This window comes from Dermacentor variabilis, chromosome 5, assembly GCF_050947875.1.
Source record: "Dermacentor variabilis isolate Ectoservices chromosome 5, ASM5094787v1, whole genome shotgun sequence".
Classification (NCBI taxonomy): domain Eukaryota; kingdom Metazoa; phylum Arthropoda; class Arachnida; order Ixodida; family Ixodidae; genus Dermacentor; species Dermacentor variabilis.
In genome coordinates this window covers 44,821,739-44,943,634 of record NC_134572.1, presented here as the reverse complement: position 1 = coordinate 44,943,634, position 121,896 = coordinate 44,821,739, and the positions used below count along the sequence as shown (strand labels likewise).

The window sequence follows — 121,896 nt, the reverse complement described above, 5'->3', positions numbered from 1 at the left end:
CGCAGTACCGAAGCCTGACCCTGACAAACGGACCGTCACGAGTGGATCACTAATTGATAAAAGGGGCCAACGTCTAGGACTTCTGTGGGAGCGACTTTGACATCGTGTTCCCAGCTTGCCACGTCATTGCCTCGCGTGCTGGGGCGTACGTGCAAGATCGGAGGCGGAGCCCGGCGGGACGATGCGACGTCATGGGTGGGATTTTTCGAACGGTTCAGAGATTGCGGTTCGCCGAGAAGAAAAGTGAATTTTCCCGACACCGGAAAGGGGAAAAATAAATTCATAAAATTCGGGATTGAGTGCTGTGGACGTGCGCTATACGATGCGCACGTGAGCTTTTGACTCGTACGTGTGTTCTTATTACTCTTGATCGTACTAGGGCTCGTGCTAGTAGATGTAAACTCTCACTATGTAAATGTGTAATTGAACCATTTTCCCATTCCTTGGACGTCGCCCCGGCACCTAGCACATCACCAACCACGGAAGAACAATGACCGCTCGGACACCCGAATCGCAACAGTATGCATTCGTGCGTATGCATGCGAGAATGAAGATTTGTAGTAGAACGTTAGCGCTGTATGTGTCTGAAAATTATTCTCTCTCCTTGTCCTGTCGCGCTGCACTGTGTTATCATGAATCATGGTGGCTTTTTGAGCCAATCAGAGAGGCCGTCGCAGCCCTGCGAGCCAGTCAGCGAAATATATGACAGTATCCGGAGTAGTACTTCCGGACTTCCGAACTCGCGCGTGTCCAACACCACTGCTTAAAAACTTTGTCCCGGCAGAACAACCCTGCAGAACGCTCCCACAGATATTACTATTTTACCGACCAGGTGAAAGAAGCCCGCGAATACAGGCAAAATTGACGCGTGACTGGCCGCTCGAGGCACTTAGCGTGTATTCGCGAGCTTCTTTCACCCTCGGAAAAACACTTTTATGTAGCACGTATTGAACGACAGAAAGCTGTATTGGGAGTTTTTCATGTTGCTCTAAGTTTTTCTCATTGACACTTTTCAATCAACTATAATATTTGAGAAGTTCATTAATTAAGGCTAATTATGTAATTACGCGGAATGCAATATATATATATATATATATATATATCTCCCAACTAACGGCAAACAACATTACATTGGTTCTGTCTAGCCACGTGGTATTCGAATATTTTGAAATCTTGGTGCATGATAGTGGGGCCCCCTGTATATATTATCAGCTCAGTTTTCGGTCAGCAAGGAAGCTCTTGGGTGGGTGGTTTTGCAAAGGCTCTATGTCCTGAAGGTAACATGTAGGCTATGGAATAATTTTACTGCCAGTGATCCGCCCACCGCAAGAAATTACGCAAGATTGCTGCACTGGTTACGACTAGGAGCGGTGTTCACTCGTCGTTACCTAAACAATATCGATCGGGGAGACAGTCTTGCGCGAGTGCGATATACCGAATACTACAGAACACGTGTTGTACATCTGCACGGTATGCTGTATACAGAGCGAATCACTGGTACAGCTTTTTTCAGTTGATCAATCAACCTCTGTCTAAAAAGGTTCTCTTGGAATAAAAAAAACACATCTATAGGGTTTTACGTGCCAAAACCACGATCTGATTATGAGGCACACCGTAGTGGGGGCTCCGAAAATTTTGACCCCTCGGGGTTCTTTACCGTGCACCTAAATCTAAGTACTGTTAGAGTTGGCGTCTGACACCAAGTGGCGAGAAGTCATTCACCCTACCCCTGAGCCGGACCCCACGGCGCCGGAGAGGTCATTCACCCTACCGCCTGAGCCGGAGCCCACGGGCGACCTCATCCCCTTCCTTTCCTTTCATGGTCGTGGCATCGTGTGTACTTACCTCATCCCCTTTCACCTTCTCTTGGCCGGAGAGGTCATTCACCCTACCCCTGAGCCGGAGCCCACGAGGCCCTCTCTCCGTGCCTGTCACGTGTCCTCGACGGAAGCAAGATCCCGCCCACACTTGTAGAGAGCTATTTAAGGGGCTCCGAAATGTACTTTGAGAGACTTCATACTTGATACTTGATACTTCATGCTCTTATTTTATTTCAACTACCTTTGAATAAACAGTGCAAGTTTCGCACTAGCAAATCGTCTCGCCCTTGCTTGGTCGCCATGATCTACCGGATGCCTGCAGTCCGCCGACAACGCCACGCTACCCAATAAGTAATGTCGGTCGAGCTTCGATATGCAGGCGCCGCTACTTCTCGGCAGCAGTACGGTACGCTACCCTGGAGTACGCAACAGTACACGGGTGTTTTAGCATTTCGCCTCCATCGAAATGCGGCCGCCGTGGCCGGAATTCGGTCCCGCGACCTCGTGCTTAACAGCCTAACACCATATATGCACTAAGGAAACACGGCGGGTTCTTACGATTTTGGCCGGGCCCATGTCGTCGGAGTGATATATTCTAAAGGCCATCAAGTTTTTTGCACGAAAGCTGTCTCGTTTCTGTTCATGTTCATTCGTAACACCATTTTCGCCCTTCTCGGTATTGGTCTTTAAGATCTTACTTTTTACTGCCGTTTACCTTCCTAATGCTGAGTAGCAGGTCAGAGCTTCGATTCAGGCCAGCCTCTCAGCTTTTATAACGTAATAAATGTCTATCTCGTAGTACATTTGCATGACGCCTTCTACCTCCGCCAAAGTAAGTGCACCGTAGCCGGGATTCCATGCCGTGGCCATCGTTCCTCTAGAGTCTGTATCCTCCTCTGCAGCAGAGTGCTACAGCAGCATCAGCTTCAAAACCAGTACACACGAAATTCAGTGTGCATAGTAAATATACCATGAGTGCTTTATTTAGCGGTGAATGGATGAGATGTGTGCGAATGACTCGCAATAAATTAAGGTTTCGTGATCGGGAGTTTCTGTACACTGCACATGCAACCCTTCCGTTGCGTAGAGGAACGTAGAAGACCGAAACGGCGCAGGTATGCATTCTCGGACAGGAGTTCCGCGAGAACTGCGCTGCTGACCAGTGCTCGCAGCGAGTCTCCGTTGTTCCGAGAGTATCCGACGCGCTAGGCTCACGCAGTCACTTTGCACATCACTGGACTGTCCGGTAAGGGCCAGTCGGCCCACTTGATGTGGATGATGTAGTATCCTGGCTCAATGACTTTGTACGTGACTCTGTACTTGTCTTGGCCGGAGTAGCTGACCGAAACGTTTATGACGGAGCTGGCGTTGGGGCCTAGCACGCTGACCGAGAGGGGTCCCTTGCCGGCGTCCTTCGTGCTGACCTGCGAACAGAACGGGGGTAATATGAATGAGTGGGAATTGCCTTTTTTTTTTGAAACAGCGGGATTGTCAATGCCGCACAGAAAGGTGCGTGAACAATGGCACTTTCATGCAGCCGCGCGCACGCGTGCCCTCGCACGCACTTGCATCGTTTCGTCTTTGCAAACAGTGGTGCATCCATTCGGCAGAGATACCCTTCTACCTGCCCCCTCCTCTTCCATTTCTTTGCCGATAAACGGCGTATCCTGTGCAAACTATTGCATTGCATAAAGCATTAAGAGAAGATGATTCGTGCGGTTCTGGCTCATGGATACTGTACTCGTATGGTCGAAGAACTTATAGCAATGTCGTATACGCGTAAAGACAGCCTGAAACATGTAAACGCAACTTATACAAGACGGTGACTGGTGAATGTTTTTTTTTTTTTACAGTAAACATGGACCGCAATGTCCTTGATAAGCCTCTATCTGCTTAGCTCATCAATATTTTGTCAGAGGATCTGCTTCGCTCATCAATATTTTGTCAGAGGATCCGAGGGACCATCGACTCAGCGTCATAATCCGCAGGTAGCCTGGACTAACGTCGAACATAGTACTATGTCACTGGTGGTGCAGGAACGCGTAAAGAACGGTGTAGGCAATAAATAACTGCCCCCTGAGTACACATTTTTCCGAATTCCATGACCAAGAAAACACGCACCTGGAAGTGATTTTCGGCGCCGACCTGTCCGAAGTAGAGCCGTGCACCGGAAGCCACGCACTTCTCGGGGCGAGAAGTCGGCTCGGCGAACAGCTCGTCGTCTGGCTCCCTGCAGTCGTAGTAGAGGCCGCCCACCACTTCGCTCGAGGATTTGACCAGCTCGAACGAGGCGTAGGATTCCAGGATCAGGGAACAGTCGTGCAGTGAGTCGTCGTCAATGAATTCGGAACCGTACTCGCACGAAGAACAGTAAGCACTGCCGTCCTCGGATTCGGCATCCTCCCCATCCTCCTCTTCGGAAGCATCTTCGTCCGACCGGCCTGCCGCCATTGAAGGATGCCTACCGAGCAGACAGTCTCGGTCGTCGTTCTCGATGGCGCGGCTGCCCTCACCGCCCCCTTTTTCGCTACTGCGAGCGCCGAACCAAAACTCGTACGAAGGTTTCTGGTAAGAATCACGTTGTCGTAGATGACTGTCGCGAAAGTCGCACAGAGGGGCGTTTCGTTTCCGCAATGCAAGTAGCGTCGGGCTGACGGGTCGCGTCGTGGTATGCGCAGTGCTGCTGCTGGTGCCGTTGACGTCGCAACAGACGGCGGCAGAACCTCGATCTGCCTTGTCGGAGCCATGCTGTGCGGCCGGGGTCCTGTCCATTTCCGTCGGTGAACGGCATGTGTTGCCGTGGTGATCCACTCTACAGTTGTCGGGAAACCGGAGGGTGTCCTGCGTGTTGCATCTGCGCTGACGCTGCGTCTTGCTGTACAGCGCTCTGTCACTTGAGGTGGTCGTCCCTGCAGAAGTGAAGAAAGCAAGAACGTATCGGTAAGAACTCTGAAGTTTGAGTCAGTTTTTCAGAGCATAAAGTGGCAAGGACATCCATACGCCAACATTGCGCTTTCAACAGAGATTTCATTTTGGGCCTTTTCGGTTGCGATGGCCTGTAGACAATGCGCAATGCAGCTTGGATGTCGTCGGACATCTGGCTCCCTTACCTGGCGGACACATAGGGACGCGTGGGCGCATGGAAGTACGTGAAAACGTCCGCGTGTGGTCGCGACTTCAATGTTTGAACTGAATTGCTGCGGCATTCAGGCCGCAGTTCTTGTGTTCTTCATCCAAAACATTAATCTGTTGATTAAGCCTTTTGGCACGAACTTGTGGCGCTGAACGAATGCTCTTGGCTGTATTCACTAACGTTTGGTTTCATTGAGCTCACGCTGATTATTGCTGTATCGCAGTTCAGAGGTACCTTTATTTAACGGTGTGGGTGGCGGAGATTTTAACCTTCCCACACTCACGGTTAACGATCACTCGCAAATGATAAGTGTGTGATTCATATGTTTCGCTACTCACACACTTCAGAAGGCTGTCGGTCACGTGCAGTAGTGTGAACGTTGCAGGTTAATCGGCTTTTCCCTAGACAGGCATCTTCTGTGTAGCTTTACGATAAAATCATTGAGCCTATATATAATTTAAACTCGGCTCACGCTCTAACGTGAAGCTGAAGACGGCAAGAAAGAAACGAGAATTAAGAGAGCGAGTTGCACTGGTCGTAAGAGCGCTGATTATGTTCGATTGTGTTATGTTATGTTATGATTATGTTATGATTATGTTGATTAAGAGCGCTTGTGTCTACTTGACATACAGCGCACACGTTACCTGCATATCTCTGCGCTCGCTTACGGTTCCGTTTTCATTCGGAGTGAGATTCCCTGCTTGTAATAGCCATCTTAGTCCACTTTCATCACTACGTGCAGACAAATCAACGCAGCGAGATGCCTCATTGCTATCGTTGCGCAAGCACGTTGCCTTACGAACGTTGTGCATATTTTTTTCCTACACGTGTAAGCTCTCCGAGAGAGCTGCGAAACCTTGCTGACATCAGTGGTGTCGGAGGCCTACGTCGCACGAACCGAAGCGGTGCCGTCGCGGGGAACATCGTTAACGTAAGAAAGCGACTGCACTCGAAGTGCTGAAAGCGGCTGAGGGCCCTTCCTCAATTATTGTGAATATCTGCCCGGCTTCCTTAATTGTCAGGCTGCTGGCAAGCTCCGTCACTTCTGTTCGTGACAGCGACTCCAGTGACGCAGCTCATGCGCCCTAACGGAGCAGCCGAGCGAAGTAATCAGTGTGTGCGTCATCGCCTGACGTCTTACGTGGAAAGGAATACGCCGTTCAGTGCGATCATTGCCGTATGACGATGGTCTCCGCGCTTATATGCGTTCTGTATACGTCTACTACAAAGCGATCCCTCTATCAACAATCCGTGATCTTTTCCGCCGGTTCGTCTAGCAGTATTAACTGCAGCGAGCAAATGAACACACAATAAGCCACGTGCCTTCACTGTCAGACGAAGTACAAAACAAAGCAACGAATAACGAACGCTGGTCGCACATGTAATTTGCGCTGGCACGATCGAACCCTGCTCGTCGGCCAATGCTTAGAGTCATAAAAATTCATGTTATTTCAGTGCTGTTACGTAACCTTTCTAGCATCGCAGCTGACCAACAGGAAAGTTTGTGCAAGACTGCAATACAGCTTCACAGAACAACACTAATCACAGGACAGAATAACGGACGTACCTTGCCGGGACGTGTCGGACAATCACACACCTACGGGCGGCAAGCGATGTTGTTGTCTCATTGGCTTCTCCTCTTGACTTAGATAAATGCACAGTCCCGTTCAACGAGGCGGGAGTCCTCTCTGCTTAGCGAACACAGACGAAAAGACACCGAGACGACAGTCACAACGTTGGCACGAGAAACTTCAGTACCAACACACAGAACACATAGGCACACGAACATTATGTCACCGCACATTGCACCGTGGGACAACAGAGTCAACATGACGACGACGGTGACTTATCTACCCCACGCGTACCTTTGTCCTCTGATGACTGATCACTGGAACCGTCGGCACTGTCCACCGAGCGCGGGACTTGACGACGAGCAGCTTGCGGATGAATAGCGTCTTTGACTAAATCTGGTTCGTTCTCCTTACTAGAAGCTGCGACCTGTGTTACTCTAAACCTCTTCTCGACGTTCTGTCGTCCGTTGCTGCCATCGCCGCGTGGGCTGACCTGCTCAGGGCTACCGCACTGGTTCGGGCTTTGTCGATGTTCCCAAACTTTGACCATGTCCCTCACGGACACGAACTCATCGCGATCGCCCGAGGAGATTAGTGCATGCGTAGTGCTGCTTGTATGCATTGTCCTCTTGAAGTTTTCAGTGAAGAATTGTTTCAGTTTCACAGTGTCGAGGTATAATTCGTCAAGTTTTGACAAGGTAGCTTGCTGAGACAACGACACGTCAAACTGAGACAGCTGCCTCTGCACAGGAGGCGGCTGAGGGTACGCACTCTCTAGCGATTTCGCTCTCTCGAGAACTGACATCCGGCTATGTCTTTCAGAGGGAACAGGACGGCTCGCGAAGGCAGTCTCATCTGGTTGCAGCTGACTAGGCTTGAGGTCGCCGTCTGCTTCAGCAACGGCGTACTCATACGAAGGTGGGGTGTCGATCTTGTCTGCGGCATCCACCGATTCCGGCGACTCCATTTGATCGGAAGGCGACTTGTCGCTCTCCTCTGATATGATTGATAAGGTCCTCTCCAGCTGCTTGTGCGCAGCGCACTCCGCAAAGTCATCGTTCAATGCAGGTGACTCCACTCCGACGAACGCTGCATCGCCGCCTTCACCATCTGAGGGCAGATGTGCAACCACCTCCAGCTCGTGCGATGCCTCATTGTAGGACACCGCCGTCTCTTGACGCAACATATCGCTCACAAAGAGTGCCCGCGCAGCACTGCTTCCTCCGCTTGGAGAGTTTAGTGTGGCGGAAGAAAGGTCGTCTAACTCGCTGACCTCAGGAAATGCGCTCGGGGATGTCCTTCCACAGGGCGACGTCCTGCCGCTCGGAGTGAGCGTCCCGGCAGGGGACACTCTTCCACTCGGAGTGATAGTTCCGCTCGGGGACACTGTCCCACACGGAGAAGCTCTGCCACTCAGTGAAACCTTGACAGTCGGGGACGCTCTTCCGCCGAGCGCATCTGGACAGCCCCGGTCAGCCGAAGCTTCGGCCACGATCTCCGGAGTGCGCTCTTCTTCGCTAGCGTGCGGACTGCACGAGGACACGATGATCTCCGGCATCGCGAGCTTAGAAGGAGCGTGCTTGGACCGCTCCCACAGGGACTTGCTGCCGTAGTCCACGTAGCTGTAGGTGTCCGGAGACGACTCCGGACTGGTCATGGGTGAGAAGAAAGGCTTGGCGACGCGCGTGCCGTCGGCCGTCGAAGCGGTGCGCTTCTCGCGTACCGAGCTATAGTCGCCTCCGTTCTGCCTGAACACGTTGGATGACAAGGACCGTAGTACCTCGCAGAGCTTGTCCTTGTCATCTCCTTCGATGACGATGTCCTGGCCGTTGACGTTGACGATCCTGCGCAACACGCGGCGCCTTTTGATCTTTCCTTTGAGCTGCGCTGCCGAGGTGGGACTCGCTGGAGCGGGGTAAAGCTTGTCCTCTTTCTCGGAGCTCTGCGAGTCGACTGAGTCCTGTCTCTGGAGGAGCAAGTCGTCCGCGTAGTCGGTAGAGTCGTCCACGTTCACCGTGAACGGGCTTCCGGCTAGGTGCTGCCCGTGCCAGATGATGCTCAACTGATGCTTGCCTTTAAGAACGGGCGTGTACTTGACGGCCACCATACCCGGATGGATGTCGTACTCGATCAAGATCTTCTTGTCGTCCTGACCAGCTCCGTTCAGCGCGCTTTTGTCAGCCTCCGGGCTGCTCGCGGTGACCTTGCGTCGCGGTGACTTGTTGGTGATGATTTCCTTGCAGACCGTGTTGTCGGGACCACGGATTTCGACAACGATGCAGAAGTTGCTGGTGGACTTGGTGAACACGTTGAAGGTGGCCTTGCGTCCTCGCACGGCGAGGATGAGGCCCATGCCCTTGGCGAAGCAGTTCTTGCGCGCCACCAGGCTGCTAGAGTCTTCACCGCCATCGTCCTTTATGGAAGGTCGTTTGCCCAGTGCCTGTTGCAGCTGAGCCTTGGCGGATATCACCTTCAGCCGAGAAACAATGGCACGCACAGCCTTCTCGATGTTGGGGCTGCCTTCAGCCAGCTCCTCCGCGGTGATGTCCTGTCGAGAAAAAAGAAACATTTCCCGTGAACACGGTACAGGGGCGAAGCAGATTAGCGCCGGTGGTCAAAAGTAGCGGCCGGGGTTAGGAATTAAGTGTTTAGTCGATCGCACTGTCAATTCATGTTATTATGTATTAACGAGGCACAATCCTGTGCCATGCGCATGTATCCAGGTACGTTGTAGTGCTTACAAGTAGCTTTGACATATATAAACCTGCCTATGTGAAATGTATCTCTCGAAGACAATTTACTGCTGTCGCTGAATCTTTCTGGCTTCGTGGCGCTTATCCTGTCATGCCATTACTTAAGACTTCTGTTTACAGATGCGGCAAAGAGAACGTAAACATCCGACTGACTCGAACCGTATTGCGATGCCTATCGAGGAATAAGTAATCAGAGTATCGGAAAGCCTGCCTGAAAGGGAGTTCTAGTCGCTCATCTAATGTTTTTAGAGCAGCAAGTAGACGGCATGTCGGCAGCGTGTGAATTTAAGGCCACGCAGTCTAGAGAGCAGCTCACCGGTCTAATGGGCGTGTGCTTCTCCAGGAGAAAGAAGGCCAGCTGAGCGTTGCTGATGCAGTTATCAGCGTTGAGCAGGTCGTAGCGAGGACACGAGCCCGGGTACATGGAATCGAGCAGCGCGCACAGCAGGATGCCGTCCTTCCAGCCCGAAGAGAAGTTGTCAGGAACGGGATAATTTTTCACGCGGCTCTTTACCCACTCGAGCAGTGTCTTCTTCTCGTGGTAGCCCACAGATATACCTGACGGCCAAAAGCAGCGCAGTGGAATATTAGACACAATGGGCTACGCATTGCATGGGCTGCACAACGCTCTCAAGAAGTGCACAAAATATGCTTAGCTAACTAGAAAACAACGCAGCCTTATCTACGGTTTCCGTCGGTGGCAGCTGTTTTAACGCCACCACTACGCTTCTCTCAAAGCTTTCTGTCGTGAGGACTTCGCCGAAGTTTGTCGACGCAGTGTGCATATATGACTACTTGTTTAGGTTTTGCATCTTCAGCAGAGCATTATTTCCTAGACGCAATGTTTTGATGATAGCGAATGATATATAAGGACTTCGTCATTATTCTGGCATGATTTCATTCCTAAGTGAGTGCGGCCCTTCTGGCGCACTTGCGCCTTTGTTAAGACGGTAACATTCGTTAAACGTGCACAGTATCACATTTTTTTTTGCACGCCTTAATCTTAGGAGTCGCGCAAAATGCGCAGTCGTTAGACTCGACCGAGATACCAAGCAAGTTATTAAAATTGTTCTGCGGTGTACTCCTGCGCGGTGAGGCTGTGAAGAACGATACGCATTTGCAGGTGTTCTGTAATTAAAAGCGGGAATCTGCTTTCAGGCATGAACGTGCCGCATACTTACAGCTGAGAACGTAGCAGAAGAATAGCTGCACTTTGTGCCACAGCGTGCTCGACTTCCAGGCACTGGTCGGATGCAGAATGAGGTGGCCGAACCAGAGGCACCAGGCCGTCAGCCGGCTCAGCGTCGACTGCCGGTAGTTCTCCATCACGCTCAAGATGTCCGCTGCAGAGAGGAGAAGCGCAAAGGTGAGGCTTCGATCTTGCGCGCCCTTTCTTTCTTTTTTTTTCGTTGGGGCGCATACACAAATACACCACATCGTTCAAAGTGACGCGCCACGTGCTCCGAGTTTATATCGCTGTTTATCCCGTCGTTCCTGCTTGCATAGCGTGGCTGCAGGGCCGCGAGCTAACGTCGCGTTTCTTTTGGTTCGCATTATGACCTCGACCCTCGGGCTAAGGCTGCCCCTCGGATGTCTTTTGGCATCCGAACAACCTCGTATATCCCTTCTCTCGCTTGGCACGAACTCTTCGAAAGCGTGTTCGCTGATTACGGAGCCACGGATATGTGAGGTCTCCATTGGTCTAAAAGGTTGCGACCTCAACCCTTCATTACCCACCTTTCTTTTCTTCTTTTTGTCGTATGAAAATAGCCGCGCACCCTGGGATTTTGTGCGGCCGGAATATCGGAGGACGAGGGTTGCTGCTGCATAAAAACACGCTTCTTTGCCCTTGCACATGTACTGATAGTATGTTCTTCGCTTTAGCGCTGTCCTGCACCCCCGTTCCACCGTGTAAAATGTTTAGAAACGTCAATGCCAAGTCGAAGCTCACAAATTGACAAACCATAAGGTGCACCATACTATCGGCGCCGTTCGAGGGCACGAGCTGGCTCACAATTTTCGGAAACACCATTCCGAGCTCAATCTTTAGGCAAGGACAGGCTAGGAATTAGGAAGTGAGTCAAACCCCAAAAACATTACACCGACAACATGGCGGCACGACAAGTGATCCTGAGACTTGAAGAGCAGACGTTCTTGCCCGAAATATATCTACTAAATCATCAAGTCTTGCACGATTTGACTATATGAACACCCGTCCTTCAGGTGACGGAAAACGCGCCTCGACCTTGTGTTTGGATGCTGTGCATAATTCTTCATTTGTCATTTTTTATAGCAAACTAAGGATGCAGAAGGCGTGACAAAAGCCTCTTAGTTGGCATGCCGTGTACATTCGGTGATTCGAAAAAAATAAAAAATAGACATCGAATTTCGTCGCCGCCTATAGGCGCACGGCCAGAAACTTATTGGTGGATCATATGGTGCTTCCACGCAAGACATTCACGCTATAAACTTGTGAATTATATAGGGTGCAGGTGTGTGACAGCGGCGAAATTGAGATCTGCACTACAGCCGCGGTTCACAAAACGTGTGCCCGACTGCACTATATGCGCACCGCCAGCGACTCGCAGTGAAGCCACCAGCGCCCTGCGTATGTCGTGTCGCCCAACTCCAACTGCTTATGTTAGTCGCAACGCTTAAACACGCATATACTTAGATGCACGTGCATTTAGTCCGTGATTGCGGAACCATTCATTAACTGGATTTGGATGGCTGCACTAAAGAATTTAATTATATACCCTTTTCAACGTACAGCTAGCAACATATCAACATTTGAACAGGGACGGCTGTGGAGAGAATCGAGCTACCGCCGCCAGTGAAACAGATTCAGTACATTTGTGATGACTTCTAGAACCGGGTGCAGGAAAGAACATAGATTCAAGAAGTGAAAGAGGTACAGATACGAACCAGGCGAATAGCAGCTGCACAAACTGCAGTAGTTCTGCAGAACGCTAAGCTGTAAAAGCAAACTGAATGCCAGACCAGTAATTAATAAAGCTTTCAAATTCTGGGTCATGCGTACAAGTACGTCTTTCCCGTAACGAAGAGATTGTTTTGACTGGGTTAATAAATCGTAAGGGCGCGGCATCAAACCCCGGCCACGGCGGTTGCATTTCGATGCGGGCAAAATGCAGTAACGCCCGTGTGCATTGGGTGCAGGTAAAAGAACCCCAGATAGTCAAAAATTAATCCGGAGCCCCCCACTACGGCGCGCCTCATAATCATATCGTGGGTTTGGCGCGCAAAAGCCAAGAATGTCATTGATTTTAACAAATCAGAACACGCGAAGTATGCTCTTGTCCTTGGTTTGCTTTCAGCACTTGTGTGGAAACGTGCCGAGACTCTTCTATTCAACAGCCAGCAAATGTATAGATACGGCAACAACATGAAACGCGTTTCCGGCGTCCACGCATGAATTCCACGCTTCAAAAATAAACGCGCCGTTATCATCAAAGGAATTCGCGCAAGAGGGTTTGCGACTGGATTATGTAGTCGGCAACAACGTAGAGCTATACTAGGAGAATGCCAGCATTCTTGAGAGTAGAAAAAATCGAGAGGCAGACATAGACAAAGAGACAGGAAGGACGAAGAAGAAGGAAGAAGGAGAAGAAACTCAAGTTTGCTGGCATTCTCCTAGTATAACCACGTACCAACTAGCCCAACAATCCACTCTCATGAACGTAGAGCTCGAGCGTGCGGACGCACCGCGTCGGAGATACGTCGGAAATGCGTCCCACGTGCGTGGCCCCGAACAAGCGGGCGCGACGCGGAGAACATTCGTTTGAATTGGGCACAAAAACTTACGCTTGCGCATGCCGTGGTGGAGGTATATCACGACGTGGATTTTACGCATGTTGCTTGCTTCCTTCGGCATCGCCGCCGTTCCCACACCTATAACTGCACACTTCCACGACGGAGCACATGCGTCGAAATGGTCCCGTGAGGCGCGCACGCGGTAGCTGGTTTCCGTATACGACGGCCTGACAACAGCGCGTGCGCGCTCACGCACGCACACACACACAACCAGTCCGACGTCAGGATTGAAGGCGAAACGCTCGAGTCGCGCACCGCTGGCGTTCTCGCTAGACTGGATCTCGGATCGCCGCGCCGGCGCGTATGTAAGTGAAGAGACGCCGGAAAACGACGAGAAAGGAGGTCGGCGCTTCTTGTACTTTTTTTTTTTCACTTTCTCATAAACGTGCTCGCGCGCGGCGCGTGTACGTACATGTGTGTGCGCGCAACGTCGCAGGTGACAAGCGGTGACGGGGCCGCTCCCGGAAAGTCCCAGAGGCGCGCGCGCCGGGAATTACTCGGCGCGAGCCAATACACGGCTGAAGAGAGAGCGCGTCCGCCTCGTTAAGCTCGACGGTGCGCTTTGTACGCGGAGGTATGCATGCGCGTAACCGCGCGCGTCACTGTATAACGACGCTCACGGCTGGGTTCCGTTGTTCCACGACACTGCCGCAGTTGAAGCCGCCGCGGTTATTGCGCGCCAATTACGCAACTTTTGCGAGCGGCTTCTCGAACTGTTAAATGTAACCGCCAGGCGCCTTTTCGCTATCCTCCACAGGCGACGGGCGCTCGCTCGGTTTACATGTAGCCAGCGATAACGCTTTCCGGCGAAACGATGCTGTCGAGGGCGACCGAAGCACGACGCGTCGCCGACGGTTGCGTCACGTTGCGTTGCGAAGTCATGCGACGCCCCATGTATGAACAGTTTATCGCGTGCGTGCGCGAGGCGGAGCGATTCCCGAGTAAATCCACGAGTCGCTGGCCTCCGTACTGCCGGCGTTATTCAGTCGTCTCGTCGTCTTGGAACGAAGAATTGCATGCTGTCACGAACGGTATACGTGTGCGAGCACCTAAACACGCAATTATGATGTCCGTACTTCACAGCGCGAACCACACCCCGCGCTGCCATGTCATGCCGTCGTCCTGACAGTTATTCCTTGAAAACTCGTCGGTTATTCGAAGAAAGAAGAGCAACAACCGAACAAATCAAGAACGCCGCTCGTGTTGTTTTTTCAGCAGGGACAAGGAGCGCATTGTGGCTGAAACGATAAGTGGCTTTTACTGAAACGAGTAAAATCCCGCGCCTCTGCTCAAGGCAACAACGTTGGCCGAGGAGGAGCGAGTGGTCGAGGGGAGTCTCCGAATGCTCGGCAACGTCTCTCCAGCGGCGACAAACAATAAGCGCGAAGTCCGATCTTATCGCCGCCGCGGTCCCGTCGTGGTGACCTTCGACATTTGGCACGTGCCACGTTCGGCATCACGAAATGGTTGCGCACCAGTGGATGCAGCGACGACTCTCTTACGAAGGCAACAGAGCGGACAACGACTGGCCCGTGTGTCGTCCGCGTTGCATTACAAGCCTGTTATTTTGGGAGGGAACATGCCACCGTGCACGCCGATGTGGGCGAAGTGCAAAAGACGTTCGCGTACTTAGATCCATCCCAAGTCCCGCACTGCGGCGTGCTTCATAAACAGATAGTGGTTTTAGCACGTAAACGAATCCCAGAATTTAATTACGGTGCGCATGCGCTCGCTCCAGTATAGAACATCACGGTTCACGCGCATGCGTCACATAATCTGGCAGCCCTAGACGCCGCGCAGACAAAAGCAACGTTAATCGACGCATTCATCCGTGCACCTGATGACACAAAACAGATGACGTCAGCATCTCCTCCGAAAAAGGGTGGTGTTTAGCGTCACTAAGTTCCTTCTTTGCCTTTTTTCCGTGTATTCTTCAGACCTTCTGGATCTGCGGTTCGCAGTGTCAAGTCATCGGATATGAACCAGGAGCGCCATTATAGCACGCTCTAACGAAGTTGAGGGAAAGCCAAAGTTAATGGTATGAGGGCGGACGTTTCCAAGAAATGGTACATGGTCGGAGAGTACACAAGCTTCCTTCATTCGCGGGTATTAGAATCGTGAGGAATCCATTAGCTCATAAACTGGCAAAGAATGTGACGGCATGTGGAGAAAAAAAAAAAGACGCCCAGGAAAAACCAAGCGCCTAGCCGGACTATACCGCCGCTTCCCATCCCGACGCATACCGACTGACTGCCACGGTCTATCTCTCGGGACAATGGGGCAGCAGCCAGATAGTGCTGCATAGCTAGCTGCGTCGAGTCCGGGCCGGTTTGTTTGTTTGTTTTTTTGCACGGGCGTGCGCCGCCGGCGTGGTGATAGCGCTTTATCACAACGCCGTTTTGTAAACCGAGCGGCGTATACCGCGGCCTTTCGAAAGCTAAGTGCACCTTATCGGAGCCTGCGTATAGCTTCTTTACTGTGCAGTCGGAGCTGTCGATACTCCGCTTCAATTGGAGAAAAAAAAGAAAGAAGGACGCAGACGCGGAGTCCGCAACTTCGATCCCGAAGCTTCTGTAAAATATTGTAGATAGCCACCTGTTATTGTCAATATCCATCCTCTCTATAACCTAATTCCTTCCTATTTTGTCCACATTTAAAATCGGCGCGGCCCCCCTCCCCTCCTCTGCTGGCCGATGTTCAAGTACTCAAATGATATTGCGCAACAAAAAACGACACGGACGTGAGAGGACGACACACCAAGCGCAAACTTTCAGCTAAGTTTATTGTACCACTGAAACCGATTTTATACACGTGAAGCAGTGTAGACCGCGCATGCGCTTACATGAAAATGTTCAAGTGTACGCTGTCAGCTATAGGTGCGGCTATGGCAGAATTTTCCTCTCCTAATACCAACGTTACAAAATATTATAAACACGCTGCGAGGTGCTCGTGGCATACGTGCTACAGAGAAACTAAGCCTTTTTAACGCGGTAGCATTCAGGGCCCCCTGTCGCAGGCAATCTGGTGTCGGCGTCGTAGCCGGCGTTGGCGTTCTGTGAGCGAAAATGCTAGCGTATCTTTATGCATACACACTAAACATTTTTACACCCTTATGGGTGTTAGGAGGGGTGCTTTCTGCATTTACACCCACATCCACACCCTTTTAGCACCCTTTTAGGTCGAAACACCCTATCACAAGGGTGTATACCACACATAAGGTGCGACTTTGCTAGAAGAAGGGTGCTAAATCAACGACTGAAGGGTGTTGAACGCATTGATGCATAAACCTAAGTAACGTGTACACGTCCACGCATTGAGCAAGGTGTGTATGTATTGCATTTTTAATGCGAAAGCATTTGATGGCCTTTCAGGTAGGAAAGATGGTGTTCTCCGCAACAACCATCCATATGGTACCCTGCTCATGCCCATCTTGTCATTTCCCTTGAAAGCATTCAGAACCGCGCCGCCCTTTTATTCTCTCAAATTATTCACGTCATTCTAGCGTCACGTCCATGAAAAGAACACTAGGTCAACCTGACCTTTGGTTACGTCGTAGGTACCTTCGTCTCTGTATTTTTCATAGAATATGGTACTTTAACCTTTCTCTTAAACAAAATATTTTCACCCCACCAAGTTATATCTCGTCTCGCATGGACCATCAACACAAAATTCATGTGCCATTCTTACTTTTTGCCAAGAACAGCCACTGAATGGAACCGCCTTTCCACCTCCACAGTCTCAATTTGTGACACCACTAATTCAACATCGCTGTTCAAAGTGTCTTACAGTTTGATTTTCTATTCTTGCCCGGCACTGCAAATATGGTATACTTTCACCCCTTCTTTCTGTTGTATCTACTAGGCCTTGAAAGTATGTATAATAAAGCAATAAAATGTGACGTCATCAGTGTCTTGTATGACGTCAGTAGTGATACAGAAGGTGGTAAATAGAACAACGTTAATTATGAGCAATTATGGGTAAATAATGTGTATTAGTGTGGAATAAATTCGGGTAAGGTTCGTACAAACTGTAGCAAGGTGAACTGCGGCAGATGAAGGTAGAATTGTAAAGAACACGTGACAATGTAGGACGTATCACGGTCACGTGATAACTGCAAGTGTACATCCATGAAGTCATTAAGTTTTCGCATTCCCAAGTGACTGTCGATCTTTTTCTAGGATTCTGATGTTACTGGCATGACGGCCACTCCAAAATGTATCATTGAGAAAATGTACGCACTTTCACTTACAATTTAATTATCACTAAATTTTGTGCTCACAATTATATTATCATGCAATTAAACACTTCTAAGACAAACTGCAATAGCAGAATGAAAACGCGCGAGCAACTTGCACAATTCTGCACGAATGTTTCGGTGTCCTTAAAACCCCAACAAAAAGTGGCGAAATTAAAGAAGCTGTGGGGATACATTGCTGAACAAACAGGGACGTGCTGTCAGACGAGCCTCTCCTGTACAATCGCATCAACGCACAATTTGCTTGGTGAAGCCATAACGTAGACATTTATAGCGGCGAGATCACGCTGGAAGTTCTCAAATCCGAATCTCCACGTACCTTGCTTGAGAGGAAGCTTTAGCTCGGGTGCTCCTATCTAAATACATGTAAAAGGAGAATTCGTTTTTCTCGGCAACCACTGCACCAAATTTGACTAGGTTTGTTGCACTTAAAAGACAAACCTAAAATCTAGTGACTGTTGGTTTCGAATTTTTGAGTTAGGTCGTCAATTTTTTATTAAAAATTGGCAAAAATCGAACATTTTCAAAAAACGAAACTATCAAGTTTACAACTCTGTAACTCAACCACTAAAAATGATAATACAATTCTGTGAATTGCATCTAATAGTACATCTAAAGCGGACAAAATTGATATGTTACACATGAATACAAAAAAATTTAATCACAGTAAAATACAACTTTTGCAAAACCGTTGTAACCAACGTAACAAATTCACGTAAGATGTAAAATGACATATTGAATTTGTCCGCTTTGAATGATCTAATAGATGCCGTTTACAGAACCGCGATATCAGTTCTTGATGCAGGGCTATGAATTTGTAAACTTCGTGCTTCTATTTTTTTCAAACGGTCAAATATTTGAAAATCGTTCTAAGAAAATTCAAGCCCTAAATCGAAATTCGGCTTCTAACAGTCACTAGAATTTAACTTTCTCTTTCAAATGCGACAAATTTCATCAAAATCGGTCCAGGGGTTATCTCATAAAAACGTTTTTGCGTTTTACATGTATTTGAATAGGCCGCGTCGGAGTTGGGCCCGAGCTAAAGCTTCCTCTTAAGTTATTCAGAGTTTTACTAAGCTACTGGTCTGCTTTCTAAGCGCATCCTCGGACGCAGTTTGTAAGGCTCAGCCTATATATTAGGGGTTGGTGTCGTCAAAGCTGTAATTGCTTATCCACAGCATACGCTCTTACAAACACATTCTTCAGTCGCCTCATGAATGCTTACGCGTCGCTGTCCCACGACCAAGATGTGAGGGTCTTTATCGAGCCAGGATATCGCTGTAACTACGCTGTGACCTCGCAGGGTTGCTTCGTTCGGACGCAGCAAATAATCTAATCGCACCAGCAGAAGAGCGCCGATCGTCTCGCTCACGGTCCCGATTTGTGTACTGTACCCTCAGTCATGCAGCACAGACTGCGCCCCCCCCCCCAAAAAAAATGCTCGGCACAAAACGTAGTAACAACTACCCGCCTCACCGCTCTAGTTGGAGACCAGAACGAAGCAGCAGCAAACAGGCGGCCATGCGAGCAAGCAAACCTGTCAGAATAAACGTTCAATTTGCGCGGCCGCCCCCTGCCCAATGAAAAGCGACCGGAAGTGACGGGTGGACGCTGTACAGTCACATGCCGTCACTTCGGCGCGCGGCAGGACGGGAAGGCGGAAGCTACGCCATTATTGCATTCTCTCGCTACATGAAATGCGTTCGCGTCTCGCGCTGTGCGAAATAATTTTACACGTGTGATTAGTTTTGTGCGCGCTGTAGAAAAAGGTGTGGCCCGTGCTTTGTGTATTACTCGTGCTCCACTTCAAAGCAAAGCGTTCGTACGCACTGGAAGATGGATCCACGGACGCTGAGACGAGCAGTTGCAATGTGCCCTGTGTCGGCGGTCGGTAGTACTGCCATAATGGGAATTTTCAGGCAAGTGCCCATTTATTTGGTATTTCTTTGGTGGGGTTACGTGTTTTTCTTCGCTCTAGAAGTTTCTTACTGTGATCTCGTAGCATAATTCACTAATGTAAGAGCAAGAGCAGCTGCACTCCTAGTAGGCCAAGTTAACTACCTCGATCGCGCCCCGTCTTATATCGGGCGCGGTGCGCCTGCATAGTTACGCTTTGTTTCTCAGCGCTTGAACGTTCGTAGATGTGATTCTTGTGTGCGTTCAGCGTGGCTTCTTGTAATGTGGTCGACCACTTTTGCGTCGCGTAGAAAAAGGACGGCTGACTTTGCCACCTTTCGAAAGAAGTGGCGCGGTATTGGTTCTCCTTGATGCGGTCGCGTGCTGCTGTTGCTGCTTGCCGGGCGCCTTTAGCATGTTTTCGGCTCGTTTTGTCTGTGCGTGTGTGCGCGCTCGCGCTCGGCTCGATTCGTGTGTGCGCGTGCGCTCAGCTTGCTTTGTGTGCATGCGCGCGTGTGTGTGTGTGTGTGTGTGTGTGTGTGTGTGTGTGTGTGTGCGTGCGTGCGTGCGTGCGCGCGTACATGCCGGTTTGTATGGGCCGGCGTGCTTGCGTGTGTCTATTGCGTACGTGTTGTGTGAGCTTGTTTCTGTGTGGGTCGCTGTGTGTGCGTGCACGTGATAGCGTGTCTGCCTGCATGTATGTGTGCTTGTTTGTGTTTATCAATGTGCGCGTGCGTGCTTTTGTGTCTGCGCTTTGAGAGTGCGTATATTTGTGTGCGCGCGAGTGCGTTTTGTGTGCGTGCATATGTATTGCATAAGGCCGGTAGAGTTTTACTCGCAATAAAACTCTTCCAATTTGGTGCAGCGAGTGTTGCCGCCTGAAACCCGAGTTTGGTTTCAAGCCAACCTGGACAACTGCTGTATGAGGCGCCATTTCTCAGGAGGATCAGTGGGAAGGCGTCAGGTATACGCTTCCTCCTTTTTCCCTCCTCTGCCCTGATGAATTGATATCCTTGATTGTTATTCTAAAGGGAACGTTACATCCAGAGCATAAATAAATGATTAAGAAATCTGGTAGTGTGTTTCACCATTACACTAATTCTGATCTTAAAGACGTGAATTTCCCATTAGCCCACATTTCCGTTGATACAGACAACCGCTGAAATTGTGAGCAGCAGGTTATTCGAGACGTCCTACGTATATAGCAATTGTCCTCAGGAGCTCTAATGAATTTTGAAAATTTGGAGTGTTGTTGTGCTTTAGAGGTATCATATAGGTCTCTCCTTGTAGTTTGCATGCCCTTCGAGAGCTGTCACCTATAGCCCTATTGAAATTCGTAACTACAGCTTGGAGAACTAGGGAAGCTGCAAGGCTTGTCCTGGCTCTCGAGAAAGTGTTTAAGCTGGAAGTGTAGGTTGAGGAGTTTGGGGTTGGTCACACGAAGGCTTTTTTATGCCTTAGCAGTAGGAGTGTCAAAGGATAAAAATGCAGTGTGTCAAGCGTGGGAAGCTGCTTATGTGGTAGAGGCTTGTGTGTTTGTTGTGTGTGCGTGTGTGTGCGCGCGCGCGTGAATGCATGCGTGCGTGTATGTGAATTCGCTCCTCACAAGGGATTGTGTGTGTAAGTGAGCTACTTCTTTGCTGGTGCTATTTGCCAAAAATTGGGAAGAAAACACAATGATCAATATAACTTGAAATATAAGCGATACAAAGCATGCTGGCAGAGTAGCGACAGCAGCATATGAGCATACAAACGTGCAGCTGTGTGACAATGTTAATGCATGACTGCAACATCTGGAAGGAAGCTTGCTTCTTTTTCAGTAAGCAGCACAAAGTCCACATTTTTTGCTTTTCTCGTGCATCAAAACGAGGCTCATTGCCAGTGATCTTGTCTTTCATTCTAATAGCATTTGTTTATCTTGAACTTAGAGCGTTGTTTCTCGCAGGTCATGCAGATGATAGCAGCAATTTCACAATGCCCAGCCTTGGTGCCCTCCATCAAGAGCAAGCCACTTGCATTCGCCTTCAGGCAGATAGATGGTTGATGTCTTCTAGGAAGCAGTTGGGAAGACAACATTGTAAGTAGATATAGGTGTGAAGTTTAATATAGTAAGTCAAGTTATAATTTAAAACTCTGAGGCTCCTTGGCGGCCTAAGCTTGATATTATGTGCAGTTGTGTGTGTTTTTAAATATTGCCGATTGTACTGCATACTGCAGGTATGACTGCTGATCCAAAGCATACACTTGCATTTTCTTGATGGCCTTTCATATTGAGGATTTTCTTTGTGCAAGAATATTCAGACTGGAGCATTCCAGCATGATATTCTTTATTGTGCATTCAGTGCTAATTTTGTATGACCTTCCTGCTACCAATGTTTTTGCAGGAAAGGAATATTTCTTTACTCTATGCAATAACCTTGTTATTTGCTCGTTGCATTACTCTGCTACCTTTAATTTAATCCCGTATAATTCTCAAAACCTTAAAATTTGAGCTGTTTTTATTTCAAATACAATATCAAAATGCGCCGGATTGCAATGTAGACTACAAGGGATTTGAAGAAATTACAAGAAACTAGGACCTCTCATGGGTGTTAAAAAACACTTCCGCAGGCATTGCGCCTATTTCTTGTACTGAGCTAGCTGCTCATGAATATTGCAAGCATATGTCATTTCACACAGTTTTGCAGGATATAGTAGGCTTATCATTGTCACTGAGCACAACCTTTCCTCATTTGCATCATGAAAATCTGCCTCATGCTTAATTTGGGACAAGTCTTGAAAAATGAATCTTTCATAATTTTGAAACTACACAAAGTATTGGTTGGGGCTTGGCAGTTTTCAGACAACTTGACCATGTTGAACCTAGCCATTACAAGACGAGAAAAAAAAACATGCGCAGGACTCATTCAATCAAATGCAATGCTGTGGTGATTTTCCATGTGGAAAAATGTACTTTTAGGCGGGAGAGGGTGGGTAGCCAATTTACAACCATAGCGACTCATGCGGGTAGTGGCAACACAGGATGAGAAATGGTTGTGGCTCTGAGGTTCATTGAATATGAACACTTATATACAATCCCTCCCGCCCCCCAATGAGGGGTAACCGTGCAATATATTTTGGGTGGTAAAGATGATTTTTTAGGAGACGAGAAATTTCAGGCTCTAGTTGAGAGGCTACATAAAGAAGGACCATGTATGTATTCGCAGAATAACATAAACTGCCTAGGAGGGGTATCACAGTTTAGAGCATGAAGTAAAGAATGGGAGCATGACGAAGGATCATAAGTTTATTTAAACTTATGATCTTTGGGAATACTACTTTTCACCATATCGCCAAGCTAACCCATTGAAAGAAAGGGGGCCTGCTCTTAGGAAAATAGTTAACACATGCTAAATTTTCAAGGAAAGTATGCCGAAATGTCAGTTCTTACTAAATTAGTAAATAAGAAATACACAATAAATTTAAGTATACAGAAATGGTCTAATAAACTGCATTGGAGAGTTGGAGATTGTTGGGCTGGATGCAGGTATTGCAGGGCAAATGAGAATGCCAGTGGGGGTTCCCTCATTTTCATTTTGTGTGCACTCTCTGTAAAACTACTCTTTGTCTTCTAGTGTAATAATGTTGTGTAAAAACAGCCATTTTTAACGTCTTGTGCATGTCACTCTTAATGTGCCATATCCCGTAAGGTTCTCAGCTGCAGTACTTATAAAGTGTAATGCAGAGATATATTGCAGATTTCATGTCAATTTATATTCAGGGCACATACACACTCTTGGACAAATGTCTGTTGAGAGATGTCATTGCTAGTGTCATTAAATTTAATTCACTCTTATTTTCTACGGTGAAAAGGCTACTGTAAATTTATTTGCTTTTGCTGCTGTATGTGCCTTGTATTCAAAGTGACATAGAGGTTTAGTGTTCACAGTAAATGCAATTCCTAAATTTGCAAAATAAAAATTTCTCCTACCTTTCACCTGTCTTGCCCAGTTACCTGAGCTGTGCATTGTTCCCAGTCACATTAATTAAGTTTGTTACTTTCAGGAGCTTGTTGCCTTATCAAATTTTCCACAGTGTACATGCGTAATTGCACAGAGTGAACTCTCATGATTCTCTTCTTATTTTTCTAATGCAGGACGCAAGATTCGAGCAATGCCATGCGCTGCATTTATTGGTCAAGATGCTCAGAGAATGGAGTCCCAGCACCTCGTGGTTAACCGTGAACATTTTTTTTCTTTTGGAAAGCTAAACGTCATTTGCTGCATCAATTGCATTTTTGCAGCTCAGATGTGTACTATATTTTTGTAATTTTGAATCAATTAATATTCACTGTGCAGTATAAAAAATGATGTACAGTGGGAAGGACAAGGACTGCGAGAGATAACATACACTGCGCTGTCTTCCAACAATATTTTATTGCGTTGCCACATAGTGTGTTTATACACAAGAGGGGTCATGGGGGGGGGGCGCAGAAAATGAAAGGCAGTCACAAGGGGTGTTCTAACATCAAGTCGATGTACTAAGAACATGGAAACGAAAAAAAAATCACAATATATATCTGTGGAGATACAAGACTTCACTAGGGGTCACCGTGATAGAGGGGGAACTAACGCACACACTACCCAATTTCCTGGTGCAATCAGCTTCAATAATGTACCGGGTGAGCTGTGTCTCGCTAGAACTTGCGTATCTTCAAAGAGGGGCATGCAGCAGCAGTCCCGGCAATGAATACCCAAGTGGCCTTGAACAGTGTTATGGACGTTATAGTGCACTCTTAAACAATCATTTAGGCACCTGCCTGTCCGTCCAACGTATTTACTGCCTCAAAACAGGGGAATATGGTAAACCACATTCGGTCACATATCGCAAAATCTTTTCTGAGCCCGACAGAGCAAGAACTCTGACGCGATTTAGGCGCGTTTACATGCTTACAGAGCTTTGCCAGCTTTTCCGGGGCTGAGAAAAAGACTGGGATTCCTGGAGGTTGACGAATCTTTTTTAGCCTATCGGAGACATCATGCACATACGGTAGCACTGCGAACCTGTGTCTTTCAACCAGCTAGTTCCTTGACTGTGCTCATCACGTTTTGTGCCCTTCAGAAGCTGTTCCGCTATGGCTGAAATTAAGGCCAAAGGGTAACCAACCCAAGAAAGGTGATCAACCTGTGCAGCTATGCTATCTTGCATTTCATGTGAGCAAGATTTATTGAGGCTATTAACGAGGCAAAACTTCACAATACCTTGTTTAACAAGCTTTGAATTTGCAGAGTTAAAGGGCAAGAGTGACTTTTACTTCTCGGTTCAAAGCACTAGCACACCTGTTTGTTTTCAAGGCGCTGCCTGAGATCTAGAAAGCGCAAAGAATCATCAATGGGGACCTCATTTGTTAGTTCTAGAGGCTGCAGCTCTTAAAGATCTTCAAGTCTCCCAAAGCAGCAGGCTCTAAAGCGTGATCAGTGCGATCAATAAATACCAGGTAGTCGTCCACAAACCTGCACACTTTGACAACGCGAGACGCATCCAGGTGACCTTGAATGTTTCAATGATGATTAGCTAGATAAATATCAGTGGCGGCACCAAGCATGATCCTTCACAATATACAAATAAATGGTGTTTGTATAGGATCATGCGTCACGCCGCAACTATGTGATATTTATCTAGCTCATGATTTCGATATTGAAGGTCACCTAGATGCATCTCCTGTCAAAGTGGGCAGGTTTGTAAATGGCTACCTCGTATTTATTGATTGCACTGATCACGCTTTCGAGCCTGCTGCTTCGGGAGTCTTGGAGATGTTTAAGAAAGCCTCTACAACTAACGCATGAGGTCCCCATTGATAATTCCTCGTGCTTTGTAGATCTGAGGCTGGTGCTTCGAACCGAGAAGTAAGAAGTCACTCTTGCCCTTTAACTCTGCACACTCAAACCTCGTTAAATGAGGTATTAAAAGTTTTGCATCCTTAACAGCCTCAATAAATCTTGCTCACACGAGATGCAACATAGTCTTGCAGCACAGGTTGATCGCCTTTCTAGGGTTACTACCCTTTGGCCTTAATTTCAGCCATAGCGGAACAGTTTCTGAGCGACACAAACCGTGATGAGCCTGCTCAGTCAAGGAACCAGCCGGTTGAAAGACATCAGTTCGCAGTGCCACCGTATGTGCATGATGTCTCCGATAGGCTAAAAAAGATTCGGCAACCTCCAGGAATCACAGTCCTTTTCTCAACCCCGGAAAAGCTGGCAAAGCTCTGTAAGTGTGTAAACGCGCCTGAATCGCGTCAGAGTTCTTGCTCTGTCGGGCACCGAAAACGTTTTGCGATATGTGCAACGAATTCGGTTCACCATATTCCCCTATTTTTAGGCAGTAAATACGTTGGACGGACAGGCGGGTGCCTAAATGATCGTTTAAGAGTGCACTATAACGTCCATAACACTGTTCAAGGCCACTTCGGCATCTATTGCCCTGGAACTGGCTGCGTGCCCCTCTTTGAAGATACGGAAGTTTTAGCGAGACAAGTCATCCGGGAAATTATAGAAGCAAATTTCACCAGAAAACTGGGTAGTGTGTGCGTTAGTGCCCCCGCTATCACGCTGACCCTAGTGAAGTATTGTATTTCATGATATAGAAATTGTTTTTTTTTTTTCAGGTGACCACGTGCTAGTACAATGACTTGCTGTTAGACGCCCCTTGTGACTCATTTTCTGTGCATGCCCGCTCTTGTATACATACACACAATGTGGCAACGCAATAAAATATTATTGGAAGTCAGCGCAGTGTGTCGTCTCTCGCAGTCCTTGTAATTCGCGCTGTACGTAATTTTTTCTCATTAATTGCCAACTATCCCAAGGAAGCACCTTTTTCAGTGTATTTATAATGTTTGATACGACCATTTGCTGGCAAATGTTAACAGTGTGATATTTAACTTGAACTTTTACATGACTGCCTGTGTTCTTTTAGTAACCAGAGTATGGCTATTTTATTAAACCATATTTGCTAATTTGCATACTCACATGCTACAGCATGCCCTAATCTTGTATTATTGCATCTAAGTGCAAATAATTTAAAAATTTACTATGTATTTTAAAACACTGTTCACCTTTCGTGCTCAGCAAAATCGTTTACTCAACAGTGGTTTGCTTTTATGAGGCCTTCTACTGCACTTTGCACCCACACAATAGTAAATGTGGAATATTCACTCTTGATTTATAGTAAGAAAATAACCTATTTTCAAACTACATATTGTATATGTACCAGTGCCTTTGGGTTACAAGAAAAATTTATAGAAACTGGAATTGTAATTAGAAAATCTGCTACGCAGCACCTTTAGCACAGAGAACTCTCGTTTCACAAAAGAGGACAAACTATGTAGGCACTAAAAAATTTACATATTTTTCGTGCTCAAGTAATCTTGTTAGAAAGAGAAAATTAGCAATAAGGCTGCTGGCTTAAGCCTCCCTTAAAGCACGTCTACGCTTCGAAAGTATTGTTTCAGTCCGAAAAATGTTGGCCAGTTCTGCTTATATCGACTTTCCAAACTTTTCATAATGCCTTGCGATTACATTAGTTTACAAAATAACGTGTCTTGTGCATTTGCTCTGCATTTCAATTGCTTCCCTAATTCACCTTTGCAATATCCCTTTTTTTTTCAGGGCATAAAAACTTGAATTTTCGTTCATTGAGCCTTATACTGAAAATTTATTCCTTTATGTGGCCCGAAACACTGCAAGGTCAACTCAGGCTCTTTCAGTGCCGCTATACATAGTTTCTTCTCTAAGAACAGATTTGATCAATACATATATTTTAGATACCTTTGTGGGAAATGTACATGTTCTTGTAGTTACCGATGTGTTTGGTGATTGTGCATGTTTATATTTCCTGTGATTTATGTATATCTTGTACTCTGTATTGCAGCATGCAATAAATATATTTACATTTTTCTTGAAAATGCAGCATATATCGGTACCAGTCTGTGTTGCATGTTATGTGGATCTGGAAATCGTGATAACCGTTGGTGTTGATATACATGCTCAAAAGTGACATTTGCTAGGTTGTATTTGTGCAGCGAAGACAGAGTTTGCAATATACACCATGAATTACTAATATGTATTGTGATCCACACGTATAGGTGTGTGTGTGCCCATCGAAGCTTCAAGGCCGGCTGTTCGACGGTGCGTTTGGTAGCCGAACTTGAACCTTCGGACACACGCGAGAGTTACGCGTGGATCGCTGTACATAGTAGTAATTGAAGGCGTGTACTGCCGAACCTGCCTTCCATACACACTAGAAATAAAAGGGTGTACACCCTTCCAACACCCCCATAGATGGGTGTTGATATGGACTTGCACCCCTACACCCTAAATTTATTTTGCTGGACACCCTTCCTCTAGGGTGCTATAATGGCACCCCAACTGTAGGGTGTAGACAATAGCACCCTTAGGGTGTTCGTCTGGCGACAAACTGATTTACACCCTTAAGGGTGTTAAAATGTTTAGTGTGTATGTATATGCGACGCCTTGCCATATGACATGCGGTATATGCGGGTTATATTGCCACACCATTCTATCGCGAAAGTGCTCATACCTTGTCTTACATTCTCGACAAAAAATTATTCCTCGGAATTTTGAGAATGACAGCCCACAAACAAATGTCATGAAACAAAACACCGACAGCGCATGCCTTTTGTGTTCAATCTTAGATTGAAATATTAAAAGTGCGAAACAATGGACAGTTTTAGTTTCGCGTTTGCTACCAAACGTAAAAGTATTACGTACGTAAAAAATGGCGTCGTCCTCACTGCGCACGCTCAGAACGTTATTGGGTTTCTGCGGTTTACGCGCGCTATGATAACGTACGTCATTTGGCGAGTTTAACGTCCGTAATGTTTACGGACGCTAAGAAATAGCGTTTTCGAACATGGCGGCACCCATGACTCCCGCTACAGCGGGAATTCTCGTGATGGCTACGCTCTCACTCGCGTCGATCGCGAGTAACTATTGTAGTAAGCTTCCGTTTTGCCTAAACTCACCTGAAAGGTTAGTTATGAGCGCATGGCACGTCCATTTTCTGAGATAGTTCGGCGATTCTGGCGCCCGTACGCCTAACCAGACGCGTTCACATAGCAACAGCAGGATGGTTGCTAATGGACCGTCTTGGCTTGGATACGTTTGGCACGAGGCACCAGACGGCGCCCTGTTTTATAACATTTTATTTACGCTTGTGTTTCCGTAAGGTAAACTAAAAGACTTGAAAAGACAAGCACCGTAACGTCTCGCAAAGGTGCTTGCAGTTAACGTACGTAGGGCGGCAAACGCTATTCTAAAACTGTCTAATAACAGTAACCTGGAAATTATGTAATTTTGTGGCGCGGCTGTGCACTGTATCCGGGATCGGCGCACGCAAGAGGCCGCGTTTCTACCAAAAAGCTCGCCTTCGTGCGTGGCGTTCACCGCCAGCGTTTCCCTCTAAACGTTACAGCAGCTGCAGTTGTCGGGAAGCGTGAGAAGCAGTCAGGGATCTTTGAATGCTATCGTTTTCCACTCTTAAAGGCGAATCGTAAACGTTCTCCAAATTTTCTTCAAAAAGTGAAAGAATTGGTAAATACTAAAAAGAAAAATGAGTTCGAAACGCGCGCAGGCTGCAGGATAACTTTATTGTTTGCCTATTCAATTGTGTGTTTTCACTGAAGGAAATTTGAAACGTCGGCAGCTGATATTGCTGAGCAGATCACCGTGATAAATTATTGAATTACTAAGAAAGTATGACACGCTGTGAAATGAATCTAAATATAATTAACCATACTAAATAAGAATGATTATTTTGGCGGTATTTAATGCCCGATTCGTGCACGGTAAATAAATACAATCACGTCTCGCAAATACTCGTAATAGCTATGACACGCCAGCACCGAAACCGCAACGGTGCTGAATATTTGGTAACGAATATTTTCGGAATGCGTTTACGATTTTACGATTTTGACGCTCAGCATTACTATACTCGCGGACAACTTTCTGCGGATATGAAGGGAAGGCTATGAGCACGTGGCTGCTGCACATGTGTAGCCGCGCCAAGTAGTCCGGCAGCGTTTGACAGTGCTTTTGGTTGCTCGGAACAGACGCTGAATATACCACGCGCAACCGTCTCGCGTTTCCGCCGACGCGGAAGGAAAAAAGCCGCGAAATAACTAAACCTTTACACGCAGGGGTCTATTCTATCTTATTTAACTGTTGCTAATAATGTATTGATGTTTTGCCTTCCCCAGCCTAGGCTAACCCGGATGAAAACGCGGGTCTCTTTTCAGAAGCGCTCTCACTTGTGCGCGCTTTGCCTTCGTAGCCACAGAAAGTTGTCCGCGAGTATAGTAACGCTGAGCGTCAAAAGCGTAGAACTATACGCATTACGAAAATATACGAGGGTGTGTTGTGTAAGACGTACAGTCAAATAAGGCAGGCAAAAACAATAAAAAAATAATAAGGCGTCCTCTCACGCGTTCAGGTAAAAATAAACCACTTCGCATTACGTGCCATCAATGTGCAATGACGTCACGTGATGGAGCTCCCATAGCACCCGCGTTCCACCCGCGTTCTCAAACTCGGCTTTTTCAGAAAAATTTGGAGGACGCTTAGACGAAGGAATAGAATGCAACATCATTCAAATATCCCTGACTGCTTCTCACACCTCCCGGCAACTGCAGCTTTTGTAACCGCAATGTTTACCGGGATACGCTGGCGGCGAACGCTATGCAGGAAGGCGAGGTTTCTGGCAGAATTGGAGCCTCTTGCGTGGGTCGATCCCGGAGGTAGTTCACAGCCGCGCCAAAAAATTTACATCATTTTCACGTTCCTATTATTGTTTCGCACTGTTAATGTTTAGATCTGAGAGGATTTAACATAAAAGGCATGCGCTGTTAGCGTTTTGTTTCATAACATTTGTTTGTGGGCACCCGTTCTCGGAATTCCGAGGAATAACTTTTTTAAGGGTGTACGACAAAGTATGAACAACTTGACGTGCAACTTGACGTGCGATAGCTGTTTATCTTGCGAATGCAATGGTCTCTCCGGTATACTGACAAGCATTACAAAGAGAGCTGGGACAGCCTCGCGGGGACCGTGCGATGCAAGTTAGTGCTTTGAGCTAACGTCATTCTCTTTCCAAGAACATGTAGCATGCGGCAGCGAATACATTGTAAACGAGCTGCTTATCGAGAAGCGACATGTCGATGTAATTATATGCTGTTTACGCGTACAAACGGGTTGGCCCCGAAATGAGCTTGAAGGCTGCAAACTCGGCCCGTCGCCAGCGTTCAGCAGGTAACATATGCGTGCAGTGCACGCGGCAAAGGAAAGCTGTAGAACGTTATCCTACCACCCAGTTAAAGCGTACACAATTCGATTCTCCGAGGGAACTGGCGTTCGCCCTTACTCAAGCACAAACAAAGTCAATGCAAGTGATCAACATACACAGGAAACACGTATAAGCATGTACGTACGGCTGGCCATCCACGTAGGGCGCGAAGCGCCATTTGAGGCTCCACTACGATAAGAGAGATCGGTGCGTCCTTCTCACTCAAACGGTGCGATCGCTGCAGAACGAGTGGCGGCGGAGGGAGTCGTGCGACTCGCCGCCGCGCAAAGTATACGATCCGCGAGCGGATCGCGATAACGACGCCGGCGTATAGTAGACGCACGTCCAAACAGCGAGACTGTCGCACCCGGACTCGCAATGCAGCGACAGCTCCTGCAGGAACGCCTCGCACGCTTTCGCTGTGGCGCCGGGGGATGGCGTCTTGCGACAGTTACATAACGCTGCGCGCGGCGCGGCCACCGTGTGCATATATGCCGCGATACATGTGCCGTTACGGCAGCGCACGTGCGAACACGCGTATAGCTACGGAACGACGTTGCCGAGTCTATATATTCCAGGGGAGCTGGAGCCGACGACGTCAAGGACCCGGCTTGATAAGCGAGCTGGCGTCGGGAGATCCGACGCTGACGCGTCGTCGCGCGCGAGATGTGTGTACGTGTTGTTATAACAGGCAGTTTTGTGCTCGTCCCGAGACCGCTTGCGTAACGACCGGCACCCCCTCCCTCCGCGTCGCCGCCGACCCGAAATGACGGCATAGCGAACGAAAAGCGAACAAAGGAAGAGAGAGAGCAAAGACCGCATTGTTCCGGTGAAAGAACCATATATACGCGGCGGAGCTTGCTTGCTCGCTTGCTTGCACCGCATAATCAACACGTGCCATGGCGCGCCGAGTGACGTCGATCGCCCTCGTATCTTCACAGCGTACGCGCGTCACCACTGCGAGCTACCGGAAGGGAGTCAACTAATTCATTCTTAACATCTGGGTTGCATAAAGAAAAAAAAAAAAAGAAAGACGGCGTTGTTCAGTTCCCGTCAACTTATAGGCGAGCTCTGGAGGCTGCGACTCCGATGTGCTGATTCGGAAGCTTTCATTTCTCTTTTGTTTCTTCTTTTGTTTTTCGCGGGGGGTTTAGCAATAGGATAACTTACTTATGGGCGTTACAGATTCTGCAGTCAAACATATTTTCTACGTAAAAAGGAAAAAAAAAAGAAAGAAAGAAACAAGATCAGAGACGGATCGGTCAACAAGAACCGCCGAGTGCAAGCGAAGAAACAATGTGTTCATCGTCGCAGCATTGTCACTCCCTACGCACACTCGCCGTTTCGTTCGAGGCACGTAGGTGATATCTGTCGCAAATATAACCGGCAAGGCGCTGGCGAAAAGACATTTGAATGGCACGATCCAGCGACATAGTTTGCCGAAGCACATTCGTCACATACATAACCTGAACATCGGGTGCATACCCACGCAGGTAAAAGGTAGCAGTTGTGAGGCACAATGCACAGTACGGCTGCGACGCGTTGATAGCTTCATGAAGACTGGTAAAACACTTCACGCTGCCAACCAACACTGATAGCTGTTATCGAGATCGGCCTTGACATGCATATAGCATATCGTTGAGTACAATGTGCCCATCCCTGAATGCTTCAGGACTGGAATGATTCTCTAAACTATACGAGTAACTCTGGTGTAATTTCCTAAACCAAGTACATGTCAACGTTACTATCATTACTGTGCGTCCTATACTTTGTGCATCTCTTGCGCATATTTAGTTATGCTTAAGCTTTGGATTTAGGAGCTACTGATTACTGCTTTGTTTCTTCATTGTTATCGCATTGTTTTTCTCGTGTCACGTAGCTCTTAGCTTAATTTTCCCATGCGTTTTCTTGCCGATAACTTATCACTTTCATTATTGTTTATCACGTGTACCTGGTACAAAGTTGTAATGTGCACAGACCCACAGTCAAGCCTTCGTATACAGGGGCGTTTTTCTGGACATCGTTGCGATGTCGAAATCAACTTGATTTGATCGCCTGTGATGGCGATTCGTGTTTTGCAAATTTATACGTGGCTGTAGTCGTCTCTATACATGATCGAACTGCACGAGAGACCGGGCGTATCGCACCTACCTGGATGCGCGTCCGTTTGAGGCCTCACGTACTTTGTTAATGCCAGCTATCTGTGGGAGCACGCTTGCGTTAGGCTTCCGGAGTCTGCTATTTCTTTTGCGTCCGCGAGTCGCCCTTGGCTGCCTTTGTCGGCGGCGTTGCCTGTCCGGTTTTGCTTCCTTGAAGGCGAACCATAATTGAATAGCCGCGCTGAAGGATAAGATAGCCGGTGCAGGAGATAGGGAATAAAAGCTACAGGGACCAAAGTTCGCCCGCGATTATCAGACGGCGTCCGAGGCAGTTGTCTAGCAATGCCTTCAACGTGCGCTCAGACGGCGCCACAATGTTCTTCGAAGGCACCGACTGAACTTTTTTACAAGACGAATCCCACTTTGTACTGTGAACAGTGATTTACATTGTTATACAGCCCGCTCAGTCACAAACGCCAGCTTGTACGACGTATTTCACAACTTTGTAACGGCGCCGGAGTGCGCTGCAATGACAGCCCAGAGATGCAATATAATATAGACAAACTATAATAAAAAATGAAGGTGTTGTATATGTAGTTAAGCTAATCAAAACATGTTTCCAGCGGCTACGAACATAAAAGAGAACACGGACGGTCGGACGGACGGATAGGTAGTGGTTGAGAAACGATCATTCCGATCCTCAAAAACGCCCTTCACCAGTTTCGGGCATAACAAACAAAGAAGCGCGGCGCGTAGATCACGCGATAGAAATTGTGTCTGCGAATGATCAATTACGTGGCTGCGCAACGCAGAAACAGCTGAAATTCGGAACAAAAGCCCGTGCGCCCGTTCTGTCGAGGTAGGTGGCCCCAGTTGCAGCCAGAGAGCCGCGTCGCACGTACGAATACCTCTGCGTAAAACGCATTGCCTGAAACGTCACCGATTATGGCACGTGACATCGGCGCATCGTTCAATTCAGAATGCGCAATGAAGCCTCTGGTAGTGCGCAGCGCAACAGAGAGAGAGAAAGAGAGAGAGAGAGAGAGAGAGAGAAGAGGTGGGGCTTGAAGCGTGAACGTACCATGGTCCCTCGGCCTCTAGGTAGTCTAGGTGGTTCTACACCCGGGCCCTCGCCTCCGATATAGAAGGCAGGGAAAAAAATGTTGCTCGCTGACGAATGCCTACAGTGGCAGTGAAGCTCGCCTCCTGACAGCACGACGACACGACATTTAGATGAACCGATCTGAATTTTTTTTGCGGTGAAACGTTCCCCCGACAACACGCCACAGCTTCCAGCTTATAACCAAAATTTGCAATGTAACCTGCTGAGGGGGCTTTTTCTTTAAAAGAAGTCCCGAACGTTTAACTGACACACAATGGAGAGCTTGCGCCACCAGCAGAACGTAATAATTGTGAAAGTGTTTTGCTTAGTGCCGACGGAGATGGGCTGATTGATAAAATGATAAAATATAATGAGCGATAAGGCGAGACAAAACACCTCACGTACCAAGATGCCTATTGTTTCGAAAGCTAACACTCGTCACGAGTAGTCGAATTACAATAGAGGACGACGATCTCCCAGTCTAGTTGCCTAATGTTTGTTTTCACGTCGTTAAAACATATCGCAGCGCAGCAACCGCCTGAAGTACTGATCTACGGAGTTCAAGTGTGCAGAGACTATAACGAAAGGGATGTTCTGTTAACCGTACGCCTTGCAGAGGTGCATATGCTATCAAGCCAATTGGTCAAATTTTGTCGCATTTAGAATTTCATAATTTATAATATGTTTATAATTTTATAAAAATTTATTTTATCGCAAACTGGTGTAGCCATGACAGCTAGTGGTCTTTGACGGGGAAATCCAGACACCGCATTGCGGTTACACAAATCGTTCACTTTTACTGCACTTCATATCTAAAGTTGCTAGTGAGTGGTGATAGCGTTGAAAAATCGGCAGCTGGGCGGCTGGTTACGTCGAAGCTTAACTTGACTTAATACTTGAAGCAGTCAATAGTGAGCGAAACGTTGGTTTCAGCCTGAGGCTTCTCTTGTTCGCTCCGATTTTGATCACTCCTACGATACGAGGCCCTGAAAAATGAAATAAATAAAAAGAACGAAAAAAGGAAAGAAGGAACGAAAGAAAGAAAGAGAAAAGAAATAAAGTAAAAAAGAAAGAACAACCGTTTTGGGCACTTGAACCCACAAGTTGTGCTCGCAAAATTGAAAGTTACAGACACACCGGAGCCGTTGAAGAAAGAAAGAAAATATTGCAGCAAACACTGCACACTCTATGCAAGCACCCTACGCAAGCATAATTCAGTCAGGCAGAAGAGGGCAGGAAGCAGAAGTAAACAGTAGGCCTTTAACGAGAAGTCACGATGGGCCTATACCAGGAAAGCAGAAAAAAAAAAACAGCAATAAGATCACGTGCTAATGCTTAGGTCACTGCCCACCTGTCCCGTTAATTACTTCGTCTCAGCTTCACTGAGCAAGAACATGTTCTCTCAACCGATTTCAGTTATGTGCAATGAAACGAAATGCCAGCTAAGTGCTCCTTAACTATCACGGCGGCGCTCACACGAATAGCTCCAAAGCTTCTCGCGTGTATATAGGCACGACGTCCCCGAGGTATTCCGAGTGACAACACCAGTACACATGTGAAATATGGAACAAATTCCATACAATAGACAACCGGTGAGAGTTGGAACGCAGGGGAAGCGGAGTCGCCGGGCAACAGAGATTTCGACGGAGCTATGAGATTAGGAAATCAGCGGTAAGGTGGGTTTGGTTGACTCTGCAGGACAGAGGAAGTTGGAAATATCTCTTGGCAGAGGCGTTTGTCCTGTAGTGGACTTCATATACGCAGATAATAACACAAAACAACCCATATCTGCAATCTCTTACAATCATGAAACCCACAACCCGGGAGCAGGGGTGAATCGGCGTGGAGGAAGTGGCATCAAAATCCGACGAACAATAAGGGAGCCACTGCAATGTGGCGGAACGTAAGGGCAAGGACACGGGAGAAGAACATCGCACTTACTGCGCATCTCCTGTGGTTCCCCTTGATGCCCTAATTTTATGTGCGCCTGCTTTACGGCGGTTCGCTACCAACTCGTCACCTTAATAAGGGAGCAAATCATACACTATATGCGTATACTCGTACTGGGACGTACCTGGCTATCGGACTGCAGTTCCAAAGCACTCCTCCTATAGCTTTCAGTCGACATGGATGCACTCACAGTAAAAAAAAAGAAAGCGGCTCCGACTCCGCGGTGTCACTACGGTGGCAGGAAAGTCATCCTCCCGGTAGACGCGGTGTCACGCTACGTTACGCAGCCGGACACAAAATACAAACAAACGTACGAACGAACAACCGGAGGTTATACTACACAGACTGAGCGGCTTCTGAAATGCGCGGCTCGTGCGAGGGCGGCGGGCGCGGTGGAAAAAAACACTTGTCACAAAAACCCCGCTTGCTGGGCGAGAGACGTTCGCTCGAGAGCGGTGAAACCGCGACACCGTCGATGCTCCAACCACTCCAACGTCGCATATACACAGCGACGACGAGCAAGTGAGGTGCGCGCGCGAGACGCCATACGAGGCGCGCGGAGTTGGCGCACCGCATAGATTGGTGTTTGTTCAGCGGCGCGCTTGGCCGCGCGACCAGCGGGGCGACGCAGTGGGCGCCATTGTGTGTTAATGCCACGTCACAGCTGCGAAATGACGCGCATTACCACCGCCACCGAAGGAGGCTCATAAAAGAGGAGCTTCCACTGCCACCGCTTCCGACCACAAGCACCGCTCTTGTGTTTCGTCTGTGTGCTCCAAACGCGACGCGCTTCCGCTGCGCGAATGTCGGAGCGAACTCAAAACCTCTGCGACTGTATGCAGACCGTCCACTGATGCTGGCATGTACGCGCTCCAACCCATATTTGTTCACAATGGCACGCGCTCCCACGCCATGTCCGGTGGCTTATGCCGATATCCTTGAAAACTGTACATACAGTATGTACATACAATCAGTTCTACCAGCACCTTTGGGGCTGAAACTTGGAGGCTAACGAATCTTGAGAAAAAGCTGTTGAGACCGCGCAAGGAGCGATGCAACGAAAAATTGATAGAAGTAACGTGACGGTATTAATAGAGAGCGAACGGCGTTTATCCGATAGTTGACATAGTTGATATTAAGAGAAAGAAGTGCAGTTGGGCGTGTGGTGGCGTAGAACAGATAATCGCCGGTACCAAATGAAAGGAAACTCAGTTTAGGGCGGCATTAAGACTGTATGATGAAATTAGGAAACTTGCAAGTGTAGTATGCAATCGGCTGATAGAGGTAAAGGGAAATAATGCCTTCGTCCTGAGATGGACAGAAGGTACGCTGCTACTGCAGCTGCTGCTGCTGATTCACTTGCACGTGTTGTAGTAGCAATGTAGTGGTTTCGCACATCGAATTAGCACATCATTGGACGCTTTCGTTGTCATCATCGTTGGACGTTCTAGCACATCAGAACGCTTCGGAATATCGTTGGTTGTAGGTAGAGAACCCCACTTCGCCCGCACCATATCGATAGTGATCAAGAGATTAGTGCCACCTCTGTAATGTGCCAGTGGTCTTTCACGCGCATAACTACCTTTCATCGGCCCTTATCGTTTGTAAACAAGATAAAAAGAAATAAAATAATAAGATGTTTGCTGGCCCAATTGCGAGTGGTTAAAGAGTGGTAAAACACAACCCAAGGGAAAGCCAGTCCGATTGAAGTAGGCCAAATGAACTTAAGTGCATCAGATTTTAACATATCGCAAATAAACCGTTCAATGCGTAATGAAAGCAAAGACAGCATATCTTCTTTCCGGTTATGTTTGCATTACCGACCTGGCAAGTCCGCTCAGGTACCAAACAGGTGGTGTGACGTGCGGAGCACCGATAAAATTTAGCCTCGTTCCTGACGCCCATGGGCTGTTTGCAGCAGGGTGTGTCCTGAGCAACCTTGGAGAGCAAGGCGCACATCTCGTAGGCACCACACAGATTTAGAGTTGCCGCATCCGACTGTCACTCGATAGAACGCTAAGCATAGCGCTGGTAGCGATCCGGTTTCGTGACGGCGCAAAAGCGTTGCGCCATCTGCGCATGCATAACTATTGCTTCGATGCATCAAAGGTAGCTGCGTTGTTAAGTATCCTTAAAATGATTTAATAAAGTTATAACAAGAGGGACATCTCAGCCCATGTAATGGCAGTAACAAGAACACGTATGAACACGCCTTTTTAAAAACATTACCGATACCATCCCTGTATATACGAGCACGAGCGGCGCGGTACAACACATGGTAACGTGGTGACGCTTTGAGAAAACGTTCGCGAGCTAGTAATATTCCATATATAGCAAAAACGGCCGGCTTGTATTGTGAGCAGATAGCTAGGCAGTAGGCTTACTAGCCGCGACATGAAATGCGTTAATGGAAATAAGATGGATGAGGTGGGAGGCGTGAAGACGTACGCAAGTGGTGACGCAGAGAAGGCATTCCATCTCTTCGTAACTGACTGAGGGAGCTCTTCTGGTAGTAAGGCTTTGGGTAACTTCCATAATAATGTACGACCTGTCGTGGCGGCAGGTGATGTGACGAGTAAGGCGAAACAGGCGAAGGAAGGACGGAAAACGCGACGCACGCACAGCGGTGTGAGACACATTGATAAGGCTAAAAGGCGCCGCTCAGGTTTTCGCGCCTGACTTCGTCGTCTCTCTCTCTCTAAACGCTGACAAGCAGCGGCAATATTTGCACTTGGCCTCCGTCGCACTCGCTTGGAAATAACAGCGGACGGTTTGTACGAAACATCCATGTCCTGTCGTCATCGCACTGCCACAATGAAAGTGTTAACGTGCAAATGACGTGATGGGGGCCATGGCGAAGAGGGAATTTAAAATGCGGACGTTCCTTACAGTACGAACACCAGCAAACACGATTTACCCAAGGCGAATAACAGAGCACAAATGAAAGGGCCCTAGTTAGGGGACCGAGCCCACGGCCTCCATCTAGTAGTAGTGATTTTTAAGATGAAAGGAAGAGAAAAGTGCAGGGCCTCCATCTGCCTATTCTAGTGCTGCACCGACTGAACGCTGCTGTCTAAACTGCTATTTGAGTGTCATAAGTGTTTAGATGGTATAGTGAGCCAGCCATGAGCGCGACATCCAGTAACACTCGCAACGTTCATCTGCGGGCTTGTTTTGTGGCACCTGCGAATGACAAAGAGCTTCACGGCAGGGTCGCAAGTGCGTCACGTGGCATGCTCAATGTCCAGCATTATCGCGAGGAACTCTCAGGTCCTTCAGAGCGCCAAGACTGTCATTAGAGAGAAACACATGTGACTCATTGTGAGCAGTAATATTCATGAAACCAGGTATAGAGCGGCTAAACAATGGGTCCAGGAAAGCCCAAGGCACCAGAACAGCTACTTTTCTTCCACTCGCGTCATTGTTTAGTCGTGCTGCTTGGTATCACTGATAATGTATCATAACGCCTAGCTTTTCACACCGACTCGGACGTCCGCATTTTGCGGGATATGACTTCGTGACACGAGCGTAGCTGCTCAGCTGTGGCAAGAGGAAGCGAGAGGCGGCGGCCACCCGAGCCTGTCATTGGCGAGGCACGCAACTCAGGCCCTCCTGGCGACAACAGGTGCCCGAAGAAACACGAAAACACGAGGTTATGAAAGAACATCACGTTCTTCACGTTATTCATTTCTTTCTGTTCTCCAGCTTTTAATCCCGCTCTGTGTTTTCCACTCTGCACACAATGCTTCTTTCTTCTTTCTTTGCTGCACAAGAGAGACGGGGCGGGCTGCGCCGTCCCGTCGCTTATCGTACCTCAAGCGGAATCTTCTCTGCCCCTCCTCCCCCTCTTTTCTTCACCAAACGAAGAGCTCATTATCTTCCACAGAGATAAGCGTGAGCGCACGGTTAGCTTGAGGGACGGTCCGGGCCCTGAAAAAGAATAAAAACGCAAACAAGAGTGCTTCTTTGCCCTGAAATCGCTGAGGGTGCCGAGGTCAAACTTGACTTCTCAGTTCTTTATCTCTTCTGCTGAGAGAACCTAAAGCGTCGAGGTCGAGAGAAGGCACTGACGGCATTCATAAGAAAAACGAGAGAAAAAAAAAGAAAAAAAAAGGTGAGCTGGCCATTACATGCTGCTCACATTCCTGCGGCCGCTGCTGCGTCCACCCTCTCTCTCTCTCTCTCCCTCTCTCTCCTTGCTTGCCGAACGCGTTTCTTAGTGCATATACGATCTATCTACCGCACCTTGCAGGAGGAAGAGGGCAAGGAAAGGGTGGGAGATGGAAGGAGAGCAAGGCTGATATCGAAACGGTCGCAACGACTGCTTTTCGCCGACGCTGCGCATAAATTGTGTCGCCCCTTTTCACTCGCTCGGATGTAGCGTCGCCCCATGCACGACAAAGCGCCACCGATGGGAGAAGCAAAGGTGCGCGGAGAAAAGGCACAAAGAGGAAAGAATGACGCGCTGAAGGGGTCAAGTGCGTCACACAGCACAGATAAACCGGTACCTGCCGGTGTTTCGGTCTGCACCCGCAGTGGCGGAGATTAATGCACTACGCACATACTGCGTACAGACAGGACTCGGAAAGTAGGCTTTCGCCGAGCCACTGCCGAAAAGCTGCCGACAGAAGTAAAATTACAGAAGCGGAGGAGACAGGGAGTAATTGTTTCATTATTTTCAGGAGCCGCTGACGTCGCGTGAGTAAAATTTCTAACGAGACAGGTGGAATCAAACAGTGAAGTGTTCCCGATGAAATACGGGTGCAGCTACAGCGCGTAATCTGACCGGAGCTTTTTGTTAAGAAGGTTCGAAGTGACTGTATCTGTCTCCCGGGGTTGTAGCATTGCCGTAAAACGCCTGCAGCTCCGGATCTCAGAAAAGTGAGGGCGATTAAATGAATAACTGATTAACAGATTTATTTTTATTGAATGCATGTCGGGCTAATTGACTGAGTGGGCTTAATTTTAACATAGGGCTATCAATCGTGCTATGAGAGACATCCCAGTGGAGGACTACGGATTAATTTTGGCTAAGTGGTTTTTCTTATGTTTGCCTTGAGTTTAGCACATAAGCAAACCTCTCATTTTTTTTTTCGAACTACATGTTCGTTTACTTAGCTTGCCCCCTTTTTAAAAAGCTTTTCTAGTTGTTTCGAAATCCATGGCAGCTTCGCTGAAACTGCCAATCCTCTATATTTTGCCTTTTTTTTATTTGTACAAGAGATTTTTGTCAGAGGCATAGGGGAATGGGGGCAAATCACTTCGATTCACTCACACTCGAGTTTAGTCACATAACTTCGTTGCAGAGCGAAGAGACGCAGATGAGAAACACAGGGCGATGAAAGACGTTGCCCTACCAACTGGCCCAACTATCCACCTTGCAAGTTTAGTGAACGCTTGGGGAAGCCTATAACTATAGCTTCGCTTACGTGAATATAATATATATATATAATAATTATATAATATATAATATATATATAATATATATATAATAATAATATATATAATAATTCCCAAATCTTTATTTGGTCGGCGAAGTGCCCCGGGTTTTTGTTAACCTTTTAACCATAACGCGAGCAGGTTGAGTCAGAAGTCGAGCTGACCCAGCGCGACCCGATCGCGTTTACGTGCATCGTTTTAGGCGGGCTGGGCGCGCTGGCAAGTGGGCTGACCGAATTGAGCCTCGACGCTTGCTCGACCGGACCGGATAGCGGCCCGACAAGAAGGCTCGACCCGCTTCGTCGTGTTCGTGTAAAGCGTAGCTTGCGTGACATTGCATGTCACCATGTGCGCTACGCGCACCAGGCTGCAGCTCCCCATCCCTGGTTTGCTGTTTTCCTTTGAGAAAATTCCAGCGACTATACCACCGACCGTGAGTTATTCTTTTTTTTTCTTTTCCTGCAGCCACAGCTCTCAGATCGCTGGGAAGGACAATGGCACGTCCCGCCTCGCGCTGTGTGGACATCATCAGGAGGACGAGACATTGCACCATTGTGCGGCAAGCGACGGTTTCAATTAAGCGTTGCTCGCCGCTGCAGCAGCCTTTGTGTGTGGCCACTCAACGTCCGCTGGGCTGTAAGTTGTGCGACTACCTCGTTGCGAGGCCGAGCTGCAGTGCTTAATAGAGAGCAAGCAGCCGCGGGGAACTGTTGCAGACACATTGATGGACGTCTAAACATTGGCGTTCACATATACCAGTGTGCAAGTAAGGAGAAACATCTTTTTATATTAAGGGTCATTCACATTTTTACGCTAATGAGACACAGTACTGCCTTATGCAACCATATTATGTTTTGAAAACACTGTAATTGGGTCTGTCAGATTCGAGAAAGGTGGATTAATTGTTAGCGGAGGAAATGAGCACCAAACTTGGCTTTACTGAAATGCTCTCGGAATCTGCGACGCTAATGACACTAGTGTGACGACACGTATCTCACAGTATTTTCCCGCATATCGGTTTTCGTTTGTATGTAGGCAAAGTCTACGAAGGTCGCCAGACTGAGTCTGCTTACCTTAAAATGCATTATTTTGTTATTGAAGCCCTTGAGCTGCCATGAGCAGATAATGCCACATGGTGTCGCAGTCTGTGACGTCACCGGAAAGCGGTTTTGGAACTTCAAGGTGGTGCCGGTCGCCCGCCCTTCGCATCTTTCTTTATTGCGCCCTTTCCGATTTGGGCGAGAATTCGCTCCCACGGTTTAGACTGAACTATTAGCATGGCTTGAGCAGACATTTTGCACAGAGTTCGTTTAAATATGTGAGCTGTAGAAATTTGGAAAAAATGCCGCCTCTGCGTCAGAAGTACTGAGAATGATCACACGAACCGCTCGAGTGCCAGTTTGTTTGTTGACAGAAAGTCTTTAATGTACTGCTTGCAGCTTCGTCATTACTTAAGACAAACGGCAGCAGGACAGAGGGATAAAATACGTATCGAGTTTACACCCCTACTACGCCCGTGAAATGTCTACAACACGCCTAAATTAAAAAAAAAATACATGTGGGAATGAAAATGGCTTATTCGCGGACTGTACACCAAGCGGATTCCCAAACTCACTTGGCATAACGAATTACTTGCAAAAGCAACAAGAGTATCCTTTTCGTCTCCGAAGAAGCCTCGAGGCCGCCCACTTTCCCTATAGCATTTTCTTTAAAGCAATTTACACATAATAGCCGACTTCGCAGCACGGAGCTTTTACGAATTTCTCGGGAACGCGGACAACGCATCTGAAGTGCGAAAAACTTATTTTGGCGTATCGCGTAAACTGCCGTCTAAAATTGCAAAAGTTGCAGCTGAATAATATTATACAGGCGCTTTCGTCAGCAGTTCAGACAAAGTTGCAATAAAAACAGAAGCTGCCGTGGTGCTCGTTTCTCAGTCTCTATCTTTTCTTTTTCTGCGCAGCGCATAGTTCGTATTAGAGAAGATTTTGGCATATCTCACACAACCGCGCTGCGCGCGAAGCTCTCCGGCGAGGCGCTGCCAAGAGAACAGGCGTTGTGCCACGTCCTTGTCCACTTGCCATGTCTGGCAGTGTAAACATCCTCGTGATTCGTGTACATGTATGCAGGTGCGCCGACAAAGACGTGCGAGAGGAAAGACGGCGCATCAACCGTCCCCCCAGAAACCGCGCCCCTGCAGTGCCTGTATATGAGTACGCTCGCTGCGTCGCCATCAATGCGAGCGGGCGCTTGCGTGAACACTGCCTCTCCTGCGTCACTGAAGTACGCGTAGTTCAACAACGCGAGAAATCTTAGGAAGGTAGCAATGTAGTGCATAAATGTACGAAAGGCAAATGCGACAGGTGTGAGGAGAGACGTGTTAGAAAAAAGAAAAAGAATTGGGTGTGAGGACAGGGACGCAAGAAGGGAGAAACGGCAACACAAACGGCGTGTCCGTATTCATATTCTTGTGTCCGTGACTGCAGGCCTAACTTTTTTTTTATAATGTGAATCCCGAGCAACTAGCTCGACAGTCTGTCGTTTTGGGAAGGAGAGAGTGTGAAAGAAAGGATGCTAGAAGAATGGGGTAAGATTCTCTAGAATACAGCCGTGTAGGAGTGGTAAGTAGATTTACCGTTCGAAAACATTTGTACATAGACTACACATGTAGCTGTCGTTTATAAGCAATACCCTAGATTTTTAGGATAAGTGTACAGTGACGCGAAGTATCACGAAAGCAGGGTAAGTTTGACAGTCGAGAAGTCGGGAGGGCACAGTTCGAGTCAGCAGATGCTAATGAACTAGACAACTGACGAAATGAACTAGACAAAGGAAAATGCTGTTTTCTACGACACTACGTCGACGGCTTGGAGACCGAAAATTTTGATGGGGGTGAAATGCAAGAACATCCGTGTACCGCGCACTGGGTGCAGGTTAAAGAACACCAGGTAGTCAAAATTGACCCGGAGTCACCCACTACGGCGCGCCTCATAATGATATCGTGGGTTTGGCATGCAAAACCCAATTTTTAAGTAATTGGAGACAGAAAGTCCCATTCTGTCTTGCAGACGCGCATCCAGATGCGTAAATGAACATGAACCCACAATGCGTCCTTAAAGAAGGTATTGTCGTTGAAACGATAGGTACATGCTTGTAACATTCCCATCGTTAAACTTGACGTCACAGAGAGCTTACAATCTCGTGAGGTAACTCGTAGCGCGCGTTTCATGAGATCACTCGTTAACCCCGGCTTCTACAAGGTACGCCACCGTCTCATAACGCGCGTCGTTTTCTTTGCATTTCGCTTCCACCAAGGTTCTGCGCTGTTGCCTGAGTACACTCGCGGTCTGACGCCTTTACGGGCCAATTAACGTTTTTGTAACGGACGTTTCACCATCGCGGAGATATCCGAGGGACCTCGAATCCCACCGGCCGATCAGTGACCCGAAATCCGTCATCAATGTCTCACTGGTGACATCTCTACGATTTCGCTTTCACCGTTAAAGTTGCGACACGGTACGATGTGGGGGTGTACTGTCGTATACTACGTATAGGTCACATGTTTATACCGTACACTCGTCGGCGACTTCCAACGGCAGAGATAGAAGTGCCAGCGAAAGTACGAGGGAGCCGGTAAACAGTTCTGACGTCACTCGGAAGCTGTGCCAGACACGCGCCTCTGCTGGGGCTTTTCTTGCTGCTGGTTTGGTTCAGGGTCGGGAGACACAATGGTTTTTTGGCAGGTGTTACGGGATCGCCGAGGCGGCCTGCAGTGATCGTAAATTACGATGCGCCCTTTGTCCTACTATTCGCTATCACCCTCGGTACGTTCCATCGGAAGTTAACGAGTCTAAACACGGCCTTCGGCTGGGCGCCCCATTGTTTCACAACGACGCCGGCATTCGATGACTCGGAGCAGGTGGCACCGCTTCAACATGTGGCGATTACCTGTGAAAATACTGGACGAATTCCGGCTTTTTCTTAAACCTGCAGGTTCTCATATCGGTTATCCTGAAAAATCACCTGCGACACTCAACCGAAGAATATTTCATTGACAGCTGTGTATGACAAACGAAAAGAACTTTGACAGCCGAACAGAATGATTTGATTTGCTTATGCGGGATCACGTAAATCAGGTGCTCGTTGTCATGTGCACCTTTTTTCGGAGAATCAGCAAATCTATTCGGGTTATACAAACTATCTGCATGGAAGATAGAGAGAGTGGAAAAACAACTTGGACGACCGACAGTGTCATATACCCAGATTCGTTAATCTCAGTTATTCTTGGTACTTGTTGAAGCCAGCAGGAAGCGATGCTAAATATAGTCATGCATAACGACGCGAAGGCAGTTAGTAGCAGCAGCAGCAGCTAGAAAGATCGAATCCGCACGTGTAACATTGTAGTCGTCGTCTTACCTCGCCGTTTGCGGTAGCCTGTCAGACGCAGCAGACCATTCGCGTTGTGCTGCAACCGGCTTTGCATGAGGTTGGCCTTGGAAGGTCGCCTGCCGATGCAGCCGCCATACCGGGCACCTACAGGCATCACATCGAAGCTGGCGTGTCGACACACCACGCACTGAACGGAGCCAGCGCTGATTTTGCGCGTACGACTCGAACCCATCTGCATCTTGCAATATCCTTGAGGGCGGTGGAAACGTCACTTGAGAAGAACGCCGTCACGCGAACATCACGCTTTGACACTCTGGGCAACTTACTGGTTCAAGCGATGCCAATACGTGTTTAAGACGATCTTCTCGTCGAAAAACCGAGGCCTGCGCCACAACGCCTGCTCCTGGCGAAATCTCGCGCGATCTTCTTTCAAACGAGGCTGTTCCCGATAAGCGACGTTCCACAACCCGAAACGTTGCAAAGTTCCACTCTGCGAAGACAGCTTCTGGCCTGGCCAACAGCTTTCTGTCGCCACTGCGGTCGCAGTGGCTTTCGAGTTCGACACTGGCGCAACAGCGCACAGGGGATTCTCGTCGGTCCTTCCGCTCTGTCCCAGCTACAAAGTGACTCCACACAGCGCGAGCTTCTCACCGGTCGGTAAATGAGCCACGGACTTTCCTAACAATCTCAGCTGCGCTTCAACATTGTGTGACGTGCGTGGTGATAGGAAATCGGGCTTCTGTCTTGCATCGCCTACGACGGCGGTGAACGTCCACTTGCTTGTACTGGGGGAGAGCGGAAGATGCGGTGAGAACAATTATCGATTGTTTCTAAGCTCACATTTGGCTGGAGATAATGGATAAGCTGCTCCCGACACCAATTTCTTTTTTTTCTCTCGCCGGAAGCACACGCACACACGGAGGCTTTGTTCTTATCGATGTGGCGCGACAAACAACGTGGTGCTAGCTACAGAGAAGTGGCAACCGCACTCTGCGCCCCCCTTTGGACGCCAACAATTGCTGCCCCCTCCATTTCCCCTCAGCTTACTCCGCAAAAAATAATAAGTAAGATGTAACCGAGAAAGAAAACAAACAGTTGAGCCCGAATACAGCGGCCGTGACCAGAGGATGCGCGACTAAGTTCACACCGCAGAGTCCAAAAACAAGCAAGCAAGCAAGCAAGCAAGCAAGCAAGCAAGCAAGCAAGCAAGCAAGCAAGCAAGCAAGCAAGCAAGCAAGCAAGCAAGTAAAATTAACTAGCAAAATAAAACGCAGATAAGTGTGAATGTGTATTGAGTTCTGCCGCTGGGGAACTAAATATATGCTCCTGAGAACCGAAGGCAGCTTGAGGACATAATAGCTTTTTAGGTCACTTATAATTACTGAATGGTAAGGTACAGACGCATCCCCCTCCCCCTTGAAAGAATAAAAAAGAAGACTTTTTGGTTTGTGTAGATATCCGGGTTGGATGCCAGAGGAAAGGCCTCCGTTTTTCAATAAGATGACCAATTCCTCATGTTCGATATGATAAAAACTTGTTTCCTTCGCATAAACAGAATAATGAAGGTGCAGCATCGTGTGATGGGTTGCTATGTTGGATTTTCGTGACATTTCGCGGTATTGGAAAGGCACTTCATAGTCGTCTGCGACGACGCAGCGGTTTATGTCAAATCAGTGTGAACTTTATTTGTCGGAAGCTGACGCCAATAATATAATTAAACCGTTTCCATGCACTTCCGCGGGTATCTGACTTCGTATTCTGTATAAACATTTTACGCAATCGTTTCCGAAATAAACATGAAAAGGGGTTTAAACCAATGTTGATTATAATGTACGAGGGGTCTCAGGAAGCGCAAGTCAGAACATGGCAAGCACTTCAATGTGCAACCTGACAACTCTGGCGCTGTGATTTAGGCGCGCCTGTTGACGATTATCACGTGAAGCCAGGACAGCTAACGAAAGCCTCCTTCGATTGTCCGTCCGTTGCCGAGGCGACAGCGTTAGTTATTTCTTGGCCAACGCGACCGCGCCACTACAGCAAATTGACTCCTCTATAAGGGACTTGTGAGTAAGCAACCTCGAGTTGCCTCTGGGCTGTTGTCACGTTTCAGAAGTGGGCGCCAGTGTGCAAGCGAGGATCGTGGATGCCACTTCACTTTTCAAAGAAACGCGCATCTGGTACACGTCGTTGCACTTAAGCCACGGTTAGTCGTTATTGCCATCTGCTTAGAAAAAAAAAATACCGTTACTCGAATCAGGTGCCTTTACATTCATACTATTTTTCTTGTTTTCATGTTTTCTTTCCTTATTTTCCCATTCATTATTATTATTATTATTATTATTATTATTATTATTATTATTATTATTATTATTATTATTATTATTATTATTTTACTAAAGAAAGAATAAATAACGCGTATTACTGTCAAACAACACGTGGGGAACGTTCGCCCAATATAGCAAACAGCGTTTAAGAAGCCGCATAATTAATCGAATCGCTTGTAATTACAAGGCTCCAGCATCGCGCACATTCGTGAACAAAAAATTACTCAGCTTGTGCCTAACACGGGGCTGCCTGATTAACGCCACGAAGCGTCAGTTAATGCGGGTACTCACAATGACTTTCGTTTAATCTCGACAAAAAAATTAACTAAATAAACCGACCGACAGTCAGTCCATTTGTTTTATCGTTATTTTTCTGCCCACCCTCTGTACACTTTGTTTCAAGCCACCTCAGGGTGAAAGTAATAAAAGCCGCGGCCCCTACGCATTGATATATTTTGTAGATTTAAGCAGACGTGTCGATGCAACTCCATGGTAACCTTGAAAAAGAAAAAAGGGTGATGCCATCTTTTCAGCGAAAACCATCGCAGTCAATGAATGACCGATAGATAGACATCTGCGGCGAGAGGGCTCGACGCCGCGACCCCACTCGAATCGGAATACTAATACCGGCCTTCGGATGCAGAAAAACTTATGCTGTCCGATAGTCGTTACATTAAAGCGGTGCCTTTGCATTTGAGTTCGACGAATGGCTAGGGGAATAACGACCCGAAAGGTCGAGACCGTAGCGAGTGGCATCATGACAATTAAGGCATAGTGATCGTAACGCACGCAATGAAACCTCCTGTACCAAATGCCCGGCTTATAGCGGTAGATGAAAAAAAAAGTGAATTTTACACTTGAAACAAGGGAATTTGCACGAAACGGCGCTAATATAGTTCCAAGTGCTTGTAGCGACCGACTGGAACGCCCTGCCATTCAGTCACCGCAGGCACAATCTTCATCTAATGAAGCACGAGAATTGCGACGCTCCATCTCTGCTACAGATCGTGGAGCGTTCCATCGCGCGTAGACCAGCACGCAGGGAAAATCTGATTAACAAGCTGGTCCTTCTTGAATGATAGCTTTCCCACCTAACTGAAAAGAGATGCAGAGTGCACATTACACGCCATAGTGCTAGGATGATCGGATCTCATCCGTGTGATTAGCGCATGCATACAAGATCGAAATTTTGATAAGCGACCTAGCTTGACAGTCATTAGAGTCCGGTTACCAAATGAAGCGAGACCTACGAATGGTATAAAAAGAGTACTGCGTTGTTGTGCTTTCTCTTAACGTCGGCCTACATCATATGAGATTGTGCTCTATACCGAGAATACTTCGATGGCAGCGTTCACGCCACAAACACATAAAACATTTATTTGCAAGCCTACCCAGATAGGCTTACTACAAAGTTCCGACATAAAAAAAGAACAAAAAATGAGTGAAGCAGGTACGCTAGCAATGTGAAATGTAATAACGGGTGTTATTACATTTTTGATATGTTCAGTGCTTTTATTATATCAATCATGGCCTCGTATTCTCCACCGTTTTCTCACCAGCATATTCACACCTTCTTGCAGTTAATAAATATCGCTCGCAAAGATGCCTTGCCCTCACTTTTTCTTTTCTTAATTGTTAGGCTACTATGTATCACTTATTTTGTATCGGTGATAGCACTGACGTCAGTATTGACGCTAATTCAGTCCCTGCACAATTGAGTTCGCGTTCCACTTAAGTGGTTCGATTGTCTGCGAGTGAATTTCACACCTCAGTACCGCTAAAGCTGTAGCCCGTAATGACGCACGTAATGGTGATAATGAAAAAAAAAATAAAAGAAGAAGGAACACAATGGACACTGCTGTACGGGACCGGGTGACCGAGACACTCCTCCGGGACCGCGTAGGCGTCAGCGGCAAATGTTACCCGCCCCGTTTAACAACACGCGCTGGACATGTGCGCACTTCAGCCCAAAGCGTCCCTCCGCCCAGCGCCGATAGCTTCGTGTACTCTCAGATTTTCAAGACGGCCCCTTCTGATGTCCCGAGAGCACTTCGTGGTTTTGGTGGCGCTTGTCATCGTAATCTTCGGCTACTGGAGACGAGCGATAATGCCAGTCTTTTTCTCTCGAACGCTAAGACAAAAGCTTGACACAAGCCGCTATCGACTCTTTCGTTTGTCCTGCCTTCGAGAGCGGTACTCATCACTTCTGCTCACTAGCAGTACGCTTAACTGCGACGCTACTACGCACTTTCACGAAGCTGAGCGCGAAATGTGTTAGCACAAAGCAACAGAACAGGAGAAACAATTTTAAGCTCGTCTTTTACCTCCAATATATGTCGCCCCAGTTCTGTAAGCAGGAACTTATCGACATCACTTGGTGGCAGGCCGTCCTACTTTAGTGCGTTGTGTGTTGTAACGGTACCAGTGCGACGCCCCATTAAAGCAATGGGTGTCCTGTCAATGCATTCGGTCTATACGATTGTAGAGTAACGCCGGTGAAAGTAACGCCGGTCCTTCCGTCGGATCTGCCTCAGCTGGTCTAGCCAATCAACGCGTCATCGAAAGTAACACCTGAGAGAGTTATCGGTCATAGCTGTAGGCGTTATGGTTCGCGTGATGGTTCAGTACAAGAGTTAGAGACGAAAAAGATCGGTCTGTAATTTGTTCCAACCCAGGCGTCAAATTAACTGTAAAGTCAGGCAGCTAGCATGCCAGTGAAATGAAGAGCGCGTACCACGACTGCTAACGTAGCGGAGACGTTCCGCGTTCCAATAACTTATGCGCGAAGATGTACGAACGGTACAGGCGTATGCACGCAGTGCGTTAAAGAACACATTAGCTATGCACATACCACGTGCTGTTTTCAACTAGTCCACTCCCATTTCATGCTAAAATCACAATACTGTGCGTATGATTACTGTGTACGCACACAGATTTCAAGGAACACGAAAAAGGCCTCGCCACAAATTATGTAGAGTTTTAGAGAACCCTTTGGGAAATCACCTACGCATGATGAAAACCGAAGCCACGATGACACTGTACAAGCATTTCTGGACGCCAAGTGGTATGTAGTAAATTTTTGCCGGTAGTCATCCGAGAATACGGCCCGTGGATACGGCGCGCCGTACCAGTGTTAGGTAATCATTTCAGAGGCTTCACTTTTGAAATCTACTAATGAGCAAGCCACGCAAGCAGATTTCCAAATATCTTCGTTACAGCGTCTTATCGGTGTGCTCAAGAATATTCAATCTGACGCGTATAGGTAAAGTACAGGAGTAATAAAATAGCTGATATTGATCCTGAATCATGTAAAAACAAAGAAAAAGAAAGAAAAAGATCACATTAGGCAACTGCTAGCTGTTGACAGCCGGTTCGACATGCTTCACTCTTCATTACGTATTTAGTTATATTTATATTTATATAAAGTTAGTTATATAGTTATATTTAGCTATACTTAGTTCAAATAATGGACTTAAGGGAGCACGGCCAGATATGTCGCAATATTTTTTTTTCGCATGTTCTTAGATTTCAACGACGGCGACGCCAAATTAGCGCGACTATAGCCCAAATGCCGACTTTTGTTTTGAACTCATGTCCACTCACGCATGTGCAACCGGGAAGACAGGCACCGTCGTTGCTCGCTTCGTCTCCTCGTCATGGTCACCGCAGCCGCTTCTCGCAAACACTCGCGGTGGTGATAGGTTCTCGCCACTGCTCATGGCCTGGTATGCTCACTGCTAAATCTTCACCTTCAAGACACATTCCGGAGGCCAGCAGTATGTTTCTCCTGTCGAAAAATTGATTCTCCAGAAGAGCACAATCTTCGACGTGCAAGCGACGTCTTGCTGCAGACGTCCAGCCGACTACTCGCTTCCCTAGAAGCGCACGGACGGCGCCTTGCTGGGTAGACTCTCTCTTTTCAGCTACTCACTCCTCCAGAGGAGCGTGCACAGTCTTCTAGACATCCAGGCAACGTCATACACATCCAACTTTCAACTGCTCGCTTCTCCAGATGCCACGCGCTATTCTAGACATCCACGCAACGTCTCGCTACAGACTGCTCGGCTGTCGCTGGACTTTCTTGAGAGTTGCGCTGCAGTCCCTGACCCCGTAGGCTGTTATACTCGCTCGCAGCGGTGCCGGCGTCGGCAAGCCAGCCTAGCAGCAGGCTAGACCGCAATCGTACGACTCGAGAAAAACGGGTCGGCGATAGTGGCGCGTTCAGTTTTCTCCCAGCGCGATTGCGACGGTTAGGAAACCCTTGGTGGCGCGTTTTTTTCTCACCACGGCGTATAGCTGTCACGGTCACTCCAAGTGGGTCTCGCGCGCCGTAAGGGATCTCCGTCGGGTTTGTTTATTGCTTGGCCGGCTGCACGGGTTGTGTGGCTCGCGCAGATACCGCATTTACTCGAATGTAGGCTGACACAGTACACTTCTTAAGAGATATCGAACACGAAAGAACTGGGTCGGCCTGAATTCGAAGATCTGGTTCCCATACGGCTTCCACAGCACGCTTCGCGCACCATGCACCGGCTGACAACCCACACTGCAGAGGGAGCTTACGATACAAGTTACTTTCGACTAGTATAAGCGGAGAAAATTACTGAACGAACAAATGAATAATTCAATGAATGAATGAATTTATTTCGATAAGTATGCTCGTGGCCTAGCGAAGGAAAGACAGATGAGATAGAAAAAGGGAAACAAGAGTTGGCGCTAGGGCTTAGGCAGCAAGGTGTTCTGATATGTAATGGAGAACCCCGGTCTTCTCGGCGTTCAAGAGGAGCACCAACGCCACCCTTATGGCTTAGTTGCGTACGGGGGGCGACAAAATCACGTTAAGTGCGCTGGTAGTGTCTGTTTTTCTGAGTCGGTTTGCAGTCGAGCAGGCTTCTTTATTTACAGACCTTTCATTTCTTTTGCATTGGCCTGCTTATCTAGATCGGCCTAAGTGCGAGCAACTACGGTACCTCCCGATGGTCTGGGCGCAATGAATGCAAAAGTGCGAATGGAAGGCAACAGGCTGGCACGAAGAAAGCAAAGCGGCGTCATTGGTCCTTGAGACCGAGTTTCTTCCTGACGACCCTTGGCGGGGAGAGGATTCCAGTGCAGGGTCAAGATAGGCAAGGTCGGCTAGTGCGAGAGGATACGATGAGGGGGAGGGTAGGAGTCATCGGAGAGGGTAGTGTCATCAAATAACGCACCGAAATTTCTTGTTTGTTTCTATGCGAGCTCTCACTGACACGTGCGGTGGCTGGCTTGCGATGCCATCTTCAAAAGACGGTGCAAGATTTTCGCCCGCTGAAGAAATATTCCGTATTAGCTCGCCAGCTCAGAAATTCACATTCTTACAAGAACACAACGAAAGGTAGACAGAGCGCTGGTTAGCTAATACGCATTCGCAATTCCAACTCGCCTACTTCAGCACTTGAATAAGAAATATTCCAGCCCACGTATTCTTTTTATTCCTCAAGCTCTTGCGTAATTGCGAGTGCGCTCGAAAACAGAGTGACATTAGAAAAGCCGAGAATCAGGCCCAGAGAAGGTCATTATTATTGTCTACGCATCAAGGCGTTTATTCACTAGAACAATGGTTAACTTAAAACTATTTATTGTGGTTTCTTACACCAATTTCAAAATAAAGCAATAATACGTCGCCGGCTATATTATAGCTTGTAGCAAGAGTAAGGACGATCAGCTTCCACTGGCGGCAGCACACGAGAAACGCCCACGCGGGAAAACTGGAATGGAAAAGCGTCGCTAATGATACTGGTGTCATTAGCAGACTTCAGGAGACTTCAGGTTGCGCACACAGCGTGAGATGATTCAATGTTATGTAGAGGGCTACTCTTTATCTCTTTCCTGTTACCACGTCAGGATATCGCAGTAACTGCCAGTATGAGCACCCTCCGTTAAATGGTTGGATATATGTAGAGAACCGCATATACTATATATGAGTACAACGTCAATAGATTGCGACAGGTTGCTCAAAGAAAACTGAATTAAGCTTCGTGCCAGATTGTAAACACGTTACATAACGCGAGCTGTACTTTCATCTGTTATATGGAGCCGCTTTGGCTCGCTATACCCCCACCTATCGCAACAATCATTCTAGCTGAAGACAACCGGAATTAGCTACAATATCAACAACGCGGTATGCCCGACACTTTCTTCTGCGCGAGTTCTTTTCCGCAGTGGAATCCTACTTGTTCCATTCTTCGGCACGGTGCAGACAGAAAGCTTGTTTTTCTTGTTTTTCTTCTTTCTTTAATGTTGACTTCCTGTACTCACTGCTGAGTCATAGTAGGAAACAGTTGCCCCCTTACTTATTTTTTAAGTAACGTGTTGCGTTCTCAGAAGCGTTGCAAATTCATCCACATCTGCTGCAATGCAGCCTTCACAGCAATCTAAACTTATTGCTACCCGGTCGCCACTTCCCGCAAGTGTTGTGGGAAAGAGGGAAAAAAAGCGCCTATAAGCATATGTGCTTGACGTTGTGAACCAACATCCGGCTTCACGAGCGTTACACGTGCCTACTTTTCATCCTCCCCTTCCTTCTACGACCTTGCACGCAAACAAAGTTCGGGAAACGAGAGCATACTTCACACAACATTCTTCTGTAACAGCTGTAGCTGGTGCTGCGAGCTTCGAAGCGCCTTTCGTACAGCCTGCACAACAGCCGTGCACATATGTACTGTTCTGTTTACAACCATACACAGATTCAAAAATATGCTCGCCCGCACACATGCAGGCAAGGACGCACACCTGTGATGCACGTCATGAACCGTCATCACCATCGCAGTCGCTCGCAACACGAGGCTAGCGAGAGAAATTATTTCGCTACTTGCATTCAGCCTCTTCCGCAAATCAGGCTAATGAACTATCCTTTCTGTCTAAACATCTATCTATCTATCTATCTATCTATCTATCTATCTATCTATCTATCTATCTATCTATCTATCTATCTATCTATCTATCTATCTATCTATCTATCTATCTATCTATCTATCTATCTATCTATCTATCTATCTATCTATCTATCTATCTATCTATCTATCTATCTATCTATCTATCTATCTATCTATCTATCTATCTATCTATCTATCTATCTATCTATCTATCTATCTATCTATCTATCTATCTATCTATCTATCTATCTATCTATCTATCTATCTATCTATCTATCTATCTATCTATCTAATCATTTGATCGCATATTCAGTACCTCTACAGTCTCCACACGGTCCATATCACTGCTTGCATCGTATTCTTCTTACGGCCTTTATCTACTGCTTCCCAGTATACGTCACCTTTTGTTTCGTCTCTATCTTTCTTTCATTCTCTTCGTAAGCTTCACTACGAAGTTACATTTAGATGATCAAACCAATTCGCTTTTAGTCGCAATTTCTGGCTTCACATGTAAATCGTTCTCACTATTCATCCGGCATGGTCGTCGTGGCATGGGAACAGTACTGAGCTGTATCGAAGATACACGTATCTTAGATACTGTCTTAGATACTCTTTGCGTATCTTGTATCGCTTTCTTGATGCGTCTGGCAAGACGTATATAAGTATCTGTATTTCTGATACCTGTAAGAATCTATCGTGTATCTTAGGATACTACTATCCCAACGTCACCGTGCGAAACTCTAAACGTTGGCTGAACTTCGCTTCTCAAGCTGATACTGCTGCCGCTGAGCCACCTGAATAAAACTAAAAGCAGCGACTTTCTTTCATCTTTCCACCAGAGCTCTCCAGCGACGGCAGGCGATGAAGCCTGCGCGTCCCTATTGGCGGAGCAGCGCCACGTCATACAAATACAAGCACGCGAATGCCTGCGCGCCGCCGACATTTTGTTTTCTTAATTTTTTAAAAAAGTTTAGTTGCACCGGTGCCATGGCACTTGCTCGCAGCCACCATACCATGCTGTGAACGCCAATACTTGCGGCGTCTTTCGCTCAAATTTTGATGCCGTTATAGTATTGTTATCGAAGTTTCTCTTGCGTGGTGCTTCATTACGAAGTCTGAAGAATGTAGGAATGGGGTTGCCTTGCAGCTAGTGGCTTTCCCGCACCAACAATTTGAAGGATATCATGGATGTAAGCTTGACTGTTGAGAACAAAAGCGTCGATCTCGCTGCTTCTGGGAGACTTGTGTATAAGGCGGCCGTTTTGAACAAGAAAAAAAAGCTGAGATACTAACAAACATTTCAATCAAATGAAACAAGGTTGGTCGGAGTTAAATTTTCAAGCAAAGATTTTTGTTCAGGCACGTTTGCTGCTACGTTATGTAGATCTAAATAAGAAACTTGCGAATGTATCGAAGTATCTTACGATACAAATGGAGAGTATCGTATCGGATGCAATTTCGGTAGCGTCTTGTATCTGTACCACAAGTACTTCTTGCCCGAGTATCTTGTATCATGTCATGATACAGTTGCAAAGTATCTTTGTCCAGCCCTGCATGGGAACCATGGTCCCACCGTCCTTGCGAGCCTTCCCTTCCTTCGCTGTTCGACACCAAATGCCCATTCTCTCGAAATATTGAGAGCTTGGGGGAGGGGGGTGCCAATAGTTGGACTCAGCAAGAATTCAAGTGTAAATTGATCCTGTTGTTGCGTTGCTGCAGTTGCTACGTAATAGGCTTGGCGCGGCTGGGACATTTTCCGACGAGGAAAAGTGATCGAACACAGCACAACACACACAAGCACACCACAGCTCAAACTTCTATACTCTTGACGCATTCCTTTAAGGTATTATATGTGCGTGAAACGTAGAACAGTGCCACGTGGGATACCCCGGTTGCATCTCTGCATGTGCCTTACTGTAGTGGCATAGTCATAAATTTTTTTCGGCAGCGGGCGGGGTGAGCGGGAGGGCACGCACTTGACCAGAGACGGGGAGCGTGAGGGAAAGGAGGAGGAGGAGGGGGGCAGGGCAGGTCCTATACTAACACAAATTTCAGGGGCCTTATAGCTAGACCTTATGTACGTTACTACATAATATATATATATATATATATATATATATATATATATATATAATTATGAAGTGCTTTTTTTAGACATTGTGTGCTTCGGGTATTCGCTATTACTAAAACCGAACGGTTAGGTTTAGTTCTGTCCAAACAGTGCAGCTATTGGCCATAAAAAATATCCGTGCAGGCAGCTGCACAGGTCAAGACATTGAACTGTGCTTTCCGCTAAACGAAAACAAGCCGTCTGCTCGTGTGGCATGTTTCGACTGTAAATATGGCGGGGATTAGGCAAAGGAGTGAGACGAGACGTCAGTGCAGTGCCCTGCGCTTAAATTGCGCAATTTAGAAAAGCGAAGCGCGAAACTAATTGTGTTGTATTTAAGTACAATTTCTTATTGCGAAGCAATTATATGGCCACTCGAGGCGCACTTCCACCGTCGGCGTCGCCGTGAGATTCCGCATAAAGTCCAAGGACGATAAAATCGTCGCCGCGCCCCTCATGCTGTATCTGCGTGTGAAGGTGTGCGAGGGTGAGCCGCCGACCGCGGCTCAATCTCGCATACGCAACAGCAGAAAGCGGGGAGAAAGCGCGCCGCCTTCCCTCGCGCGCAATGCTTCGGGCAGAGGGTAGGGAAAGGTAACGCGTTCGACTCCGGGGTGCCCGGGCGATCCGGGCGGCCGCGCGGTTCCGGCCGGGCCGCTGTATCTTGAAAGCCATCTGAGGCAGCTACAGAGTCCGTGCTGCGCTGTGTTTCCGCGGCATAGTTCACTTTGTTGCGAGCGGCTGCACGAAGGTCAATTCGCTCGCTGCTGCTGCCGCGTTTCCTCACTGCAGTGTTCTGACAGCGAGTTTCCGCGGTCATCGAGAGAGATGTGTTCATGTTGGCTTGTGCGCGCGTGTTAATTAGGTTAGTATGCCTATGTTTCCAAGTTTATACTGCCGATAAAGCTACTAGTCTTACATCGTGTAGCTGTCCACTAATTTGCTCTCGCAATCAATGCTTCGCCTTTCGGGCAAAACTGCGACTTTTTTTTCTCATATACATGTACCTGTAATGTGCTCGAACTGCATAAAAACTTAGGATGGTAGACATATGATTATTCTCAGTTAACAGCAATCTATAGAGCGAAATGCGCCGGCCGAAATGCAGGCAAATGGCCTCAAGCGCAACCCAAGTTAATGAATTCATCGTTTTCTGTGGTGACATTAATTCCAAGTGGGAGTTATTAGCATCGCCTATGTGGTTAAAAAAGATTGACACGTTGTACAAGAGGCATTTGTTCACAATGTTTGCAACGCTGGGTCACTTCAGCCTGGGCCCTTGTGCGCCGGAAGTAAGGCGGTATTAGCCCCCCGACACATTCACATTCCAGTGTACATTGAGCTAGAACAGTGAAAATGGCTCTGTAATAGAGTTCAGTCTCTAATAAGCTTTCGTGTGATTCCTTGAGGCTTGAATATCTTTGACGAGCACGCATACACTTGGCATAATTGTAGCATTAGAAATTCCGTATTGCAATACCGACATACAGCAATGCATTTACTTTGCAACATTAAGGAAAGCCATATACGAAGATAAGATCCGTTACGGCAGTTAAATAAAGGCATCACTGAAAATGATATTAAGCCCACCCACGTTGACGTGGGAGCCGCCATAGCCGGGCTTCTATTTAGGTGACTGTTCTTCGTCAATAATCGTGAAATTCGCGTTCCGGTAAAGCTACAGCAAACGAGAGAGGATACAGCGATCGCGTACTATATTCATAGCACAATAAGTTCAGCTAAAAGAAAGGGCAGGAAAATGTTATTGTGATAAGAGTAGGATAGGTTGGCTCATTATTATGTGCGTGAAACTCTACTTCGAATGAGTGGGCTGAAATAGGAAAAATAATTAAAAACGAAACGAGTAAGATAGATGAAATAGAGAAAGTCCGCGAGCGTACGCACCGAAACCATACGGAAACGTTCTCAAAAATGGTACACAGATACGCGAACTGAATAACTCAGCAAGACATCGTTGAGGCCCCCCTGTTCACAAAGAAACTCAAAAGCACTTTTCTGGCGCGTAAAGCACCAGCAGCAGTATCCCGTGGCCCCAGCTAGTGCTGGCGTAACGACGGAGCTACGGCCAAGCATGTGGACAGAGAAAGACGAACTCACGGGTGATGCGAGGCTGGGAGAGGTTGGTGTTGTGGATGGGGAACATCCTGACGCGGACGCGGGTGCACGCTGATCCTGGCATCTCGTCGCCGATTCACCGAGCTGGCGACCACGGCCTCACACGCAGCTAGGATCTCCTTGAACGGAAACAGCCGACTCGGGTCGGAAGGGGCAACGGTTAGTTCGGCGGCGACCAGCAGAGAACGTTCCAGGCGCCGCCACGCAGTTACCGAGAGCAGGACGACGAGAACGAAATCAAAACACAGGCGCGGGGCACGCGCTCCGCTTCGCGTGGGTCGGTCACCGTGCTAGCACTCCGAGAGCAGCTGCCCGTAGGCCCGTTCTGAAGCGGCCGCGATCCCACTGCAATATCAGCAGGAGCACAGGCGGTTCAGCTGTTTCGTGATCTGAGCGGCGAAAGCCTGGTGATGAGGGGAGAGGAAAAGCTCGGAGGGCTGAGCCGCTGAGCTGCTCCGGGGCCGCGGTGGCTGCCAGTCCTCGAGCCCGCGCTGGCGGGTTTTCCCCCGGTCGTGTTCTCTGGCAGTAGTTCCTTGCCGCTCGACGCTCGACGGCGGAGTGAACGCGAAAGCAGTTGTTCGGCGAATGACCCTCCTTGTTGGGGGCCGTTCGGGGATGCTTGCTGTTGTTTCTGTTGTGTACGCGCCGCTTGGGGGCCTTTTCCTGCTGCGGGCTAGGTCACGGGTGGGCTTCTTCTGTGGCCGGTCCAGAGAAAGACCTGATGGGAAAGAGGAGTACCTCGGCGCGCTCTCTCCTTCTGAGTGGTTCCTCTTTCTTGACGCCGTGTTCCACGTGAGAGCGAAAGCTGGCTCGGTATCTGTGTCAGACGCCGGCTTGTCATACGTAATTGCATCGTCTCCGCTGTTTGTGAGCGTTAGGCTTTGCTTCGCTGACCGCCCATCTGTCTGTCTGCACTGGTCGTTCGGGTCCCAACGTCGCGGACAAGGTCGCAGTGCGAAGGCACTGCTGGCTTCTGCTTTGCTGTTTTTTTTTCTTGCCTCCCACTTTTCTTTCCGCGGGCGTCGCCGAAGACGGGGCCTCCATGCATGCCGGTAGTTTTCCGATGCCCGGGTCATTGCCAATGTCGAAGTGGGAGAATCCCCCTCATGTACGGGTGGCGCTTTCGCGCCCGAAATACGAATATACCCAAGCGTGGTTCTAGAAAAGAAATGATGGGCGCGGCCTCGCCCTGGAGGTCACGGAAGGAAGCACACAAAAGGAGCTGCCTGGCGAGCGTCAGCAAAGTATCATCTATACGCTTGCTGCTCGAGCACAGTATCTCACTCAGTCGTTCTATTGAACGCGGCTATGAACCGTAAACGCCACAAAAAATGCACTCAAGTACAGCGCTTTGAAAAAGTTAGCACAGCACTGTGCGCGTTACCACTGGTCTGCTTGCGATATGTCTGGTTGGTCCCTTACAGAAATATAATTAAGCAGTCTATACAGCATCTACTAACGTCATGTAGACTAACTTGTCATCTAGCGACCGCGGACAAATGACACCCAACAGTTATATTCAATTGCTATAAGCTTGATATAAAATTGTTATATAAAATTTATTTTATTGTTACAGTTGTTTGCCACTCTGCCAAACCCAAGAAATGTAACTTGACTCTGCTAAAACTCCAAGTCAGGGTTGCAGTATTTATAAATAAATAAATAAATAAATAAATAAATAAATAAATAAATAAATAACCCACGAATGTGTTAGCATCATCAGATCATCATCGTCGTTACCACCACCACCACCACAATCATCATCATCATCATCATATCCTTCCTCATAATATTTATGTTCACTGCAGACCCAAGGCCTCTTCCAGTGATCTTCAATTACCCCTGTCTTTGCAGAAAGGTAGAGAGCAGAAATTTCGAGCAGATTAATTTTACAGCGAAGTTTATTGCTAGCGTTTCATACATTTTTGTTCTCCGTGAACAAAAACTATCATCATCAATGGCTCATACGTCCGTAGGCATTCATGCTCCCGTAAGCAAACAAAAATGCAATGACTCATAGTAAGGCGGAGGCTACAAGTGCTCAGCAAAGTGAAGCGAGCAGTGCTTAAATCCTTTCTAACCACGCATACAACATACAGAACATGTCAAAAACTGTCATCATCAATGGCTCATACCACAGTGAGCAATAACACTACCCCTGTTGTCGTTGTCGGTGATTTCAATGTAGATGTGTCTGTACAGTAAAGGGAGCGGTCTGCGCGTTCCATGTTGTAGGTATATCGCTTGCGATGCCACACCGATCCGGCCCAACCGATCACCCAGTGGCGTACGTGCATCGATTTGACATTATCAAAGAATGGGATTGCAGTTGCGAGTGAAATAACGACCACCGATCAAGACAATAAATGAGTGTGCATACCTTGTCACGGTGACCACCCATCAATACAATAAATTAGTATTTACCTTTGTACAAAATTATGTTTCACCTCCGTGTCGTGTGCTAAACAGCTTCGCTCGTCAACCAGGTTCGCAGCGTGAAACCGCTCATTATTTTTTGTGCGTGCATGTTGAAGATGTCAAGTGCCCATAAATTGCCGTCACCGTCACAGACCTTATTGTAGTCTTTGATGGTTGCCAAGCAGTGTAGGGTCTAACTGCTTTTGACCAGCAGATAGCGAGGTGCAAAATTTTAATGAACGGAAAGGCACGTGACGTTCATTAGAGGAGGATGCTACTTCCCAGTGGGACAGAGGGGAAGCGACATATAGAAGAAGTCAGTATAAAATAAGAGGAAAGGTGATGAAATAATACAGTGAACTAAGCACTTGGCTGCCCAATGCTGTACAGACGCAGTCTATCTTGACAAGTTCACAATAACTAAATGCGCGCACGGTACACAGACTATGACAATGTGTGCAGATGCAAGATAACATATGTGTGAACACAACACGCGTGTCCATAGCCTCAACAAAAAAAGAAGAAAAAATAATCTTTTTTGAACAAGTGACCACTCGGCCGCTGAGGCCAGCATTAGATTTATTGTGTCCGCGGCAGTTGAAGTAAAAGGGGGCGTCTTAATTTCTTCGGTTGTGCCTATAGTATATATATAGGAGCATAAGTACGCCGACACACACACCAGAGCCGTTCTCTGATAATTCCGCGTATTTCATTTTAATCCTACTTGGTTTTAATCTTTTGTTTATTTCAATATATCCACGCTGTGGTCAAGACGACGAGGCCCGCTCACTTTCTAGGAGGTTTCCGTAGACTCGCTTGTCTTGAGCACCTTGTGTTTCATAATGGACAACACATTACCGGCCGCATCATAACACGGTCCTCACATTTTCCCTCAATGTTCCTTTTTGCGCAATTCCTTGCTCCAAAGGACGCCTTTGGACATCACCCTAGCACGGCATTAGCAATTCTGCGCAAGTGACTCTATCACTGGGCACCTCAACCAGTTTCCGTGTTGTTTCTTTCATCCTTTCTTTGTGTCGGTTTCAAATAGACTCATCGGGGCAGCTCTCCATCTGACGAAAATAATGGAACAAATATATATTAGCACTTCGACTCCCCTTTAATCCCAACTCAAGTGGCGCCTTGAAAGCGATGACCGGCGGGCGTAGCGCTAACCTTCTATTAGCTCTCTGTAAATAAATATTGAATGAAGTGCCAATACGGCATCTTCATTGGTAGTTAGGCATCTTTTATTTATCGGTACTTTAGAGAAACAAATTTGGAAATATAGTCCTTGTGATCATTGCCAATTCTAAAGTTTCAAGAAGAAAACACGAAGTATGGGTTACAGCAATTAAACGGCATCATGGTTCAGTGGCAGTCGTCCTTTTATCCCGTCGCTTTGGGTTTCGATTGAGCGCTGGTATGTTTTACAGTGGTGATATGGAGCCCATGAAGAGTTACCTGCGACATATACAGGGTGTCTCAGCGAACACTTTCGAAACCGTTTAAGAATTGCAGGTGGACGTTAAAGAACCCCAGCTGGTCCTAATTTCCGGAGTCCTCCGCTACGGTGTGCCTCATAATCAGATCGTGGTTTTGGGCGCGTAAAACCCCACAATTTAATTTAAGGATTGCGTGTGGCAGGTAGCACCATTTTAGTCCATGAGCTGTTCTATACTCGGAGAGGCGCACATTACTTGCACAAGAAGTTAAAATGCATAATCGACTAATTAACAAGCATTCACTAATTAATTTTTATCTACTTAGCTTATGGCATATATTGCAATTTTCAAGTTCCAGCTGGGGAGTTCGTAAGGCGGATCCACTTGGAACGAATTCTCAGGATGACACCAGTTTCTAGATATCACTTCCCGAAATTTGCGGATAAATGCAGTGGCGTTCCAGTTACGCGATTATACATTTCAATTTTTTTTTTGTTCAAGTAATGTCGATCTCTTGGAGTAGATCAGCCCACGGTCTAAAATAGCGCTATCTGCCACAGGCAAGTTGAAAAATTTTTTTGCAAGTGTTCACTGAAACACCCTGTATTTTGACGTTATGCTCTGAGGCAACTTCAATGGAGCCACTTCGAGGCCACGTCACGTGAAGATGTGCGTCATATGTGAACTGCGCGCGTCAGAGAACTACCTGTTACACTCCTTATTAGAATGGGTTAGGTATAATATGACCTGCCTGGAACTACCAATCGTGTAAGCTTTTGTCGAAGATAATTTATGCACTGCTAATAACTGCTCGCAGCATTCATGACATCTAAATCGAACCCTTGTCCGTTTGCGAGCAAAAGTCACGGCTGAACCATGTCTGATAAACCTCTGGAAAGCACGTTCGTTTTAGCCTTCGTTGAAAGTGGCAATTTGGTTTCACGCTTGATTTGAGCATTGATTTTATGGCTTCTGTAGCTGCTGTAGCCTCCCCCCCCCCTTTTTTTTTCTTCTTACTTCTCAGTTGATGATAACTTAATCTTTCTAACCACAATTACGAATGGTGTACGACTGTGTTAACGTGCGCCAAAGCGATATAGGAATATAAGAAGAGACGAGACACACAATGACGTGTGACAGAGAAGTATCGTTCAAGATGAATAGCCAAGTGCGGACGACAGCTGTGCGACGAGCAATGGCGTGACGCTTCTTTCGAAGAAGTCTATCATGCAAAAGTTCCAGGTACATCTTTTCCATATTCAAGGTAGATGTGTGGTGCAATGCGGAAACACGTGAGTTCGAAACAAGCATATTCGATGGGCGGTGAAGGTCTCGAATGCCACAACCGAGATTCACGAATTAATAACTGACGGTGAAGTGGTTTTGACTACGTAATGAGATGGCACAGCCACTGCATCAGTGGGATGGAGATTGATGTCTCAAGGAAGGGGAAAAGAAACGCTGGCACTCGTAAGAGGTGGCTGTGTGCGCTGTCGTCGACGGTCTCGAAGCGAATGAGCCCCGGAAGGAGTGAAGAATTGATAGGAGAATGCAAAAAAAAAAAAGACTCATTGCAATCAACAGCGCCATTGGAGACAGCTGTCTATGCTTCATCTCGAGAGGTGACGCCCGCCCAGGGCCACAGCATGCTTCCCACATTGCGTATGAGCTTCTGCGCAGATCAACTTGCACTTAATTAAAGCTGCTGTTCCTTTCTATTTTTTTAGCAATTTGTACCTATACTGGAGGGAACGTATGCTTATTCGTTGGTGCACAAGAACGTTTGCATGTATTACAAAGTGATGGTCCTCACTGCCACGAATTAACATCGCGGCGTTGCTCGGAAGATGCACGCGGCGCAAGTATACCGCTGACTTGTTACAAGATGACGAAATTTCCTCCTTTCACACGCGAATGATAAGCTCCACCCTGCAACCGATGTCAGCCGTGTCCCGGCAGACGGTAGTGCGCAGGCATTGCGGTCACCTTGTGTTGCGCAACGAACGGTTTCACTGACGCAGTACTCCGGCTGTCCGAAAGCCACGCGGACATGGCACAATAGTGCGGAGTGGGCCAAGAGGGCACGTGGCGTGATCGAAGATGCTAAGGATACTCTCACTGACGCCAATGTTTCCGCATGTGATTAACCGAGAGGAGAAAAGCCTGTCTTTGTAAGTACGTTTCGCACAAGACCCGAACGTGGAAATGTTGGTGTCTTCCCCCATTGCGATCTCTAGGCAATTTCTGCACTTAAAGAGAGAACAGAACATGCGAAGTTGCCACCCTTAATATTTATATAAGCTTAGAATAACTTTATATAAAGGGAATTTGGCTATTATTAGACTTACTCCAAAGAACAAGGCTTATAGGTGAGGTTTAAGGTACCGAACCAACACGGGGCCTATAGCAGACGCTGTAGTGGAGGGTTGCGAATAAAATTTCGTTGCGCGTTTTTTCTTTTTTTCCGGAAATTCCGGAAAAGGATCACCCTGTATATATATTCTCCGAGTCGTCGCGGCTAGTAACAAAGTTGAGTCACTTAAGTATGCTTACGTAATTTGAATGCTAGAGCATTGTGACTTCTCTAATTAATTGGTTACGTCTGTGATACGTGAAGTCATGCATTCTCGCGTGTCCTTTGTGCTCGCTTTTTCCGCGATAAGGCGTAGCCCTTCCGCGCATTCCGTTCCTTCAAATGACTGGCCGTTTCTCTTTATCTCCACGTTTCTCTTTATCTCCACAAATCAGCGACGGTCGCCGTTTACCGACGACCGCGCACCATGTCTAGAATTCGCGCCACGTCTTTCCATACGGCGCTTTAGAGAACCCTTTCACTTTCGTTTTCACTCCCCTACCCAACTTTCCACGTGCAGGGTAGCCAACTGGACACAGTATAAATAACCTTCTTGTCTTTTTTTCGCCTTCTGTCACTTTCTTAGTAGCATTACATGGCTCTGCTGTTGAACGAAGTCGATTGTTCTTTGGTACTTTAACCGCGATCGCATACTAACAGATGTGACTTGTCATTGAAGTATTTGTAACAAAATGAGAGTAAAGGGCACTGTGGAATCATCATCATCATCATCATCATCATTATTATTATTATTATTATTATTATTATTATTATTATTATTATTATTATTATTATTATTATTATTATTATTATTATTATTATTATTTGAGATGAAATCACGCATATGCAATGGACAGAGAGTGAAACAGGGAGGGAACGGGCTGGCAACTGCGGCCGAGAGGGGCACTACGCCTGCCTGAAGAAGGCGGTAGAAAAAGAAGGCAAGACGAAAGGAACAGCAATATGACAGGTCACAAAAGTTGTTACTACTGCAATACTATCTTTACCATAGGTCTTTTAAAAACATTGCAGTGGAACTGTGGTTCAACTGTTTGCCGCTTCCACAGATTTTTCGTGTTTCAGTGTTCAATTAAATCAGATACAATGATTTTACAAGAAACTTGGCTAGCCCCAGAAAAAAGATACCATCTCAGAAATTATCGCTCTTTTCGCTTATATTGGTCTACAAGAGGTGTTAGATTACTCACATTAGCATCAACCAGAATTTGCCGCCAAGCAAGGAGTGCATTGAAACTCCAGTCCCCTGAATTCAAAATTCTCGTAATAGCCTTAAGTCTACTTTAAAGTCGTTCATTTTTTATCGCGAATGTATGTTATTCTTCAGGGGTTCACGACACACGGCCTCTGGATAGTGCAATTTGTACTAGCGGAATTGATATATTGGCGGCCGTCAAAGCCCCACGCCCGTTGTCTGGCGTGGGGCTTAAAAAAGAAGAAGAGTTAGCATGGTATCACTAGCGCACAAGCAAACATGAACACATCTCACTCAATGGCCGCGGAAGTCGCTGTCAAAACGCTGGAGCGAGGAAGCGTGGCAGCAGCAGCGAGCGAATTGACCATCGTGCTGCCTCTCGCTTCAACACGAACTAAGCGGCGAAAACACAGCGCACACGAAGCTATTAGCACTCGATGCACTATGTCCCCATCGCAGATCGCTTTCAAGAGAGGACCCCCGCCGGCGCGCGGGGCCGCGCCATACGCAGCAGCCGCCGAAGTAGAACTTGGACTTTATACGGAACATCATGGCGATGCCGACAGCGACGATGACGGCAGAAATGCACCTGGAGTCTTCACGTAATTGCTATTGCAGTAAAACAGATCCATGCGGTACCCGAATGTGGCATTGGCACAGGACAGCAATCTCTTATGTTAAAATTCATGCAGGGCACTCTACTTTTGTTAGAGGTCTAGCTGCTTCTACTCTAGATTTAACTTTCTCAAGTTCAGGTCTTTGCGTATTCTCTTGATCGACTGTTGACTATACCACAAATAGTGACCACATTTCAGTGATATTTGAGATGGTATGCCCGGTAACATTCTTACTGCCTCAGGCGGGCAGGTGCATAAATGACAGTAAATTGAAAAAGACAAGTCCACTTGTTGAAACGTTGGCTCCCGCTTTTACCTTGTTCTCGTTTTGCTCATCGCAGGTAAATTTCAAATTAACTTGCAGTTTTCATTGGCTACCCTATCTGAAGCGAATTCTAAGCAAAAATTATTAAGCATTTGTTCTATCTAAAAATTTTCCGTTGAAAACCTGAATTTGAGGTTCACTCAGTTGAAGATAAATCCTCTTCGCGCTGGTGGGATGGTGTCTGCTCGCGGGATTATAGAAGAAAAGCCGATTGGAAGAAATTGTTACATAACCAAAGCCCTAAATATTGATCAGACTATAAGTTCTTTGCAGGTACACTTAGACGTACTGTGTCGAAAGCAAAATATGAATATGACATAAATCATTGTGATTTTCTTTCCAAACTCAATAACAAACGCGCGCTATTCGGCTTTGTTAGATGATTCCGTTGCCAGTAAACGTATAGAATCTATAGTTTTATTTCCATGAGTCGTGACAGAGTCATCGAAAGTTATCGCTAAAGGGCTTTAGCATCGCTTTTCTTCTAATGTTCCTCCCCCTACGTTTGTCTTTTCCCGTATCTTGCGGAGATATCTGTGGATGAATTGTCAAATGTGTTATGGAAGCTTACGACGGCGGCTCCGGACCCTGACGGAGTAACTTTGTACAAGTTAAAAATCTCATATGAAGAGCCGCAAGATCTACTAAACATCATAAATTATTCTGTCAGAGGGGCTTGGATTTCAACAGAATGTAAAATTGCAATGATTATACCGTTGCCTAAAAACTGGGACATGGTTATACCTTGGACAACCATCATACCAAGTTCCTTACATAAAATTTTGTGGGGTTGATAGAAAGAGCCTTACATATTCGCGTTATGAATATTATTAATAAGCGAATGCTTCCTAGCCGATGTCAAATTGGTTTCACGCCGGGGTGCTCTACATGGCAAGCGCATATTTACCTTGAAAGGCCAGTATGCGGCATTGGTTACGCTTGATATCACCATGGCATAGGATAGCGCTCAACACGGGATATCGGTAAGCCGGCTGCGAGAACTTAACTTACCCAAACATTTACAAGCATGGATTACGCAATTTTTAAGTGGCAGAGAATATCATTGCTTTCATAACGACTATTCGCCGCGTACATATAAACAGGCAAAATTAGTTCTACAGGGAGCAGTGCTATCTCCTGTATTAATATTTTGATGAGCTCAATCCCACCCAAAGAGGATGTGCGTACTTACGTGTGTGCATTAGCATATTATTACAAAAACCTGCTAAGGTATTTATCTGTTCTAGGAGGCTGACTTAATACCATTCTTCTGGCGTTAAACGTGAACAAGTGCTCATTGCTCGTATTTCCTCTGAAGGACCCAGTACATATATCTCTTTCGTATCATCTCGATGTCATTCCGCAAGTAGATGCTACCACGTACCTTGGGGTTATATATCATAGCTCTCTTTCCTGGCGTATGCACATCGATTATATTACAGAAAAGAGCCTTCGAGCGGTGGGATTGCGTAGGCCGAGCAACACTCGATCAGGGATGCGCAGGGTTACCTTGTTATCAGTCTACCGTATGTATGTACGCCCGATCCTGGAACTTGGTTGAGTGTTATAATCTTGGGTGTCAGCCTATAAGCTTCGCCCCTTGTTCTTCTGGAAAAGTAGGCATTAAGAGTGTGTTGATGGCTGCCTAAATTTATTGAAAATAATATTTTGTATCTAGAAGCAAAGATTTCCTTCTCTTGTAACTTGGTTTCGTATACTTGCCATACAAACATTTATAAGGGCGCACGAGTCACCAATAAGACGTTGCCAAACAGTGTTCGTTTCTCAGCCTAGAATGTTTTTCGATATAAATTCGCCTCGATTCCATACACTTCAAGTTAATTTTGTGAAAAATTTCTTCGAATTGTCGAACTTTAGAATCAGGGAGGTGAAGCCTGTCTGTGACGAGGAAAACTCTATTGCCAAACCATTTCATATTTTTCCAAGTAAGGAAAAACACCTGTCTTAGCGTATTTTAATTGCTGCTTTATAGCATTATTTAATGAAATCACAAACAAATGTGGTCATAGCGACTGATGCCACGCAAAACGAGGAAAAAAATGTGGTATTAGTATATACAGCCCTATTCTTGATTGGTCATTCTCTCTTCGGTTTTCAGATTTTGTACCAATCTTTCTTGCAGAATTTCTAGCGGTGGTTCTGGCCCTTCGCAAACTAAGCCCATCGGTAGATTCGGTAGTCATTGTAACTGATTCTTTATCCCTGTGTACTTCACTCACAGCACCTAATGAGTCCCAGGTACTGCGAGTGTTTAAATCATTAGTACCTCAACACTTAACTAATATCCATTTAGTCTGGGTACCTGGGCATACAGGCCTACTTCTAAATGAAATGGCAGGTTCATTGGCGAAGGCGTCGATAGTTGGCCCAACCACTCAAGTTCTCCCTACATCAGCCTTGTTCATAGGTGCAAGATTCCGGAGTCAAATGATGCTGCAGGAATTATCTGCGCCATCTGCAACAAATTTCTCGGATTTCAAATACTTATTGTACCCCTGGAAAAGTAATCTGTGTCAGACGAGAAACAATAAAGTAGCTATTAGTATGTTTAGGTGTAGCATATCTTCTTTAAATTTTTTATTTACACAGGACCCACCCTCACCGATTTGTTGTATGCATAGGGAATATGAGACCATAGAACATATTTTTTCATTTCGTGTCGAAGATTTATTAGCTTAAGAAAATTAAACTTAGGAAAACCACTTCGCCTTCTTAGATTAGATTTAACTGTTCAAAATTTACTATCTTTAGGTGTCTCTACACTTGGGCACACCGATGGGAAGGTTAACGCTGCCATCCAACATCTTCTTTGAGGATCAATCAGATTTAAACTCCAAATAAAAAAAGTATACGGCTCCTATTCATTCACCCAAATTGAAGTTGAATAGGGTTACCTTATGTTTATGGTACAATTTTTCATTTTCATGAAATAATGCATGCTCTCAAATCTCTATCTTTCAATTCTAACTTACCTATTATAAAATTTTGTCCTTTTGCCTTGTACGTTACTTTGACCTACCCGATTCTTGGCCAGTCCCCCAGGGTGAGTACGTGCCAATACATTCCAAGGATCTACATCTACATCTCCAGAATGCGAACTCCAGACAACCATATTCGGTACTTTCTTAGCTTTACAGGTCCGTGAAATCCATGAAATATTCTTTCAAACACGTCGAGGCACTCTGAGAGAGTAGCATAGCTGAAGGAGTGATGCAGATTCTACGAAGAGCCGTTTCAAATAAAGTTCCATTCATTCATTCATTCATTCATTCATTCATTCATTCATTCATTCATTCATTCATTCATTCATTCATTCTGTATGAGAGTTTGGGGACGATCCTTGAGCGCTCATAGTCAACAGTTACACCTGTGCAGGGCGGTCCACTACGTCGACGTATACGTGCCGAGTGGCGACTTACGAGACAGCGAGGGCTGCCAAAGTGCCGTAGCTATTCACTTGGCTCACAAAAGGCACGTTGTTACCGAAGTCATCTGCGACTTGAAGGAAACTGTACATCCACTTATCAATTCGTCCCTTAATTAATACAGCGCGCACAATTGCGAATGCGTTGAGATGATCTTCCGTGCTTTATCCGAACAACGTTCATACAACAAAATTCTTTCTTCCCTTTATTTCGGCTTAGAGAAAGGATACAGTCAAGCGATCAAAAAATCTTGGGCCGTATTCTCAAACAAGTTCTTACGCTAGAGCAGTTTTTAGGAGGAGGCGCCAGCCGGTCGTGATGTCGGACATACCATGCGCCTGAACAGTGGCAAATAGGGCAAACAAACGAAAAGCTTTGTGAATTCTAACCCTGGTTCGTACCGCGTATGTTCCACGCGAAGCTCACAATGACAATGACACTGTATGCACCCTATGAAAAGATGGTGTGCAGCGGTGAAGAAAGTAACAGGCCCAATCTACAACCAGATGAACATCTCACAGCACAGCCATTTAGGGGAAGTTCACAATGGTTTCCGATCGGCCGCAGCGGCATCTGGTAGCATGGCCAAGGAGGTTTACATAAATCTGCTGGAGCGGAGGTCACCTAAATCTACCAATAAGCGGCGGTGAAAGCGCGCCGCGCGCACGGCGGCCATCTTGCAAGAAACGGGAGCCGCAGCGCACCTGCCGCGCTGACTGCACCTCCCCCTCCTCCCCGCCGTGGTTTCTAACAGCTATGGCGAGCACTAAGGGAGTGTAGTCAATAATAAGTCACATGGCAGATATCAATGCAATCAACTTTATCTTGTTTCTTTTGGCGTTCGCCTTGCAAGCATGAACACCGGTAAAGGGTCATTATCACTGCTCTTTAAAAATAATAAGCCTTACAAGAGCAGACCGCACGTTTACGACACTCATTTCCCTGTTTGTTTATTTTTTCATGTGATGGAGTCTGATCTTATGCAGAGTTCGGCCACTTTTTGGCACAGAATATAGATTCGGTTGTCCAAAGCATCACAGTCAAGGATATGCTGACCGAGGCTTGAAAATAATTCCTTTTCTGAAGTCAAGCTCAGGGCCTCCAAAACCAGGTGTTTTGACTTTGCATGGACATACTTCAAATTTGTACATTCAGCTTGCAGTCATCGGAACCCTTCCTCAGCAGCAGTGCAAATCCCGATCACGTCCCGCAAAGTAGAGACAAGCCCACCTCGGCTCTTTTGCCTCGTTAGGTGTGGTTGCTGATCTGCTTGCAGAGCCACCACGCATTCCTCACAACTGTTTGTCATGGTCACCTTTTTGACAACAAAGCCTGCGATACAAGGAACCACCGATTAACCAAAAGATGACAGGCTCTCAGGATAGTCTATCCGGTGTGTGTAGTCATGGTCCTCTAGCTACAAAACTTGCGACCGCCTTGCTGCAGTCAGAGCTGCACCTACACTTTCTTGAAGAGCTGCTGTGCCACTCAGAACGGACACGATGTCTTGTGTGCAGTTTCCACTGCTTGAAGGTTTTACTTCAGTTTGCACCAGAAGTCGCTTGTACGAAGCCATGAACTGCACTGCTGTAGGGTTATTGTCGTACCCACCTTGTCCTCTAATACATCCAAAGAATGTTTGCTCGTGGTCTTGAATCATTTTTGAGTCAGGATGTACTTGAGGTCGTCTTGACAGACCAGCTTGTGAAATATTTTTTCAGTGCTTTTTATGTTCACGAGGAAGCCAGCAAATTCAGTCTTTTTGCACTTCTTATGATGAGTTGCCCTTTTCGGTCTTTCACAGACATCATGTAGGCATTTGCAAAAGAACAGACTCCAGCAAGCTTCATTTTTCTTACCCAACGGTGCCTTTAACGACTTGGCGAGGTGATTCCTGGAGTTGAGCGTGTCAAAAAGTTGGTCAAAAATTCTTATAAACCTTGCAGTACCACTGGCACCTTTGACTTCGGGCAACTTTAGCTCAGTCTCACAAAACTCCAGAGCATCAGCAACTGACATACCCAATGCCTGGACTGTTAACCTAACCTTCATTTTCTGCTTTTTCCATTTCCCCTGGGCATTCGTCAATTTATTGCCTAGCCGCAGCCATTCTTTTCATTGTAGGGCTTCAAGTGCTTTTATTTATGCATGCCTACTTCACATAGTTGCCGTCACCATCAGACAAGTGACTGACGGTTGCTAAGAAATTACGGATGAGCTTCACCATGTGACACGCATCCAAGATTATGTACACTTTTTGTTAGTGTCGCACGAGTTCTCAAAGGATGTTGAAAAGTGCCCAGAGCATGGTCGGACAAGTGCACCGAACAACTTCGCTGTGTTGATGTTTGATGCATCGCCATGAAATGTCAGTGAAACAGCCTCAACACCTATTTACCTTAGCTTTTCAACACACTGTTTCGTTATCTCGGCTCTCCCTGCTCCTTTCAATCAACGAATTAAAAATACCCAACTCGCAACTTAAGTCGCAAGTCCAAGCCACTGAGCATATACAAACGTGCATTCTTGGCTTCAGGCAGACTGTCATCATGCATTGCAGTCCCAAATTCCACATATCCAACCATTTTCTGGCCCACAAGCTCAACATGTTCCCTGTTCGAAATTTCATCGACAATCAAAGTACAGCATAGAGTCTCCGTGCGGCATTGAACAAGCTTTTTCAAGAAAGACAGTGACTCTCAGCTTGAAGCCAGGATCTTCGCTGATGGAACTGTGCCATTCTCGTACAGTGCGCTCTTCTGGCAGTTCTCCGTTAAACTTTGAGCGTACATACTCATAAGCTGACGGAGAATAGAAGTGCAGCGTTAACGCAAATGCACGCAGCGCGGCTAGGTACATGCCTTTCTGGTCTTTTCCTGCCCTGTTAAGAACTTGCTGTATATCAGGGGAGAAAGCTGCAGTGAACACCACCATGCCCTCCTGAGACATGAGCTTTTGGTTCTTGATATCCCTTGTTATGTCTTGAGCAGTCTCGTCCTCTTTAATCAATCTCCGCTTGCTCTGCTGCAGAACTTTGATATTCTTCTTGAGCTGCGTTATCTCCTCTTGAGAAACATGAAGAATTTATTTGTAATGCTGCTTTGTAGATGATGCAATCGCTACATTTTTGACAACTTTGCCAACTTCAACACCTCTGTCCGCTGGAGTACTCCGGGGCCTCGGTGGTGGTCGCTTTCTTTTCAGCAGGAACGATAATTGCACATTTTAAAACTACTGGCTTTGCTCGCTGCTTTGCGTAAAGCAAAAACAAATATTAGAACAGAAAAGGCAGAAATGTAAGACAAAACAGCGGCTCGTATATTACCGAAACGACGTCACTTGACCCCTCGTAGCTGCGAGCAACCCTTTTAAGACCACGCATCAGCCGATGACGAAATCTTGGGAGTCATCTATTTAATTTCAGCGAATAGCAATCGGTGTGCTCTTTTACTCTTCGTGCTCCGCACCGGCGATATAAACTAGCACTAGAATGTGTACTTACTGGCTTTTGCAGGTGTTTTGGAAATGCGTCAAACACGGTCGGCCAACATCCCCCTCGGAACCGTATTGTCTGCCCGGTCCGGTCAAAAAGATCCGGCGTGAAGTGCCTCGAACATATGTAATCACCGTCTGTTGGCTTCCAGACTTCCCACCGAACAGCCCGCTTTCACTTACTTCGAACATTTGGGTCCTAAGGAAATCTGTCTGGAAAAAACAATGACCGTCAGAAGTGAAATTGGAGACAGATTGCGAGCTGGCAGCATGGGTTGCGACAGGCAGAGAAGTTTTCATGAAGCTCAAAATGTGCTACTTACAAGTATGACGTAATCCCAGAGTCCTTTTTCGCTCGATTTGTGCAGCCGTAAGCAACGCGCGATCTAACCATTACAACGCCCTGAGGCCACCACGCTGACTACGCACTGTGGCTGCCATGGCGGAAGGCGCGCTCTCTGCATGGTGGTGCGTGGCTTCAACTCAGGGGCGCCCGCTCCGCTCCAGCAAGCTTTATTTAAACCTCCTTGGGCATAGGCGGGGTTTAAAAGGCACAGGCGCACTGTAGCGGAGCCAGCTCAGCATACAGGGACATACATCCGATATAGCGGCTAGTATATATTATAATAGAAGCTCTGAGCTCGGATGCAGTGAAGCGCTCGAAAATACTCGGGTATATAGCGCAGGAATTGCACTGCATATAGTGAAGAGTTTGCAAAGTCTTGGGTAGATCTCCCGGGCCGGCCCAACCAGACAGTCAGGGCTTGCGGAGAGTGCGAGGGCAACTTGCTGTCTTTGACACACGAGTTGCTTGGATTTACGTACATTCCGAAAGGGGTTGCGAGATGTCCCTTAGACAGCTTAATCTGTATTTTACGTATGCATGAGCTGCTCGGATTTGCATACACCCTCGAAAACTTTTATCTTTTTATTACTATTTCCGACACTCATGTTTAGTTGCTAGTAAGTGCTGCTGTTATAGGCCATGCCTTGCTGTTGTCTGGTCTGTCCTTGAGCGCTGCTGTTAGCATGGTTATGTCGCCAATTAAGCGACGTGGATGACAGACCCGTCAACGCAGCGCGGAATACGCGTACACCAGGAAAACGTTCCCCACGGTTTTTTGCTGCTTAAGACTAAGCAGCTTAGCGGTACTTGCACTCAGGAGAGTCGACTCATACGTGCAGAAAAATAAAGGTAGCGCGAACGAGACACACAAAAGAAAGGCGACGGGTTGGCTTGAAGGCGCATGAATGAAGAACGTAGAGCTCCTACCACAACCCATTCTTGTATCTTTCTTGTTCTTGCCATGTTTACTTTCCTCAAGTAAGCACATTGTTCAGAACACGAATGCTGACAAAAAAAAAAAAAACCTGAGAGAGTAAGCAGGCAACAGTCCATTGCTTGCACCCGATTAAGGTGTGAGCAGCACGCCAGGACGCACAAGATGGCAGTACGTTGGCAAGCTTTAGGAAGTGAGACAGCAAGACAAGTTACTATTGCAGCGTTGTCTGAATTACAATGAAGCGTGTCAAGAAATTATACGAGACGCCTCTACTATACACGCAAGGCCAGATTTGGAGGTTTTGCGGCGCTTGCAGTGGTAGTGGCATCATGGTACCGACAACACAAGATCCTAGTGTATGTCACTGCTTAGTGTGATCCGTGAGTCTGTCTCACATTATGCTGGCGTCATTCTCGTCCTCAGTCTCCCCCTCAACTTCTTTATTTTTACTTTTGCTATATTTCACGCCACGGTTTCTCTCACACAGAACAGGCTTGCACGCAAATAGTAGATGTGGCTGGTGGTCTCAAGTACTGCTCGCAAGCTCGCTTCACGAAAACAATGGGCAAACTACTTTTAAAAATGACGTGAACAACTTTCTTATACCGCTCTTATTCTAGTCCCACATCTGTTTCCATAATCTGAAAGAGATGAGCTCCAGATTAAGTCTGACGATTAGTACTTCGTAAAGGTATGCCTGGCGAGCTAGAACTCCAGTTCATACTTGCCAGGCAAGCCTGCGGAAGTTAAGCTAGTATAGTGAGGTCATGGGAGTCCCACTACTCGCGTTTCGCAGCGTACTTATTTTAGAACTGCATTAATGTAGCCGCTGGTCGCGGAAATGCGTCACTCTGCTCATTCAGTCGCAATTTGGCTAAGATCAGCGACTCAATCCATATAATGATTACGTCATATTTTTGCCGCATAAAATTATTATACTTAATGTCGCATACAATTACATGAGGCATAAATATATTTTTCGTTTATATGAGACGCACTGTTCTCTTTTTTTCTGTCTAAGTGCGAGCAGCGAGGGAATTTTCTCTACACCCTTCGCAGCGTTGCTTACTACCTACCAAACTAAACTGAGCGTAGTTCGCTTGACATAGTTTTACGTATCCGGGCGTGTATTCACAAAAAGATCTTAAGCTAGAATTGTTCGTAAGAGAACATTTCAGCCAATCCTAGTGCTGGACGCATTATTACCGAAGGCGGTCGGCCCATATGGCAGAGAGTCGTTATACGAACGAAATTATTGCCGGGACAGTTAGCGAGTAGAAAACAGCGACAGCAGTGAGACACCAAGGCAGGAACATGACAGCGCAATGCTTGTTTTTATTTTCGCCTTTGCGTTCTGCGCTTCGGCACTGTCTTTCCATAGGACTTTCGCTCTTGAATATCGCTATTCCGCCGACATCATTCTGTGCAGCCAATCAGGAGAACGCATCGCAGACGCGCAGAAGTATGTGTGTGTTTGCGGATGTTCCCTCTCAACGAGCGAATCAATTCAAATCACTGCCGACTGAGGGCAAATCACTAATTAGCCCTTTAACATGCAATATAAGGACTAGTGGCCGATTATGTTTTCACTATTTTGGGCTATGTTCGATATCCTGGCAAAAGAAGAAACAGGAAATTTGTTTTGGATTATTTGGTGCTTGCTGCAAAATATATTTACAGCTAGCCAGACGAATAAGCCACCACAAACATAAATGACGATCGGTTTGGCACTGCCACCGTCGTCCTTTGTATCTTGCCGACTTAATGATAGAACTTAATCTCGAAATTTTCACGCTGTGTTTACATTTCTACCAGAATGCAAGGGAGAAAATTGCGAACAAGCCTCGAATGGTACTCAGTGTATATAACCATTAAAATAAATAATGTTAAATAAATGTAATAAATTAAGAAAAATGGTTGATTCTCCTTTCAGAGGAACTAGTCATAACACAAGAGTGAAACATATATTCTAAGAAGCATGTGGCAGCTTCGGTGCACATTCAGAAATACAAATGCATAAATGTGAACAGTATTTCATTAATTACAGGATCCGAAGCAATGGCAATGACAGCAAGCACGCGAGGCCTGTGCTGCTGCACAGCGTAAACAGCACCTCGGAGACTACCAGGCGTCATAGCGTATTGGCGGCGAGGAGTTACGGAGTCGCCATCTATCGGAAGCGCCTCGCTGGCGTAGTATGAGGGATCACGCGGCGCGCTCCTTATAGGTTTTGCTGTCAGCGCTCACTGAAAACACCACGCGCGAGCTCTCCCGGATATTTCTGCAAGTACTTTCGAAACGAGAGAAGTTTTTTACTGTCTAAATAATAATCTTGGGCAAACTGAAAGCACAGAATCGTTTACAGACGCTATCTCTTTACCGAATAAGTACAGTGAACGCCACTGCGCGCGGTCGCCGCGATGGAGTCTCCCTAACCGGCTTCTTGCGTGAAATGTAGGCAAACATTGAGAGCAAACTATGTGAAATATGTTCTTACAGTGGGCTGTCTGTGCAACCAAATGAAGTATAACAGAATGAAGCCTCAATGCAGAGATCCCACAGGTTCGCAGCGAACGACTGCGCGTCTGCGTACATGTCCGCGCACAAGGTTTCACTCTCGCTGCGGGCGCGTTTAGGCCGCAGAATATGAGCATTTGACAGTACACAAGCAACAATTGTTGCGTGGACGCTATCAGAATTATTCAAAAGCAATTTCGTTATAGAGACTTCGACGACTACGGCGAATGTGATGTGCCGTCGCGACGATTCAATCTTTTTCTTTCTTCTAAATTCTTGGACGTTTCAATATTATTTCTCAAGTTGCGTCGCAGTGTATGTTTACCGGTCTTCTCAGCGCGTGATTTCACGCTGCTTCTTTTTCGTAATACAGTAGATTAATTCATAACACAAACATGACCATATGTCATGCCTTTTTTGAATGTGCTTCTTACCGCGCTCCCTTTCCCTTCCAGGGAACTTGCGAGTATATAGCACCAACACGTTCATAGACCAAATCGTCATGACATTAACCGGGCAGCGGGCACGGGCGAGCGTCTCAGTGTGCGTTTTCTGCTACTCACGCAAAATCGCCGTCCCGACGCCGTAGCAGAAATCTTCCTCGCGTCTGTGCTTTCTGCATACGCGAGTGGTAGCCAATGGCTGTTTTTGGTTCTAAGTTTCGCGAGCCAAGCTTCAAGCAGCTTTTCCTGCGGCTACGTGTGAATAAGGCTGACACCGGGCTCCGTCGCGTACGTCCGGCACTGCGGCACCGAGCAGTAACCTACCATACTGCATGCCTCCAAAGGCAGCCCCTACCTATTATAGTGCTTTCAAATGCTGTCAAGCAGATGCCCAAGGCGGGAATGCTTCACCACTTATCAGAACCGCAGCGTAGGTGGGACTTCAAACTTTCGTTTTCAGCCCGCTTCGGCGCTTCCGAAGCAGCCGACGCGGCCGCTGTGTCCACGTGATCCCTCATGTCACGTCACGCCGACGGTGGCGCCAGATTTTCCAGTGGTGGAGCTCACCCCCAATATCATTATTGCAACAAATATGCGTCATCAAGATAAAATTTTGTTTAATAAAGAAAACCTTTCCAGCTCTTGTAGGCCTACTTGCGTAACCATTGTGCAGTCACAAAAAACGGCCAAATATCGCGAGCTCGCGGATTTACGTGACGATGACTGCGTGACGTATGTACATAGGACAAACTTTCACTGGAGCCTGGCACGAAACACTGTCGTGTTAAAGAAGGATATCACGCGCCCTTTAGCGTAATATTTAAATTTCAGCACGCAAGTTGCTCGCTTACTGCACCGAGGTCAGAGGCCTGCGATTAACCCCTTTCGTTAACACTGATCACCAAAGACACGTGTACGCAATCACACACACGTGTACACTCGTCTGTACACGTGCCCACAGTGCAAATCGGCGAGGGCTCAGCGTGGGTTAAACAAGCTCGGTGGAGAGGAACGCGCTCCTGCACCGGAGGCCGACACGGGGACTTCCCGTTCGCCCAAGAACGCGCCGTGCAAAGCCGGCCTATCTGAATCGTGCATCTCAGATCCCCGAATGAGCGAAGTCAAGAAAAGGAAAAAAAAAAAAATCCAGTGGAATGCAAGCGCGTCAGTCAGCCTTGGGGCGCGCGCGTGCACTTCCTTGCCGGTTTCCCGGGCCACGTGATCCTGCCAGCGTAAACGATCTGCCACATGCAGTGACTATAGCGCCTATGGCGTCCTGCTGCGTAGAATAAAGTTTCGCATTTGACTCTACTCCATGGTTGTCACATTATAATGGTGAGGGAGATCGAAAAAACACCCGTGCATTAGCTGTACGTTGGAGAACTACCCCAGGCCTGGTTAACCCGGACCCCAGAGCTACCGCGTTCCTCCGAACCCGCTGCGCAGCTTTGGGACGTAAAACCCCTGATTAGCCGTCAGAGTGAATAGTTTGTACGGAACGAAACCAATGCACAAATTCAATTTCGTCTCTACGATCTTTAATGTACCGTCTTTAAGTGTGTCCTATAAGTCTGTAGTGCCACTACAATTATCTTCGATACAAATTATTAAAGAAAGACTTTAATTGCCTACCCTCCCGGGTTCGGCGTGGCCGCTGCTACCTCTATAACGGCTGATATATTTGTGCGTATAAAAACGAACGTTACACGTGCGCGCCGAATGCAAGTACTATCAAACAAGGGTGACGCAGTCTAGACTAAGTCCGCAGCGGAGGAAGTGCTGGCCGTCAGGTATACCTTCAGTGATTTTCAGCAGGAGACTCAGAAAAGCTCTCTGCCGGCGGGACTATGACCCCTGCAACGCTACTGTGCATAGGGTGGGGCGCGGAGTTTCTTACAGCACTATCTAGATGGAAATCTGGCGCCAAACGTCTATGCTAGTTTCCTACCGGCCTCTGTGCCGCCTTGGTAATGCGGGCACGCGGGTGTGCGAGGCTTTGCCTCGAACGTGGCTTGCCCTAAAGCATGGTCATGGCTACACAGATAAAGCTTTCTTCAAATGAAACCATCATAAAATGTTTTCATTTCTCGTACTATAGTTTTCACTGAAATTTATTCACCTACAGTACGCAAGCAAGCGAATAAAAAGCTAGAACGATGATAAGCTGTGACGAGCGCAGACCTTGTCGTTTCTGTCCTTTCAATTTAGCGCCCCACTGATACTTTTTACCTTTCATATATATAACTGTACATGCAAGCGCAACTCCTCATATCTGAACAAAAACTGTTTTATCTATAGAAAATTTTGTAAGAAACTCTATGCAGAAGGGGATTAAAAGATACAAGAAAAGGTTTAAAAAAAGAAAAAAAAATGCATGCGTGTAAACTTCATATTTTATTTATGAGTGAGTTGATGTCAAAAACGAAGAAAAAATCGCGTCTTACTATATAATAAAGCAAACCCTGGCTGAATATTACCGAGAAGGTCACTTCTTGAAATATAATTGAACAATGAATCGAAGGCCCACCGCTGTTTTGAAGTGCAGGACATACGGCCTAAACTGCTACGTAATGTCAACAGCGTGAGAAATCGTGTCCGCGATGTCGCTCAAGGCAGAATACCTCGCCATGATGAAACATGGGATTCCATGCCATTTGTTGGCGTTGCAGGGACTTAAATTAGGATTAGGATTAAGGGCATAGTGGTACAGACGCTTGAGGCATTTACAGGCACCAGCGAAGCGCCTTTAAGCTTTTAAACAAACAATACTGAGTGTACAATCTTGGACCGTTATGAAGGAATGCGAAGTGATCTCGATAAATTAGTGAATTCTATCCAATGCTTTAGCGCACTTTGAGTTCAATAACTCGTTGCCTTAACGCTCCCCCCCCCCCCCCCCCCAAAGGGGTCTGATGACGAACTTTTAGTTCTTATGTATACCAAGCGAGGCAAGAAAAGAAAGAAAATCCGCAGTTTCGACCAAAGTGTGAAGCAGCGAGTGAAGTAGCAAGTGTAATGCTATATATATGCGTAGTAGAGTCGCCGTGTGTCAGGCACTATCAATTAGCCCAAACATTTGCAGTGATGCGATACAATACGCACGTCAATGCACCGTGCGAATACAACCCTGCATGCACTCAGCCCATCCCACCCGAAGCACTCCTTATAGGAAACATATGATACACTATAATATACCGTGCATTTTTTGCCATATGTACTGTACATTATGCGACAACAACAACAACAAAAACAGGGGAGTCGGATATCTTGTCTAGATTCAGGGCCGAGTACGAGCTTCCTGATCATCGCCAGCCGGTGCAGTGGCGTTAAAGAAATCATCGGTCTGTCGTATGTAAAGGCCACCGTCGTTCGTGCTAAAGCGCGCCAACTCGATTCGGCGATGAGCTCGCCGTAACTGCACATCGCAGAGTCTGCACATCGCAGCATATTTTGGGCGGTAACAGTGCCACTTTCATGACCTAATGCATGCATGGATCATGTGAAGGGACTTAGCGCATATACGTCGAATTGTGGCGAGCAAGCGGTTACGGAACAACGGGATTCGTGCGTGACCCTTCGCTCGAGGCTGCGCTGTCATTTTTTCGTCAAAATATTGATCAATTAAACGTTACCAGCGCGGAGAGTTTACTCTTCTGTGCAAGGCCTTGTCGATACATATGACCTGTATATCTCTGCTGGAATCGACAGCTTTGAGTGATTGCCGGCTGGGCTAAAGGAGCAGGAGTTTCTTAGCTTTGGTTTGCTTTTATAGGTTATGGACACTTGACGAAAGGTTTCCGTCGAGACTTGTGGGAGACCTGCGGATGCTCTTTGAGACTAACCACACTGCGCGTGATTTTAACAGATCGGATAGGCCACGAAAGCGTGGCTGAAACCTGATTCATGCCACACGCAGACATGGCTTGTTTTAAAAACATATTGCGGCTTCAGTACTCACTTCTATTTGTACAAACAACCTTGAAAACGCGCTGATATTTTTCGATCGGCGCACCTCTCAAGACATGCTCGGCTGAGAAACCGTGCGGGGGAATACGAGGTCGGCTCGCCTATAGAAACCACTTCTCGGGGAAACCGCCTGCTGCCGCTAATAAATCGCTGCAGCGCAGGATAACCTCCCCCCCCCCCCCCCCCCGCACCGGTTCCGATCGAACTCGATCGCGGCGCGTGTGGAGGCTTGCAAAATTCAGTCACGCCAACTCTCGAAGATCAGCACACATCGAAAAGGGAAGATTTTAGCGCCAAGAACACCGTCACAGAGAAGGAAGGACGTGAAAACAGGACAAATGGTCGCCCTGTCTTTATGTCCTTCTGTGATCGTGTTCTTGGCGCTTAAATGCTTACTGTTCGACGTGAACCAACGGAGCCCAACAACAAATGCTACCACCATCGCAAATGTCCGGTGACTTCGCCGTGTGTGGCGCGGCAGCACTGATACACTGTTGACATTGTTACACATAAAAAAATTATGGGGTTTTACGTGCCAAAACCACTTTCTGATGACGAGGCACGCCGTAGTGGAGGACTCCGGAAAGTTCGACCACATGGGGTTCTTTAACGTGCACCTAAATCTAAATACACAGGCGTTTTCGCATTTCGCCCCCATCGGAATGCGGCCGCCGTGGCCGGGATTCGATTCCGCGACCTCGTGCTCAGCAGCCCAACACCATAGCATTGTTACACATAGATTCTAGCTATAAGCGGGAAAGTTTTGCTGTTATTTTTCACTTGCCTAAATGAAACAACGTTCGACATAACAACACTATATGAAACGACTTTCCACATATTTGGAATCTTTTTCTTTTCACATGTACGTAACAATAAATATGTGGAACAATGTTCCAATGAAATAGTCACTGTTATCGGAACAGTGCCCCACATACCTGTACATATTACCTGGAACTTTATTTCAAAGGCCTCTATACTTGGAAACATGCTTAAGTACGTGGGACATCATTCCACATACTTAAACATGGTTACAGTTACAAGTGTGTCTAAGAATTTTTCAGGCACTAAGTGCAAATATGCGGAGCGGAATTCTAGAGTGACAAGGCGTTCGACGTATCGTCATTTTATGTGGAATGCCGTTCCATTTATGTGAGTGGAAAATACTTACAATAATTTTACACCCATAGCTAGAACATAAGTGTAACGATGTTAAAGTGGTGCATCTATGCAGTTCGGAGGTTCACTCGTGAAATTTCGCGTTCGAATTTCCATTGCTCAAATACTGGTCGCAATGATTCCTAAGGGCCACAAAGGGCGTTGCGATAGGAGAGAAATGAACTACAAAGATAACGGCTAGGATGTATGTCACACCGATGCTCCAGTAAATGTAGCAGAGCGGATACAATGCCGGACTCTAGTCGCAGCATACGGGCAGGTCCACTCACCGTTAGTTCCGGATTGAATGACACACAGACCACGCTTATCTAGCTATTTTTAGAGTTCCAGATGTAATAACAACCGGCTAGCGTGCGATGCCCATGAACGATTCTGTTTAAAAAAAAATATCGGGGGAGTTGTTCGTTCGCATAACATATACAGCGGCGCCGCAAAATCAACGTGGAATTGGGTTAGTTTAAACATTTACCGTATCATTCTAACTTGATTCTACTCAAAGGAACATACTGAAACAGGCTGAAACATTGCTGAAAGCAGAAAAGACAGATATAACTACATACGACTGCTGGTTTTCGCCGTCCTTCGTAATTTTGGAGCTGTTCTTTCTGTTCCTTTTATTTACACATGTGTCGTTGTAAAAGAGCTAAAAAAGACAGTAACTCGGCTCGCCTGGTTTCCTCTTGTCAGTAGCAAAAGAATTAAGCCAGTAATACCAACTAAAAAATAAAAGATGCCGGCTTCCACAATGCCATAATATCTTATTAAATACATTACTGGTGTCCGCTCCACTATTCGAAAGCACTTTATTCACGCAGTCTTTAACATTTTAAGAAGTTGCATTTCATGTATTGTACCACCATTAATAAAAGGTGTAAACGAGGAGCTCTTTTTAAACGCCGCTTATAGTACAGCACTTAAAAGTCAGTAGCGTTTGCATCGCTATGAAATTCGCCTTATCAGAAAGACTTATCCGAACATGTGTACAGTAAGAAGCGTTCTCTGAAGATGTTTGTCTTTTACTGCAGTTTACTCGCAGACCACGGTACAAGTCTTCTGTGTAAGCACTGTCAAAATGTGATTGCCCAGTCTTCCTATAGTTTAATTGCTGCTTTTCTATCTGTAATATATCAACTAGAACTCCCTGTTCATAAATTCAGTTCTAGCTATTTCGCTCGTCAAAGAACTGAACATGAGTGGATCTGCGATCGACGCTAACGCTTGCTCAAGGCATGTCACTAACAGTTGCTTCACGCTGTGAAGTTTATATTTTACGTTAACGCCTAGTGATGTTTTCCGCGCAGCGGACCTTTTTTACCTGTGTTTACATTACACAAGTCATTCTGCAGCTTCACCCCCCCTTCCCCCCCCTCAGCTACCGATCTTTTTCGGCAAATTTTACTAAGCGCATTTCAAAGCTCAATTCCATACAACAGCTATTCATTCTTCGAAAGGTTGTTTGCAACCAGGCAGTAGAGATGTTGAGAGGCTCTGCGTGTAGCTTTTTAATGGCAATTAGTGATCTTGGGTTTAAAATTGATCCTGTTACCTTGATAGTTAGCTGTTGTTTTTTCACTATAGTCAATGCAGGCGTGGTACCTAATTTTACCGAAATAGATACTCGTGCTGTAGATACATGCATCCAAATGTGACTATTCGATGTTCAATGCGATGTTCGATACTATTCGTATTTGATTCGTATTTGAAAAAGGTGATATTTGCAAACCTCTAAAATTAATATTACCACCGTGAATCGCGGTATTCTGAAGCATGTACACTTGAAAACATTTACTATAGTCTCTCTTATTGTCCAGGCGCATCTTTTGGATGAGACGCGCGACAGAGAAGGGTGAAACGCCGGCGGAGGTTGACTCCTAATAAGCGTGACGATGAAGTTGTGGTAAAGAAGCACGTCGGTGGACGGCTGCAACGGGCAGAGGTGTTGATCAATTCAGCGTGTTCCCGGCTTCTACAGCACGGTTACCTTCGCAGCGTTCATCATGACGTAACACTGTGGATTCTCGACAGGCTGCGTATCTTTTGTCAGTGTCCCGTTCTTCGCTTGTGTGCATGTATGTCTACGTCTTTGTGCGCTCGTGCACGTACGTACTGTACATTCGAGGCCGTAGGCTCACGTTTTGGTCTCTCTGAGCGTTTTAACAAAAGTTGCAACTCTCAGTTTACTGCGAAGGTGTTAGAGTAAGGCCTACGAACTCATTCGGTGGTCGCCATGAACCACTGTTTAATCTCCTTCTAGGAAAATGAACATGATCTTATGCGACGTATAGGCACAGAAAAATATTGTGTTTTTACGATAACCTGTGACTAGAGAGAAAGGACGAGGTACGAAAGACACAACGCCAAAATTGTCACTAGTGCAAATACGACACGGCAGGAGGTCCGAGGCGGCGTTGCCTGCGGGTCTATCGGGAGTGTGCAGAGGCGGATATATTAAGTTGTGCGGATATATTAAGTTGCTAAATGCGCGAAGATAAAAGATGATATGCAAAACGATGCGTGGCTGGTAGTGGAGATAGACCGGCTGGCGCTCTTCTCATACTACGAGCGTAACTGAGCGCCGAGCGATTCATTTGTCCCGCCCAGGTCGCGTGCTTTCTCGGAAACGAGAGTTGCGCAACGCGCGCCGTTCCTGCTAGACGGAGAAAGGAGAGGAGAAGACACGTGCGGTTGTGCCTCCTCTCCGCGCGCTGCCGCCGCATCTCGGCGGTTCCTGATTCCTGACCTGCGCGGGACGTCCTCGCACCCGACACGGTTGTATACACGTTGCGCACAAACACCCTTTCGCACGTGCGGCTATGGCCTGGGACGGCCGGCTGGGGCAGACCGAACACGTTGTGAGGGAGCTCCAGAAGTGGAGACGACGCCGCAGTTGTGAAGCGTGAAACCCTACAGACACCATAACAGAATGGCTGCAGAAGTTGTGGCGGCCACTGCTTTCCCCTTCCGCTCACGCGCGCGCTCCCAACTACCGGCCGATTTAACCTACCCGTTAATCCTCCCGAATTGTGCGTAACGTTTACGCATTTGGGCTCGTGTGACAACTTTGCGATGTCTGCGTCAAGATTTACGAAAAATAAATTTGGTTCGCGAGAAAAATGAATTTGCTCGTTGGTCTCCGGACTTTTAAGTGGAGGTTTTTGATGGTAAAAGGACGCGAGAGGAGTTCGTGCTTCGAGCAAATTCCTGAAGCAAACGAAATTGGAAACAGCGTATTTGCTGGTAAAGTCACTGTGCTCTGAAAATAATGTGCTCTGCTGTTTTAAGTTGGCTGCTGTATGTCTGCTGCGTCTAAAGGTAAAATATTGTTGCCACTTAGTCGTCTTCACCGTTGGCGACATTGTCCTCTTTTCCTTTTAATGAAGTGCTTACGTATCCCTCCAGAGGTCTTTGCTCAGAGCTTGCTGAACGAAAAAAAAAAAATAAATGGTCACTATCGTCTCTCCCTGCCCCCCCCCCCCCCCCTTCCTCGTCGGTGCCATGTCCAGACCTCTTACAAATGTTAAATTTCGCAGGTTCACTGGGATAATTTCATAACTAACAAGTATCCTAGTGTCACGACTTCGCTTAGCCAACAGAAAATCCTAAGGAATTGCTTACCACAAACGCCAATTTCAGAAACAAGAAAAGGGAATGTTATAGATTTAAACGGCAGGCTCTAATTATTTATTTCTTCCAGAATAAATACAAGCCCGTCTCAAAGATATTGTAGAATCTCCTAACACTTTATTATATGCGATCTTCTTGTCGCTCGCATGGGGTTCAATCATGTTTATGTCGTGCCCCTTCTTTTGCTGGTGGCTGCGGGCACTGCCACTCCGTAAGTCCTTCCTGTAACCCCTTTTGGTGGAGAGCCCCTATTTTCTCTGCGGCTTCTGCCAACAGGGCGGGAAATGGGAAATCTGCGCCGATTTCTCTCCCTCGGTGTGCATGCTTCCACGTGCCTGACCTATACGCAACTGTCTTGGCCTTGACCCTTATTTCACTCTGTCGCGCAATACGCGGTCACACAAGATCTCGTAGGTTGCGCGCGTGCGTGGCGGGACACGTGCAAGGCTCGCGTCCGAGTGTGTGCGGAAGCACCTATTCACGCGCTTCTCCGTGTTTATAAACACTCCGGAGTGCGCGCGCTTTAACCGCACGCGAGCGATGAATTTGGCACGTAATGTGTTTTCGCGTGCGCCGAGGTCAGTTGAGTACTGCTACCTGGCTACATGGGGGATTTGACAACTTGCCATTGCATAATGACATGCTGACATTGTTGGTTAGACACGGTTATATATATATATATATATATATATATATATATATATATATATATATATATATATATATATATATATATATATATATATATAAAGAGAGAGAGAGAGAGAGAGAGCATACAGTGACTATATATGTCCTTCGTCCGTCGTTCACATGCGCCGCATAACATACGTGACCATGTCGTTGCAGTCGTACACCACAGCGATTACTTCGCTGTCTTTGCCCCCTTCCTGCGATACACTTAGTGGAGCAGAAGGGCTTTAACTTACTCACATCATGCCCTTGCTTCCAGAGAACAGCCAACGTAACAGTTCTGCGCTTGTCACAACTGTTACTCTCTGTTTTCGCCAGAAAAACTTGTTATATCTGTTACAAGAGCCGCTTAAGTGCGCTGATCCATCAGACCACAAGAGCGTGGGGCGCGCTTTGTATGGGTTTAATTGTTACGCATTGGAACGAACTACGAAGAGTAGAGAGCGTGGCATTCGTAGCTTCGCTGCACCGTGTAATCGCGCCCTCAAAACACTACAGCACGCGCGACGCCTTAAGGCACGGGCCCATAGAGCTCTTGGCTTCGCGTCTTGCTCTCATGCTTTCGGCTGCCACTCGGCCAATCAGCGTATCGGGAGCTTGCCGGCCGAGTACTGCAGTGATCAATGCTCGTCGCTGTACGCTGGCAGATACAGGCCCCATAGATACCCCCTGAGAGAGAGAGAGAGAGAGAGAGAGAGAGAGAGAGAGAGAGAGAGAGAGAAGTTTCTTTGGTTGCATCTATACGAAAGTAGAACAATGCACTATTCTGCCGGCATGCACACGAAACACTGATAAGCCGAGCGACGGTAGCGAAAATTAAAGCCTGACGCGAAGCCGTGAACTACGCAGCCTAACTGTGGGTGCGCCGTGGTTCATCGTAGACATGCTGCGACGTCTTAGCATGCATAGCCACGCGCTCCTCTATTCGTGTTTCACTCCTTCGGGATAGTACGTGGGAGTATTGACTCAGGTGAACAACTAAATGCACAGATGCTGCCTTGGTGGACTGTCGCTGCAATGCTCAATATATGGTCACTTTCACGCGGTCACAGACGACCCACGTGAAGGACAAGACAGTCTCCGGATCATGCGTTATTACTATGTGTTAGGTTAAGGTAGGAACATTTTGAAATGGGAACAAAAGACAACGTACGCTAATTCCCTACCGAATTAGAAACTCACATTGGAAAAGCAATCGATGTTTACCCGTCGCATAACACGATCAGTTTGGCGTGAATATTGCTCAACTGATGCATCAGGGCTTGTGTTCAACAAAACCAGAGACGTCTCGTCTTGCAGGTGCTTCCACGATTGCACTGACAACGCTGCATTCGGGCGTTTTTGGCATTCCGCAACGGCCAAAACGCAGCCAATGTAAGCCAATGCTTCAGTCGGCGAAGCCGTGGCGAAACTCTTAGACGCTTTGTTGTTCAGCGCATTTTGTCAACAGATGAGCTGAAACAAACACGTTTCCACTCACACCGTCCGTACTCACTGCACCCCCCGTCCCTCCCTCCCTCCCTCCGCTCACACACGCACACACACAGGCGTGCCCCCTCCTCAGCCCTCAGCCCCCCCCGCACGCATGCTCGCGGTTTCCTGGCCCATGCGTTTTCGTACACAAGTGAGCCAATGAAAGTCATAGAAGTGAATAAGTAAACTGTCGTCTTCTTCAGAATCTTTGTGCGTTGAATTAGTGTCTTGTACTTGATTAACATGCGATGAAATTTGCGCATGTTTGTTGAGTTCCTTACAAGTACGGTGAGTGTATTGTTTCATTCCTCGCACAGGGTGCAAATCAAGACGAAGGGAAAAAAATAAAAACAAAGAACAATAATAATAATAAAGCGTACGTTTCTACATTCCGCACTTCCGTCATCCGCCATTTTCTTGAGCTTGCCTCCAACGGGCAAAATAATGACATTTTTTATTTTACATTTCTTTCTCTCTGCCCCTCTCGCAAATAATTTTCTGGTACAAGGGGCCCTGGCAGCCTAACGCTGCACCCGCCTCGAACGCGTTGGATTAACGGGGCATTCCGTACACCCTCGCGCCCTTCCGAAATGAACACCTTGAACGCGTTATTTTGGCCCCATCGAAAGACGGCGGTGCGCTGTAGCACAGGCGCATACATCGGCATGCAGCTCAGGGACACGGGCGTCCGGTTATAGAAAGAACACACGTGGCACGCGCCGCTTCCACAGCGTATGCTATAACGCACGCCGCTAGTGAGCAAGGTGGCCTCGCCGCGTGTGTGTGTGTGTGTGTGTGTTTTTTTTTTACCCCTGACTACGCCGCCGCGCTGGAGACGTAATGGGAAGGCTCTCTCTCCTGCCTGTACCGTTTCCTCGCTTTCGACGTCGCCGGCGGCAGACGCACAGCAACCGTCGCGTGGACGGCCTCGTATCGCCTCGCCGCGCGCTTCTTTTTCGCCGATGCGCTTGGCTACTCGCGCGCGGGTGGTTTTCCTCTTCACTTGACGCTAAATTTAATGTTTCGTTTTACGCTGCCGCACTTTTACTCGTTCATTCACAGTCGGGCGTATATATATATATATACATATATACGGACCCCTGCATTTCTGAGATCAACTGAGTCTTTCTCCGTCCTGTAGTTCTGCCACCTATGCCCCGTGCATTTTTGAATGGGTGACTTTGTTTTTCAAAAGTTTCGCCGGCTGTCCCCTCTGTGTTACTCATGCCTACCTCAGCTACTTGGTGGTAAGATCCTAAAGCTCCACCAGAGTCAATGGTGATCGCCCTCTAGCCAAGTTCGTTCTTCTTACTCATTACGTGGCCGAACCGTGTTAGCCTTCCCTACTGGAGCTAGGATAGAATGTCCGCAACTTTGTCCGTATGCTATATAGCTATATAGTCGTCATTCAAACTCTGTGTTGCCTTGTCATTCCACGTTGCCACTTTAGCATCCTAATTTCTGCTGCTCGGAACTTCTGATATCGAATGGGCAATGTCCTTATCGACGTTCAAAACCGCTATCTTGTAAACTTCTCTAATATGTTCTGGTTTCCAAGAACCTACAAAAGTACTTACTGTTCTTTCGTCTTGCCTGGGTTCTTCTTGTCACTCCTTTCCACGCTGCCTTCTTCATTCCCCGTATAACCAAACGAAGCGCCCTTTAACTTCATTCTCTTCTCTGTAGGGTCATTCGAAATGTCGAGCATATGTCTATAGTCTATTGTCTATCTAGCAGAGCACGTGTAGTAGTCCCGTTGTTCCAAAGCTATCGTAATCGAACTGCTCGTCGCAGGTCACTGTACCTGGAAATTCGCGATTATGCTGCTACTTGGAGTGTGACCACCACACAGAACCTTACGGCACGCAGAGATTTCGCAACGATACGACGAATTAACGGCTTAGCTATTTTTGCGTTCCGGCAAACACGTTTTCAGCCTTGCGAGGCCTCTTGGTAAAGATAGTTAAAGTTTTTTTTTTTTCCCTCGCAGTTTTCTCGGACCATTCTCAGCAGACTTTTCTTTCGAACAGAAAGACCAGCGAATACAAGCTTTTTTTCTTTTTTTCAAAGCTCTGCTGAATATAGACGCGTTCTAATGGAAGGAGTACTAGCTCTTCAGTGGACATACCTGCAACCATCGGAGGGTGGTGCATTAGGCGGCCTGGGCCGGCGTTGCGAAGCGGTGACTGCGGAGATGGGGCCCTCATTTCGGAATCGCTTGATGGGCTTCCGCCACGTGAGGTTCTGAGAGATGACACGGAAAGCTTTATGGCGCAGCATTAAGAGCGAAAAAACGTGGCAGTGTATAGGCTTAGAAGACATCTTTGTTGATATTAACAGGAAGAAAAGGAGTTGACCACGTCCCGCACTGCGTAAACCAGATAACCAGTGGTATTTTAGAGTAACAAACTGGATGCTAAGCGAAGGAAACCGCAGTCAACTGCGCCCGAGGAACAGATGGAGTGATGAGATAATAAAGTTCGCCAGCGCGAAAGTGCTTCAGATGACGCAGGACAGGAGGGATTGGAGATCTACCGGAGAGGCCTTCATTCGACAGTAGACTTAAAATAAACTGATGTTGACGGCAATGGCCTTGGCTTCGATTCGTTTGCATTGCATTTCAATTGCGACCAGCGTCGGTTACCAGTCGCTCTAGAGAATACCGACGGATCCGCCGTGGTTGCTCAATGGCTATGTTGCTGGACTGTTAAGCACGAGGTCGCGGGATCGAACCCGGCATCGGCGGCCGCATTTCGATGGGAGCGACATGCGAAAAGGCCCGCGTACTTCGATTTAGGTGCACGTTAAAGAACCCCTGGTGGTCCAAAATAGTCTGGAGTCCCCCACTACTGAGTGCCTCATAATGGAATAGTGGTTTTGGCACGTAAAACCCCACAATTTAATACCGACGTATCGACCAAGGCTACACTGAGGTCAGCGCTAGCTCAAGCGCTATAGAAGCCTAGAACTTTTCACACGAGCTACTTGATATTATACTTGTATGATGCACGCCTGATGCCCACAGCACAATCAGTACTCAGCGCCGGAAAGGTGTTATGGTAGAGCACCGAATGCTCAAGAAAGCACTGTGTACGCACTCGAGACAAGAAAATACTGTTATGTGGTGAAAACCCTCCACTTTTCCTAACCCTCTTTCAGGGGAACATTACGAAACCATCGAACCACGAGGTTTTAGTAACAAATTATGTATTAGCATTGCACTAAACGAAATAATCTCAGTGCTAATGACACTCGCGCCTTTTAAAAATATTTGACTTTGTGTAACGAAAGGAGTGTGCATTTTAGTGTCTGTCAACGGTTTCTTCCGGTCAAGAACCTTTTTTTGAAAAGCTGTCTGATAGCTTGGTACGCTTCATGCGAGAGTGCTCGGAGCGCAAAAAAAAAAGAACAAGAAAAACGAAATAAGAAACGCTAGTGTGAATGGCAAACTTGTGTGAATGTTCTCGTTCACCGGAGTAATGCTAGAATACAGTGTTCACGAAAAGAAGCAGACTGAAATACGTAGTATAGAGGGTTCCGCTACTGCACACTTCACCTCGGCCAAGGAAAGTCGATGGCAGCATGGCCCATCGACAAAAGTAGTTATTACACTCCACCGAAACTTCATGGCGATTCGTAAGAAGGGTAGGCGTCTTCTTCACTCGAGGAGCGGCGGTATTCTCAACTTGGTAGAATTATTAACCGGCCAGCAGTCGGGATAAGCAAGAGAGGCTTCGAGTACTGGTGGACAGAAAACAGGTTTATCGGGCCAGGTCTGTTACAGACATAGGTTACTGTACGAGGTAGACATAGAAGTTTTGAGGAAGAGAAGAAAGATAAAAGAGGTGCAGGCGAAATTTTTAGAAAAATAAGCACGTAGAGCATATACCTGATAAGCACAAGCAGGCTGGGTGACCATTTGTCGCCGCCCCGTTTGAAAGGGGATGCCAATAAATCCTCATTATTATCATCATGGATTGATGGAAGAGCTTAGGGTCAATGATTGTTTGAGAATACGTGGGTGGACCGCGCACAGTTCCAGACATTAGTGAGCACATGCCTTGAGACAAAAGCGAGTAGAATTTAGGCTTGCTCGGTAAGGAAGTTTAATAGCAATCGCTCTTTAGGCTATAATTCCAAATTTTTGAAGCAGAGGGGTGATCCGCGGAACGGGACGGGTGTACGGTGCTAGGCCTGGGAGAGGAGGGGAAAGTGAAAACGATGGCCGAGAACAGGGAGCGGTCATTTTAGACCATCGTCTATGCGCTATTCAGTATGGCAGGGGTCAACCACCAAATGGAACACCGGTACGTGCTTGCGTATGTTGATAGAAGAGTATCGGTAAAAGTAGCTCTTCATCGACACAACCCGCCGTGGTTGCTCAGTGGCTATGGTGTTGGGCTGCTGAGCACGAGGTCGCGGGATCGAATCCCGGCCACGGCGGCCGCATTTCGATGGGGGCGAAATGCGAAAACACCCGTGTGCTTAGATTTAGGTGCACGTTAAAGAACCCCAGGTGGTCAAAATTTCCGGAGTCCTCCACTACGGCGTGCCTCATAATCAGAAAGTGGTTTTGGCACGTAAAACCCCAAATATTATTATTATTCATCGACACATACGTGTTCTCCTGTGGAAGCATCAGTCGTCCTTTCTGATGCACAGCAATGCCACCTGCCATGATGGCTCCGTGGCTATGGAGTTATGATGATGAACACAAGGTCATGGGTTCGATTTGCAGCTGCAGTGGCCGCGTTCTGATGAGGCAAGATGTAAAAAAAAATTTTTTTTCGAGTGCTGATTGTTGAGTCCTCGATAATGGACCACAGGGAGACAGTCTTGATATGGAGCACTTCACTTGTAAGTCTCCAGGCAGCAGTTGTTGCCCTCACAAAGAAAAATGAATGTTTACTCCAGGCAGAAGCTACCCTGTTTTTTTTTTATTGAAATGAAAATAAAAGCAGGAGATGGTAGTTACCCTATAATGGTGATGGCTATTCGTTTTCTCATGGCAGAAACAGCAGTGTTAAAATATATGTAGCAAGAAAATGAAAAAGAAAAAAAACGTCATAAGGCCAGAAATCCACAGCCCACAGTCCTATACACCCACTGACATATAAATATGAAAGGGAAAGGCAAGTCGCACCGAAATGAGTTTGTAGACAAGTCGAAAACACACACAAGCGGTCGTGATGTAGCTATGATATTCTTCCACGTTTAGTTTAATAATTTACAACGTTCCAAAGCGTGTATAAGTTCGCTGTGAATTCAACGTTTCTAGACGTGCGAATCCAAATATTGTGATATTTAACCACTTTACGCAATTGAAATTTCAATAACTTCTTCAAAAAAATTTTCTGTACTGAATAAAATACATACATGCAGCTCACAAAGTTAAACATCACAGGAGGCGACTCCTGTTGTACTTTCATAAACATTAACAAAGCGAGCATTCACTTAGAACTCGAAAACGAGAAGCAAACATACAATCTTACGAACAGGAAAACTGACAGAGTAACTGCCATTGATGTAATAGACGATGCTAGAAATAATGGCAATGAAAAGTATTATGCATCCATAGATGTTTATTATCTGTCTCTTCTTCAACACGCGAAGCGAGCTTATGCTACACCCGACTCATTCAGTGAGAAAATTCCAGAAATGCTAGCTATAGCGAGAATTGGGCTGCTCAAGGCCAACCCTACGGCGCCGCCCAAACCTGCCATTGTTTGTCATACGACGGTGACGCCAAATAACGACGACGCCGGCGCGATGGCTGACCCGTCAGGGACTCGAGATTTAGTCATGGGGGGGGGGGGGGGGGGGGAGAAGCCGCTTCTTTCTCCCGCGTTGACTTAATTTGCCAAATTAACCTTACGAGGATAAACATAAAGATATATCCCAGAGACACCATGAAAGTTTACGAAATAGCTTTCGCAGATTTAGCTGCAACAGACAATTCTGCGGTCACCATAATTAATTCCTTATCTAGACAAGACGGTTTTACTACGGGAAGAAAACAGTTCTGTCAATTTATCAAGAGTTCCCGAACAAGCTGCGGAAGCCTCTGCATGGAGGTAACAAGGTGGCTTGCCGAGACGACGAGGTCACGAGGGGACGTTTCGACAATGTGACTTGTCTTTGTCCCGGCAGCACCTTAAGATAAGCGGCAGCTAACGAACTGTTTACAATAAGACGAGTCAAAGTAAGCACCTCTTGGGGTGCTTATCCGTCCCCAAACAATAATCGTCATCTATCTTGCGTGCCTTCTATTTTTTAACGCTGCTCCGTGGATACTTTCTGGGTCACAAACAGCAAGTGCGTATCAGCATGACACCACGTTGTTGAACGAAAAGCAGCGAGGTCAGAGCGTTTAGTAACGGAAGTGCACTCAAGACAGACGGATATTGTTTGAGGACAAAATAAGCTGAAAATGGTGTGACCACATCAAGTTTCCGCCTATCGTTGACTCCTTGGTCTTGTGTAGACTTATAAAAGATGTTTATAGTGCTGCAAGTGTTACTGTGCTGTGCGGTGACAGTGTGCGGTGACAGTGACCGACTGTGATTGTTTGTCTAAGCGCCTTTCTTTCTCTATCTCTACTTTGTTATCACTTTACCTCCCCCTCCCCTCTTTTCCCAGCGTAGGGTAGCAAACCAGATCTTCCCCTCTGGTTAATCTCCCTGCTTATCCCTTTTCCCCTTTCCACCTCTCTCTCTCTCTCTCTCTCTCTCTCTCTCTCTCTCTCTCTCTCTCTCTCTCTCTCTCTCTCTCTCTCTCTCTCTCTCTCTCTCTCTCTACCCAGGTTACTCTACGTAATGCAGCCAGTGTTTGCCTAGGCTCACCTTCCGTGTGGCATTATCCGCACTCTGTTACGTCAGACCAGTTGGCAACGTAACTCAGTCCGGACCGGCTGCGACGCCCGACAGCGGAAAAGTAGGAGGGCAGCGGAAAGAGAGAGAGAGAGAGGGAGACAAGGAAAAGTGCTTGCGCGGCTGAACGTAGGGATTTCCGGACTGCGGCACGTCACGTGCGCGGGCGCGAAGTATTGCGTCACGTCGGATAGTGGAACGCCACGCTTTTGCATTCCTTTCACTCTCGTCTTATAGTGTGTCGCTAAATATAGAACATCCGTCGAAGGTTCCTCGCGAAAAGCTGCGGCTCTTTTTGTGTGTGTGTGCATAAAGAGTTATCGAGCAGCGGGGTTGCCGCGAGTGGCGCAAGACTGGCGTATACTTAAGGGCCGTATCGTGCTTGTTCTAGGATAGCAATTATTCCTATCGGTGTCGCAGCGGGGCAGGCTGGGAATAACCCAGGGTTATTTTGGAGATGGTGCTGTTTAGTGTGACCCGAGTGGCGTTAGCGAGCAGGAATGTTGACCTCGCGGCCGTGTTTCACATATCGAAGGTCATGAGCTGACCCCAGTAAGGTCGCCAATATTGCTGCCCATTGTGTCTTACTTCCATTCTTTAAAGGTCACAGATACACGAGTTCCTGTATGCTTCAATAGTCTCCTCGCCGGTTCGTTTTCCGCTCCGTTCTTTTCGCATATTTGCCGTTACGGGTGCTGCATATATATTTATACATAAAAGGAATTGTGTACACTTGACATCTCCTGCGCGATAGATGACTGTCCCGGGTACTGGACTATGCTGCCATTGCTAATGCTGGTATAGTAACACTATTTGTGTGCTTAATTGTAATTTGTGTCTCTGTTTCTAGTGAGTATTCAGATTTCTTTCTTCGAAGCTTTTTTTCCTTACTTTACTACGTGAGTAGGGCATTTGAAATATTGGGATAGCCGGCCCTAAAGAGGCCCCACCTTTCCATTTCTCTGCACTTTAAATTGTAGCGTCTACTTCTTTTGCAGTGCGTCGGCTTGGAGGGAGAACATGATGATGAAGCTGCGCACGCTTGGTCTGCCGCTTGTTCCCCGATCACCATATGTTCGTCAGTGTGAGAGTTAAAATGTATATATTACTATGTAGCGTGACTGAATGCGTCACTCCATTACCTACAAAATAAAAATAAAGAGCGCCAGATGGAATTGATAACGCGCGAGTGCAGCAACCGAACATACAGAAATTTGCATATGCGGCTTCCGTTGTTTATTTGCCCTCGCGCCAGCAACATACGTGTGGTCCGACAACCCAGTATTCGGCAAAAAAAGAAAAAGAAGCAAGGAAGAGAAAGAAAACGACAATAAAAAGAAACAAATGAGCGATACCTAACAGAAGCATAATGTTTCTTGCGGTCGCACATCTTCGCAAATTTCTGAGCGTTGTGCTTTATTATTATTAATTTGTTTTATTCTCTCCCCATATTCGCTTGTCCACCACGACAATGCTCATTCATTTTACTCCGGGACTCAGTTCTTTAGTGATCTTATTGGTGGCTATTTCGTTCCTCATTCTTTGAAGCTCAACAACTTGTCTGTATCGTTTCATTCAGAATGTGAAGTTGGCAGATTATCTAGTAATCGCGCCTCGCAGTTTCGCAAGCACTGCTTATCTTCCTAATGAAATCGCTAATATGGCATAAGCTGACCTTGCTCGTTGACTCATCGTTCTTTCTTTTTGTTTTGCTCCATTCCTGTGACAAACAGGTTCTGTCAAGGTAGCAGTGCTTAGTTACCTCGTTAAAGGGGGAAAGAATGTCTCGGAACTCGACAAGCCTAGGTTCAACAAGGCTCGCATTCGCGTCCGCGCGGTTGGTTAGTGCGTGCGCTTGGACGTGTGCGATGTCGTTGAGGTTGGGGAGGGAGTCCAGCCGGTAGTGGAGATGTGCCGGGAACCACGTGATTGTATGTGGACGGATTACTCTACCGCCGATGATTATATGTGCTTCTTCGACGATGGAGCCAGAAGCGAATGCCCTGACCGCCGCCCTTCAGTCAGTGAACATTTGAGTTCTCTCTTCGCCTAGGAGTGCAAAAGCAATCACTGCCTGTTCCGCCCTAGTCGGGGTGGAGTCTCTGATGGAGGCCGCGCAAGCGACCTGTCCTTCGTAATTGACTACCGTTGCGACGAGGCCCGATGTGCTCCCATACTGCAGAGCCGTGTCAACGAAGCTGACCATGAGAGGCCGTTCCTTGATCTTCTGGAAGGTCAAAACTACTCCGCACATAGCGTCACCGCTCTTAAATGTATGAGCAACCCAGTGGGCGCGACAAGAGGCTTGGTAAGATGTGCACGTAAGTGCACAAGCAATGAAAGCAAACAGTTGCAGAGAACAATGGAATATACAAAGTAAATATCAATTACAAATGCCGGAAAGCATTGAGACACTTGCATCATAAGACAGAAATGGTGAACAAGTACAAGAAGCACATACTCGACAAAACAAACTAAAAAATAAATTATCCACATAAATTTTTTGTTTGGGTTTTAATTGGAACGTTTGATTTTCATGCACGATCCAATTAATTATGAGGTTTGAGGCCCCCACACAACCGTAGCTTACATCAGTTAACTCGTGAACAATTATTATCAAAGTAACGACGTTTGATAGTAACAAAGCTCCAGCTGTTGCGCACCTGACCAGCATTGTTTAGATCGGCAAAACAAACAAAATTGTTGGGGACTGCACGCAGTCGCGAAGGTGACCTTCCGGTGGAGACGAATTTTCCTTGTTAACTTGTGCCGTTAGTCGCACCTCAGACGCAGCTTGAATAAATGGCTGATAGGACGTGATCGGAATTTAGTAACGGAAATGTTCGCATAAATGTGTGTTGACAGCGCAAGGTCGATGATAGGTAGTCAGTCCCAGACGCTGCACCTCGTAAGCTAGCGAGATGGCTATGTTATGTTCGCTCGTTGATCAAACAGATAAAAACATAAGAAAAAAAAAAGAATAGTCAGATGGCTGAACAGATATAAGAGAAAGGGGAATAGCGAAAACAACGGTTCCAGGCCTGGTGCTTCCCATTGCATACCAAGGGTGGACGTGAGTGCGATATCAAAACAAAAATAAGATGAATGCTTTCAGATGGACCGTTTTCAATTGAAGGAGCCTGGCGTTCCAAAGCAACTGGAGACGCCGTAGCGGGTGTCTCAAAATAATTTAGCTCTGTATTACCTGTTAAAATAAATTGCCGGTTTAATGTCCTGAAATTCCACAGTAAGTTATGTGGGCCGCTGTAGTGGAGGGCTCCGAACGAAGTTTAACTACCTAGGCTTTTTTTAATGGGCACCTGAATCTAAGAGCGCGACTGCTTTTGCATTTCACCAGATAAAAATAAAGTCGCTGTGGCCGAAAATTGAACCCGACTCTAAGGTTTCTTCGTGAAGAACTCGTTCCTTGCCGGACATGCCTGCCGGACACTTAGAAAAAAAAAAGAACATTGTTCAACTGAACGAGCTTCTCGGAGTGCTTGGCGGCTCCAGGGATGAAAGATTGACGGAGCAGTCTCCTGCGTATCATTGAGCCGCTTGGCCACGTACTACCAATAGTGGCAGTCATGCACAATCGCCGTATGACAGCCATCGTTCTAAATTTACAATGGGGCGTTTGTGCAGTTCTGCACGCCAAGTAAGTTTCGGTTTGGGAAACGCATTCTGTATACGCCCAGCCGTACCTCACGCGTGCAGCTCTACTGTTTTCCAAGGCCGAACTTGTTTGCCACTGCAGTCAAGTGCTCTAAACTTTGTCCGTCCGTCCATCCGTCCTTTCCGTTACGTTAACGACGACCGTTGTCCTCATCGATGTTAACTTGTTGTCTTCAGGTTACTACCTCATCCTCAGTTTCACCATCTAATACCGCCAATAAAAAACGTGAACGAAAAGTCGTCAGCCCTTCCACTTTGTGAAGAAGGACGAGCAGCAAAGCTGTTGTGTGTCTTACCTCAAACGACGCATCTATGTAATTATTATTATTATTATTATTATTATTATTATTATTATTATTATTATTATTATTATTATTATTATTATTATTATTTAGGTCGCCTAGGCGACTATGACGTAACCACAGCACACAACATCCACTGGTGGTAACAGTGTGTATAGGACGCAGGTGGCAGTTCAACCGAGCCTCGAGATCGACGGTAGCGACGATATACAGTGTACGAAACGAAACGCATTTGTTTGCAAGTTGCGATTGCGCATACTTCCTCGTTAATTAGCCGAATGAAACTTGGAAGAATTAGAGTTTTATTCTAGCGGACAAACATGGGGCTGTCCATTTCCCTCCCGTAGAAGCCCACGCATTGACAGCAGAGGGGAATTCCACAATATCTACAACTTCACTGTGAACTACGCAATTACGAAAATAGATGAAACTCGGCGTAATGTTAGATCGAGTCGTCTTAGCGACTAACCTTCATACAATTTGTTTCGGGAAAGTTTCGATAAAACAAGAGTTACAGCCGTTTTCTGACCCAACTCCGTAGACGGCCATATATTGAAAGCAGACGGGAATTCTGTAACGTTTACAACTTCACTGCGCTCTAACTAATAAATACAGGTAAATGAAACTCGGCGTAATGATAGAGTAATCTTAGCGACCAATTTCAAAATGATTTCTTTCCAGGCTACCTGCATTACATTGAGCGCAACAGAGCATTCGCGAGAAACTGGAGGGGAAAATTTTTGCGTGTCGAAGCGACGCGTAGACGGTTTCGACCACCGCCGCAGGGCTATATGCAGCATCGCTGTTAAAAAAGAAAATCTTTGTTCGTGGGATTGCTCGTGCCTCCTACAGTTATAGCAAACCGCCTTATATAGAACGGCATTCTGACCCACACAGACATGCCCACGGTCATGCATGGCCATGTGCCCTTGCCTGCTATGTGTAACCAAAACAATCAATTGCTGTGTAATATCTGCATGGTGCATAATCGCCGCGTAGGTCTCTTTAAAGCACACAGACTTGTTAAGATAACAGCGCATCATATAGTTTCATAATAGCGTTGGAGCACCAACGCTGTGGCGACACATCGGGTGGTGCATATATACGAATTTGGGCCACACGCGCGGAGTGTGGCCAAATGAGTTCATAAAACTAAGCTTACCTAGCACCGGCATTATAACTCATGTATAGCAATTTGTTCTTGGCAGCCGCACGTGCTAACCACGGCGCTTCCGAAACTTTCGAAAGAAATGCGCCAAAAACGAGAAACTTGGCGGAAAACGATGCCGAAAACATCGACGGAGTCACTGCAGCCACGACATTGCCATGACAGCGCTGCGATTTGTTTTGCAATTTAACTCGCACAATTCACAGCGGTCAGGTGGCCTCTATGCCAGCCAAGAAAATGTAGAGTAAGAAAGTGCATTCTTTTGCGCAAATAACTTAGGTGGCACTGCATCGTTTCGCTCCGTTATATAACACGTTTGGGGTCCCTGAGGTGGATATTCCGCAGCCTGGTTCCTCAAGACGACTCACAAAGGCCGAAAAGCTAAGACTGCCATTAGAAATAGTAACTCAAGCGTCAAAGGATGTGGGCGTACCGTGAATGCCAAACTTATACATATTTTTGAATCACTGCATTATTCTTCTTCCGCAACCCCCGAAATATCTTACAACCGCTGGATTCTGGCGATTCCCTCGCAGCGGCAAGCGCCATTATTTACTGAGGAACAAGCAAGCAAAATACGGCTGCCACGGCTGTCAGAAAATTCTGCTGTAGCGGTAAATCAAAGCCAAAGAAATCACTGAAGCTTGCTGTCTTTACCTCACATCACATGCACAGTGCCAACAATGTGAGACTGCGGAACTTGTCAGCGTTCTAGAATCAATTTTAAAAGATGTATCAGGAAAACGCTAAACATAGTGAAACTGACATGTGCATTTATATTTCGAGTTCAGGCCTCAGGTTTTCTGTCTTTTTTTTTTAACAGCGGGTTTCCAAAGCACAGAATCTCGGGAAGACAGACTTGAGATCAACATGGGTCGAAGCTTCAGCATAGAGTCAAGGGTACTTTCTTTAGCGCAATACAACGGACACAAGTGAGACGACAGGACAAGGCGCTACTCTCAACTGACACCATTTTACTGTGTCACTTCTTTATAGAGAGCAGAATCCAGAAGAACATGCGCACTGAGCATCATGTGCAGGAATCCACCAACATTCTATCACCAGAGCGCACTCATGTGACAGAATCCAGAAAACCATAATTATATTCCACGCTGTACAAGGTTAAAGAAGGCACACTAATGCACTGCGAACCCAATGACTGTATGAAAAAAGCTTCCGATAATTCTCGGGTGGTGTTATCACGGTTCTTTTTCAAAATTGTAGTATCACAAAACATAGCTTTGCACTTACATATCTTAAAATGACGAGCTAAATGGGAACCTGTGCCTGTCGGTATGGAACGCTGATGTTCTCTAAGGCGCTCGTGATCTCAGCGGCCTGACTGCCCTACATACACTTTGCCGCAATACAACGGAATCTGATATGTCACACTGGCGCTGCAATCTACAACCTTCGCGTGGTTCTTTTCATAATCTGGTTTTTTACTTGTTTTTGAGATACGGTTGTACATCACTGACAGTTTCCGAGGAGCAGAAAACACTATCTATCGGAGACATTCTTTAGATTGTGATCAACTCTATGACAATACGGCACAACTTCAGGCCTCTTCTTTTGTGTAACACAGTTACTTTTATCACACTTCCCTTTCAGTTTCTGAAGCAATATCTCAAAGACTGACGTCACCACCACCGCACTTGGGTGACTCGCAGCCTGCAGCCTATTTAACTGTGACATGAAACTCTGGTTCGCAGTGTGGTGACAGGATTTCATTAACGAAGATTCTAGACACATCAAAGCAATGGCGCGTTTCACAATCTTTGAGTGCGCAGACGCATAAGGCGAAAATTCCTTACGTGCACGTCGCGAGTACATCCAACAGGCGCATTGTGCTGAACCATCTTTCTTCTACTGTGGGCCCTGATTTCTGTGTGTCTGTGTCATCTCCTGAACCTGCTGTTCTCGTCAGTGCCATAGCGTTTGCTGTCTTAGACAATGACTTGGTTCAAATTTTTAGATATGTTGACGATTTTCTTGTTGTGATAAAACAGACTAACAACGAATGTTCCGTTACGGTAGCTGATATTTTAACTCTGTTCAATGACAATGGCAAAGGTTTAACTTTCACACATGGGCTACCTATAGGGACGGTAAACCATGGTTTTGAGATTTTCAGCTATCCTTACAAACAGGTCACGCCAGTCGGATGTACTCGCCACGTGCACGTAAAGAACTTTTACCTGATGCGTCTGCGCACTCAAAGATTGTGAAACGCGCCATTGCTTTGATGTGTCTAGAATCTTTGCTAATGAAATCCTGCCATCACTCTGCGAACCAGAGTTTCAGTGCACAGTTAAATAGGCTGCAGGCTGTGGGTTACCCAAGTGTGGTGGTGACGTCAGTCTCTGAGGTATTGCTTCAGAAACTGAAAGGGAAGCGTCACAAAAGTAACTGTGGTACACAAAAGAAGAGGCCTGGAGTTGTGCCGTATTGCCATAGAGTGGCTCACAATTTAAGAATATCGCCACTAGATACCCAATTCCGGTAGTGTTTTCTGCTCATCAGAAGCTGTCAATGTCTTGCAGCCGTAATATAAAAGAAGTAAAAAACCAGATTGTAAAAAGAACCACGCGAAGGTTGTAGATTGCAGCGTCGGTGTGGCATATCAGATTCCGTTGTATTGTGGCAAAGTGTATGTGAGGGCAGTCAGGCCGCTGTGTTAATAAGCGCTGTAGAGAACACGAGCGATCCATACCGACAGGCACAGGTTCCCAGTTAGCTCAACATTGTAAAATATGCAAGTGCAAAGCTATGTTTCGATATACTACGATTTTGAAAAAGAACCGGGATACCACCTCCCGAGAATTATCGGAAGCTTTTTTCACACAGTCATTGGGTTCGCAGTGCATTACTGTGCCTTCTTTAACTTTGTACAGCGCTGAATATAATTTCTTGGATTCGGTCACATGAGTGCGCTCTGGTGATCGGATGTTGGTGGTCCCTGCACATGGTACTCACCGCGCATATCCTTCTAGATTTTGCTTCCTATAAAGAAGTGACGCAATAAAGTGATGTCAGTTCAGAGTAGCGTCTTGTCCTGTCGTCTCTCTTGTGTCCGTTGTTTCGCGCTAAAGAAAGTAATTATGGATTCGCGCTAACTAGGCCCACCAACGCATTGTGGTAGACTCAAGAATTTCACAAGGGGACTTATCTCTATCGGCATAGAACTACTTTCCTTGAGAGAAATTGGGGGATAGTGAGCTATGTAAACGCTGCCAAGGAAAACACTGGTTGCCCTGAAGTCCCCTTATTGAAACTTTTGCTTTAGGCGATACCATCGGTGGACGACGAAGGGAAGTATCTTGGTCTCCCACTGTCGATATCAAGTGACAGTTATTTAAGCGCACTCCCACCGTGTAGCCGAGTTGAAGACATGTCAGCGCGAAGAACTACCACCGAAGTAGGCAGCCGAGTGGTTTCAATTGCCGCAGATATAGGTTGGCGCAAGCCAGGTGAATAAAGGAGTTGCATTCTTTGGATCAGCGCTGAAAACGAATTCGGGCAGTAGAAAAAGGGAAGAACACAGGACGAGCGCTGTCTAACAACTAAAGTTTATTAAGTAAAGCGCAAAAAAGTGAAAAGAAGACGCCATCTGCGCGCGCATGTCATTAAATCGCATGGAATCACATGGACTATAGTTGGGGTTATATTCTGGCACCGATTTGTTACTCTTTAGCCACCTCGCTAATTACGTTCATTGATTAATCGAATAAAGATATTTTCGACGATCGCGAATTTCGAATTTAGGAGTCTTAACTTTAGAAGACTCGAATTTAAGACTCGAATTTAGAAGTCGTAGCAGTGTGCGGCATCATAAGGGAGTGGGCAAACTGAACTGAATGCCCAGAATTTCTGCGTACGAATACAGTCGCATCCATGTTTGTGCTTAAAATGTTTGTCGTGAACTTTCGCCGTCGATGAAAACAGTATAATTATGAGGCTGCACGAATGCCAAGCCTAGAGCATGCTGACGACATTTTTCCCAGCTTCGAGTGCATTGGTTTGCATCTTTCTATGCACTTGAAATGCCACCTGCAATAAGAACACCAGCACCACCTGCGCGCCTGAAGTCAGGTTATACAGATATACGCGAGCGGCAACCACCTAAGGTAGATAGAGTGAGAGAGAGAGATTGTAGACAGGAAGATGCGCTCTTAATTCTGCTAACGCAGAGACAGCTCATGCGAGCTGTTTCTAGTAACGCTTCGCGACGTTCGTAAAGCAATGACAAGAATTTATTCTCAATGCAGTCCTATCGTTTCGGTACGTGTCTTATCCAAACAAAAGTCCTTGCGAAGGGCTCTGTCCACAGCACCGCAGTAACACTCAGAGATGGCTGGAGGACAGTCATCCTGTAAACTGCGATTGCAGAGGCAATGTAGCAGCGCGGTAGGCCTTCGGCAACTCCGCGGTGCTCGCACGAATAGACGACTCACGGTGCCACTGCTAAGACGCTGTGTTGCGGTGGCTGCCGCCACCCACTAGTGCGTTTCAAACAGGTGAGCCGGAGAAAATGGTACAGGGACGCGCGCACGCTATAGCGAGAGCGTTCATGCGGCTACGAAGCAGTGCTGCGACGCCACAGGAACGCGCTGTAGACTCGGCCGCCTGCATTAATTACCGGCAGTGGTCACATTTTCTCCGGTCATGCCAGCAGAAAAGGAGAAACAGAATTATGTCGGTGTTTTATGAGGCACAGTGCAAGGCCACGGAGTGCAGAAAACTCCGCATCCGATATAGGCGCGTGCGTCTCAAAACGTGTACGGCCGAATGAGCAAACGGCAGGAGCCCTCGCACCACTGTCCTTGATTAAGAGCAAAGTGTTCTCACCTCAGAATGATCGGCGCCGTAGATGCAACAGTTCGTGGCACCAGAAAGATTACAAACACGTTCCAGAAGCCAACTTTAAGAAGGGTCACGGTCCAGTTCTTCTTTGAGACCACAAAGCGGCCGAAAGAACACCATCACGTCTTTGATCACAACGTATGGAACAGGCAGCAGAACGCTCGGCTAAAAAAAACAGAGGTAGTCACATGACACTCTGTTTTGAAGTGGCTCTTCTCTCGTACGTACGTGACTGCGCTCGTGTGTATCAGGCACAGCTGCAGTCAGGCCGAGAGTCGCAGCAGCAGCAGTGGGCGGGCGAGCGATCGCGGCCTCGGCGACGTGTACGCTGCTCTCGCGGTACGTGCGTATACGCCTACATGCCGTGTGTGTGCGTGTGCAGCAACAGACGGCACACGCAGCAGCCTCAGCGATGATCACCGCGGCCGGGCTCTGCAGTGACGGCGACGTCGGCGACGGGGAACGCGCGCGGCGCGCATCCTCGCTGCCAGTTCGAGCGTGGCCGGGCGCAGTCGAACAAAACGGCGTGCACCGGTTCCTGTTGCATTCCAGCCGCGTCGACAACGGCACCACCGTGGCCGGTGCTGTAGTTAGTAGTCGGTGCCGGTGCTGGTGTATGCCGCACCAGTGCGCGGTTATGCGCAGTTGTCCTTGGGAGCTCCGATCCTCGGCCCCTTCACAACCTCGGTTCAGACCGAATGCTCGACCTCGCGACGGCCTTCTTCGCCGGCGTTCGCTTCGCAAAAGAAAGGAGCAGCAGACGCTGCCTTCGAAGGTCAACTGTGTTAGTCGCACACATACGCCGATGGCAGTCGAAGGCCTCTGTATGAATAATAAACCATATGTACTCTCTCGCACAGGTTTGGGCGTGCGTTTCACCGATGAAGACGCTTCGGTTGTGCTGCACAGAAATGACAAGTTGTGTGCTTACAGCAGCGTGCGTGCGCTCTGTTGTCTTCTGGCAGGAGTTACGCCCATCGACCATCGAGCAACATAGAGGAAAAGCGGTGCTCTCTCGAATTGCCACTTACACGCTCGAGGCCGCCAATAGGTCTGGGCTACGCGCCGGGCTTACCGGCATGTTACATCGAAGTACGACATTTACCGTGGCTGGCTCGTGGTTGTCCGGATGCACTCCGAAGGTAACCAGGCGTACAATGTCTATGTAGTTGCTTTGTCTGGTGATGTTGAGTACATTTACAAAAGTAAACAAAATGCATAAACCGTTAGGTTCAGTCCGACCGGTCGACGTAACACACAGCCGAATTTTGTTTGGGCAGTAAATTCAGGTCATCGGTGTTATGCTTGGGATGACTCGGTGACACTCGTCAGGTTTAGTGTGCTAAATAATGAAGTGACGATTCCGCGAACCCGTTCGTCGATATTACGCCATGCGATGACTGCCTGTCCGGCCAATACATGTATGCTCCGTCTCTCTCTCTTTCTCTCTCTCTCTCTCGCTCATGATAACGCTTGTGCCCTTTGATATAACGACTTTGTTATCGCATGGCGCGAAATCGACGCGCCGACGCCAAGCCTAAAGTACTTCGTAGGTTTGTACTATATTGAAAGCATTAGAGTTTCTTTTTATAGTTGTTGAATTTTTCTGTCTGTCTGCATATCATCGTTTCGAAATGAAATAATTGTTGGAAGCCAGCGCAGTTAGTGTCTTTCTTTTTTTTTGTCCCCGTTCTTCCTGACGCTGTTTAAAGCAGGGTATATCCCACGTGGCTAACCATTAGGAGGCAATAAAGGCTCAAATTTTCCCCCATGACTAAGGAACTAAAGATTTTTTTTTTTTTTTGTGATCGCGTAGATTATTTGAGCTAGGGGATCAAGTGGAGATGTTGGAAGTGCCGTGCATAGTTCTGCATGCTGCGGCGGGAACGAAATGAGCTAGGAAAGTGTTCCCTCTGTCAGAATGACAAGCTCTTCGACAAGTCGGGAAAAAGAGAGGTTGGCGCTGAAGCATCCATAATCTTTCAGCTAGAATTCGAAGATGCATACCTCCATGAGCCTTCAAGGAAGCTGCGTGTTCACGGCGAAAGCCTTTCGAGCCGTTTCTTCGGAGACGTGCGGCAACATGAATGATTCCCGTATGCGGCTGCATTTGCACAAAGCTGCCGGCAGTGACATTGCCGATGCCGAATGTTATTGCTGCATATTCGCTCTCAAGGTAAAGCGTCTGGGCGATGGCTTCGGTGTCCCTGCTTTTGCCCTCCGTTCAGAGCTTTCTGGTGGAAGATCGGCACACCTTGATGAAGGAGGAAACGGAACATACAGGAATATACGAGCACGAGTGTAGAGCGCCGTGCTGATAGACTGGTGGCGTGTGCTCTGCGATGATTATCATCATGCCAGCGGCATCGTTTGACTTGCTGATAGTGCAACGACTTCGCATACGGCCCTGAAAAGGCATTACGACCAACAGAAAGTCAGCGCCTCGGATTAAGTGCGCAAGGCTGCCTTCGTAAAGTGTAATAAAAATTATTTCCCGAAAATTTTTCACGCCAGCCTATCAGCTATGGCGCCTATGATATCAAGCCTATGCTGCGTATCCTCCTTATTCTATTCTCTGAAATGATCTTATTTGTTTATTTCGGAGTCTGATATGATCGTATGAGATTACTTAATGTAAGGGTTATGCAGAATGGGCTTATTTTTTCACCCTGTTTTCAACTCGTGGTGATATTTAAGAGTCGTATGTAGAAGACATTGGCGTTCCTATTAGAAGGTGCCGTCGATATTGGTTCTGTCGTGTGGTGACTTTCCATAAATAGACGCACACATTGCAGATGAGTTGATTCCCATTTACTATACTGTGCAGGTATTCCAAAAGGGCCTCTTCTTGGGTAAGTTGGTGCTTAGATTTCCTAGGTATACTTGATTGTGGCGCGAGATCTGTTTCGTGAAGAGGGACAGAAAAAAAGAAGACAGTGAAGACTTCTTCTTTCCCTTTTCACGAAATCTATTTCGCGCCACAATCAAGTATACCTAGCAAATGTCCAAGTATTGTTGGACAACTTAGCATACAATTCGGAAACACATTGAGAAGCACGGGCAGTGTCATAAGTGGCACCTGGGATGCCGTAGGAATGAGACAAACGTAATGTAAAACACTATGCATACTCTCAAATGCCGAGCAACAAAAACACATTGATGCTCAATATTTTTCATACATCCGAGAGCTCAAAGTCGTAAACTACTGTAAACTAACTTTTCTTAAATTTTTTCCAGGCGCTAAAGAAAACGGGCTTCAGTCCACGCTACGAAGGTGGTAGCCCAGCAAAGCTGTGGTATCACCTGATCCGATAGATCAGTGCGACGTAGCCTTGAACTGAGTCCTGCCGAGCCCGAGCACGCCGCCTTTGTGCATATTGACGTTGTGTTGCTTTCGTCGCTCATCGTACTAGCGCTGCTCTTGGGGAGTCCTAACTGTGCGTGGCTTGCTTGGGGGACGAACCGCTCCATCAACGGAGCGTCGTCAGGCACTCGACTTCTTATTTGATTACCTCCAATCAATCGGCTTTCTCTCAGAACTCTAACTGTTATTCGGACTGCTACATCGCATGAAAGCCAACAGTGAATTCAAGACGACTCATATATTTGGACAAGTAGGAGCCAAAGCGAAATGAAGATATGGAGTTTTATTTAAATTTTTTTCCTGCCCTCCTCCTAGGGCTTTTCTCTGCTTTCTTCTACTCTCTTGCAGAGCAACGTGTAGGTGAGCACTTCTACGCCGGCAAACCTCTCTGCATTTACATAAAGAGCTCTCTCTGTCTTCTTTTCCGGAGAAGGTGACGATGAAATTGTGCGCGCAGGCTTTCTTCTCGGTCCGCCAAATGACTGCCGCGTCTGCACCTTGTGTATGACGATAATTGTGAGACTATCGTTAGCCTGTATTCCCATGTTTGTGTTCCCATGTATTACCCGCCGTGGTTGCTCAGTGGCTTTCGTGTTGAGCTGCTGAGCACGAGGTCACGGGATCGAGTCCCGGCCACGGCAGCCGCATTTCGATAGGGGCGAAATGCGAAAACGCCCGTGTACCTAGATTTAGGTGCACGTTAAAGAGCCCCGGGTCGTCGAAATTTCCGGAGTCCTCCACTACGGCGTGCCCCATAATCAGAAAGTGGTTTTGGCACGTAAAACCCCATAATTTAATTTAATTATACCCATGCATTCTTGAGGTCGGTTTCTCCGACGTCCTGCGAGTCGCTGCACCTGCAAAATCAGTGTAGGCAAGCCGGCCGGATATATCGAGCTGCCGATTCATTTCTGCCCACTAAGCTTAACACGGAATTCTGGTCGTACAAGAGGGACGCAAGTTTGCCCAGACCCAAGTACACAACGAAATCATTTTAAAATTAATAATAATAATAATATTTGGGGTTTTACGTGCCAAAACCACTTTCTGATTATGAGGCACGCCGTAGTGGAGGACTCCGGAAATTTTGACCACCTGGGGTCCTTTAACGTGCACCTAAATCTAAGCACACGGGTGTTTTCGGATTTCGCCCCCATCGAAATGCGGCCGCCGTGGCCGGGATACGATCCCGCGACCTCGTGCTCAGCAGCCCAACATCATAGCCACTGAGCAACCACGGCGGGTCATTCGTTAAAATTAGGCTGTCACTCATGTCTATCGCAGGTTGTGTATTTTACGACCATTCTAGCTTAACTTGAGAAACGCTCTGACATTGCTTGCGTCGACCTAAATGCGCTGCCCGTTAAAGACACTCAGCCTAGTGAGCCCTCTGAGCATGTGCCGGCAGTGTTATAACTTCGGAGGCTTCTACCTGCGGGTCCTTTGTGGAGGCGGTGCGACGCATGAGACATATAACATGTCGTCAGTACCTCGGTGAATCCAAATCGCAAACATTTGGCACGTAATAGCGGTAATAGAGAAAAACACATAATATAACGAGCATAGTATATACCGCCATTGTTATAAATATGATGCACGAGAAAAAAATATTGCGATTCATATGGTTAAGCATTTGTCGAGGGACCGAAAGGTTGCGAGTGCGAGCACCATTCCACGAATGAAGTTTATTTTGTCAAATTTGAAAGTCAAGTTTTTCCAATTATCTTCATGCGTTCGCAGACATATATAGTAGAAGTCACGGATGTACGCACTTAACGTCGTAGCTGTCATTAACGTACCAGTCTCTTTACGCACTCGAAGCCTTGCTTTTGTAATCAGGGCTCCGCGATGCGTTCCGACCATAGCGTAGCCACCACGGTCATTAACTGTTAGCCTTAGCCTTGAACGTCACCTGCAGCGGCAAAAGGGTTACTGCATGCTGCGTCCTGTTTACGGTTCAACGAAATGGAACAAAGCAGCAAAGTATAATGAAGCGTACTGTTTGTTTTCCTGTTTTTCGGCTGCAACCCAGTTTCTAAAATTACGTTACGTCAGCTTCACGTCACCTGCGACGGTACGGTGCTAGCGAGTCAATTAAGGCAACAGATTGCATCTGTGAATATCTCTCTCTTTGTCGCTCGCACTCTGTCTTTGTTTTCTTTACTGCGTTACGCGGAACGCGGCAACAATCCGAAAATGTTTTTTTTCCCTTGTTTTAGTGCAGCAGCTGCTTCCATCTTGCTCATGATTTCGCTCACGTCGCCCAGTTCTGCAGTGGCTGTCCTCACCTAGTTACGACCCTTTAATGCCGAGTCATTCGTATATGATAAGGAATAAATGTGGCGAAAGCTTCCTTTTACAGAACAGCGTTGCGTTCCGACAAGCTTCTGAACAATTAAAACACCTTGCCTAGAGGTAAGTTGTTTTAATTAAATGGAGGCTGAGCACTGTGCGCTCATTGTCTCTGTCAGAAATTAAGAGAAATAAAACATACGCGTGGGTTAGAATACGAAGTGGTTTAACTCTACAACATAATTAAAGTTGCCATGAAGAGCGCCATAGCGCCTGCAAGTTTAGCTCTGTGACATCCGGTTCATCTACCGCAGCTGTATGAGTTCAGTCAAGGGGACTTATATAGCCCGGCTATCCTTGAACTTATCTCCAGGTGAATGTTCAGCTTGTCAGCGGTGTCAGCTGTCTTACATGCACCGAGGCTTGTTGCTTGCGGCAAAGGGTTGCGACGGAGTAGCTGCCCGCTAGCTGTGCCACTGGGGCCACCCGTTCACTCTGACTGCGGTGGTGGTGGCAGGCGGGGTTAGCCTGGCGTGCTTGGCCCCCGCAGGCGTTTGGTGTGTTGCGGCACCACGTACCCGAGCACACGAGGGTTGGCCCCTCCCGCGTGTAGCCTTGCGCGGCTTAGCCGTGTCTGGGGAAAGGGGGATCCTGGGGGTTGAGCTGATGCTGGGTGTTTGGACCTTTAAGGCCCCCCGGCGGCGGCAACACACCCCTTTGGCCTCTGCTTCACATAGACGGCACCCCCGGACTGACCCACCCGGGGGAAATCGGTAGTTGCCTTTTCCTGTCTCTCTCTCCCTCCAGCCTTCGTCTTTCTCTCACTTTCAATCTTTCCTGTCTTCTCCTGGCTTCCCTTTACTTCCAATGTTCCAGGCAGCAAGGGTTAACCTTGTGTGAATAGCCAACCTAGGTTATTTCATATTTGGTTATAGTGATTATAGTTTGGTTATAGGACCTGTTCATACAGTCCCTGTAGCTTCCCCTTGTAGGGCTCCATGGTGGGTGGCTGGCGTTATTGCCGAAATTTAAATTTGTCTATGGCTAGCTCCTTTCCTCGCCTTCCCTATCGCCCTCAGAAAAGAGGGCGCACCGAAGATGTTTTCCAGTTCTTTGGACGCCAAAGCCCGAACTTCCCACGGTACCATGTGATCCATTGAGAAAAATCTGATAAACAAGTACGAAACATTTCCCCTTTTCTAGTTTCAAAGTCCTTAACTGATGTCCTTGGTCCAGGCTACAAGGTATCAAGGCTGGCAAGTGGTGATATCCTGTTAGAGCTGCATGATCAGAAACAATACGAAAAGTTGCCCAGTCTAGTATCATTCAACTGTTCGAAATACTCGAACAAACTGTTCGAGTATTTTTTACACTACACCTAACCTTTTTTTTTTTTTTCTGTGATTTGTCTACCCAATTCTTCTTTCTTTCACCATCATTGTAAGTTTTCTTTCCAGCCAGGACAATGCTGTTGATTTTATGCTGACTACTGTAACCGGATAACAACTCTGCTATATGTATTTTTTTTTTTTCCTTTGTTATCTGTATTTCCTGTATTTTCTTTTCTTTTTCGTGTGTGTGAAAAAAAGAGAAAAAAAGGAAGAAAAAAAAGGGAAAGAAAAACAACCACTGTATTGCTGTCAAAGTGGGGGCCCGTGGCCTTGTCAAGCTGTCCAACGGCAGCTTTTACTACGGGTCCCCGCCATCATCTGTACCATGGTGGCAAAATAAAATTTGAATTTGAATTTGAATTTGAATTTGGGGATGTACCATTGACAGTAACTCCACACCGCACTCTGAACACCACCCGCGGCGTTGTCTCGGATGATGATTTGCTCCAGCTGACAGAGGCTGAGCTCTTGGAGGGCTTCAGTGAGCAGAATGTTGTCAATGTGAGAAGAACTAAGATGAGAAGGGATGGTAAATAAATTCAAACGAAGCACCTAATACTCACATTTGGTTCAAGTATTCTGCCCTAGTTTGTAGAGGCCGGGTACATCAAGATCCGTGTCAGACCATATGTGCCGAATCCCCTAAGATGTTTCAAATGCCAGCGTTTCGGCCACAGTTCGCAGAGCTGCCGGAGCCGCCAAACATGTGCGAAATGTAGTACCCTTGAACACGCCACTGAAGCTTGTAAGAACTCTCTCCACTGTGTAAACTGTGACGGGGATCACGCCGCGTACTCGCGGTCGTGCCCCTCCTGGAAGAAGGAAAAAGAAATTGTAACGATAAAAGTAAAAGAGAATATATCGTTCAAAGAGGCACCGAAGGCGGGTAGCATACCTGCCAAAGAAAAGCTTTGCCGAAGTGGCGCGTCAGGGGACAGCGTCACAACGGCCTCCAGCGGCTGTCCGACCCACAAGCAGTGAGTCGGCAGTCGGTCCATCCTTCTCGAAATCCGACGTACTGCATCCGGAAACTAGTATCTTTACGGCTGAGGCCTACGCACTGCTGTCGGCCGTAAAGCATATAAATAAATCAAAACTCCAGAAATCAGTTATATATGCGGACTCCCTTAGTGTTGTGAAGGCCTTGATGTCTTTCTGTAACCACAAAATCCGGTAATTAATGAACTCTACTCCGTACTGTGTAAAGCATATATATCTAACCAACATGTGATTGTATGCTGGGTGCCTGGACATAGGGCATCGAGGGAAACGTTCTAGCGGACCAGATGGCCACATCAATTTAATTGCATGCAGTTAATCCTACTGCTTCAGTCCTTGTCACAGACCTGAAGCCTTTCTTAAGAAGGAAACTGCGAAAACACTGGCAACGTACTTGGGGCGCAGAAGTAAATAACAAACTGCACGTGATAAAGTCACAGTTAGGTTCTTGGCCCTCCGTAACAAAATCACGGCGAACAGATGTCCTATTCTGTCGCCTCAGAATAGGACACACATTTGGCACGCATAACTTTTTACTCACTGAACATGATCCTCGAACCTGCGGTAGATGCGGGGAGAGGCTGACCGTCCTCCACGTCCTCCTGGAGCGTCGCGCAGCCGAATCTGAAAGAAGGAAACATTTTTCCCTAGCGTACCGGCAGCACATCCCCCTACATCCCGTAATGCTACTCGGTGCAGAGCCGCTATTTGACATCAACGCAGCCCTAAGTTTTCTGAAAGATGTTGTATTGCATGTTGTTAACCCCACATGTTCGTGTCGGGTCCTCTCTTCAGAGGATGCCGCTGTGATAGCTCTTTCGTATAGCACATGCCTCTAGGCCCTTGTGTTTCAAGGGCTCTGGCGAGGCAGCAGTGCTCCAAGTAATTTTCCCATCTTATATATTTTCTATTTTGCATCATTCTTCTACGATGGATTTTAATGTTCGTAGTATTCGTCGTTAGTCGTCGCCATAATTTTATAGCACGTAGATTTTACGCACTTTACAGCGACTATTTTTAGGCCCCTTGACAGCCAAGTCACATCTTCACAGAACTCATCATTCCACCGCGAAATCACTAACACTGTCTTGGCGCTCTTTGGCCGTACCTGGCCCTCGCGCCACTAAACCACACACATTCATTCATTCATTCATGGCGTGCTTGGCCGGCAATCACTCCGCCTGAACATTCCTTACAGTGACTGCGTTGGCGAGGTAGCATGCAGTGGCTCGTGATGACGACTCGTTAATCTGAAGGAGACTACATAAGCTTTCGCGCCCGCTGTTGCGTGGCGCTCGCATTGGGCTCTTGCACTTACGTCTAATTATGCATCACCAACAAGCTCCACTTTCCAAGTTCTTGTTTCAATAGTTATGTTGATGTAGAAGCAGGGGAAGAGCAGGGTACGTCAGAGACGGCTATGCCAAAAGCCAAATTCCTTACTCAAGCAAGAATTTAAAAAGAAGGAAAGGAAACGAGAAAATATTCGGCATTCTTCTATGAAAAACTGAAGGCGCCACTTCCAATGAAAAGAGCTCATTTCGCACGATGCGTACTATTGCCAGGAGCGACCTTACGCGTCGTTGTGTGCTGCGTGCAATGTATTGCACAACTTTCATCCCATGCCTGTATGAGTTTAGCACAAGCTGTGAGCATTTAGACTTCATTATTCAAAAGACTAGCGCAAAATAGCAGGGACAAAGACAGAGAAGACGACAGGACGAGCGCTCGTGCTGTCGTCTTCTCTGTCTTTGTCCCTGCTATTTTGCGCTAGTCTTTTGAATAATGATGACCCACCAACTAGCCCAGCTTTCTGCCTTGATAGCATTTAGATTTGCCCTGGCCTAGACCAGGGCAAGTCTAGCGGCTCACCATAGCGAGTGCCGTGAATAACGTCTTGAGCAAGCGTTACGAGCTGCACACGTGGCCCGACTTCGAAGCATTGCCGTTTGTCTGTTGTAAATTAAGAGGCCACTCTTTTTTTCTTCTTCACGTTACTTATGTTAAGGAGTACTAGGCGAGTGCGTCTGCGTGTACGTTAAGGGAATGTTTGCAAACGTTTTGCGTGTGTGCGTCACTTAATATTGAAACGTGTGGACTTGTTTATCTTTTTCGGGTGAGCGCTTTTCACCGTCTAGCAAATGTTATCGCTCAGCGCGGGACGCGCCCGCATGTATCGGAAGTTTCTCCAATGTTATCGATGGTTCTGTTTTCGCCGAGGCTTGTGTAATCTCACTGCATGTACGACGCGAAGTGCGTAGAACTGTCTAGAAGACACGCGGGCACCATCGATTACTCTGGAACCTTCAATGACTCGTGTATAAAAGCCGACGCGCTTGACCGGTAGATAAGATTTCGACGATCGCCCACTGTGTTCGCCGCTATCGTTGTGATTTAAGTGTAGCCTGTTGTTGTGGGCACAGGTTCGCCCAATTAAAGTTAGTTTCGTCATTCACAGTAATGCTACTGTGTTCTTCACCGTCACTACTGCGTGCATCTGGTGGAGGTGCTTTGCGTTCATGTACCGGACGCCCCCACAAAGCCGTGACCCAAGCCCGAACGTGGAAGACAACACCAACGTCGCCAAGAACCAGCCAGGTAGCCGCAGGCTGCAAACTCTGCCCCCGGAGCACGGACTTTTGCCTGAGACGACCAGGAAGATCCTCGCCAAGTGAACCCCAATGGCAGTCCCGGCGGCCCCCATCGGGCTGCAACAGCCCAGGGAGCCACCGACCTTCTGCGGGTCATCATTTGAAGGCCCGGATAACTGGCTGGAAACATACGAAAGGGTCGCTGCATTCAACAACTGGAACTCCGACGATAAGCTCCGGCATGTGTACTTCGCCTTAGAATACGCCGCCAGGACGTGGTTTGAGAGCCAAGAACCAGCCCTGACTACATGGGACCTGTTCAGCAACGGTTGCCTGCGGACGTTCACGAGCACAAGCTCTGCTGGAAACCCGCATGCAGCTGCCGAACGAGAACATCGCGATCTTTACGGAGGAAATGACTCGCCTCTTCCGACACGCCAAGCCAGACATGCCGGAAGAGAAAAAAGTTCGCTTCCTGATGCGCGGTTTGAAGCAAGAGCTTTTCGCCGGATTGATACGCAACCCGCGTAGGATCGTTGCCGAATTTATTTCCGACGCCACAACTATTGAGAAGACGCTCGATGTGCGGACAAGGCAGTATAACCGCCGACCGCCGACCGCAAACTACACCGACGTTAAAGCACTCGGCAGCGACGACCTGCGAGAGACTATCAGAGCGATCGTTCGCGAGGAACTGCAGAAGCTATTTTCAAGGTCGCAGCCTCAAGTGGTCTCAATCGCAGACATCGTCAAAAAAGAGGTTCAGCGATCGCTTGCAGTTCCCGAGGTGCAACCACAATCACCGCAGCTCCAACCGGAAACGATGACCTACGCCATCGGCGCCCGCCGTCAACGTCCCCCTCCGCGACCGCGCCAGGGTCCTGTAACGCCACAATTCCGTCGTCCACCGCCACCGCCGCGAGCACAACCACCCGTCGCCCAGGGCAGCTACGCAAGGAAGACGGACATTTGGCGAGCCCCCGTCCACCGCCCGCTTTGCTATCACTGCGGAGAAGCCAGCCGTGTGTACCGCCGATGCCCATACCGCGACTTAGGGCTGATAGGGTTTGCCGTCAACGCGCCGTGTCCACAGCTTGGAGAGCGCCCTCGTGACATCGCCGACTACCTCACTCGCTTCGCTGAAACGAAAGGTAGCGTAGCCGAAGTGGCAAAATTCTTCGTCGAGAACATCCTGCTGCGACATGGCGCCCCAGAAGGCCTCATCACCGACAGAGGAACGGCCTTTACAGCGGAGCTCACCCAAGCCATTTTGCAATACAGCCAGACAAGCCACAGGAGGACAACTGCCTACCACCGGCAGACGAATGGTCTTACGGAGCACCTGAATAAGACCCTCGCCGACATGCTAGCAATGTACGCCGACGTCGAACACAAGACCTAGGATTCCGCCCTGCCGTACGTAACCTTCGCTTACAACACGGCGGTGCAAGAAGCAACACAGATAACGCTGTTTAAGCTGGTTTTTGAACCTGACAACGACTCTAGACGCCATGCCGCCGCACGCCACCGACGAAGAGAATCTTGATGTCTCCACCTACCTCCGGCGCGCCGAAGAAGCCCGACAGCTCGCCCGCCTGCGGGTTGTTGCGTTTCGCCTGCGACACGTGGTTTTGCCGGCGCGACTGCGGCGGGGCGGCAGACATTTTGGCCCGATCGTCGTCGCCGCAACTCTCCCCGCCAGGTGTTTCCAGGCGCGACTGCGGCGATGCGACCGCAAAGGATCACCCTCTCCTTCCAGTCATTGTGCCTGAACCAGGCGATGCGACAGCAGGGGCACCCTCTCCTTCCAGTCATTGTGCCCGAACCAGGCGATGCGAAAGCAGGGATCATCCTCTCATTCCAGTCATTGTGCCCGACCGACAGCGCTACGACAGTGTGCGTCACCATTAGCCCATTGTACATTCACGTGCTCGTCTATTGAGGGGTTCCTTCTTGCCCTCAACTGCGAGAGTATAAAAACAGCTGCCCCCGGACGCCAGAAAGGAGGGCTCCGATTTCTTCTGTTGAGTAAAGTGCTCTCCCGTCTCTCTACTTCGGTCAACCTGACCGCCAACTCTTTGCAATGTTAAAATAAACAAGTTGTTTTGTTGTTACCAGTCGACTCATGCTTTGCCGGGACCTTCGGATGCTTCCAGTTGTACCCCAGGCCGCCAGGCCAACGCTACCCTTGGGGCTTGCGACCCAGGTACAACCACGGGCGTCAGCGCCGAGTTCCCAACCGATCGTACCAGCGGTGCGATCAAAACATCTGGTGGCAGCGGTGGGATCGCGACAACGGAGGCCAGCAGCGAAGAGATGCAGTTGACTGTATGCTGAGCAGCTCAACGACGATCCGGGAGCAGTGCAACGAGCCCTGTGTGACGACTGGTTGCCTGCAGCGGAACGACTGCGCGGAATTCCTGCCTGCGAGGTTTGGTGAGTGCGGGACTTTCTTCTTCTGAGCTTTGCCAGGCTTTTGTTAGTGTCAGAAACAGAGCTGGTAATTGTGGTTGTCGTTGCTGCCGGGTTAGTTTGCGGCAAGACAATAGTAAGCAGTAGAGAAAGCAGCATTCAGAGCAGCCATGGATTTGAAGTCGTTGCGCAAACCGAAATTGTTGGAGCTTGCAAGAGAGTTGGGTCTGGATGTCTCGGACAAACTCAGAAAACCAGAACTGCTAAAGGCTATTCTTGAGTTAGAGGCTGAGGATGACGAGCTGTCGGAATGCCTTGAGACTATTGAGGAGAGGTCAAAAAGACAGGAGCGCGAACTTAAAGAGCAAAAAGAGAAACAGGAGCGCGAACTTAAAGAGCAAAAAGAGAAACAGGAGCGCGAACTTAAAGAGCAGAAAGAAAAAGAAGAGCGTGACCGTCAACACGCTTTGGAAATGAAGCGTCTTGAGGTAGAGATGGAACGCGCTCGTAATGGAAGTCAGGCACACGGTGCAGGAGAACGCGTATTGTTCAAAATGACTGACCTGATGCGGCCGTTTAAGCTTGGAGAGGACATTGGTTTGTTGCTGGTTAACTTTGAGCGAACGTGCGAGAAGCAGGGGTTCTCTCGGGAAACGTGGCCACAGCGCTTACTCACTTTGTTACCCGGCGAGGCGGCCGACGTAGTCGCTCGCTTGGATAGAGAGGAGGCAGAGGATTTCGACACAGTGAAATCGAGTCTTCTAAAAAAGTACCGGCTGTCTGCGGAGGCGTTCCGTCGGAAGTTTCGGGAAAATGAGAAAGGCAGAAGTGAGTCATATACAGAGTTTGCGTATAGGCTCATGTCAAACATGCAGGAGTGGCTCAAAGAAGAGAAAGCGTTCGGTGACCACGATAAAGTTCTGCAGTGTTTCGGGCTAGAACAGTTTTATAGTCGGTTACCGGAGAACGTGCGATACTGGGTCTTGGATAGGCCAGACGTTTGTACGGTGGCTAAAGCCGCTGAGCTAGCCGAGGAGTTTGTGACGCGTCGGGCTCGCGGAGCTAAGGACGGTCAAAAGGGTGAATTTGGCTCGAAGTTTGAGAGGCCGAAGTTCACACCCATGAGAGCAAAGGAGAACACGCGTAGTGCGGATGCGAGTGGAAGCAGTGCGACCGAACCTAAGGAGACGGCGGCAGCCGAAGCCGAACGCAGAAAGCGGTTCGAGATGAGGCAAGCGCGCGTTTGTTATACGTGCCAGAAGCCGGGTCACTTTTCGGCGCAGTGTCCGGAAACAACACCAAAAGTTGAGTTTTTTTCAATAGGCAGCACTGACGAGAACATGAAGCTTCTCGAGCCTTACATGCGAGACCTCCTCGTGAACGGGAAAGAGTGCCGAGTGCTTCGCGATTCCGCAGCTACGATGGATGTAGTTCACCCGTCTTACGTAGAACCCCATATGTTCACGGGCGAGTGCGCGTGGATCAAGCAAGCCGTGGAAGCTCATAGCGTGTGTCTGCCAGTAGCAAGGGTGCTTATTGAAGGACCTTTCGGAGCGCTTGAGACGGAGGCGGCCGTGTCATCTATGCTGCCACCCCAGTACCCGTACCTATTTTCAAACAGGTCCGATCACCTCCTGCGCGAGAAGGGGCTTTTGTTTGGTGAAGCTAGTGTTCAGGCCTTAACCAGATCGAAGGTTCGGGAGCTCGCTGCAAAGGCGGTAGTTGCGGGGCCGACGTTATCAAACAACGAAAAAGGGTCAGAGGCGCAGCAAGCTGATATTCAGAGCACGCCCGAACTGAATAAACTTGAGTCTGTAACGTTAAAGGCGCCAGATACTGGAGAGGAAACGCCCGACACGGGAAAGTTAGAAGAGCTATCTACTGATTTGCTCATCGCGCCTACGTCAGACGGACTTGATAGGTTGCTAAAAGTCAGCCGGTCGGCTTTGATAGCCGAGCAAAAGAAGGATGGTAGCCTAGAAAACATACGCTGCAATGTCAAAGAAGGTATCGCCAGGAAAACTGCGCGTTTTGTGGAAAGAGGTGGAGTCCTGTACCGGAAGTATCTAGACCGCCGAGGAGTGGAGTTCGATCAGCTGGTCGTGCCTCAATGCTATCGTCAGGATCTGTTGCGCTTGTCACACGAGGGTTCGTGGTCCGGACACCTAGGAGTTAAGAAAACTAAGGACCGTCTCTTGCAAGAGTACTATTGGCCAGGGTGTTTTCGGGACGCAGACCATTTCGTGAGGACATGTGACACTTGTCAGCGGGTGGGCAAACCAGGGGACAAATCAAGGGCGCCGTTGAAATTGGTACCTATCATAACGGAGCCTTTTAGACGGCTCGTTATTGATACAGTGGGACCTCTGCCGGTAACAGCCACGGGGTACAGACACATTTTGACTGTGATCTGCCCAGCGACAAAGTTCCCTG

General features: G+C 47.3%; 1 protein-coding gene and 1 long non-coding RNA gene across 10 annotated transcripts; one reads left to right on the top strand and one right to left on the bottom strand.

Moving 5' to 3' along the window:
• Window positions 1-2,774: 2,774 nt before the first annotated feature.
• LOC142582500 (uncharacterized) lies at window positions 2,775-107,604 on the bottom strand. 8 transcript variants are annotated; one of them, XM_075692301.1, is made up of 7 exons: window positions 106,643-107,604; window positions 106,400-106,579; window positions 10,459-10,620; window positions 9,594-9,835; window positions 6,819-9,072; window positions 3,942-4,729; window positions 2,775-3,244 (listed from the first exon to the last, which is right to left on the bottom strand). In XM_075692301.1, exons 3-7 carry the CDS (start codon window positions 10,601-10,603, stop codon window positions 3,032-3,034), a joined length of 3,642 nt encoding a protein of 1,213 aa, XP_075548416.1. In that variant the 5' UTR covers window positions 10,604-10,620; window positions 106,400-106,579; window positions 106,643-107,604; the 3' UTR covers window positions 2,775-3,031. The 8 variants fall into 8 exon arrangements, with proteins under 8 accessions (XP_075548416.1, XP_075548411.1, XP_075548413.1 ...); XM_075692296.1 differs by lacking the exons at window positions 106,400-106,579; window positions 106,643-107,604 and adding an exon at window positions 59,039-59,282; XM_075692298.1 differs by lacking the exons at window positions 106,400-106,579; window positions 106,643-107,604 and adding an exon at window positions 51,506-51,717.
• Window positions 19,023-24,081, top strand: LOC142582499 (uncharacterized). 2 transcript variants are annotated; one of them, XR_012828449.1, is made up of 4 exons: window positions 19,023-19,282; window positions 20,125-20,223; window positions 21,205-21,336; window positions 23,395-24,080. It is a non-coding gene; the product is annotated as an uncharacterized LOC142582499 (long non-coding RNA). The 2 variants fall into 2 exon arrangements; XR_012828450.1 differs by lacking the exon at window positions 20,125-20,223 and having other exon boundaries at window positions 19,029-19,282; window positions 23,395-24,081.
• Window positions 107,605-121,896: the final 14,292 nt, after the last annotated feature.

Excerpts from the sequence above, each read along its gene's own strand:
- LOC142582500 (XM_075692295.1), bottom strand. The coding sequence starts at position 45,816 with ATGCAGATGGGTTCGAGTCGTACGCGCAAAATCAGCGCTGGCTCCGTT. Across the intron at positions 10,621-45,605 it reads AGGCTACCGCAAACGGCGAG|CGGACATCTTGAGCGTGATG; the intron begins GTAAGACGACGA and ends TCCTCTCTGCAG. Across the intron at positions 9,836-10,458 it reads CTTCTGCTACGTTCTCAGCT|GTATATCTGTGGGCTACCAC; the intron begins GTAAGTATGCGG and ends TTTGGCCGTCAG.